Source organism: Tinamus guttatus, unplaced genomic scaffold (genome assembly GCF_059628265.1).
Source record: "Tinamus guttatus ecotype Peru unplaced genomic scaffold, ASM5962826v1 Tinamus_guttatus_pri_ptg000866l, whole genome shotgun sequence".
NCBI lineage: Eukaryota > Metazoa > Chordata > Aves > Tinamiformes > Tinamidae > Tinamus > Tinamus guttatus.
The window spans coordinates 214,117-337,596 of record NW_028289400.1 but is presented as its reverse complement, the minus strand read 5'-3'; the positions used below and the strand labels follow the sequence as shown (position 1 = coordinate 337,596).

Sequence of the window (123,480 nt, the reverse complement as noted above, 5' to 3'; positions counted from 1 at the left end):
GCCGTTCCGAAAAGCTTGGGAAGAAATTGGGTTTTCGCCACCGTGGCATTGAGTTTTGGGGTGTTTGTGTGTCAGTTGACCAGCAAATCTCAGCCTCCAGCTGCGTGGAAATAAAAGCATCGTGTACTCCATGATTAAAGCCAGCGTGTTGCAGGTGTCTACACAAATTTCCCTTCTGTTTCCCCACATTAAGGGGGGAGAAACCCTAAAAATACAAAAGAAGCAAAAGAAAACCTGGATCAATTAGGGGAAAAAAATTGCAATATTAAATACCCTCTATGCAATCATCCAGCTTATGAATAAAGAAGAAACTCCAAATTTTTTGTTGTACATATTGTTATTGCATGCTTACCATATGTTAGATGGAAGCATTTCCTATCCGGTGTGGATAAAAGAACATTTTTCAAGTTGTAGTAAATTATTATAACGCCAATGATATTTCATGGCATGTTATTGTATCAAGCTGTGCTTGTTGTATTTTTTCTTTGTGGTTGTATTGCTTTTTTTTATATATATAAATGTACAAACATTTCCCATAGTGACGAATACCTGTTTTACACAGCATTAATTGTGAGCCAGAACTCCCCACTCTATCCGCCCTCCATCCACAGGGAGATCACACAGCCTTGAGGGGCTTTTCTATTAAAAAAAATAAAAAATAAATCATCTTTTAATGCTAGGCCCTAAAGATGAACTTAGAGACCCGGCTTAAGGCAACAGAGGGTGAAAATGTGGGCATGGGTTTAGAGCAGCTTCCCCTGACGATTAATGCTGTGTGAACGAGGTTGATTTAGCCGGTGTACAATATACGGGCGTATGGTCCCCTATGTATCCTATAGAGCACCCTGGAAGCGCCTGCGGGGCTGTCCATGCCCACGGGCCAGTTCACAGGTAGCTGTTGGTGACAGATAACGGGAGGCGAGCGGCACAGATGTGGTCTAAACAGCAATAAAGCAACGTCAAGGAATGGAGAGCATTAAATAATGGGCCGCGTTCCTTTGCTCCACATAGGTCACTCCAGTCTCTCCCGTCGGTCTCAATTCATGCCGAAATGCAGCGTCCCGCGGCCTCCACTCACCGAGTGAGGGGCTCTGCTCCCGGGTGCCCCAAGGCACCTCCCGCCGCGGCTCCGTGTGGAGCGGCCGCGTTCCCGGCGCTCCGGGAGCCGGGTGGCAGCGGTGCCGCCAACGTGATGCCGAAGGAGCCGGCCCTCCCGTCGCAGCCCGCGCCCCGCGGTCGTGTTTCACCCCCTCTGTTCGTTGCATGTGTCCTGTGGTAAATTCAGCTGTTACTTTTGCTGACCTTGATGTTATTATTAAAGAACTCAACAAATTCCTGCCAAGCTCCCAAAGATTCATTGGCTCGGGAAGGGGAACCCAGTGGGAGACTGGAGGTGAGCGCATTTTCCTCGTGGAAGTGTGGCTCCACCTGGGAGAGCCAATGCCTGGTGAGAGACCAGCACGCTTGTGCCCAGCGCTGGGATGACTGGGACCGGCTGCGCATCTAGGGAGCCCCTGTGTCGCTCCGGCCTGCGGAATAACCTCGCAGCTCCCCCAGGAGCCGCTAACGGGGCAGCTCCTCATGGGGCAACTCGTCATGAGGTAGCTCCTCATGAGGCAGCTCTGGGGTAGCTCCTAACGAGGCTGCTCCTCACAGGGCAGCTCCTCGTGGGGCAGCTCCTCGTGGGGTAGCTCCTCATGGGGCAACTCGTGATGAGGTAACGCCTCATGAAGCAGCTCTGGGGTAGCTCCTAACGGGGCACCTCCTCACAGGGCACCTCCTCACAGGGCAGGTCCTCGTGGGGCAGCTCCTCATAGGGTAGCTCCTAATGGGGCAACTCGTCATGAGGCAGCTCCAGGGCAGCTCCTCACGAGGCAGTTCCTAATGGGGCATGAGGTAGCTCCTCACGAGGCAGCTCTGGAGTAGCTCCTAACGGGGCAGCTCCTAATAGGGCACCTCCACATGAGGCAGCGCCTAATGAGGCCACTCCTCACGGAGCAGCTCCAGGGCAGGTCCTCATGGGGCAGCTCCTCGTGGGGCAGCTTCTCGTGGGGCAACTTGTCATGAGGCAGCTCCGGGGCAGCTCCTCACAGGGCAGCGCCTCACAGAGCAGCTCCTAATGCCCTAACGAGGCAGCTCCTCACAGGGCAACTCATCATGAGGCAGCTCCGGGGTGGCTTCTCATGGGGTAGCTCATCATGAGGAAGCTCCTCACGGAGCAACTCGTCATGCGGCAGCTCCTCACAGGGCAGCTCCTCATGAGGCAGCTCCTAATGAGGCAGCTCTTGACGTCCTGATGAGGCAGCTCGTCATGAGACAGCTCCTAAAGTGGCAGTTCGTCATGATGCAGTTCCTCACAGGCAGCTCCAGGGCAGCTCCCCACAGGGCAGCTTCTCCCTCCACCTGCTTGCACCTCCCCTTCTTGCTTTGTCCCTGCCCAACATCCCTAACCCAGCCAGATTTGGACATGCTTGGGCAGAGAGTAGCTGATACTTCAGATTATTTCAGTATCTCTTCATATTTAAAGGCTTTCAGAGGTTCTCCTTGTCCGCAGGAAAGACGGAATCCTTTTGCAGGGCGCAGCCTTGGAGGTGTTTCCTGGCGGCCAAGCGCGGATGCTCCTTGGAGGGTTGTGCCCGGGCAATGTGTCCCATGGCCGGGGGCGGTTTCCCCATGGAGGCTGCGGGTGGCCCGGAGCCGGCGGCAGCTCTGGAGCCGCCTCCCAGGGCGGTGTGGCCTTCCCTCCCCATTTCCAAGTGTTCCTGGCAGCACGTTGAGGCGGCCGCATCCCGGCCCCATCCCTGGGAATGGCCAGCCCCCTCCTCACGCTCCAATAGCTCCAGCAACAGCAGATGTGGGAAAAAAATATATATATATATATATATATATATATATATATAATAAGGATTGTCTCGAGGGTGTGTTTACCCAGCTCCAGTGCAGGGCTGTCATGGAAACAGGAGAGCCCTCCCAGTTCAAAAAAAAAAACCTATGGAAATGACTGCAGTAGCATCAGGGGGTTCTCGTTTGCTGAAACCCCGAAGTGACTCTGGCTCCTCCGCTCCTGTGTGCACAGGGATGCGGGCGGCCTCATCCCCACTGCAGAGCTCTGCAGCTCCGTGAGGATTCCTGCCAGGATACGGAGCACAGGATGAGGCCTTTGTCGGAGCCATCCCTTTCGGAATGATTTCTACTGAAGCGACTTGGCTGCAACAGGCGCCGGCTGGAGCCAAGCGCCGGACCACCCAGACCACTGGTCGCCTCCACCGTGGCACATTTTTACATTCCCACAACATAAAATTAAATAAATAAGAAACAGACTGGAATATGAGAAGCAAAACGGACAGCACGAATAGCTGGAAAACACCCAGGGGATCGGTTGCTTTGGGGGGTTAAAAGCAGATCTTGACCAGAACAGGAGTCAGGACTCGCATTGGCTGATGGGACCCTTTAATCCCTTGGCGTTACAAGAAAAATTAACGAGAATCTAATAATCTAGAGGGTAAAGAACGCCCTGGTGCAAAACCCATCTCCTCTGCAGCAGGCCGTGCGCCTCCAAGGTGCCTTGTGCCTGGTTTTGCTTTCAGCAACCAGCCAGGTCCTTGGCATGCAACGTGCTGCTCCCGTGCATCCCTTCTGCCCCCTCCTCTTCCCGGGTATTTCCTCTTCCCAAAATTCCCCACTTTTTTCCTCCTTTTCTGCTATCACTGGTACAGTCACTCGTGCCGCAGGGGGATTGGAGAGGCTCTGTGGCCCATGAGCTGTTCTCTCAAGCGGCGCTTTTCTTGCGCGAGTCTCCGCGGGGAGCTGGTCTCCTTGTAACGCTCCTGGCCTGCAGACAAAGCGGGTTTTTACGAGCAGAAGTTTGATTTTTCTGCCCTTCCCCTCGCAGGGGGTGAGAGCTGGCTGGTTCCTGGTGCCAGGCCCATGGTTTTTAGTCCCTCCTCGGCCCCTTTCCCCAGGCCCTGGACCTTGGCATCCCTCTCAGCCCCATCTGGTTGCTTGCTCTGAGCACAGCGCTAATTGCTGCCCCTGGGGGAGCCTGAACAAGGCTTTGGGCCTCCACTCCCCTCCTGCCCTGAGGTTTTGCCCTATTTTCCATTGGTTTATTGAGTGCCAGGAAGTTTTCTGGGTACTCTATAGGGTGAAAAGCTTCCCTAAATTTCCAATTGCTGGAAGGCAGGAAGGGAAAGGATCAGCCAGGAGCAGATACACTGGCGTTTCCAAAGCAGCGTGCCCTGGTTTGGGCTTAAAAATGTGGAGACGTTTATTGTTTAAAACCTAATGCAAGAGCCAAAGTGCAAAATGCAACCAGCAAATCCAGCTACTCCGTGACTGTTTGTCGCTTCTCCGTCGGGTTTTCCGTGCCGGACAGGAGCGGAGCGGCAGCCCCGGCGCTGGCGTCGCTGCTTCCCGGCGCTGCTCTCACTCCCTGGCCGCAGTGATTCGATCCACCTGCAAAGAGGAGAGGCGTGAGGAGGAGCGAGCCCGAGCGGCCGGAACGGGGCCCCGAGTCCTCCCGGCCGCTGCTTCTCCGGCTGTTTCTCCGGGTGCCGCTTTGGCATCGCGCTGTGACGGCGACGTCTGGTTCCACCGGCTGCCTCCGGCCCTGGGCACACGGCCCCCTCGCTGTGAAGGAATCCCGGGTTTCACTGCCCCTGGTCCATGGCAATCCCGCATGGACAAGTCACTTCATGTTCCAGCTATAGGACCATGGCAGATATTCCCCTTTGGAATGGGACTGTAGCCAGTGCTTTCCACGTAGCAAGAACATGCCGAAGACCGAAGCGTCCGCCGGCCGGCGAGCCCAGGCCCCAGCTCTGCACCCCCTGCTCTCCCTGCTGACGAGGAAAGCGGCTCTCGGCTGCCCCTTCCAGGGCGTTGAGCCCAGGTCCCACTTCAGTTCTCCCTTTTTTCCTATTCCACCAGCACCCATCCCTACCCCGGAGCAGCTCGTCTCAGAGCCGGGACCAGGGCACCTCCTGCTCTCCCTACGCCCTGGCTGCTGCAAAGCAGCTGCTCCCACCCAGCTGGGGCCTTCAGCTGCAGACAGCTCCCCGTAAATTCTTGCTTTATTGCTTTTCCATGTAGGCATTGGCTGGGATGGCGCATGGACACGTGGCAACCCGACCAGGAGGGGTAACGCCAGGAGACGCGGAGCACTGAGCAACGCCGGGAGCGCGAGCGGCTGCTGCAGGAGCAGGTTTGAGTCTCGCTTCCTCCCCCCTGCTCGGGTGGGAGTTTTCCCTGCGCCACCGAATTCCCAACTCCTCATTCCCAGCTTTGTGCAGCTCCGGGGAGCTCAGGGTGCCCCAGCGTCTCGCCAGGCTCCAGGACCTTCTGCGCAAGCGCGGCTGCTCCCGGCAGCTTGTTTGTTTAAGGCCGTTTCCATAGGAATTTGTAAGGACCATGGGAACATTTTTTATTTGACCTTAACAGTAAAGAATGAGCCTGGGGAGGGGGGAAGGAGCCCTGGGAGTGATTTGTGGCTCTGATTTGTCTCCTCGGCTGGGGTCACCTTTTTAGCGCCGTCTGGACCCGCCTTGGCAGGTCAGCTTGCTTTTCCCTTTGCCTTTTCCTTTTTCAAAGGCCTGTGATGGTTTCCAGCGAGCTGAGCACAAAAGCAGGTCAGGAAGAGCCTCCCGAAGGCGCCCAGGGCAGCTGCCGGGTCGGACTTGCCGTAGATCAGATTCCCGCTCCCACATTGAGCCTGTGCCGCGTCTGTCTGGGCCAGGACGGCTCTATCCAAGGATTTGCCCTGCGCTGCTCCAGGAAGGACAGCGACGGCCTCCTGGGGGGCAAACAGGGCTCATTGAGCCCCCGTCTCTCTCCTTCCAAGTGTCTCGGCCCCATTTCCAAGGGCCCCGGCCCCATGGGGAAGCAACCGGCGTTACGGGATGATCCCACGCGTCCGCTCAGTGCCGGAGCGGGGACGCGGAGCGGGAAAGCTGCGTGCAGCGGGCGCCAACCCGGCCCGCAATGGGTCACTTCTCCAGTACGGAGAAGCCATCGGCAAACCGGCACCAAGGTACCAGTACAGCAGCCACCTTAGAGGCAGGTTATGGCAAAGCTCCCTTCCTGCCTCGCTTTGGCTGTGACAAAAACACAGTTAGAAAGTGGTCATTGAAATACGGTCTAACTCGGACGCAAAAAACCTCCTGGTTGGTTAGGAAAGCGCTGAGCTGAAGCCCTTCGTCTCCCTGCTTTGGACATGCAGCCTCTAACATGGGGGTCACCTCTTCTTGACTGGATTTAACTAAAGACCAGCAATTCTGTGCGTTTAATGTAGGGCACTTGATTTTATTCAAAGGGTGAGATACAAAAAAAGTAAGCAAAAAGACAAAACCCCAACTTATAAAACACTACAGACAAAAGTAACATACAGCACGTAACAGGAAACGAGATACGGACTGGTCCCCGCAAACCAAGCCAGCCGGGTATGTACAAGCAGGGGCAGATGGGTCTAAAAGGGAAGAAATGGTTAATATTTATCACTTCACATGTCTGTCTGCACAGAGTGAAGGGAAGGCAAACAGTTTTCTTTTATTTGATCCAAATACTTTGTTTCTTCGTGTTGTTTCTCCGGCAGGGGAGGGTCTCGGTGCTTTGAGGCGAGTTCAGTACATTCAGGTAGGAGCTAAAATCAGCCACAGTTAAACACTGACAAAGCAGCTAAAGGTCAGGGTTAAAACCTCCCTGCGTCTTCCCTGCTGCTGCTGGGCACGTACCTGGGCGAGGAGCTGCCCCTGACCACAACGGAGGCAGAAAAACCTAATTTTGCATTAATATGTTGGATTTAGGCTTATACTGGGACACGTTTTCAAGTTTAACCAAGCCTAGTTTGTCCAGGCCAGTCCAAGGCTCCTCATTCAGTGAGATCCCTCCTGCTCCGCATGGGAATGGCCCACTGGAATCTTTCACTAATACGGCTCTTTAAGGACAGCAGGGATGAGACCTGAGGATCGTGAGGCAGCACGGGGCGAGATGACTGTCCCCACGGCCCCCAATTCTCCTGAGCTCAATAAAATCACTGCAGAGGGACTGCAAAATGCACAGGCTGTTGCCCACGCATGGGCTGGGGCTCTGGGTACCTTTATGGCCAGTATTTATTCAGCAATTCAGTATTTATTCAGTAAATTCAAGGCCTTTGTTGTGTGGAGCTAGAAGGAAAGAAGAAAAACTTCCTGACCAAATTATATGCCCGTGCATGATTTAAATTCCTGCTGTTGTGAAATAACCTCAGTAAGAGGCTTAGAATTGGACTGCTAGGCAGGAGCAACCTGAGCCGAGCTCAAAAGTACCTGTGTTTTAGTAATTAAAATCAACTAAAGATGGGTAGAGGCTTCTGTATCGCTTGAAGCTGCTATGGGTAGAGATGAGGTAAAGAGGTTCTCGACTCAAAATAACTCCTGCCGACTGCATGCAGGAAAAGGCAGCTGCCATTGCCAAGGAGAAAAGCCTCTACCTGTATTTACCTGTGGCTCAATTTTAGTGCAGGGCTACTACATCTTTAACCACCTCGGGTAGGAAGGAGGGATGTCGACTGGCTCAGTAAGCAAAACATTCATCCCGGAGAGCAGGAGGCTGACGGGCTGCTAACAAATAGCACGAGACGGTCGAGAAGTTGCCTGGGGGAAAAGAGCAGCTCTTGATCAGAACGCAGCACGGCCAGACAAAACGAGGTAAGGAACGCCGGGATGCCCATTCCTTCCCGCTTGACACGTGGCAGTTAACAACAGGGAGCTGCTCTACGGCTTCCCTCATGGGCTCCGCTTCTTGGATATCCAGCATTACAACAGCCCACGGTGCAGTTGGAAGCAGCACCTAAACCTCGGGTCGTGGCGAGCGGGGAGCTTGCAGGGCCACCACCTCTTTGCTGGCAAATGAAGACTCCGTCACGGGTTTTAATGCCTTAAATTACAGAGCGTAAGGATTTGTCTCGTGCAGCATCAAACCAAGTACTCAGCAAGATCTGCACAGGTACCTCCGCCGTGAGCGTGTCCGATTGACGCTTCCAACTCAGCATCCTCCTCTTTGGTCCTCTTTGTACACAACGGCCTTCTGGAAACGCTTCCGAGCCGGCGTCATCAGGCTTTCCCCGTGGCACCTCGCAGCTCAGCGGCGCTGGCTGCCCCCGCGTTGGCCAGGGGCCCTGCCCAGCCAGCAACGCTCCTCCCGAGGCTCCTCGCTGCTTTTCCTACAATCCACACGGGAGACGGAGCTCAAACCACTGCTCGTGGGATGGGATTCCCCTGCGTTGCCGCCTGCGGCGTCCGAGGCTGCACGTCCTCACGCCGGGCTGTGAATCCCTTCCTCGATTCGGCCCCTCCGCGTTACGCTTCCCTGTTCCCCTTCTCCAAGCAAGAAGGAAGCGGGAATGTCTTGGGAATTTTAGCACTGAGCAGGCACCGCTCTCCCTCCAAAGTCTCTTCTCGAGGCGTCGCGGCGGGGCTGAGGCACCTACGACTTGGCCTCTCAGAGCAAATGCAGGACAAACAAAACAGCAACATTTACCACTTTGTTCTTGCACAGACACTGGCAGCACAACCCATTCGTTAAGCAACAGTCTGCGTACAGCAACACATCAGTAAACACACACGGATCGGTTTAAGAAGCTATTTCCAGGCACGGTATTTTTTTTCTCCTTAACATAATAAAACTAAGCCAGGAACTGATCTGGAATCAAAGTTACGTAGGTTCCTTCAACGGACACAAACCAGAATTGCCCCAGGGGTGGGAGCGACACGGCTTGCAGCAACCGTCCTCGTCGTGGGAGCTGCCCTGGTTACTGTGACCGAGCAGGGTCCTGTCCCCTGCACCGTGGCTCAAATGGGTAAGGACAGTCTCCAAACACCATTTTTAAAGCAATTCTCCAGGGGCAGTAGCTGCCCACGGGTGTTCTCTCCCGTTTCCCAGCTACTGCTTTATGCCTCGCTCTCGCTGCCTGGGCAGAACTAACCCAAAACGCAACGGGCTGGTAGGAAACAGCAAGGCAGGGACGAGGCAGCATCGTCCTTGTCCGCGCGGAGACCAGGAAGCCTGGTCCAAGCCTAGGATTCGCTAGGACTTCCCTGGGATTCGCTCCGAACGCCGCCGCGCTCCAAGGGGAGGAAAAGCTTTATCCCCAGCACGGAGCGAGCGCGACCTCCTCGAAACAAAACCCGAGCACTCGTCGTGTTCCTCCTTTCCCCACCTTGGCAAACGGCCCCGGCGCATCGGGCGCCGCGGGAGCGACCTCCACCGTCGCGGTGGGCACAGCAGGGACAGGAGCTGCTTTTGCAGAACGCTTGTTGGCCCCCTGAATCTAGGAGATTGTCAGCTGCTGGGTTATTTGGCATAGATTAAAATCCTTTTGATGAAACTCGGCTTGTTTTCTCTTTTTTTGTTTAAGCACATTTACCAAGTGCCTCAGATTGAGGCAGGCTGACAAATAGCCGAATCTCTTTCATAAAAGAGGCAGATATTGACCCAAACTCTTGTTCCAAATTTGTTCGCTGCTAACGTATCTGCACAAGCAGGACCAATAACAGCTTTTGCTGCAGTTGCTTGTTCTGGTCTCCTGCTTCACCCCCGAGAGCATGGCAGGTCATTCACTCAACAACAGGTTCTGTTCAACAACAGGAACGAGCCACACTGGGTAAGAAACAGTGACATTATCATAAAGTAAAGCGGAGGGCCCCTTACCTAGAAGACTCAGAAAGCTTTAAAGAAAACCATTTAACACCTTTCATGGACGTCTAGTGTTCAGAAAACCCAAAGCTATTGACATAGCATGTGGAATCAATTTGACAATCACTAATGTAATGGAATTACGGTGATCTCGTACACAAACGATGATTTAGCAAAATAAGATTTACCTAGGGGACTTTAAAATCAAGTTATTTTGGTACCAAAAAAAGTCTTTCATTTAATTCCCCTTTGCCCCTATGATTCAGATGATCTTTCACTCTACAGTTACGGACTTGGCCAGATTTCTTGGATAATCAACCTGCAGAGAGGGAGGAGAAAGAAGATGCTTGTGAGTATTTATACACCTTGTTTGTCTGTGTGTAACTTTGTGCTGTGGGGAACGGCTGTGCGATTCCAGTGAAACTAGCACCCCACTTCCATGTTAACTTGGGATAATCGGGGCAGGAAAAGTCCATCCAACTCATTGACAACAGCCTGCTCTGGACCTGAGGAGGGAGCACGAGGCTCAGAAGATGAAAGGTCACTGCAGTCAACGGCAGGGCCGGCGCCTGTCAGAAGATCAAATCCCAGACTCTGCTTTTCACACATCCCTCCGGGGATTTTTAGCTTCCCTTTGGATTCCTACAAGCCCTTCAGGAAGGCCCCGCTCGTGGTGGTTCCGGAGAGCCAACACGCGTCCAACCCAAGCGCACGAGACTCGGCCAAGCACCAGATTTGCACCCAGGCTTCTGCGAGCGCTGCTTAACCTACGGCTTCGCTCGAGCGACCGCGCGGCCCCGGCCTTCCCGCCGCTCCCAGCGCACGGATCCGCGCCGGCAACGCGGTACTTACGTCGTAGCCTCTGAGGACGGCCAGGTGGAAGGCCAGGAGCTGGAGGGGGATAACGCTCAGGATGCCCTGCAGACAGTCCACCGAGTGGGGAACCTTGATCGTGCGCTTGTTGTTCTTAATCGTCTCGATGTCTTCCTTATCACAGATCACTACGGGCCGCCCCTGCAACACAGCCAAATGCCTAAAGAAAACCGGCTTTTTTTCCTGCTTCTAACGGGAACTTTACACGGAATTCAGGACAAAACAACTGATAGCATCACTGCAGCTTGTTTGAATGGGTTAGCAGACACCTATCGCAGAAACCTACACGCCAGCGGACCCTGCATCTATCCTAGTTCTTTTTAACTAGAAATCTGCAAGGGCAAAGCTTGCAGGCTTTGCAGCGTCACCTTTCCTAAGGCCTGATAGAACTAGAAAGCTCATGAATTTAAAGCAAAACTTTTTTTTTTCCCTCTATGTTAGTAAAATACAGAGATTTTAAACTGAAAGTCAGCTGGTATTTCAGGTTCTGGGAGAGATACCTACTAATGTTTTGGACCTAATCCACACTGACAAAAGGTCTTTGGCTCCAACATCTACTACTGCCCTATAAAATGTGTCACGAAGGTGTTCTCTTTTGAAGCTTAAAGATGACAATGAAGCCATTGATCAATCCCTCTTATACCCCTTTTTATAGTAATGTAAAACCTGCACTTAAAAAAAGGTATATATGGAAAGGCTATCTACTGAGGTCACGTTTTAGGCAGTGACATTGAATAGTTTGCTGCAAACCTGATCTAAGTTGGACTGGGGATAGATAGCAAAATCTCTAAAGCAAACGCTTTGGCTGCAGAGCAAAAGAGGTTTCGTATTCACAGCAACACTTGGACATTTCCAAAATGCTCTGCACGTTCACAGGCACTTACCTGTCGCGCGATCACCTGCTGGAGGGCGTTCTGGCACTTGGCATACGTGTGATCCCTCATGATGATCATGATCACGGGCATGAGCTTGTCCACCAGCGCGAGGGGCCCGTGCTTCAGCTCCCCTGCCAATATCCCTTCCGAGTGCATGTAGGTGATTTCTTTGATTTTCTGAATGGGGAAAAAGTAATTCCTAAAGCTTTGGGCAATTTTTCTTCGCCAGCAGCTTTTCTATTTAGTCTAAGTTCTAGTGAAAAGCAGTGGTTAACCTTGTAAAAATACATTCAGGGTCTCCTCGGGTCTGATATTTGAGAAGACAACCTGAAAACCTAGTTCAAAGCGCTGCTGGGACGACGTGCCACCGACACTCACACTTCTACTGATAAAGCCACCGTTTGCAGTCAGCCTGCACATATATCATCACAGCACTAAAATCAGCAGGAATATCCCCAAAGGTAAGAACTCCAAGGCACAGTTTTTAGGAAGGACGCGCTCAACTGTGGCTGGATTATACAAGGATTATACAAGGCCAACACACCGTTAGCAGCTTGTAAATAGTCTGGCAGCCACGTGGCCCTCCCTGGGCTGGAATCTGAGTCCAGAGCTAAGGGCGTTGGAAGGGGCATCAAATGAAGAAATCTCTTACCAAAGCTCCCTCAAGACACGTCGCATAGTGGTAGCCCCGGCCCATAATGAGAACGGACTTCTGATGGTAGAGCTCTGTTGCCAGCTTCTGGATCTCGTCGTCCATGCTCAGCACTTCCTTAATCAAGTCTAGCAAGAAGGAGAAGAGCTGAAGTTGTGTTTGCTCCTCAACCGCTGCCCCTCCAACCGCCCAGGCTCCTTGGACTCCACGTCCATGCGAAGCAGCGACTTGAAGCACCGGACTCAGTGCTTGGACATCCCATCTGAGCACTCCAAAGGCACCAGAGGGAAGGCAGAGGCTGCCAGTGACCCCCTCCCACTAATGTGACACCCTCAACCTCTGCTCCCCTTGGGTTTTCCTGGGGCGGTTCCAGTTCACCCCGGCGAGGACGCGATCCGTGCGTGCTTCCTACCTGGCAGGCCCTTCAGCCCCCGCATGATCTCCTTGCGCCTTTCCTGCATGGAGATCCTGTCATCGCACATCATGAGCGCGAACATCACCAAGGAGACGAACTGGCTGGTGTAGGCCTGGAGGGGGGACACGTGTGACCGGGCAGCCGTCACCTCCCGCGGCTGCTGCTGGACCTGGGAGCCTCCCTCAGACCCTCTCCCCGTCCACAGCACGAGGGGGGCACAAGGCATCGCTCCAGCAATTCCCAATATCCAAATTTGGGTTTATTATGGGGTGACAGCTGGAGCAAGGGAGAATCCAGAGGGTTTTGCAAGTGCCGTGTTCCCAAGGGATTATAAAAGGGAAAACAAGGCACCTGGGAAAAGCAGTTCAGAAACTGAGCTCCTAGACTAGCTGTCGGCTTTACTCTTAGCATGTTAGCAAATTATAGTTCTTGTCCCAATTAAGCAGGAAAGGACTGAAAGGTGACTGTTGTCCATGGCTTTGGGGGGAAAATTGTGTTCACCTGCACAAACAAGTGGAACTAATGCTCATGTTAAGAGAATCCCATCTGCAAAAGCATCTGAGCCAGAGCATTAAACAGCTATTGTAAAATTAAGGAGTTAAGAGGCCAGAAAAGACAAATGTTATGAAATGGTCCAAGGTGCCAGCCTGGGATGGAGGTTCCAAGGTGAAGAATCCTGTAGATTCTACCCCTGTCTAAACAATTATCGAACTTGATACATTGCAAAAGATTTAAATAGCTTTAAAGGAATCTAGAAAAGCTCCAGTTATACCAATTAGCAGAGTTAGACACGAAATATTTGTTTTGGATAGCACACAGCTCAAGGCTGCAGAAGTAAATAGCACAAACCAGAAATGTTAACATTGCCTGGACTGTTTATAATATGTTCTCAAAATGGAGTTCTGAACAACCGTAGGACAAAATCTCTTCAAATTCATGTTTTACACATGCATAGTTTTGGTATCTCCTCCTGTCACCAGAAGGAAAATGCAATTTTCAGTTATCTCCAAACTGTAACGTTGGCAGCATGAAAAGAACTGAGGCACAAACAACTCGTTCAAGAGCTTCTTGTAAGAGACTCATGAATTTTCCATGATCAAATTCCCCAATGAACTATTAAACTCAAATGTGGTTTTTGGCTGAATTTATTTAACAGATTGACATCATCTCGCCTCTAAATATAACTAAATCAAAGCAGACTTCACCATGCACAAGCACCTCATCGAAATGAAACGCAGCGATGCAAGTTATTTTATACTCTATCACGCACAGCCAGATGCATCTACCAGAGAATAACACTGCCAGGCAGACATAAATACAGGTTTTCTTTAAAAGACCATTCCCACATTTGCTGAAAGTATGGTTTTAATATCAGAACACGCTTTCTTTGGTAAAGCAAGGCCATCAAGGACAGTTATGTTTCTAAACCTTTTCTTACAATTGCCTTTCTGATCTTTAGACCTGAGTTTAAACCGAGCCTGCACCCAGGACAGGTGATGCTGGAGACAGAGCAGGGAATTCCTGCTGCTTAGGAAATTCCTCCCTGGGATGCCTCCAGCTTCAAGATGTAATATTGCTTCCTTATAGTATTTCCTTTGCAAAAGACAAAGCTCTTTATAAGAAGCAAGAAAATAAACACGCGTCCAGTAACATCATTTATTAACTACACAGTCATCAACAGAGACTGGTGCACAAGGGTACTGCAAACTCAGAGAACCCTGATGTAACAGCTAATCCCTTCGAGGGGAATAACAATATGCACGTATGGAAAACTGTCCCTCATTTCCTAGGAATGCATTAAAAATGACACATTGCTGCTGCAGTGAGGGAAGCAGCTCCAGTTAAGCCCGTTCTCTTTACACTGTATTTAGTGGTGCTGTTGCAGTCCCATCCTGATAAATCTTACATCTACGTTTCACAGAGGCAGGAGACGCTGCGGAGACGTAATTTGATCTATATTTCTTGCCCAGTTCCAATACAGACTCCACAGAATGATTTTAAAGACAAAGAGCCCAATTCTCCTGCTGCTGCTGAGCTAAGTGCTTTTACCAAGTGGGTGAGCAGCAGTCAAACAGAAAATGTAGCCTGTCGACGCAAATATTTTACTGATTTTAACTTTAAAATGCCCTATTTTTTCCCCTCCTCATTTAAGGAATAAAAGTGTTTGGACACTCCTGTAGAAAACAGGGTTTCTCCTACTTTTACATCTTTCCTTCCATTCACCAAAGTGCTTTTTTTCATTATTATTTTTGAAATCCTGTCGAGTGCTGGTAGCAGTTGAGTTCTGAATGTTTTTGTTTGTTAAAAATGCATCAAAGCTCTCTTTAAAAATTCAACACTGAGAGTCTATGGTTAAAACATAATCAAAAACAACCTCAGTAATAGTGACAGCTACAAATTAAGTATTTACCTTGGTACTGGCAACCCCAATCTCGGGTCCTGCATTGATATGGACTCCACAGTCGGTCTCCCGTGAGATGGAGCTGCCGACCGTGTTGGTTATTCCTACAGTTAAGGCTCCTCTCTCCTTGCAGTACCGAAGAGCCATCAAAGTATCCGCAGTCTCCCCTGGAGAAACAGATATTTAGAGGATAATAAAAGTTACTGGATAATAAAAGTGCAGTGCTTTTCTAAACACAATCTTAGCGCCTGGGAGTTGAATGGGGTGGTCGCTACCACAGCTGCTAAGTCAAAGCTCTGCCCAGTGTTTTTACACTAAAAAGATAAGACCCAGGTCTGCAAAATGCACAGCCTAATATGAGTAGTTGGTATCAGGAAAGCTTAGTAGGATGCTAAAGTTTAGATAAAAAGTCATAGTATATCTCAATCATCCTTTACTAAAATCCACCTAAAATAGCTACTGCTTTTAATATCACAGCTGAAGACGAGCTGTGAAGACCTACAATGCTAGATGCTGCTAAAAGGCAAAGAATATTGCAATAGTCCTTGAAGCTATTTTCAACAGGATACATCAATTTATTTTATTTTAGCTTAAGTGTATGTTTTATCTCGCATTCCACTCCAAGGTCGTATTTTTTCCACATTCTTCTGTTTCATAGTTTCATTTCTTTTATGGATCCAGTCCAGGATAGTTGAAACAGTGCAAATACTAAGCTCTAAAAGAACTAAACCTTCTCAAAAGCAACTTAGTATTTTGCATCATTTTACCTAAAAGAACTAAATCTATTCAAAAGCAACTAGTGAGTTGCCCTCTACCCATGTAAAGATCAATGGCTTTTTTTTTTTTAGTTTACTTACAGATTGATGGACTATTTTCCCACAAGAACAACTATTGCCCTACGTAAGACTCAGCTAAGAGAGCTTGCAAACAGATGTGAGGCGATCCAGAATATTTTCTGCCATCTCCAATACCTGGGTGCCGATTTCTTCACCCACATGTCCCCCAGGTAGCCCTACGGGGACACACAAGCCCTGCTCTTCCCTCCCAAGCAAAAACTCACGGAATATCCATAAAAAGTGGCTGGTAAAGTGAGACTATACCTGACTGGCTGATGAAGAAGCAAACATCATCTCTGAAGACAGGAGTGTTTCTGTCCAGGAAGTCACTGGCTAGTTCCACCATAACAGGCAATTCTGTCAGTTCTTCCAGGACCTGACGAGTCTGGTGAAGGGACGTGTCAGAAAGTTCCATATTACATCGTGTTTAAAAACTAAGTAGGGCACAAAAAAAGCCTTCTAGCTGCCACACACACTGGAAAATATTACTATCAAAATACCATGTGTAAGTTAGCACTGGATTCTACTTTAATTACTCTACTCATACTCGAGTCACACACAGCGAGGTTTAGGAAAAGTCACTCTGCTTTTAGCAGCACACTTTTTTTTAGCCACCTGTGAGGCCACCACCAGAATATTTGCATAAATACTCTCTTTTTCCAGATTCCAGTTCCTAATGATGTTAATGGTAGTTTGAAAATCTGGGGTATGCAGGTTGGAAGAAGGTCTTCATTTCCCAGGACATACTTGTTCAGGATGAACACCTTAGCCTGCTCAACACACACACAGTATTACGCCCACTATTCCATTCTAGACACAATTCCAGATACAATTCCCAACGAGATCCAGACTGAGCACCTACCGCGACTCCGGCATGGTAGCTTGTCCCACAGGCAATAAGGATTAAGCGGCGACACCTCTGAATCTCCTTAATGTGATCCTTCAACCCGCCGAGATTGACTGTAAGCAGATTCAGGGAGAAAATCAGGGTGAAAAACGAGCAGAAAGTCTCAAATTAAAGCACTGCTCTTAGCCCTAATGAAGATCTGGATCAGTCTGTTAGCAGAAGAGTCATCCCAAACACTCAGTTTAACACAGGAGCACGTCATTATGGAAGGACTGGCTGTCAGACCACACAGTGTTTCCATTTCCCATGTCATCATCTCCTTCCTCCTCTGTGAATAACCACTAGCTACCTGAGCTGTCCAAAATCAAGCATTAATTTTATTTACCAGTGTAGTCGTCAAAATTGACCCTTCCTCTCATTGTATTGACGACAGATTCCGGCTGCTCAAAGATTTCCTTCTGCATAAACGAACTGAAGTTACCTATAAAAAGAGATGACAAAAGAAACCAAATGAAAATACTTTAAATAACTTCATGGTACACTCTGTACCTAGGGAAAGGTTTGGATCATTAAGAGGCCAGTTGCCTATCAGAGATCACTTTTTGTTCCTGTACTTAAATAGCTGTTCGAAAGATTAACTGCACAGTTCATTTTCTAGCAAAGCATGAGCTAATCATGAGAATATTCAAGAGACCGAAGTGTCAGCTACAAGTGTGCCAACTTAGAATCACAGATCATTATGGTTGGAAAAGCCCTTCAAGATCCTCGGGTCCAACCATAAACCCTTCCATGCCATACCTGCTAAACCATGTCCCTCACTTGTAGTCATCTAGAAAGGCAGCCCTGCTAGGGCATCGATCTTCAAAGAATAGACACCTCCAAACAGAGGTCCAGAGAGAGACTGGAGGGCTTCCATCCTTGAGATTAATAGACTTGACTAAAACAGGCCCTAAGCAATGTGATCTACCTAGACATGTTTTAAACAGAAAGATAGGATCGGGTGACCCCAAGGTTCCTTCCCAAGCTAAACTGGGGGACACGGACATTACAGAGGTGACACCCAGAAGACTTTACCCTTCATGATCTGCTGCAGCTCCATCTGCAGGGTCTGCACGGCCCGGCCGGGGTGATCGCCCGCCGTGCGCTTGATCCGGTGGATGGAGAGACGCCCGTCCACCACGGCGGCTACGTCATCGTCTTCGAGGAAGATCACCCTGTTGGTGTGCTCAATGACAGCACTGCAAGGACACAAACATCTGCCATGAAACACCGTTCTTCACAGGAAGGCAAGGGCTGCAGCCCTATTGATACAAAATAATGCAAACGGCCACATACAAACAGTTTACTGTTGTTCCCCAAAGAAACCATTGCATCTGAGGTTCCTGTTCAAGGTCTCAAATTTACACAGCTCCAAATAAAAACACTTTTTACGGACACTTAAAGGTGCTGAAGAACGTTACCTGGCGTCGGAAGTGAAGTAGTACTCCACGGCCTTCTCCTCGACGGGGAAGAGGCAGGTGGTGCTGTCAACACGGGACAGGTTGCAACTTCCCTTCTTGTCTTTCCCTGGAAGAGCCGGGATTAGCGCTGGGCACACGAACAAGCCCAGGCTGTGCTGCTCCAACGCCAGGCCCAACCCAAGGTCCCCAGGGAGAGTATCAACATGAAGCACTACTTGAATCACTGAGACCCATCACGGTGAATTACCGCTGAAAACGGCAAGAGGGCAATGCAGCAGCTCCCCTATTATCCGCTCTTTCTCACTTTGTTTGCATTTTGCAATGTGTTTTTGAATTATGGGTCTAAGTTTAATGATGAGTGCAGAGTTCAATTTAGAGAAAACACCAATAAAAATAAATAAATAAAAATTATGCATGGCCGGTGCAGGGAGGGTGGAAATCAAGCTCCTTTATGAGCATCCACATTTACTAACATTTTCCTAATTGGATCTGTCCCATTTACAATTATGAAGTTCTCCTGTGTTTGAATAAACTTTCCTGGGGCTCTGAAAGCTGCTCAGCTGCTGTTCTCATGGCTGGATGAAACGCTGTCTTGGTGGCACCATGTGCAAGGCTGAGCCCTGACAGATGTGAGCAGAACCTGGCTGAGCTGACACCAGGCCATGAACACACGACCCAGCACTTGGTGCTGTGCCTGAGATATCAAACACAAACCTCTCTGCGTGATCCAAAGCTGCAGGCAGCCTTGAACAGCTGTAAGGGAAGTATTTAGGTGCACTGAAGGACACAGGGCTAAGGAATTGAGTCAACTTCAAAAAAAAAATTCAGCTGAGCCTTCAAAAGGAGGTCAGTGTTTCACCAGGGATCCTTTCAGGAGCACTCCAGTGCTTCCCCTACATTTAACTAACTCCTCCTATTTAACCAAAAAATGTTTCTCATGGGTGAAGCTCATCATTCACTGCTCTAAGTGAAAATTTAAAGAAAAAAAAATACTGCTTTCATGTTGGTACTTAACAAGAAAGTTCCACTTAGCTACAAATTTAGGCCTCTCCACTTTAGTTATCAAGTCAGTAAACGAAGAAGACAACCAGAAAGGACAGAGCAAGAAGAGTGTTAGCAGCCATTCTCCAACAGAAGCACCCGTATTTGATTAAAGCATGCAAATTTTGTTTCACAAAATACAGCATTTCCCTGCATTGACTTTATTATGTCGCATTGCTTTCCTGTACCACAGGACTCTGCAAGGGCACCTGCATCTGCACTGTGTGGCAGTGCTTGAACCATGAGCACCATCAGGCACGGGAGCATGATCAGACACCTATGGTGCCTCCTCACCCATGGGTGACCTGGGCTGCAGAGCTCCTGCTTCCTATTCACTACCATTTCAAAGCAACACAGAAGTAATCTTCAAGGCACGGAGATGTCACTGCGAGTTCACACTGGTGGGTAAAGGGGCTGCTTTGAGTGTATTTTGATACCATCTCCCTCTCCATTACGGCAATTCTGCAAAAGTAATGCCAGGAGGATTATAGTTGAGGATACCTTAATGTCAATGCTTCCTAGAGCCAACCTTTCAGAAAAGTTTTAGTGCCACTGGAAGTGAAAGGACTTTGGAATTACCCTGATCGTGTTAACTTCAAAGTTTGACTCTTAGCACTTCACAGTGACTTAGTGAAAATATATTCCAGGGAAAAAAAAGAAAAAAACGCCCACTCTCCTACCTTCAAATTCAGGTAAATCAGCTAAAGAAAGAGAGTGGGGTTCACTTTCTTAAGGCTCAGGTTTGTTTCTTGTTGGGCAAAAAGGGCAAAAACACAGAGATTTCATGCACCGAGCGGCACCGTCTGAGGTCACTGCCCGGTGTGGGTGGAAATACTTTTCTTCACAGCAGCCAAGCACTAGAGCCTTTTGTCTTGCAAGGAAGCTCTCTCTCCTTCTTCAGATGTGAATTTAGTCCATCGGTTTAAAAATGACAGCTTAGCCTCAAAATAAATTAAGTACTTGCTATGAGATGAATAATGCTTCACCCTGGTAACTGCCTCATGTATTTCAAGTTGATTAAATACAGATAGGCTGAAAAAGCAAAGTGAAGCCTGGTTAAACCTTACAGCTTCTACCAGGGCCTGTGATTGAGATCCACACAGCGCTCAGGATGTAGCTCTTTGACAACCCAGTTTTCTGAAGGGATTCCAGGGAATGTTTGCCTTAGAATTAGTACTAGGCTCTTAAGTCACCTTATTTCTAATTCCGGTGGGTTTCACTCTATTTGCCTTTATTTAAGGTAAGTCACTGGTTTCGTGTGTGCTCGACATTGTGTCAGAATATTTGGGAGGGAGAATTTGCCTGGGTGTTGCTGAAGATGTTTCTGATAAAGAAGAAACTCCGATTATCCCGTTTGTTTCACTATGCTACCTGGAAAGCAATAGCCACATATTAAAGAGACAATGCAAATTTCCCTCATTTATTATTCCTTTCCTAAGGAACTGGAGGATTTGTTTTAAATTTCCAGTATTCTACTTTCTCAGGTAGGCACCTTCCTCCATTTTTATGGATATTCCATCAAAAGAATGATCCATAGATTGCCCAGCTGAAAGTGCAATTAGAAAGAAAAACAACTTCAGATAAGCAGTAAAAACAAAACAAGGGTTACATACATACATTAGGGATTACTATTAACCATCCAGCACAAACCAAGAATAAACTGGGACTGCTCTTCCTGGCCACTGCAGCAAACTAGCAGCTACAGGCTGCCAACAAGGGATAGCACATGCTACCTTGGTTTTAAATATTCTGTTACAGGAGAAAAAAGGTTTGCCATGGTGAAAAGCCTATAGCCTGCAAAGCACTGACACATCTTTTTCTTGAAAACAATGTCCCTGAGTGCCAACATGCCACAAATACAAACCCTAAGTTTAGCTGCAGCACAAAGACACGTTTTCCTTGTACAGCACTGAAGTATTGATTAAACCTAGAGGCCAGTTCTGCTGGTCTAGAGAGATAGCAGAGAGCAAAAGCAGCAAGTTGTGTATCCTTCACGATGTCAGCAAATTGTAGTATATGGTGTAACGAAGGGTTAAAATATTTTAATTTCAAAACTGTCCTTTGTGCTGGAGTTTAATGTCCAGCTCGCTTGCAGCTGGGGTTCTGGGCAAACTCTGTGCTGTCGTGGCGGTCCGAGTGTGACTGGAAGCTGCTGGGCAGGAGGGTCCCCCACTCACCTGTCCTGTACAGGATGGGGATGTGGTCCGTGGAGAGCTTGTGCTCGCTGCGCACGCCGATGAGCAGGGGGCTGCCTCGCCTGCAAACACCAACCACAACCATCAGCGCCCAAATCCTCTGCATCCAGACCTGGAGGAACCGCTCTCCTCCAGCGCACGGCTGAGCCACGGCTGCCACTGCTGCTATCAGCTTCCAGCAAGCAGGAGAAAGAGCCCCGGAGCAGCGTGTGGGGTGCGGGAAAAACGCTGCTTGCAACAGCAACACTTACCTGGTACCAACTGCTTGACCCGGATAATGAACACTTTTGAACACGAGGGCAAAAGCACCTTCCTGGAAGAAGAGAAATACAAACTGCCACCAAAATCTGCAAGTAAAGCTGCTCCTTTGTCTATAGCTGCTCTAGCTTTTGGCAGACAAATTGCTAAGAACTGTCTCCTAAATAAGCTACTTCTGGAAAGGGAGGATATTTCTGGTGGCTCCTCTTCACATGCGTAGATCAGCAAATAATAAACACCACATGGAAGAGGGAAGCACATGCTTTACAAGTGAGTTCCCACAAGGGGTCAGCATCTCTTCCAAACGGGAGGTTTATCCAGAGTAAATAACGTCCAGATTCAGGAAAGATCTTAAGAAAATACTTAATTGCATTACTGGTTCCAGGGGAGCCTCAATAAAAGCTCAGATGAGGTTCTGAATTCGCTCTCCTAAATGGACGTTTCAAATGGTGACTTTGTTAAGCAAAAAAACCACCACAAACACACAGCAAGAGAAAATAATATCAAACATCCGTGTGTCCTCTCCTTACTCAATTAACTGGCTGTCTCAAGATACTATCGAAAGCAAAAACTTAGTAAATATTTATGAGAAAAAGATCTGCATGACTTAAGAAAGAACAGGTATCTAAAGCAGAGTGGAAATTACTGGCCTTCAGTCTATATACAAAATATTAACTGCCTGCAATTAAGGAAGAAACAAAACAAAACTTTTAAAAACAACCTGCCCACACATACACACCAAAGGATTTCTTGCAACCCTGGCACAGATGGGCATAGATTTGTGGGTCGGATTCAACGCTCCAGTAACAGCATCCAACTTGGAAACACTCAAATAAAACTTGTATATTTATGTTCAGCTCCACCAGGAAAAATACTCATCCCCCTGCTCCTCCCACCCTTTCCTAAGTACATTATTGGGAATGTAATGTTCCCAAATACATTACCAGTTGCTGGATAACCCTCTCCACAAGGGTGGTGAAGCTGATGTCATCACTTTCACGATTATCGTACATATATTTGACCAGCTTTGCGATACTTTCTGTGTCGGTCTCGGACTCAAAATCATATCCTTTGCTTTCCTAAAAGGAACCAACCAAAAAAATCACGCTATTAATTATTTTTCAGCATTATCCCCTTCAGTCCCTATCAAATACCTATTAATTGCTGCCCAAATGGTGTTGCACAAACTAGAGATAGCAATCCCTTTGCCCAAAATGTTATCACCTATATTTAGAACATGAAAAAATGTGAACAGAAAGGAAGATGGAGGGAAATGCCACGGAGATAAGTTCAGCAGTGCTGGAAAGGCGACAGGCAGCAGCCTCAGCACATTTGTCAGAGCAGGATGCAAGAGCAGTGATGATGCAGGATGATCAGTGTCTGGGCTGGAATTTTAATCATGTGGATGGAGAGGAAAGGGAGCACGTGTTATACGCAAAGACCTGGCATATTTAGATAGCAGCATGGATATAAAGGCTTATAAAGGAGCCCTGTTCATTTATGGTGGGCATCTTACAGAGCTGAATGACAAGCTGAACGGCGGCAATGCTTGCAACTCTAAAAGGAAAAACGGATGAAGGTTCCATCTCAAAGGACCTTCAACAAGAGCTGTTTCAAGTTCTCAGGTGTTTTGCCATCTGGTGGAAGGACTACACGGCCTGTTCAGTGCTACTTTCTCATCCCCAGCCACATTCCCTCTCGCACAAACACTCCAGTTTTACTTACCAGGAATTTCCGCAGGTCCTTGTAGTTGGTTATGATGCCATTGTGGATGACGATGAATTCTAGAGACAGGAGGAAATACATGCTCACATCCAAGGCACAGGCAAATGGTTTATATATCTTAAAATAGGCACACAGTAAATATTACATTCCCAGGGCCTCCCTATCCAGATGGCAGCACAAGAGCAGAACAGAGAGCAGAGTCCACAAGTTTAACTGTGTGCAGAGCTATACTTAGCAGGATAAAGAGTTCACTCTGTGGTGCCATTTCCCTGATCTGTCCAATTTGGTTGGTCTGTCATGGCAAAAGCTAGTAATTATATGGGTGGACTAATTAGATCCTGTAAAGTCTTCTGAGATTCTCAATTAATTGGCAATCTAGGAACCTGCACTTACTAGCAGTCATTAAACACTGTGCTCATGCTATCATCTTGCTGAAACATGTCCTACCAATCCACTGTGTTCTGCAGGAGCACAGAGCAGACCAACCCACTGCTGTAAAAAGGTGATACGGGAGAAGAGAGGAAAAAAAAGAAAGAAGAATGGTAAAACACTTAGCATGCAACTTAACCTGGGTTTTTATACCTCCTTGCACAGGGGCCATACGCTCAGGGAGGCTCTGGGACACTGATCCAAGAGCTCCTTAGAGCCTGTCCCACAGCTCAAGGCGATGGCCAAGGCCCCGCTGGCTTCTGCATAACTGGGATTGGTACCACAGCCCGAAACAAAAGTCACTGCTCCCGCCCAAACACATCCCTTTGGTCATGCCACGATTCTCACCGTTGTTTTTATCCGAGCGCTGCGGGTGGCTGTTGATGGGATTGGGCTCCCCGTGGGTAGCCCAACGGGTGTGTGCAATTCCAAGATGTACATCAAACTCGATGTCAAGATCCATATCCTGCTGCTCTGCAGGCAGAAGGATAACAAGCTGTGATTACCAAGGGCCTGTCCTTACCCCATAGCCAAGGCAGAGGCTTTGCAAGCTCTCAAAGAAAGCTCCACAGAGACCACAACACTGAAACAAAAATAATGTCAACTTTAATATTTTTTAGGAAAAAAAAGCATCCTTTTGCTCCAATACGGCCCCCACAACCTCTTCAAGACTATCCATAGCCTATAATTTTCTTGATCAGGATTTTTTTTTTTTCAAAATATTTTATATACCTTGTGCTGTTGAAATGCGTCCATCACCTCACCTGCCCTTTTCAGTTTCCAGCTCTCATCTACCCAGCCTTTCTTTTGGATAAATGATATTCTACTGTGACGTTAATATTACCACTGATCAAAAACAAGTTAAGTCATGCAATCAATTTCTTTCCATTTTCATTTATACAATTTCTCCAAGGAAACTTTAGTAACACCACAACTGATACCTGGAAAAAAAATGCAAACAATAAACCCCAACTACTCTGAAAAATTAAGAGAAAGCAGAGCAAGATTCACATAGAACAACATGATATTTGTTTCCTGCACGGACTTAATGCATTTAAAATTGAAAGTACACAGAAGGCCTCACTTTGTGCTTGTTTATCAGTTTGACAGTTAAACTGATGTTTAATTGGAGGAAAAGGGGCAAAGAAATCAAGAGCAATACGTACTGTGAACCTCTTCATCCAGGGCCTTCACCTTCCCTTTCTGCTTGATGAGCTGGATTTTACAAGCATTAGCTTCCCAGTCTTTGTCGTTTCCTCCATCAATTCCCACACCTAAACAGCACCATCAAATAGGAAGAAAGAGTGTAAAGTGCAGAGAATATGTTGCAGATTTTTTTTTACGGTGCCCTTTCTTTTACCATCTGAATCTCTAAATAAAGGTGAGAGGCTCCTTAGATTAAAAATGAAATTCCCCCTTGTGGCCTAATTGCTATTTTCAAATGCTTGGATAACGCGCATCAGAAACGTTTACAAAAATTGGTAAATCTAAAGTTTATTCAGATATCTGACCACAGAAACATCCAATTTGCACCTCAGTTTTCTTCGTATTTAAGCAAGCACTCATAAACGAAGCAGGAGCAGCCTGATTTACAAGCCAAAAATCACAAATGAGCCACTGCCAGAGGAGAAGGTACCTGCAGAATCATATCCCCGGTACTCCAGCCGCTGGAGCCCTTTGATGAGGGTCTCCAGGATCTCCCGCCTCGTCCGGGGAACATGGTAGTTCAGGTAGGCAAAGATTCCTGCGTGGAGAAGAACAACACACCCGTTAACAGCACGGCAGAAATCTGCTTTTGTTACCTGGTTTGTTATGTATTAAGCTGAAAAAAGCCACCAAACTCAAGCAGATGTTTGCGCTGAGAACCACCTGCATGAAACCACCGTCCGGAGCTTTTCCTACTCCACCTGAAGACCAATGTCCCTTAGATCCAAGACCCAAACCACAGAAGTGCCAGCAGTGGCTGCAGAGGAAGCAGCTTGGGAGCGTTGGGAACGAATTTTCCCAGGAGCTCATTTATTCAGAAAACCTCATTTAACTCATGCAAACTCACGTTCTCAATCTAATCAGGCTATTTTTGCTGCGGATTGAAAAGAAAGATAAATGGATACCTCTATTTTTAAGAATGCAAACATGCTACGACGATGGGTACACACAAATTCTTGGATGTGTAATATCAACTGTGGCTCTGTTTCGGAAAGATCCTGTTGGTGCCATTGGGAAGCAATGGCAGGAGGAGACATTTACTGCATGCTAGAAATATCTGCACAGGAAATCATTTTCCCCAGTCTAGCATTTTGAAGTAGAAAAATATCTGCAGGAATACGAGTACAACATGTCTCACACAAGCATCTCTATGTGTAAGCTCCCAAAAAAGACTGGTAATTTAGGCTTAATAATTTAGGAAGTTTTATTAAAAAAAAAAGTTTTTGAGAAAAAATGAGTTCAGTCTCTCCAAAACACCCAAACACACTATTTAAATGCACCCCAAATCTTTGATTTGTTCCTGATAATGCAGTCCCATAGTCTGCCTCACAGGCCCCACACTTAGTCCTGTAAAAGATTTTACTCCCAAGGAGCCTTCTGAAAACTGAATTTTCACCTTTACACAAGGGCTCTTCTAAAGAGTCTTGGCAAAAGAGCGCTCTTGAACTGTTTGTGCTTTGGAATTAGCCTAAATAATTCAAAACCTTCTAATGCCCTCATTTATTTCGTAAGGAGAAGCACCCAGGAGCATTTCAGATGGACGGACACGGTGTCCATCACCCCATTGCAGAGCACTGCAACATTTATGAGGTGTTTTTCAGCCCGAGCAAACGGCACCTACAAGAAGGTCTCTTGCACCCTCTGAACACCCTCACAGTCTGCAGGGCTTTCCCATTTCGCATGGGCTTCACCCACAGCCAATCCAAGCTTAATCCAAGCCCACCAGGGATTCCTCATCCCGACGTGTGGAAGAAATCACAAATTTTGTGGGTTTCGCCTGTGGCTACAGACAGAAAGGCTCAGAGGAGCAGGAGGAAATCGGAGGAGGGGAAAGGAAGAGCTTTAAGAGCTCAAGATTCCCAAGTTTGGGAATGCACCTTTCCTTTTGGACTTGGAAGAGTCTGCGTGGAGGAGAGCCTGACTCAACAGACATGATTATTAGTCAGAAACTTGCTTTCCTGTCAGAAAGCATTTTGTGAAAACAAGCTGCTCATTTTCTTCTCCATCCTGCTCCTGGTTTAGGGACTCAACCTTATTCTGAGCCCTCAAAAATGGGCTAAAACCACCCGCTTTCCTTCTGACCAGGGCAGCCTTGGAAGTGTCTGTTAAACCTGAACCCAAACCATCTTGAGAAGTTATTTTCTCTGCGAATTGTAATGAGTTCAGCAGCACCTGAACTGAGAAAACTATGGACACGACTCCGTGGCACAGGGCAGAGCTGCCAGCAGTGCAGAACCAGGCTGCAAACAAGCAAAACATCCATCTGCAAAGCAGCCACCCTGGCATTTGCTTCAGCCATTGACAATGCATTAAAGGCAATTATTCTAGGATTTTTCAAAGGAATAATCTAAGATTATCCATAGAAGAAAACCCCATAAACACTGGGAAATGGAGTTTTGAGACACTTAAGTTTTTAGGCAAACACTGGAGTGATAATGGAGACGCCAATACAAAAATACAACTCTACAACGCACCTGTGATCTAATTTTACAAATTAGAAGGCAAGGACAGGCAAGCTGAAAGCTCACCTTAGAAAAAACAAGAAAAAAGTGTAATATTTATAAATGAAGCCAAAAAGTAAATATGAGGCAACATATCTCAAAAAAATGAAGACTGGCAAGGCATGACTGACTTACGTGTAAGTTACAAATCAAATACTGAAAGGCTTATCAGTCATTTGTGACATTTGATCATGATGAATCATGAGGAAGTAACACAGCTTCATCCACGGGAAATTCAAACGCACTTCATTTTCCCCTTTCCAAGCATTCCATGGTTCTTCACACAGTCAGAAGAAGCTTTCACCCACGTCTAGAAGCAACATTTATTTTTACCAGCTCTACCCTAATTATTTGATTATTCAGAAATGCACCAATTTTGCAATCGCTTCCATTTTAAACGCAGTTCTGCTGCCCTTAACGGTAACTCAGATGAGCAAAATAGGAACCCAAGCATCAAGCGCTCGTGAAGCCTCACTTTAGCTAAGCTTATTCTTGGGGTTTTTGGTTGTTTCTCTCTCAGCAGCCAGCAATACAAGTTCTGCAGACCAAATTCTGCAGAATTCCAGGCTAGGTTATGAGACATTCCTTCCAGGCACCGCAGCCCTGTTGTTCCCTGTCAAATCCCTGTTCTCCCTGCGTTTATATCCAGCTGAAGCCACACAAATCCAAAGATGGAAAGAGAGGAACCGCACACGTCCTTGCGGCTGCTTGAAGGCTTCTGTGCCCAGCGCTCTGCCACCAAGTGCTCATTTTACTGTCACAGTGACACTTCATTTAAATCACACCACTCAATGGAAACGCATCTGTTTTGATGGAATTCCAATGCAAATCCAGCAAATTTCCAGCAGGCCCCATCTGAGACGCCACCAGATTGTACTGTTTGCCAGCCTGGATGCCAGGAGCAGAAAATTTTGCATGAACATGCCAGAAAAAGGAAGCATTGCGGAAAATCCCGGGATATGAATGGCATTCGTTACGCTACCATGATGAGTTCACTACGAATTACCATTATTCTTGGTGAAATATGTGCAATGGGAAGCCTAAACCCCCGCAGCAAACTCCATGCGATCCCAGAATTGTACCTGAATTTGTGAATTGCTAAATAGCAAAAGACAGTAGCAAGAATAACTACAGGAGTTTACATCTGATTATTTCTGTCGTCAATATTTGGTTGTCAAGTTTTCTGAGAACTTTATTTTCTTGTGACCTTTTTGTTCTCATGTATCCTTACTTCATGGTAATTTCATAGGTAAATTACATGAATCACCTCTTCCCGGTAAGAATAAATCACTACCCCCAACGTCCTGTGTTCAAGTCACTAAGGAATAGCTTTTCCTAACCCTTTTCCCATGTAAGCAGGAAAAAAGCCTTCAGGTTACTTCAGATTTGTAAGTGTTTATATCCCACTGCTAAAATAATTTTAACAGCCAACGTTGTCAGCACATCCGCTCGGCAGTTCTGAGGAATCCCTTATCCTGGTGGTGACTATTGGGCCTCAGTTCTTCAATAAATTAAATACAAGCTATTAAATATCACACACATAAAATATGTTGTGGATCGGGACATTCTGGAGCCAAGTTTCACACCCGGATGGAGCTCACTCCTCTCTACATCCACACGTGGCCTAAGATGAAGAACCACAGACCGGAGAATCTGCTGGCTCTACCCGGGATAGTTTAGGTTCAACTCACCCAAGTCCCCACTGGAAAAAAAGGCAAAGCAGAAAAACATCCGCTCGGTGAAGAACCACATTTTTCCCCTGGATTCCTTTTCCGCCAGGGCACACGGCTCTCTCCAGATAAAATGGCAAAACTTCTCCTCTCCAGGGTAAATAACCAGTGGATCAATATTGGGATTCATTTATGGCAAGAACCAAGAACCTCTATTTTATATTTTACAGAAACAAATGTTTGGCTTTTTTCTTTCCCCTCTTGGGGCAAAAAAATCCCCAGTGACGGACAGGCAACCCTAAACCTCGAAATGCAAATCTTCAATTAGCCCATTCCCCTCTGCAGTGATGACTAATAATACGAGACCTAAACCCTAACATCATTTTTTATTGTATAAAACAGTCCTAGCATGTGATGGGTTTATTATTTACAGAACAGTCCACCGGGCCTGGCTACCTTGAAAAACCTGTTTCCAAACTATTTGAAAGCTGAGATTAAACTGGTTTGGTCCATTCAGACCCAAGAGCATCCGACCTAAACTTCCTCCGGTCTGAAGCTGTCACGGGGACAACCTCCACGGCAGTTTTCACTTTTTTGCTTTTCATACTCATCCTCATTCCTGTCTTTCCAGCTCAGCCGAACTGGATAAACAGACCTGGAGGCTGCTAGAGAAACGCTGCCCGCTGCCTCCTTGGGCCGGCCAGGCTGCCACGGCTCTCGCTGCGCTGCCCACGACGGTCCCTGCTCCTAGGCACAGACTCCTGTCTCTTCAGTTAAGGGAGAAAATTAAGGTTCATACATGTAACTCAGCAGCCAGAGTACCTCTACGAGCGAGTTTGACATTTTTATGGTATTTGCGGGGCTACTTTTTTCAACAATTTGTTCACCTTGCTCTTCTGCTCAAGCTGCTGCATGGAGAAAAAAACAGCACAAGAACTGCCAGAGCAGCGAACGCTTCACACCACGAACCCAACGCACGGGCGGCCTCGGCAGCCCGTAGACCTTCATTGCTGCCAACTGTGCTTAACCTCAAGTCACAGGAGCTCATGCGCTAACGCCCTCAGGCTCCAAACAGAAACTTCACTGTCTTCACACACATAATTCCTGCATTCAGAAACTCTTCCATTTCCAATGCTCGTTTTCCTCCCTACCGTAACTCTTTAGAGAAACGATTCCATCCACGCTATCTTCTTCTCATTTGATGAGCTCAACAAGAGTGAATGATCCTTGATGCTTTTCTTACAGTTTATAAATATTTCGATATCCTAGAAGGGCTTTGCATGCCCTGAAAAGGGAAACAAATGCGTTTTCAGGTAAACAGATTTTGGATACAACTAAATAACTACCTCCAGAATTATCAATATTTATCACCGTCAGGAAGATACAAAACAGAATGTTAATATTACCCATTTCAAAAGCTGGAGCTCAAGAAAGGCAAGCACAACACACCAAAATATCCCTTGCAGCAATAATTCTTGCAGAGAGCTATTTATAAAAATAATTATACCTTCTATTCTTAGCTTTGTTCCAGTTCCTACTTTTAAAACAAATTAACATAGTGCTAAATGTAAGTCAAAATGTGTATTTCTGATTGCCTCTTCATGGTGCTCCACAGACTTGACAGTCTGAAGGTGACGCTCTCCACTCTGGTTCAACCTTGCAAAAACACTGGGAGAAAAGGCAGCTGCCAAATCAAATACATAAAGTATTTTGATGCGAAAAACCTCTTGTGTTAAACGGAAAAAAATACAGAAAAAAAAAAAAAGGAAGGAAACACGGAAGGAGAAATAAAAATACCCGATAACCACCACATAAATTTCAGTAGCAAAGCGGATGTGCAGCCACTGAGATATGATATGAAAGGGGCACAGAAGGGCATTTTTGATTCTCGTGCCCAAGCGGCAGGATGGGAGGCCCACGGGAGCGCGGGGGTGCGACCGGCACCGAGGGGACTCTGGGCACCTCACGGTGACTCTGGGCGCCCCGTGGCGACCTGGGGCACCCCCTGGCGACCTCGGGCACCCCGCGGCGCGGGGGAGCCCACGCAAAGCCCCGCGAGGGACCCCGCTTCACCCCACGCGGCGCAAACCCCGACTGCTGCAACAGCAGCCACGTCAGAGGCGATGCGCAGGAATGAGGCGCGATTTCCACCTGGGAGGGTGGGCTTTTCCCACATGGAAGGAGTATTTTCCCCCCTGGAAGGGTTTTTTTCCCCCGTGGAAGGGGGAGTGACTCTCCCGCGCCCCCCGCGCCCTTTCGGAGCGCTCTTCCCCGCAGCCCCGCGCAGGCGGGTGCCGGCAGGCGCCCCCCGGCCGCGCAGGGAGGGCGGCGATGCCGCCGCGGCCGCTCCGCGAAGCCCTTTGCGCGCCGCGGGAGCCGCGCTCGGGGCGCCGCCGCCCGTTGCCGCCCGTTATCCCCGTTCCCCCCGGCCGCCCCTACCGCACATGCTGCGCCCCGGGCGGCGGCCGCGCTGCCTCTGCGCGCCGGGGCCGCTCCGCCCCCCCCGCGGCCGGGCCGCGCCGCAGCGCGCACGCGCGCAGCGCGCGCCGCCATTGGCCGCGCGGCCGCCGCGGCCCCGCCCCCGGGACGTGGCAGCCGCAGCCGCCGCCGCGCCCCGGCCGTGAGGCGGCGCCGCGTTACCGGGGCCGCCCCGCGCGCACGGCCGCCCCGGAGCCGCGCAAAGCGGCGCTCCCGCGGCCGCGGTGCTTCACGGAGCTGCCTTCTCTCTCCTTGATGGAGATCGAGGAGGGCTGCCTCGGTTTCCCTCGTTAAATCCTCCATTTTTCCTCATTTGCGGTCACTTTGGAGCTGCTTTCACGGCTTAGCAAGCAGAATAGCTTGTGACAATGCAGGTTGATTTCCCAGCTAACATGGGAAATACTAACCTTTTTTAGCAGTACAGATCATACAATATAGACCGTCAAGCCCCACTGTAAGCCCCTCACCACCATCCTACATCCTTAATAAGAGCCTCATCCACATGTTCCCTGGACATTGCTAGGGACGGTGACCCCGCCACTTCCCTGAGCAGCCTGCTCCAATACTTCTCTTTCCACGTAGAAATTCTTCCTAATACCCAACCTGAACCTCCCTGGCATAACTTGAGACCATTTCCTCTTGTGCTAGTGATAGTTGTTTAAATTAAACGTGGCAAACCCAAACGATCACCACTAAGCCTCTATAATACCGCATAATGATACAAAACCACCACCTCAAATTGGGCCTAAATCATCCATCCTTACATAGGAGCCCTGGTGCAGATCTTCCAGTTTTCACATGCAACAAACTTAGCTCTGTGTCATTTTTCTGAAGTTTCTACATATTCCCCCTCTCCGATAAAAGCTAAAATTCATCCCCGAGATTATTTGTTACTTTATTCCAGGATTTGCTGCATGTGCAATAAGTGACTTGACGAACATTAGTAGTTCTTGCTGATGAAGACGTGCATATTATTAATGGAAAAATGTGAAAATAAGTTTCCGAATGTGTCACATACATTAACTTTTTAACCTAACAGTATAGATTATGATAAAAAAACTCCTTTCCTGGCCTCAATTTATGTCACTTGAAACAGATTTGGTTACAAATCCTGAATTTGAGATAGATTGCAAACTATCTCCTCCTAGAAAAAGAAAAAAGTATGTTCTGTGATCCTCAACAGAACACATTTTGAGTATTGAAATCTGGTAATCTGAGCCATTTCCCCCTGGGGCTGTGCTGAAAGTACCTGCTCCATAAATCCCGTCACCCAAACGCTGTCACGTCAAGTGCTTCTGTCCTGATGCTATCAGATGGCCGCCTTATAGACAAACAGGCTCATTTCTCCTGGAAGCAGGAATGAGTCACATCCTGACAAAAGAGCACGTCTCCACCTGTGAACAGTTTCAAGACAAGAATTTAGATTGCTGTAATCAACTGTTCCTATCAAAGAGAGCGCAAGAATAGCTTAGGAAACATAAATGGATGTTTTCTATATTTGAAACGGGTGCAAATAAAAATGGCCAAACAGCAGACAATCATCCTGCACTCATCTGTGGCACAGCAAAAAAGTGCTTTTGTACAACACAAGAAAAAAAGCACTTTTGTTACAACAGATTTTTTTTTTGCGATCATTAACTTAAATGTAATGCTTAACTGCAATTCTTGAAAATGTAACAGTCACAAAACTGTGCTGACCTGAATGTTACAGTACAGTTTGTCTACCACTTAGCTGAAGAGTCCTCCTAAAAAAAGAGGCCCCAGCACATCTTGTATCATGATGTTATGGTGGACATTGAACATGTAATTAAGTGTTAAGCTCTACTTTGAGCAGTCATTACTATTGTTTGCCTCCAAGTCCAGCAGTGTGCAAAGTTTGGGGGTTTTTGGAAGAGAAATGGGGGGAAAGGAGGGAATAAGGTGCCACATGGGAGGTGTTTTTATGGACTCACTGTACGAAATGGCTCTCTCCGGGACGGAGCTTGAGGAATTTGGTCAACCTCATGGAGGAAATACATTAGACATGCAATCTTCTCAGCCTTAAGATCTCAATCCTCAGTGAATGCAGCCTGAATTTGATCCTATTTGTACAAACCAAAACCCCATTAAAAATAACACTGGAAGTACAAACACAACAGCAGAAGCAGATCCTTACTGTACCTGAAAGAAATTAGTACATTGAAAGAATAAAGACCACATCATGAGAGAGACATTTTATTGAACACACAAAGTTATTTTGCTGCTGAATTATTGGTATGTATAGAGCCAAAACAGACAAATTAGGCTCAAAAAGCTCTGGTTTTGCAAAACCAGAATTACTAGCAGCCACTTGGTTTACTGATGAACAAGAAAGCAGCGACAGCACTTGCACACATTTCTGAATAGCATCAGCCTGCCTCAGGGGTATTTTCATCACCGATACACCTCTAAGATCAGGCACTGTGTATTTTGTAAGAGGGAGAAGAAAATATGGTAATTTCAAACTCAAAATCCTAGCTGGGTAATTTAAATGATATTAGGCTATTATTTTTACATGGAAGCTGAGGATCTGTTTTGCTAGCGTATTCGTTCTCAGATTCCCAACAAGTTGTATGAAGTTTGTGCTTACCACGTGCTGATCTGCATACCACAGAAAAGAGTCTCCACTGCCTGAACTGATCCACTTCAGGGACTCAGTGCAATTATACTGGCAAGGGGGAGCACACAGGAGGTTGTCAAATCCTTGCAACGGGGATTACTGCTGTAACTACAAGCCAAATAACAACCATAACCACAGCTCAACAGTCGCAGCGCAAAGAACCGGTATTCCCATTAGCCAAGCCATTTGCTAAAGCTAGGCACCAGGAAGAAACGAAGTCCTGCGGCACAAGAAATAGAGAGAAGCACTGGAAAAGCCTGACTTACGTATTTCAACTTCAGAACAATAAATATTTCCCTTCCCAGAGTCTGTAAAACCGGAGCGTGTTCTGCTCTGCCACGTCCTCGCTCGGCCAGGGCAGCCAAGGTACACACGGGCTGCGCTCCTTGGCGCTGCACAAGGAGCAAACAGGATACAGCATAGGCAAACACATTCATTTTCTTTGCTATACTACAAATGCAATTTGTGCCCTTAAGCACTGCACATTCATCTTTAGGAAATCCTCTTTTGCAAGTTTAAACAGACCACTAATGCCGGCTAAATAATTTTACTTCTAAATTAGCTAATTAGTTTCTCGAGTTACTATAGCTGATAAGGATCATCTAACATTTATTAAAAAAAGATACAACTTTTATAGTAACTCTTATTTTTGTTCCTGTTGTTATTGTTTGGGCAGTGTTAGGCAGCAAGTAGGGCAGGCAATTTTCACAAATACTGCCAATATTACATGCTCTTAAATGAACACTTGAAACTATTATTATTTTCCCATACAAAACTGGCAGCGATCAGAACCTTTAACCAAAGACATAAAATTAACAGTCCTGCATCTCCCATTTGTAGAACATGGGCAGATATTCCTGCAAGTGACATAAAGAGGTTTTGGGAGAAAAAATACTTTATTGCATAAAAAACAGTCGAGAGAAAAGCTACTTCCGTTCCCCTCCTTTTTTATTCTTTTTTTTTTTTTTTGTATTAAAGAACAATGGAAACATCCATCACCATTTTTAAATACCCGCCATTTGTTTTTTAAAACACATTGCAAAGAACTTAAAAACAGACCAAAAGGATTCTTTTCTGAGTACAAGAGATTTAATAAATTAGTGCACAAACAGCTTAAACTGAGGAGACATTTCACAGGAAAAAGTGCAGTTTTCTTTTTCTGAAAAGAAAGGCAAATTTGGTTGTTTCCCAGCACAGAGCTCATTTACATATGCAAGAGGTAAATACTTATTTGGCCACGGATGATGCTAGCTCAAGTAGAATTTGCTTCTTTCTCCACATCATCATCGTCGTCAACAACCTGAAATTGAAACCCAGAAGTGTAAACCAGGCAAGCAGTTTAATTCCAGGCTCCCCATAGGATTACATACAGAATTTGTGACATCAACCCCAACATTATCAGGTGCTTAATCCTTGTGGGACTCGAGAAGCAGTTATGTCACTTAGTAACAACAGGGAAAGGAAAAAGAAAGGAACTTAAAATCCCACATGCCATGAGGAACTGAGGCTGACACAAGAGGCTGGTCGAGCCAGCACAACAATCATTACAGTGTATCTTATTTTTATTAAGAGAACAAAAAGAAATGTGCATGGTAGGGGACAAAGGCTTGTGCTTTATTATCACACAGTCCCCAAAGCACAAAGCTGGCTTCCCCTGGCAAACACAGAACAGCTTCTTGTGAAGTAATCCCAGCTCGGAATACAGACAATAATGGTTTTGAGAATAGAAATCAACAGTGCTTTTGAAACTATGTAGTAGAACAAAAATGGGGAGGGAATACCAATTTTCCTGAGGGATACTGCTGGAGAATCTTTCAAATCAAGTTTAGAGCTAGAGCAGTTGCCTGGGGGAGTGGGTCACCAGATACAGGATGGGAATGAAGGGCAAGAGGGGGAAGTGGTCTTGCTTTCTTCAGTTTCACCTAAACATGGGTTTTAACAGCTAAACCAGTCTAGGAAAATGCACACTGTCCTCAGTTAATAATCCAGATACTCCAGCCTTCGACTTCGTTCTCTTCACACTCAATTTATAATCCCAGACCTGTACTGGGTATGAATTTCCCAGGAGGATTCTGAAGGAAACAGAGACATCTTCAAAGCACTCAAGGCTTCGTGGAAATCAGTTTTTATCCAGAAAATTAAAAAGACAGAACATATTGCTGAACTGTGCAGTAGCAGAGTATTCTCTTGAGTTGAGCATCACAGTACTCTGCATCATTTGCTTAAAAAGAGCATTTTCTGTCTTGGAAATATTGCCTCGACACAGGCTGTACTTTTGCTTGAACTGACAACCTGTGTGTGATGAGAAGGGACTGAGACCTTTTCCCTGTTTAAAAGACAACTGCTTTGTCCTGTCTCAGGTTGACCTACCTGTTCCACACCTTCCACCTCCGGGATGTAGAACTGCAGCATGTTCTGTATCCCGTTCTTCAGGGTTATGATGGAACTGGGGCAGCTGGTGCAGGAGCCCTGCAACTTCAGCTGCACTATCCCATCTTCAAAGCCTTTATAAATCACGTCCCCGCCGTCTTCTTGCACTGTTGGCCTAGCAGAAATACCCAGGGTCATGTAAGCATGGCTCTTCAGAGGTCTATTTAGTACCATACCTAAGAACTCGTCCCCTTTCACTACCACCAAGTGGTTCAGGTTTCCAACATTGTTGGAAACATATATATATTATATTTCAGTAGCCTTTCTCACATTCATGGCTACTGTCTTTCTATAGCATATTAAGCAAGAAGCTTGAGAGCACAGGCAGAAAAATGTCACTTTCTACAGGCCCATCCTCTATACTGTAACTTACTGTACAGTGAATGCAATAATATATAAGAGCATCTCAACTCTATGGCAGGGGTTGGATTCAGCCTTGAAAATGATCCCGATTTGCCTGTTTGTTGATAAAGAAACCAGATCACTTGAGACCAGAGCCCAGTGCGACTAACACTTCTGCAGCCTGGACTCCTTTTGCCACCAGCAAGTACCCAGCATTTTAACTGCATCCCCATAGCAACACTTCTCCAGACCATGCTAAAAGCATCAGGTTACTCCCAACAGAAGCTCTTTATACTCATTTCCAAAATAACTATTTTGTGAACTCTAACACTAACAGAATAATCTGCAAATCCAACACATTTATTAACAACTCACTGTAGCAAATTACCTCCATTCCAGAAAGGCAATAGATGTAACACATGACTAAAAACTCTTTTTTTTGTTGTTTTGAAGTAAGATTTTTAGCACACTACAATGCCTTTCAGATCTCCATTCCCGCCACCCTGCACCTTCCGACTTCTTTGCCCATATTTTTGATCAACAGTAAATGTTCTGTGTGCACCACCAGTGTATATAAAACTTATGTAAATTGTCCTGCTGTATAATTAAGTAAAATACAGTGCTGCTAGTGTACTCATCAACAGCTTCTTGATGCAGCAGAAAAAGAACGAAGAGTGGGGAAGAGAACCAGTAACTTTAACAGAAATTCTGGGGGTTTTAAGAAAGTCTTAGATTTCCCTCTGGCCTAACTCACCATAAGGATTTTAGGTCACCACGTACCCAAAACGAGTGGGGCTTCCTTGAATGCTACTTTCTATGATGACTTTGTATGAAATTTTACTTGGGTAAAATGTTTCAGAGCTTAGTATATACATCAATATTCCTGGAGAAAACATTTCAATGTATTTCTGCCTTCCTGCCTCTTTCCTTTGAGGCTCACTAACTAGTGCCGTGTGTCAGCTCTGAGATAAACACAAGGGTATTTTAAAATATACGTTCTTTTAAAAAATATAAAAAATACATATATAAAAGCTCAAATACACTGCATCTTCTGGAAAAATGAAAATGAATTCCATGATTTTGACCCAAGTACAAGTTTCTGGTTACTATAATTTGTGAGCTGGGGAAGGAGGTGCCATAAGACGTAAGACAACTTGGAAAAAACATCAGGTATTTTCACTGCATCCAGAATGTCACATTTCTCATTTCCAAATTCAAGCTGTTTTAAAATAAAGATGAAATGGCATAAGGCCAAAATCCAGTAAAGCACAGGCAGGCAGGAAAACCTGTTAGTGAATCTTCTGAGAACAGCCAATCTATATAACCTATTTTGCCTGAAACACTTGAAAGGACGGGTAGAATGAAGACAGAGATGAATAAATAGAGAAAAAGAAAGAGCTTACCACAAAAGACTATTTCTGTTGTTTGCATTATTTAGCAATAATTAGGTTAAATCCAATGGGCCTGTTTAAATGAACTTTTCTATCCGCTGTACTCTAAACCACTCGGTGATACGGACTCTGCTCAGCACATAGTTTGTTTAAATAGGAAAAGCAGATAAAAAAAACCCTTCAACTGGGGCAAACAGTATTCAAAGCTCTGGCCAGTTTTGCATTTTATACTGCCACGCTTGATACTGAACTGTGAAATTACAATCAGCTAGGAAAAAATGCCCTGTTCTCCAAATCACTCCAAAAATCTAGTCCGACTCCTTCATCTAGTAGTTTTCCTAGTTTACCTTATTCTTGTGTCCAGAAGTTCTTTAATCATTAATACGACTTCGTCATCATCTTCTGAGGGAGCTTTGGAGGAAAAAAGGGAAAAAACAGGTGGAGCAGCAAATCAAAACACAGGAGGAGTCTCATTATGGTTACTAACACTATATATCTGTAATAGCAGTTTGAAGTAGTATCAACATTGCTGAGATGACTGAAACCAAAAGGCCAAGTCTAATTCAGAGTAAACATCTTCCCCGGAATTGCACATATTTACATCACAGAGTTTCAACATAAACCAATTTTGCTTCAGTTCTCCCCAAAAAACAGACAAAGGCCTTAACAGACAATTGCAGACAACTTCCCCCTGCTAAATAAAGGAAAATCTACATGAATATTAGAAGAAACTCCAGGCATGATAAGAGCAAGGAGCAATTAAACAACCACAGTCTTCCTTACAACACTGTAAAAAGAAAACTTGTACAAGCAGGTAAGTTGCAAATGAAAAAATAAAGGGCAAATAACTCTCCTTGAGTTAAATTACTTTCAATTACAATTTGGAAGAGAAATACAGAGCCAGGTTTGATTAAGAACCTGCAAAATGGTAATTAGTAGTATCACAGGAGTATCATTAGTAGTATCATAAAGAAGTGTAATAACTCTAAAAGCGTTTGCAACTGAAGATCATAGCTCTGGATTCTTGAGGGGAAAAAAAAGAGCATTTGCTTTTAGTTATGCCCCCAAAGTCCTCTAGGCATGTCACATTTTTCACAATGTCCTTTTAGGGGAAGCAAAATAGATAGCCTTTAATGCTTCTGTGCTACTTTTTACTTTTCACTGTCACTGCAGGCTTTCTAGAAACCCTGTTTGCCATCTCCAGCTATTTACTTAATCTTATCTGCATATGTTAACACATGTAGATGACTTAACATTTCTTGTTCATATGAGACCATAAACCAATCATAAATACATGGGCATTAAGCCTGGACACTCCTTTTTGATTATACTCATGCTGTGTTAGATAAGAATCAGGCTTTATATTCACAGCCAGGCAGCTGTTTTTGACAGTTTCTTCCACTAGAACGTCTGCACTCTGCAAATTCTTTCCTGTGTTAACTGCTTTCAATTTAAATTCTCCTGCATTTGGTACAAATGCAGGATGTTCTGGGTATGGTAGGATGAAAAGCAGAGGGAGGAAGATCCTGGCCTCTTGCTGCAGAGCTCAATTTACCTGTATCTGTCCTAGGAGCCTCTTCAGTAACTACAGGTAAACCAGAGGCAAAGAAATCCATTATGGTTGCATAAATATCTGGTTTCAGCAAGTTCCAATCAAGGTCTTCACTCTCCTATGAAAATCAGAGGAAAAAGGAATAAAAATCACAGCATCTGCCTCTCAGTAATAATAAATTACATCAGCATCTGTCTTAGGCTAAAAATATAATGGTGATTGTGTTTGATGTATTATTGCATAGTTTTGTGAAGTGTGGCTTGGTCAAAAATGTTTGGTAAGACTCTATTTAAAATAATCAACAGGAAGGTTTCCTTGTTTGCAAGCCAAATGCTATACAAAAAACCCTAAAAACCCAACCCCTAACAACTGAGGTTGAAAAATAAAGTTTCCCAAGTAATGTTATTTGACACATTTTTGCCAAATTGCTCCCGAGACTCAGATCAGAGTTTGGTTCCAATTGATTCCGAGGCAAAGCATTATTCCCTGAATTGCCCTGTGCTCTCCACACAATAAAAACGTAACTGTGGGATTACTACGCAAAGCCTTCCCGCTGCTGCTATCAACTCCACACCTTAAACAAACACAACACTGTGGTCTTGATGCCAATCATTAAACAATTTCAGCTGGATGAGATCTTGGGAAGCCATCCATTCCAACTGTTCCAAGCCAAGGCAACTTCCAAGCCTGCTCCAGGCCTCATCGAGTCACTCGTTGACCATTTGCACGGGCAGAGAATCTACAACTTGTGTGGGCAACCTGTTATCTGCTCCACAACCATCTATTGGGCAGCTGGAAAGCAGTTCATATTTTAGCATATTTGACTCGCTGCTCTGCTTACCTTTGTGACTGTTATGAAGTCTGGCCCAAAGAAAACACTTTTAACTCCTTCGATTCGGAATAGCTGTCTAAAACAAAGCAAAGCACACACTTAGGCCAAGCACCTAAGATTTATTTAATCCATCCTAGAAAAAAAGTTCTAGAATATGTTTTTGGACTAAAATAAGCACATCTGAAAACAGAACCAGTAGGAGAGTCTGGCAGTTAATTCACCTGCAGTTTGGCACCTTCTCTGTTTCACTCTTTTCTTTGGAAAATTCATTTTCTATTTGAAGATAAGTGACCATTCCAATTACAAAAACTGTAATCTGCAGCTTAACAATACACGTTAGTCACGTAATTGTCTTCCCCTAAGCTGCACAACACACACAATGAAAGCGCTCTTGCCTCGGTACACATTCTAGCATACACATCACCTTTGATGAAAACGTCTCCTTGAAGATATCTGACAACATAAAGCCACTTGCTGACAGCTACTTGCATTCTGCAGCCTAACGTACTTGGGCATCATCAGATCCTACTGCTTCAGCAGCCTGACAACGTATTTTGATGTCCTGGAAAGCTTTCACGTTGCATTTGCTACCTTGAAGTCGCAGGGCTTTGCTTGTGAAGGTGCTGTGTGCTCTCGCTTTGGATCTTACTCCACGTTATGCACTTTGGTATTGAGACTCGCAACACCCAAGACCCAACACAGATCAAGCCTGAAAAAACAGGCCAAAACTTGTTTTTTTCAGCATCTGAAGCTTCACTCTCTTCAAAGGAAACATCCATTGGCTCTGAAGTTCAGGTTAACATCACCCTTTGCCAAGTAAAGCAAGTTACTAATATTAACTTGTAACATTTGTGACTATTTCATTCCTTACATTGCCTGTTTCCTAACTCTGAAGGGTTGTATCATCTCCAAGCAGCTACTCAAAGCAGGAGTTTAGGAACCTTGAGGAAAGGCTTTAGAAACTCAAGGCAAGAGGCCTCACCAATCAATGGAAGATATGCAGCACATCTTCAAGATTACTGCACTTTATTGCTACTTAATCCAGCTGCACGTAGCAGATTGCAAGGCATTCTGCTGCAGCGCTGACACGGGTAGCACAGAAACACAAAGATTATTTCAGTAACCACAATATTGCCAGCTTCAATTTTATGCACCAGTAAGGCACCAAGAAAACCCGAAATCCAGCCCCCCTGTTCCTGAACACCCAGTTATGTTCAGAACATCAGCTGTAGACACCCACCCCACACAGGTCTCCCAAGCAAATGATGACAAGTTGAATGATACCTTGCCAAGGGTGAGCAGAACGCTGCAGCTGGCGAGGAGAACTCCATAGTCCTGGACTCCAGCACTTCTTTCCCTGGAATAAACTTCAAACTATTCGGGTTTGGTGTGTCCTGAGTTTGAATAAACAGGCATCTTGCTGGAAATCAAGAAAGAAAAAAAGAAAAAAGAAGTTAATGTAATCAGGTAGAAGCAGCTTAAGTGAAGAAATTCAAAGATCCTTCTTACTGAATCAAGTCAAGACTATTATTGATCGTGGTGCTGTGAAAAACAAAGAGCAGTCTGTGTAATGATACCTCCAAAACAAGATTCAGTGGGTTCTGTGAAAGCATCTAAACTAACACAAACACTGACTGCCAAACACAGACTTTTTATCTCATGAGGAAAAGCAGATAAATGGAACCTTGTTTATTTACTGAAGTTACTGGCAGGGTGAGGATCTTTTTATTTAGAAAGAGTGTTAAAAGAAAAAAAAAAACAGTTCTTAAATGAAAATGAAAACTATACTTTTGAGAAGTACTTTTAATAGCATATTTTCCCGTGGACACACAGAGGGTGTCTGATATTTCCCTGAAGGTAAATAGCAGTTTGAGACATTCCCCTCTCCTATTTTTCCTCCCGGTCGCTACTCTCCCTGCATACCTAATCACAGCACAAAATTGCCAATGATGTTTGCTCTTCTCAGAGTACTATGGTACATTCAGCAAACAAGAAAATCCATCTTAAAAATAAAAATCCCTGGGAACTCATATTTATAAATAAACCATAGCCCAAAAATAAGCTTACATTAACTGTGGAGATGTATGATATAGAGGGATTTAAAGCAACAAAAAGAGCTGACATTTTCATTTCCTAAGCTGCCATTTTGATGGTGACTCTTTAGTAGCAGATGACAAATCAGGCTATTTATAAATTGCCAAATTGTTCCTGCAGGTGCCTGTCATGGTAACAACCCATTTAACTTGAACACACACGATGGCCAAGCACGTATGTGCTCCTTGTTTAAAGGAGAAAATACAAGAGACTTATAGAGAAATGCTTGTGTTTTCACATGAAAAAATACAGTCCTGATTCCTCAAGCAGCTCCTCAGCTTCATGCACAGGGATAGCAGGACACATCCTCCAACACAGGATGGAAAATCAGTGTAAGTTACAAATAGCCTCCAAAGTGCATGTGGATGGTGTCACCCGAGGATGCTCTGCCACATCTCTGCAAGTTAATGGGGAATGGGCTGTCCTCCCCCATGGAGCTAAGCAGAAAAACGTCCATGTAGCAACTGTATTTTAATGCAAAAGTTATTGTTTTCTGCAGCTGAAAAACCCATCTTCCTAAGAGTCTTTTCTTTTTCAATAATCAAGCTGGTATTCTTCCTAGAACTGTGAATAACTCAGGCCAAATCAATTACTCAGTAGCTGGTATGGTAACACGTATATTGTTCAATTCCCCAAGGAACACAGTACGTCCTTGGTTATAATTTTATCATCTACTCAAGTAAAAAGAAGATATCTAATAGAGGCAGGCTTTAAAAGAACATTTGCAAAAGCAGGTAAAACACTTGCATGACTAAAGCTTTCACAGTCTCCCTGTTTAACTACGTGACTAAATTTGAAATGAAAAACCATGATGCACAGACCAGATAGCACTGGACTCCCTTGAAATCAGAATTAAAAAGAAACCGCTGCCGGAGCGGATTCATTTAAATAAGATTTCCATTTCTGACTAATTCCATGCAACAGCACCTGCAGATTATTTTTTAAAGATCTTTTGCTAGAGCAGTTGCAAAAGCAGAATCATTTTCTGAAGCACAACTTCATAAACTGGGGGAGGGCAGCTTGCTGAGTATGAAAATGAAAAACTGCCTTATGAAATTGTACAAAGAGATACCAAAAAAGGCAAATCTCAGCCTTTGCTTTTCTAGGCTTTCATCAGGTTCTTACTGCAGATAATACGAATGGGGAACATGTCCTTTGACAGAACCTTTGCTCTTTTGCAGCGTTTTTGTCCTGAACAGACACAGTGTGTAAGTGAGAATCTGAACTCTGCCTCATACACGCGTTTCATTTGCTACAGGTGTCTTTAACCTGAAGTGAAAATGTCAGGTCAAGTCTGCCTGACATAATTATGAACAACTTAACCATGCAGAGATCACTGAAACCACTGCAGAGGCTGACGGGCTGGGGGGGCAGCGCTTGTCTTGCTAGTAAGATAGATTTGAAGCACAATATATGCACAAATAGACAAATAGGAATTGGAGCAAAATGGAAAAAAAGCAAGATTTACTTCAAGTGTGAATATCCTCAGCTCTAGATCAGACCAGATACGTACATGAGAACATACCCAGAAGGAGAAAAATTAAAAATAATAATTAAAAAAATCAACAAACCACATTACTGCTTTACTGCTCCAAAAATGTATTTGTACGATTACTCCCTGGATGGTCAAAAACTCAACAGAACAGCCAGTAAAAGGAGGTCTTTCATAAAGGGTGTATTCACACCAAGAGAGAATTTAAATAAAAAAAGTGCAGTAAAGCCCAAATTGACTGATTTGCACCAGCAAAGCTCCTTCCAAGTCTTGGCAGCTCTGCGACATAGGAAAAGCCTAGATTATAGAGTGTGGAAGTGAGCAAGCCAAGTCTTCTCTCCAAGCTCCACATGTGCTTGCACCTCATTAAAAAACATCCAGAATATTTCACCAAACTCAGATTTCAGAATAAAAGTATACTTTCATTATTACCACACAGTAAAGAATGCCACAATGCATTCATTGCTTATTTTTTTACACATTTTAAATCTGTATTTACCTGCATTCCTCAATACCACAGATGGGAGAAATGGCTTCTTTTGTACGAGTTGGTGGAGAGACTGTTTCGTTGTCAAATTATGGTCTTTCCTCAACACATGACAGAACCTAGAGAGAAATAATTTTGGTAATTATTCCCAAATTAGGAGTTTGCCCTTCTGCAGAACCCGAAAGAGAGAGAATTCCACAAGACCTTAGTGCACAACTCAGGAGGACCCTCACATACCTTCATCCCATGAGGAAGCAGCAAAGGTTTTATTACAGGTTATATTTCAATATATCCCCATAGAGTTTTCCCCATTGGAGTGCATATTTGCAGCAGAAATAAACCAGACGTGCAGCACTTGCCCTCCCTCTCACATTTCATAACAAATTCAAGTTAATTGTCCCACTTTTAAACACCTACAAGTTAGCCTGACTCCTTCACAGTTACTAAAGGGAGGTAAATCCCCTTATATACCCATAACAGAGGATAAACATGACAGAGGTTTTTCGTTGTCTTCCCCTTCAGTGGAGCAAGAACCTAAAGCTCTAGCTGGGACTGGATGCCCCATTTTTCAAGGATTACAGCTAGTTGGGAGGAATCCAACCCCAAGCACCTGAGGCTAAACAGAGACCAGAATATACTCCCCTACTCCAACAGTTCAGCTGGCCAAATATAAGGCTCTTCTATATGTGACTTGGAGGATATAAGACTGGCTAAACCGGTAACGCAGCGGCTGCCCTTACACAAACAATCCTCTTAAGAGAGGAGCTGACAAAACAGTGTTTGGATAAGAGACAAAACTATTAGCTGGACTTACTAAACCATACCTCACCGCCTCTCTTTCTTCCCTTTCACAAACAAATACATTGGGAAAATTCCACTTTGGGTATTTATTCTGGGGAAAAAGACTTTCAGCATGAAAACACGCAAAGTAAAATTAAAAGCTCTTGTCCTCGCTGGTCACACAAACCAGCAGGCAAAGGAGGGGAAATATCTGCTAGGAGAGAGCTCGCAGCAGGGAAAGCAGAAGGAAGAAGCAAGGCAGAGAGAGCTGAACCATGGGCCTAACGTTCAAAAGTTCGACTAGGCCCTTACACATCTGATTTCTGTAAGTCCACATACAACCAGCCCATAGAACGCTTATCTTTATGTGTAAATTCCTGATGTTTAACTCGTTAGAGACACGAAACTCCAAACAAACTCCAGAGGCAGCACTGCTGTACACAAACCAAGCGCTACCACCTCGGCGTTTTTGGGATGAGAAAACAGCATTCTGTGAGTCCAAGGAATGCTGCTGGGTGGCTCTTCCCATGCGCCTGGAGGAGCCTACGTACCTCAAAGCAAAGCAAAAGTCAGAAAACGGAGCCAAAGGACCCCTTCACGGGGAAGACAGCTCAGATAACAACAAATACCTCGTGTATTAATGTTTGTCTGGTTTTGTCTTCAGCGTATAGTGGAGGGAAGGGTTGGTGAACCAAGGGGAACAAACGTGCAGGGGCTATTACTAAACACAAAAGAGATCCTGACTCTTAAGAGCCACCACACGTGGGCCCCGGGGAGCCCTCCTCGTTGCATGGAAAAGGGGGTTCGTTTTTCTTCATTGCACATACGGAGGGGTCGAATCATCCTTCACTGCATGGTCCTTATTGCACATAGCGGGGCATTAACCTGTATTACGTGGTCCTAAGCACACGTGGAGGGGAATCAACCCACGCTGCATGGGCTGGAGAACGGACGGGGGGAATTTCCCCTCAATTCATGGTCCCGAGCACACGTGTGCAGGGGGGATTTCCCCTCTCTATACGGTCCTTACCATATGCTAGGGGAATTAACCCACACTACATGGTCCTAAAAATACATCGGGGGGGATTTCCCTTCAATACATGGTCCCGAGCACACGTATGGGAGCACCCCTCAATACACGGGCCCACACACACAGAGGGAGATTCCACCTCACTATATGGTTTTATTGCACGGTGGGGGCATTAACCCGACCTATACAGTCCTAAGGACACGTAGGGGGGATCTGCCCTCACTACATGACCCTAAGCACAAGTACCCCCGCTAGCACATGTGGGGCGACATGTCCCCTCCCTCCGCGCTCCTCACTGCCTGGGGGGGGATTAGGCCACCCCGTAGGTTCCTTTGAGCACCCAGGGGTGACCCCCCTTCCCCACAGGGCCCCAGGCACCCGCACGGGGCAAATCCTCCTCACAACCCGGCCCGACGCCCCACACGGAGGGGCCGTTAGGCCGGCGGTTGCCGCCTCGCCCGGCCCTAACCACGGCGGGGAGAAAACCCCGCAGCGGGCGAGGGGAGGGAAGGGGGCCGCGCACCGAGGGACCGCGCGGGGAGACGGGGGCGAAGGAAGGGGGCGGCGCGGCCCCGCAATCACCTACCGGCCGCGCAGCGCCGCCAGCGCGCCCAGGCCCCGCGCGGCCGCCATCTTGGCGCTCCCCGGGCCGCCGCCGGCGCCGCCGCGGCCCCTGGCGGCCAAGGGCGGGAACGGGCGCGCGCGGGAAACGGCGCGGGGGCGCGCGCGGGGGCGCGCGCGGGGGCGCGCGCGGGGGCGCGCGAAACGGCGCAGGGGCGCGCGCGCCCAGGGGCTGCAGCGGGCCGGGGGCTCGTGCAATGGCGCCGACGGTGGTTGCAAAGCGGGGACCTGCCGGGTGCAATATAGGGACACGCTGGCTGCGATACAGGGACACGTTGCATGCGCAGCGGGGAGATGCTGGGTGCAATACAGGGACATGCTGGGTGCGCTGGGTGCAATACAGGGACATGCTGGGTGCACAGCGGCGGGTACAAAGGGGATGGAAAGGAGGGAGGCGGCTGTGACCACAAAGTGGGTGCAGAGGTGCCTGCAAAAACAGGGGGGCAGACACTCTACCTGTAAAGAGGATGGAGGGAGGGATGGCGTCTAAAGAGGGTTGCTGCATTTGTGCATTTTGCTCCAGGGTAGCGTTTTTAAACAGCCTAGAGGGCAGGAAACCCTCCCCTGGATGGGAGAGTCTTTAATGGTTTAATGAATCTCTGTAAACTGAGTTTTGCAGTAGCAGGATGGTGGTGGGGCTCTCCATGGCTCCGGGGAGCCCTTGGGGACCTTCAGGGACAGCCAGGATGTCCCATAAAATCAAAACTCTGCCCCGGAGTTACCAAGAAAGTGGGAGCGGAGCCCTCCTCCCAGAAACCCACCAGTCCTAGGTCTGCAGAAAAAAATATTTATAGGTTAATGCATTTATTTTGGTTGCCGGCTCTTTGGGATGGAAACCCTGGGTTTTTCAGGTTCCGATCACTGCTTCACTCGGCACCCAAAACCCCACAGGTGTCTGCAGGCTTGGAGACCGCCGGGACTTGGGGAAAATGTTTTGCACCAGCAGAGGGGAAGGACCACAGAGCAGCAAAGGAGCATTTTAATCAGGTACGGTTTTAATAAAATGTACATAAGTTTACAAGGTGAACATTTCTTCATAGAGATTATCGCCAACGTAACCGCGTCCGGAGTGCGACACGACTCCATGCATCTGCGCGCAGGAGGGATTGCCAATACTGCTCAGAATTGCCCCAAAAACAAGGCAGCTCCAGGGACGCTCTGCTCCCAGGACGGGCGCCCGGGGGTCCCGCGGGGATGGTTGTCACAGCGAGCGGAGGACGCGGATGCCCCCGGCCTGTCGCCGAGGCCGCGAGAGCTTCGGCCGCGTTGGGGTTGTTCTCCTCATCCCCCGACAAGCAGACGCTTAGAAAAAACACCAAAAGGAGAAAAAAAAAAAAAAAACAAAAAAAAACCCTCCCTGCATACAATTATTTATCCCTTTTGGGAGGAGGAAGTGGGGTCTGGCAGGGAGAAGCGTTCTCAACGCCAGGCCGCGACGGAGCATCAGGAACACTGCGAAAGCCGTCGGGTTTCAGGACGCGGCCGCGACCTGCTGCAAGAGCACATGAGTCTATCGGTGTGCCAAAAGCCTTGATTTAACACCATAAAAAAAAAAAAGGAGGGGGAAAAAACCAATTCAACTCCCCAGCGCAACGGTCTTTGGCGGAAGCTGAGATAAAGTCACCAATTACCACTTTGGAGTGATTGAGAGTTTAGGGATTATACAGACCGCAGGCTTGATTAGGTGCAAGTGGAGACGCGCTCGGGCGCCGAGGGCATCTCCCGGGCGCTCCGGGCATGCCGGGGTGACGGACCGAGTGTGCGCCGGCTTCCAGGCTGTAAACTTCACCCAGACCACGCAGGGCCGGGCACTGAGCCGGGGGGACGAGCCACGGTTACGAGTGGTGAAAACACTGTGCCGGGTCGCGCAAAGCGCGGGTTGACGCGAAGCGGCTGGTCCCGTTCCGCGCGCTGCGGAGCACGGAGAGCTTCTCCTCTTGGCATGCAGGAGCTCCAAGTAAACACGTTGGAGGGCAGGATTTTAACTGCGTTTGAGGTCAGCGATGACGCCAGGACAGAGCCACGGCTTCTCCCGGCGCGGGATTGTCGCAGGAGCCGGGCAGGTCCCGGAGGGATCCGGGCCGAGGAGCTGCCAGGAGACTGCAGGACGGTACCAGACGTTTAGTGCAGCTTTATAACGATGGCAGCAGCGGTTTTGTTCACAAAACCGGCTTTAAAATGCTGAGTTCAAGCTATGCTGCTGCTTGCCCTTACTGATGAGGTGGCAAAGAAAACTATAAGCGTCCTTCTGAGTGCATTGAAACCAGTCAACTCGACGAACTATAGGAATGAAATTTCTGCTTATCACTCATCCCACTAAAGCTGCAGCACTGGCAGTGTAGGATTAGGAGGAACACAAGTTGGAAATGACAATGGGTCAGATTAACGGGCATTAAAACTCAATTTTCTGACCGAAAGCTGCATTACCTCAGAGGTCACGTGCAAAGATTCACACCAGCTTCCTTCCCTCCCACCCCTGTATATTTAAAACCATTTCACCACTGGACACACGCTGGCAGGATCACGAGCTTTCCGGAGCGCGCTTTGCTTGCTCTGGTGTGTAAAGTGCTTTAAGAACACGAGCTGCCGAAACACCAGCTGGAAATGCAGCTTTCCGTAGCTGTGTTTCCTTCTGCTAACTTGGACATTCCCAGTAGTGGACGTGAAACAAGTGGGGCGTTTGAGGGCGTTTCACAGAGTCATCCAAAAGTGACTTTTCAAGTAAAAATGAAAGAGAGGAAGGAGAGGCTGAATCCAGTTACCAGACGTAATGCCTTGAACATGCAACTTATTTACACGCGGTACCTGCTCATCCTGGCAAAGCATCTCCTAACTCCAAGCTTCATTCCTGCGCTTCCCTCAGCGCCCCAAGGGCACGGAGCAACCTGGGGACAAACTGGGTCTCCTGGCTGCACGTTGAATGAGTCGAGGCCCTCAAACTCGGTGTCCTTCGGAGCCCTCAAATTTCACAGTTTGGTATCACAGTTGTTCTCAGCATCTCCCATCGCTCCAATCCAGCAGCAGCATCTTTGGTCAGTTCCTTTCAGGTATTTGCTTTAAAAAAAACCCACTTCATGACAGCAAAAAATACAACAGGCAACAGCTTCAGCTTAGCTGCTTGGGAGAAACCCAGACCTATCTTTACAGTACTTTATTTTCCACGATTGGTGAGAGAAAAGAACAAGAAAAACCCTCTAAACAACCCATGTGCACCAATATTGACTCCAGCTCACAAAGCAGCAGGGCAGCTCCATACAACGTGACCTGCCCTGGGCTCAGCAGGTCATTCCTGGTCAGCAGCTGAACCGTGCAAGCCAGCTCGGCCTCCTTGCTCTCCAATACTGTCCCTTTGTCCCCTCGTGACTTTTTAGACCTTAGTACGAGTTCTCTCTTGCTTCCAGGCCATGTCGAGCATGTCCATCCGCAAGGCTTGGCTCAGCTCTTGTGGCTGGAGATATCTGGAAGAGGAACCAAGTTTGGGGACTGGAAGGGACGTTTGGAGCAGCGGGAAAGTCTTATTTGCACATCCCTTAATGCCTGTTATGTGGACACTGGGTCAGTCAGAGCTACAGGTGGAGGTGCTCTCAGTTCCTTCCATGAGACTAGACTGATTTTACTTGCAAAAGCCTTTGCTGGGTCAAAAGCAGCGAATCCAGACGTGCAATCCCTGACTGCGTGTGATCGTGGTCTCGCAGAGCTCCCTCCCTGAGCACTAACCCATCAGAAAGAGGGAAAAGCACAAGCTGCTCTATAGATATCTATATGCTGCTATCTATAGATAGCTGGCCCTGACTCCAAGAATTCCCCTGCGAAAGCCCCAAAAGCTCCAAGTCACTTAGCTGCAAATGCATCGCGTGTCCTTGGACTCTGCTGCAAGGCTCCAGCTTGCAGAATGACGATGCGATTCACCACGGAACCAGCCCCAACGGGGCTTTTGAGAGACTTGGCAAAAAGCTCCTGGAGTCACCGCAAATTTTTCCGTAGCTGTTCAAGCCCTTCGAAATGAAACAGGGATTGTCCCGGGAGACGCTCTGCAGCACTGACACCTGCTAGGAGACAGGGCTGCTGCACTGCAAAGGATGCTATAAAGAGTTGGGATGAAGGAAGGGGGCAGGTTTCACTCTCCTGTCTGTATCCCACGTTTCTGGAAAGGGAGAGGAACAAAAGTCAGCTCTACTTTGGCCCAACTAGCAGCATGTGACAACTCGTTGGGGTTGATCTTCAGGACTAGTTTCCTCCACACACCATCTTGGGATTCATCACAGCAGTGATAAAGAGCAGATGTCTAGGAATACGGCAGGCAGCGCCGCATTTCTGGAGTAAAGGAAATGCTATGATGGGAGTGCAAGTAGATTTTGTTCAGATTCACCTCAAGGGACAGGAAAACCAAGGGCAGGTTGTGTAAATATAGAGCTAGTGTAAGTCAGTGCAGCTGGATTGCAGCCGATGCTGAACTACACCAAGTGAGGTATGTAGGGTGAGGACCTCAGCAAGCGGTTTCCACAATATACTCTTCCATAGGGTGTACTTTAATACTGTAACAAGGCATAGCGCGCTCCTTCAGAACACCGTAAGCAAAACTGCAGGGTCCTACACTTTGGCATAAACCAGACAGGAACTACACATGTCCAAGTCTAAGTTCTTCCTCCTTTTCCAAAGAGAAACAGATTCACGAACGTGGGGGACGCGCGCGGGCAGGTCCTGGCTCCGCGGCTGGTGCTCGCTGTGGACGTGACCTCGGAGCACCCACGTAATTCCTGACAAAACTAATCCCAAACTACAGCTGCCAGGCTTGCCTTCACCGCCAGCAACGGGAACAGGCTACCCTGATCTCTTCCAGGTGTTCCCCCTTGGTAAGGTAGAAGTCGTGACAACCCTTCAACCTGTGAAACAGTTTCCAGAGCACCAGCCAGTCCTGCTTGACTCGCTCTGTAATCAATAAACATTGCAATTCATCTTATAATGCATTTCCCCAGCCACAGCCAGAAAGAACGGAATACTACTGGTTTGGAAAAGCACCTACAAATAACAGGGGCAGGGAACAGCGAGAGAGGAAGGAAGTAACTGAAAAGGATATGAAGATCCTGAGCGCCAGGCGTTAGGACTTGCTAACATAACTTAAAACGGTTCAACTAGGTATCACTGCAAATAGAAATCTGACCCAAAGGAAAATATATATATATAATATATTGCTATGTTGTTCAATTGAACTAAGAGGCTTGAGGTCCTACGAGAGATGGTCCTGGCAGAAGACACCTCTCAGCTCACAGCAGATTAAGGCCTTCCCGCTTTGGAAGGAAAGGGAGCTGAAGCAAAAGGATCCCCGCCAGGCAGCTCTGTAGTCCTGGAAGACAGAGGAGCGATGGACACCGACCCTGCTATAGCCTGTCTGTTGGTCTGAGAAACCACTTTGTAGGCGGCTATAGGCTTCGCTTCGAGGCCCTGCCCGTCGTCGGGGCTGTAGTGACGGGAATATTTGGACAAGGATTGCGGACGGAAAGGCTTGTTGAGCACCGAGGCCAGGACGGCTTCGTGCGGCAGCGCGGGGCCCCCCGGCGTCCTCTCGCCGGCCGCGCCGCCGGGCTCCTTCGGCGCCAACGGAGCGGGAAGAGCGTCCTGGGTCTCCGCGGAAGGGGCTGGAAGATGAACAGGTTGGATGAAGCCTACGGCGGGATACTGAGCTCGGGCTGGGGCAGCGGCCCCGCGCATCGCTGCATCCAGGCTTGGGAACACAGGAGGAACCACGGGCTGGGCATCGCCCACTTGGTTCATGAAAACGGGCGGTGGGAACGGTTCCTTAGAAACACTGTGAGAAGTCAACTCCTCCGTGCTTTTTTTTTTCGTGAAAGGTGCTCTCAGAAATACATCTGTCTCTTCTGGGTGTCTAAGAGCCATATTGCCCTTGGAGATGAAAGGAGCTTTGGTGAAGACATCCACCTCCTCGAGCACTTTTCTTGAGCTTCGGAAAGGCGCCGTGGCAAACACATCTGGTTCATTAAAAACCTCACCGGTTTGTGGCTGGAAGGCGGGGAAGAGTGTCTCCCCTATTCTACTCTGGGAAGACTGGGAGCGGGAATCTTCTTTGGAAGCCTCGTGTCTTCCCTTGGGTCCAGACTGCAGCTTGCCGGTGTCGTCCTCCTCTTCCGAATCCATGAGTAAAGGCCTGGAGCCGCTGCAATCCAATATATCTCCTTCGTGGTCCGTCCCCTCTCCTTCGCTGCTGTGGAAGGAGCTGTTGCTTGAAGGCCCATCTCTTGCCAAGAAGTCCGAGTCCGAGTTGTGCTGAGTTTTCACCTCCAGCGTCTCAGACTGCCCCTTGTACGATGGGAGTCCATCACTGCCAGAGGGTCCTCTACAGAGCTCCAGGGCTGCAACTGGAAACAGGGCTGGATCCCTCTGCAGACCTACAAAAGTGAAAGGAAGAGTGTTACTCAACAGGCTGCATACCCTTAGTCATCACCAAGCATGAAGAACACTTATTACACGCGGCATGACGTTCAGATTTAACCACCATCACGCATGGAAAATGGGGAGGAAAGGGAGAGCGAGCGAGAGAAAACAAAACTGCCAGGGAAGCTACTCACTGCACACAAATGAGAACAGCGCTCAGCACCGCCTCCCAGCTCAGGGCACCACAGGTACAAGTTCTTAGAGAAAGATGGAAGATGCAGGACACACAAATGGTCACACTCAGGCTCCTCTCAGCACCAATCTACGAGGGTTTTTTTAAGCCACCCACAACATGACCATCAGAGAGGTTTTTAACTCGTAAAAGTTGCCTGGAGTCAAGCTCCAATAGACAGAATTTCTGCATTTCATTTGGCATCGTTGCCTATCGACTCAGGACCTCCTATAAGCAGAATTATTGCTTGGCAGAGCCTCTGTTCTTGGCAGCCATCTCTCCAAGGTGGAATTGCACTGCACACGTGTGCATCAAAAACAGAGGCAATCATTCAAATCACATATACATTTTTGGGAAAGAACAAGTGTCAGTCTATAGTTTTTAAATGAAGTGGTCAACTAGTTTAAGCCACTGCAAGATAAAAGAGCTTTTAGACAACCTATACCATGATTTCAAGGGAAAAACCTAGTGTAACTATAACCAACTGGCTCGCTTCTGTATTAGTGTAACGGACCAGCGTGGGGAGAGGCTTGTTATTCTGCTGTTCTCCAGTTACAAGAGCCCATGAGTTTTATTTATTTATGTATTTATTTGTGTTTTCCTTATGACTCACACAGACAGAACAGAAGATGTCTTACCTTCAAAGACCTATTAGCAGGTTAGAAGGATGTCATTGGACTCATGTTAGCAAGAGGACAGGAAAGAGGCAGGTGAAACTAAGCAATGTGAATTACAAGAAGGGAGACAAGGTTTGTGCGTGGTCGGAATTTGAGTAACAGGACAAGGAACCCACTAACCAACCAACCTCACCACGGGAAAACAGCATCCAAGCGAGTTACAAGCTCAAAGGGAGATGCCCATCGCAGGCCTCAAGGCATCACTTCTTAATCAGCTCTGTTTATTTGTAAAAGTTACAACCCACTCTCAGCCGCTTCTCATAATTAAAGACACAGCACTCATTCGTTAGGCATCAAAATTGTTATTTATTGGGAAACTATTCACTTAGATACATTACACTGCTAAATAAAGACAGTGTAGATATGTGAACATTTTATAAGTTAGTCTACAAAAATACTATCTATCTTTCCTGAAGCCTATGTTGTCCGCAGTAGTTTAACCTTAGATACTAACCTCAGATTACAGGAGCAAGAAATTGGTCATTGTTTTCCTCCAGGAGGCTGGTTATATATTTACCAGGTATTATTGTTAGATTTTAAGAATACAGGCTGAAGCAGAGCAAGACCAGTTGCCACATCACACAAATGCCTTTGCATTATCCAGCCCTCATCGAAATATAACGTACAGGAAAACAAGAAATGGAAAAAGGCATTTAAGATGGTGAACATTATGCTGATGCAAACCAATGACCCACTTTCCACAAGAACAGCATTCAAAGCACAAACAAGTCATTTGATCAGAATTCCTTTTTAAAGGGTTACTTGCGTTAGTTGGTGGCTCTATTCAAGTCAACATTGACATTTGGGACAGAATAAGAGAAGGGTTGATTGCATATAAGCCCCGACTGGTTTAGGATAGTTGCAACATGCATCTCTGAACGTATAGGCCATGTATGACAGGAAGAATGGTTTATTTTTTAAAAAAGGATTTTTTTTTCCCAGTCTTTTCTTCCTTTCTCCATCTGTTCTAGGAGAGAGATTTCTCCCTTTTCCCTTTATTTCAACCAAGGGAAGCAAAAAGCAAAGAGAGGTTTCCAGGAGCAGCACTGCTTCAACTAGGGGGACAGCCAGGGTCTGTGTTGGGCTTAGCCCTGCACATCTCCTCTTGCAGGTAACAGTCTGGGGTTGAAAAATATAAATAAATAATCTGAGCTATGCTCAAGCACTGAAAAGTCTAGCAAAAGGGAAGGAATAGTTACAAAATAAAGCTTTAAAGGCTGGGTTAGGGTTAACCGAGGTGGCTTTGCCCAAGCTGGCCGTGGGATGAGGGACAGCCCGAGGGCTGACGGGCGCCGAGACCAGCAGCCAGGAGACCCACGCGCTCGAGGGACCGTTCCGCACTAAAACGATGGGCAGTTTTATTCCGTGTGGGAGCAGAGGAGGAAAAGAGTGACCCCGTGAATCGTCAGGGTGTAAAGGACGAGCGCGGGTTGGCTTGAAGCCCTGTGTGCTCCCCGCAACGACTCAGCCCCCGTTGACACCCGAGGGGCTGCACGCAGGTTCTTCACTCCTCGGAGCACAAAAAGGCCCCAAAGTCCCCGTGGGGGAAGAGCCACCTCTTCCCAACGTCCTCCTAACCAAGGTGGACAGAGCCAACAGGCACCTGCCTCTCTTGTCCCCTCTTCCTCCACACACCGAGATTTAAGAGAAAGGATCCCTTCACTGTGCTCAGGCTCCCTTCTGTAGCATAAAGCTTAACCATAGCATAAAGCTTAACCATAAAGAAGTCACTCAGTGCTAGGACTGTGTTAAGCCCTGCTTAAACCCCCAGAATTACTCACAGGGCTAATGGGAGGTGCAGACAACAGAACGGTTCCTTTGAGCTTTGAGACCACTGCTGAACATAAAGCAAACAAAACAGATCATCACCTTAAATATATATAGGCACCAAAAGAGAAAATGCTTTCCCCCCCCCCTTAAGTCAAAGCATTGACACATTGAGTTCCTGTCTGTTATCAGAAATGCTGTACAAAATTGCAAAGTGCTGAAATAATCAATGGGAAAGCAGAGAGTTTTTATTGTCCCTTTTAGAGGGGACTCCAAGGAGGCAGACTGGACACCAAGAAGATGATCCCATTTTGGGGCCAGAGTCCAGGACAAGATACTCAGAGCACACAGAGACACTCCAAGAGCCTAAGGTTGCTTTTCCACCAGATAGCGCTCCTGATTTCATGCAGCCAAAGCCAGGAAGGTGACAACATGCATTAACAGCTAAGCCTCATGAACAGTCAGTACCATCATTACTGTTTTCTGCAGACAGTTCAGGTAGCAGAACAAGGAGCTTTGCCCAAAATCGGTCTAGGAACAGCTCCTGGCTTCCTCGGTTCCCAAAGTGACTAAGCCACACAACCCCAAACACCAAGAAACGGAATCATCTATTTTTGGCACTTTTCTACAGTCACAGCATGTGAATAAGGACAAAGCAGGTGTTGGAAACTCCCTAAAACCACCTGTGGAAACTCTAGATGGACCTACTGAAAACAGAGTGCATATTTTGCCCTCATTTTCACCAAGCACCGCAGCATGTTGTGCATGCGGGACAGGGCCCTTGCAGCTCCAGGAAAACACAGGGAAAGGCGCTAGGGATGCAGTTCCCTCTCCTGGGAGAGAAGCACAAGCCTTGGGCATCATCATCATCCTCCAAGCAAGCCCAGACGCCAGGTGACCGACGCACCCGTCCTCCCAAGCAGCAGCAGCAGATTTGGTGCTGTTTTTTGGCACTCATCTGCGTAGGCTTCATCGTACCCAAAGTGCAGCTGCTTTTGCTTACAGAAGTCTAGGACATAGAGGGGAAAAAACAGTTCAAAAAAATTCTCTAAGCCCATTTGCTGCTGGAGTGAGGCAGTTTCAGGTGTGGGCACTGCACGTTTGGAGGCAGTCTCTGGAGCTAATCTCGACCACGAGTATTTATAACCGAGCTAGGCAGCAAGTCCCATTTCTCAGCACATCCCCTCACGTCACATTCATGCTTCCCACGCATCCAGCTCAGCTCCAACTCAACTCCGCCGATTCCTCCTGGAACCAGCATTGCTCAAAACACAGCGAGCTCCGAAACGAGGCCGTGCGCCCACGCGCCGCGGAGCCACCCCGGCGCCCTGCGCTCCCGCTGTCACCAAAAGCCCCCGGGTTTTGACCTTGCAACTAACCTTCCATCCGAAACCCATCCGAGCTCTCCTCACCATAACGCAGGGCGGCTTCTGTAGCCTCAGAAAGTCAAAATCCCTATGAGATTCCAAGCTCAAGGTTGCACCGGGGATGGCATCTCTTTTTATGGGAATGCAGCCGCTGTCAGGCACTTACAAGAGGTGCCCTCTTAAAACCATTTTCTTCTATGAAGAGATTCTCTCAAGCTGCTGCTTGCAAAAGGAGCTGTTGGATGATGCAGGTCTGCCACAAGGCCACCCCTGCATAGACTCTTCCCCCCATCTCATCCAGAATTTTCCAAGAAGCCCCAAATTCAGGTTGCACAGGGAAGTCCCAAATTAATCCTACAAGATCAAAGAACCCAGTGAAGACTCCATCAGCCAGGATTCAGCCAGTTGTACCTTGTGTTTTGGTGACAGATCTTCCAGAGATGCTTTCAAAAACAGGGCAAACTTGCTGATCTCTGAAACTTGAATATTACAGTTTTCCTAATCCAATAAAAACAAAGGGGAGGTGGGGAGAGATTTTCAAGAAAGGAGTAGTTGGAAAACCAAGTCCATAACAACCAGCAAGAAGCCACATTTAGCTCATCTTGCATCACAAGCACAACCTTGATGTGAAACGAAGCCCCCTCTTTGGTTGCATTTGAAGATAACCCAGCAGGAAGATCCATCCCAGCAGCTAATGCCCAAAAGCTCTCTGCAAGCTTGAGCCTGGTGGGGTAGAAAGGCTCCTCTGGCATCTGCACGCAAATAAACAGCACATATGGGCAGAGAGCAGAACTGCTGCTGTCATTTTGCTGACTGCATCTTTATGGGACTTAAGACCTGACCTACAAAAATCTTGCACATCTCCTTAAATTTTGGGCAACACCGAACTAACCCCTGCAGGGCAACTGCTTCTTTTTTCCTTTGAGAGCTTGAAATCAATCCCACACATCTGCCCATCTCCCATCTCCTGCATTTTCTACTTTAACAAAGAGGCAAGGCTTTTCCGATGAGCCAGGTCTAAACAACAGACACGTCTACAGATTTACTCTTCCATCGTATCGTATTTCCCACCCAGATCCAGGAATAGCTACTTGAAAAAGCAATAAAAGGAACATTCACATCCGCTTATTTAATAGCATTATTAACAACCCAGTGCATTTATATTTTTTTCCAGAACCCTTGAACAAGTGCTATTTAAAATCTTAAACATTCTTTAAAAGTACTTTAATTCACAGAAATCTTTGTTCTAATATACAGTAGATGGTTACTTTTTTAAATCCATTCTCTTTTCATATATTCTGACTATACAATAACTTTCTATCTATAGCTTCTTCATGTTATCCAGTCCAGCTTGCCTGTGCTTTAGGAATATAAAACAAAAAAAAAAATAATAAAGTTCTATCCACAATTTTACTAAGGTCATTTTCATAGTTCTCATGTAAAGCTTCTCTTGGAAAGTGCAGTATACACATGTAATGATACAACACACTTAAGCAATACTTTTATTATTAAGTGGAGGTTTTAAAAGAAGAGTAACGTAGAGCAGACATGGTTGATGGTAGTTCTATTTACAGAATTTGTTAAACTAAGTGGTGGGGTGAGGGGAAATAGCGGAGAGACTGGAGTTAGGAAAGGAGCAGCCACGAACTCTGAGTTCTTTCCTTCTTAGGTCAGGACAGACATTTCAGTCGTTCATACTTTCGCACGTGGGAAACTGCACTTTTACTAATACAGCTACGTACACATACACAAGGTTAGCGGTAAGCTATTAATTAATCCACTAGAGAGGATGAGTCCTTCTGTTCGGAAAGAGCTTTCAAATACATGATAGAAACTCCGGACTTCAGAGGCCAACGAAAACAGGTTTAGCATATCCAGCTAGGTGACAAACTAAGCATGGAAGGGAAAAAAGAACAGGTAAAACCCAGCACGTTGTAGCAGCACTGATTTCAAACGGTCTGAACCAAGTGCATGCTTGTTGCACAAAGACCAAAGAGTGGGATAAAGTCTACAGTCATCTTTGTCTACTAAAAAAAGGCTTCCATACTTAACTGGTTTGCACTATATGCAGTTACAAGAGAAAACAGGGAACCCAGAACAGATACCAGATGCTTGACTGAAACCAGGATTAGAGACAAACAACTGTAGGACAATTTGTTTCATACATGATTTACAGTAGGTTTGGGGGGATTTTTTTTTTCCAGTCAAACACAGAAAATAAGTCACAAAAAATACATCTGTTGCTGCCACAATGCCCTTTTCAGCCAGAAAATGAGGGGAAAAAAATCCAACGAAAAGCTAATCACACCCACACTCACATGTATTTGGTTCAAAATTTAGTTCTATTTCACTTAAGGTCATTTTTGCAGCTTTAAAATTCTCTTTTTTATGGGGGGAGGTGTTTTTATTTATTTTTTTTTCTTCAAGGAAGTGCAGTTCATTCACAAGCAGGATTGTTAAAGAGCAAACCAGGAGCTGGGGGCAGTCCAGAAAACACTCTTCATAGGCACCGTCAGCAGAGGTACCATGCGAGACAACTCCAGGGAAATCAGGGCTTTTCTCCTCCCCTGCAGCACCTACTAGCAATTTATTTAGTAATAGCAGCTCTCCTGACCTGCATTCCACAGGAGAGGGACGTCCCTGCCCCTTTTACCTGCCTCCTTCCTCCTGCCCGTGGGTCAAACGGGACCGAAACAAACCCCACATCCCCAAAACACAAATGCAGAGATTGAAACACAGTTGTTGGCACGCTAGGCTAAGGAGAAAGGAGTCTGGTGCACGCAGGGATCACACGTGAGCTACGATTACCTAAGTCATTTAGGGTTAGGCTTTCCACGGTGCTACGTGGACGTCTCGCAGGGTGGTGCTCCCCTTAGACACACGCTAGCAAAGAGGTGCAGGGGGAACCAGAACGGGTTTACCAGCTTGAGAGCACTACCTGAAGACACGAGACAGGCTCTTCCCAGCACAGGGGAAGACGGGGAGCAAGTGGGTGACTGTCTCCTCTTGGCAGATTTATTTTTCTTTTAATTAAGGAGAAAAAGAAACAAAAAAGAAACGCACAACTGAAGGTAACTCCTCTGGAAATGAAAACGGAGGATTAGGTACGTTACAGAAACTGCGTCTGCTACTGTGTCACTGCTACAGGTCTATGAGCTGATCCACCAGCAGTAAAGACCTGGCTATGTTGGGAAGACTGGACTCAGAGCTTCCACTGTTGTTTCTAGAATGCCCACCTGAAAGTGTGAGAGATAGGAATTCAGTAACGAACAGGACACGCACACACGACAGTTTCAGATGTTCAAGAGCAAGCAAAGAAAGAAAAAAGTCAAAGCAAAACAGAAAACGTGCTCAAGATCTTCTGTTAACTTGCATCATCATAGCAACAACATCCCCCTGCTTGGTCTTCCTCCCTCTCCCTCCCCTCCAAACTCAGCTCACGATAGTTGCATGAAATAGAAATCATCGTCACATCTGCGGCAACACAAAAATCTCTGCAAACCATCTCCTTTTCCTAGAATTTACACCCCAGTTTAGATTTCTGTCCTTCCTACAGGGTCTATACAACAACTGCCAAAAAGCCCACAACCCATAGAAAAGCCTGTTCAAAAATGCATAGCTTGGAAATTAGCTGCTGTTTTAAGAGCAACTTTGAGTTTCCCACCACTCCAGGGGGAGTTTGTCCAGCTTCTGGCTTTGCTGCTGGAGGAAGGGGCTGTTCTTTAGGGCAGTCTGGCCCAACTTTGGTAGAAAGATTCTCTGAGTTCCAGCAGGAGCAGGGACCCTCATTCATCTCTGATTTCTCTAGCAAGCATCAGTCTTTCAAAGCCAGACTTAGGCAGCGAGCAGCTGGCACAGCACACATCATGCCACAAAAGAAAATGGGATTTAGGGAAGTCCAAAAAAGTGCTACTAGGAAAATAAAAACCAAATCCAAAAAAGGCAGCCCTGGAGCATGCTTTAGGCCTATGCTATAGCATACCAAAAGCTGGAATCAAAATCTTTCAGCAGCTTGACTGCAGAGAGGAGACATTTGACTGTTCAGACTGCAAAGATTGCCTGCTTCCCTCCCTACAGCTTCAGCACCATCATTGTTTTAAGGAAATAGTGCTGCTTTTTAGTCAGCCATACACGAGGTTGACATGCTTTGAAAGGATTAACATGATCTAAGTGACTTCCCAGCCTCTGCCCTAGGGGCTCTGACTCCTCAGAGCTGTTCAGGTGAAATGGGTACCCATGTACGACCAAACTTCTCACCTGTCCCACAAGCACCTTTGAAAAATATTGGGGAGAAAAACTCGCTTTCAGTGGGAGTTTCAGGGCTAGAAATGCTGATCACCTCCCTGGCACCTTGTGCAAAGTTCACTTAAAAAGAGAGTCAAGGGCCCTCCTTTCTTCTGCTGACTTGAACAGCGAGCAAGGAACTCCGAGAATGAAGTTCTCCATTGTAATTTAGCCAGTTATGGGCATATACCGCTCGGCAAACTGCTAAAAATTCCTTCACAGGATGCAAAAATGTTTGCATGTCTATCACATCTTTTTGGATATGCTATTTTATCACAAATCATCTAAAAAAATAGAGCCTGTATAAATCGGAGGACAATTAATACTACATGCTACATTGACAATATCTTAGAGTTGGCAGTTTGTACTATTTTGTTTGTGCTCTAGTGCCACTGCCCCAGAACTAGTTTGTACTCATTATATATTTTTCCTTTCCCCTTTTCACCCCCAAGTCCTGGCTTACCTTGTGCATTTTTGGATATCAACACTGGAATTGGGTCAAACTCATCTTCTGTCACTTTTTCAGAGCCCTCAGGAGCATCAAAGCCTGATATCAGGTTAGTATCTTCTGCAGCATAAAGGAGAAAGAGAGGTAAAGAAGCAAAGATAGCAGAGAGAGCAGGTTAGAATTGCCAAAAGTGTTAGGATGTTTTATGCTTTAAAAGACAGGGTTTAGAAGCAGGAGTTTAATTTATAATGTGAAACAAAGCTGGTAGGTCTAAGAAAGGAAAGGGAAAAGAACAGATTAAATACAAAAGTGGAAGGGGGAAAGAAAAAGCAAACTGAAAAGTGAGCCTTCCTGAGAACCAAAGTACAAATGGGCCAGTCAAAGACTTAACAATTAGCCGAGTTCCAAGTTGTGGCAAAATCCTGAGGCTTAAAGTTCAGCCACATCCATACTAGACCAGACTGTATCCATATGGTATCATCAGATATTTATCTGCCTCATTAGGCAATCAGACTCCTTTGGGGACTTGTCACACCCTGTGTGTCACCGTTTCATACTTCAGACACCTAAATATCATCCAGAATTACTGTATCATCCTCAGTGACTATATGAAGTATTTCTGGAAGCCTAGCAAGGATACATTTAAGTCTATATTTTCCAAGGAATGAGATGCTCCTGTTCAGTCCAGATCATGACTAAGAGCTCTTTACCTAAATCCACCAAACAAGCTAATAGGTTTTAGGTGAGCTGACTCAAGAAATAGCCTGTGAAAATAATCTGATCCTCCAGAGGACAGTGTAAGAAAAAACAAGTTCTACAGAAGAACAGGCTGTAAAATGACAAGAACAAACAGGGATTTTGTCTAACAAAGTCTGTTCGTCACCACTCTGCCTCTGGAGTTATTTATGGCTCTTCTCAGCTTAGCTGGCAGCCTCTGCAAGCATCTTATTTTCCTATCAGTTCATTTATAGATACAATTGATGACACCTCTGGAGCTTGCTGTAGGGGAGGCTATTCAAGGAGCACTGCTCACTTGTGGACTAACTTTTCTAAGGAGAGGAAAAGGCTGATGAGAAACAAAACACATTTCTTTTTGGACAAAACTCCTTGGGAGACATATGTCTTATTAGACACACAGGAAAACAACTGTGGCTTGGTTAAAATATGTATTAATGTCCAAACACTGATGTCTCTTCACATCTGCCTGGTCCCGGTAATAACTTGCAGTGTTAGACAGACATCAGAGGAGAAAAACCCCAATAAATTCCAGATGGAGATATACAGGTAACGGCCACACGCAGAGCTCCAAGAGCAGGGCTGGAAAAGCCATGGGGGAGCCTTGCAAGGGTGTCACATCTTGCACCTCTCTCTCCTGCTAGTAAAAGCCTCACTTCTCCCTGGCAAGTCTGGCCCTACCTGAGCTCAAGTGCAGAGCAGCAAGGCAGCCAAGGAAAAGTCATGCAGAAATCTCTTGATTCATTTTCTTTTTCTCATCGAGTCACAAATCTTGCTTTGGCCAGCTGTCTACTTTGCTATGTTCCAGACATGGCACAAGAACTGTTCAACACACATTTTGAGTGTTTTACTCTAAGCAGGGGCATGGACATGCAGTATAGCAATGAGCAATTAGAAGAACTGCTTGTTTAAACCCCAAAGCACTACAAAAAAAAAAACCCCACAGTCTCCTTTTATAATGTCATCAAGTGTAAAAAAATGATTACAGACTGTTTTTACAGTGATTCCTCTGAGAGCAGATCATTTTCTGTTGCTATAGGGATACTTCCCTAATGAGCCAAGCACAACCCACTGTTAGTGGGCACCCAGTGGTTAATATTCCTATTTTGGGCTTATCTTTTCAAAGCAATAAATAGAAGAGAAGCCCTGGTCCTCCTCACACCTAGCTAGATATGTGTGATCCAGTAGCACTGCCAGCTTGGCTTACGTGAAGGTCACCCCCTAAAACTTCTGTGTTCCCAGGCACTGCTCAACTGCTTGAGCTTTCAACAAGGATTTGCCAGAACAGAGCACGAGGAGTTCACGTGCAAGCTGCAATCCAGCTACTCCTGTATTCGTTTTTATTCAAATTATTCTGGTTGTGCTGGATGAGAGGGCCCACGTTTCACTCTGCAGCTTGGAAAAGGTCACCCGAGCAACATCCCAGCTTCCCAGGGTCCTCTGTTCCTGCTTGTTAAAGGAAGAACAAACAGACCCCAGGCCAGGGCACAGTACTTTGATATTTTTCACCAGCTCAGATAATCACACACTGCAAAGCCTGATTCACAGCTCTTAGAAATTAATACACACGGTCTACTACTCTTCTGTAGCTCCTTTTTTTCCTACTATTGGAAACTACTCTACTTTTCAATTCGATGTTGTACTTGAACTTCACATTTGCTGCAATGCCATACTGCAGCCTGGTTCAAGGCCGCTTTCCTGATAACCTCTGCAAAAGGAAAATAGCCTCCAAATCTGCAGGAGCTCTGTTGTCTGCTGGAGGCATGAACACTGACAAGAAAAATCCCTTGGCTTCACAGACCCATGACATCAGTAGAGATGACTATCAGGATCCCTTCCAGACTTAATAAAGCAGCGTTAGAGCCAGTCTTAAATGTGCAAAAGGGAAAAATCAAAGTGCATTCACATGCAAACCCAGGGACAGGCTGCATGCTAAAAGCCCAGGCTTTTAGTCTCCTGTATCACTTGGTCTCACAGGAGATACTACCTGTCTTGACAGTCCTCGTCTGTGTTTCTCATGAAGCTGAATACCATTATTTATCTTTTCCCCCTGGCATTTCAATGCCCTTTCCAAGCTTCACCAGTCTGGGAATAAAACAACCATCTGGGAAAAAGCAAATACAGCTAGAACATGGGTCAGATGATCTGCTTGTGTAAAGTGGCATCGTATACCAGCTACAGATCCAGGCCCAGGATAGGTTAGAAGCTAGAGGCAGAGGGTCAAGTTTACCTTTGTGAGGCTGAGCTGTGAAAGCTACAGGAGCAAACTCATCCAAGAGGTCAGCAGCAGGGTTAGAAAGCAGAGAACAGTCAAGCAGAGAGTCTTCTCCAGTGAGAGAGTCTGAATCCAGGTTAACATCCAAAGGCCGCAAGGGAGCATTGAACAGGACACAAACACTGGTAAGATCAGATTTGCACATTCTCGTTCCCATCTGCTCAGCATAAACAGGCTCTTGCTGCAAACTCTCCCCCCTTTCCCTGTCCGAGGTGAGATACTGTTCCTAGTGCTTTGCAGTGAGGGTAGGGCAGTTCCCAACACTTTTTCTGAGACAGGGTAACTGCCCTCCAAAGCTAAGGACACAGCATTGAAATCCCACAGAAGTGATGGTCTAAATTCACCAGCAGAGCAGTGGGCGACACAGGCCTTGCCTCTTCTGAAAGCTCCGCTCACATCTACCAGAAACAGCAGCTGCTTCTTGAACCACAAGGGTTTTACCACGATAGGTAGCGTCCACGTTGCCTTCCACAGGACGGGACCCAACGGGAAGACAGAAGTGACAAGTGTGCCATTTGAGGCACGCCACCACCCCTCCCAAGTCACCTAGGCAGGTGGCATTCTCAGGAAGCAAGCTGTCACCTCCAGACTGGACTAGGTGATATGGCCTTTAACACAGAAGTTAAGAGTAATTGGAATTTTAGATATCTGAAAGCCATCTGTGTCTTGCAGGACATTGCACCACCCAGGCTTGCAGGGACTCTCTAGCAAAGCTCCTGTACTCCGGACAGATCTCTAGGAGGACATCAAGTCCCTCTGTAGCAAGAGTAACTGAATCTAGGACTTCTGAAGAAGGGAGGGACATGAACTGCCGGCCCAACACCCCGGAACAGCTCAGTGACTGCTCTGGCACCTACGGGTCTGTTATGAGGGGCTGAACGAGTCCAAGTGTGAGCACGGCTCTGCGAGGAGGAATTAACGCCGACATTTAAGGAACGAGGCAAGATCCACTTACAAAACGCACAAGTGAGTCCAGCTGAAGCTGGTGGGAGAGTACAGAGAACAGGGAGAGCAAAGAAGGTACCTTCAAGCAGACAGGGCTTTCCGATTCATTACAATAAGGTCACGTAGCTCGCAGAAGAACTGGGCAACCTTGCCCAGCCACCCGCCCCTCTCACCAACCTGTTCTGTTGGAAGCAACCGACTCGGTCTGGGACACCAGGCGCTGGGGCAACGGAGCCTCGAGGCCCGGGATGAGACTCTCAACCGCTACGTCGGGTTTTCCTTCACGAAAGCGCCAAGACATCAGAGCAGAGAAGAAGCCAGAGGTTAGTTTGCAAGACACAGCACAAGCAGGAGCTATCTAGGCAGCTGTCCAAAGCCTGGGGTGATCACACTTATTCCCACGCTGTGCCCCGCAGCAAAAGCAGCACTGTCACCCTGGCCTTGCTGAGGGCTAGTGGAGCACATGGACAGAGTGCTCAGGGAGTCTTTATCAGAAATGTTCTTTTTTTTTTTTTTATAAGCATTTTCTCCCTCAGTCAGCAATTAACTCTTATACCCAAGACCACAAGCACATGGAAGGTGCAACCACGTTATTGTCCCAAATCTGTGTACCTAGCTTTGATCTACCCTAACCTTCACCATTCTGATGATATTCCCTGCGTAATCCATAACTTTCTATCACATTGTGTTCCACCAAAATCAGCTGCTGTTTTCAGAGCCCAGGGGGGTAAACATGCAGAGTTATCAAGCAGAACAAGGCACAGGGAAGGGGGGGCCCTGAGGTGGTGGTTTTTACCATTCACAGCATCTGAGGTGCTACCGAAGGGGTCAGCGAGAGGCAGGATATCAGGGAGCAGAAGCGCAGTCTCAGGAGATTTGAGTCCCTCAATCAGTTTTTCTGGGTTAAGCAGGAGAAGGAGGAAGGAAGGCAGAGAAAAAGCAAAAAAGAAAAAACAACAAACCACATTAATCAGGTGCTCAACGCAGGGTCTCCCAGTCTAGTATGTCAGCCTCAGAAAAGCATCTGCACAATTGCGCGTGCAAATACTGCTACCACGTCCAGATCACCTTCCACGAGGGTTACTGGAGCGTATCTAGCTCTCTGCTGGGTGTCCATAGTCCTCTGGACACCCCAGAGCCTTCCTCACCCACGAAGCAGCCCGCAGGTCTCAGCCCTCCGCAGAGCACAACCCACTGAGAACCCTGGAGAAGCTCTGTGCTCCCACCTTCATACACGGGGAAGGTTTTTGTTAGTCTTCATGTAATGAGACGAAAAGGGACAGCCCATCAAAGCCCATAACACTAGAGTTACATACACAATTAGTATTAATTTGCTCAAGAACTGAAGGGCTAAAACCCTTAAGTGCTTAGGCAAAAGTAGAGAAATGTTAAGATGCTGCAGCATCAGATAGGAGAAGCTGCCCTTGGACTAAGGCAGCTGTCTAGTTTCTAGTTATTTCAAATACCAGATTTCAAATGAGACACATCATCCCTAGCAGTGACTCCTGTCCCTTCCATTATCCTTCATACGGAGACGTTTAGATTGCCTGTTCAAAGAGTTAATCTCAATTAATAATCTAGGGGATGAGTGACTTTGCAATCATATTAACCAGGTTTGCAATAATGAGCTTAGGATTTTTTTTTTCAGCTTTCGCAAGGGTTTCTTCACTTAAAGGGCATTTTCAGGGTTTGCTAGAAGCAATCACGTTCAGTAGAACCACCATGATGAAATTTGCTCCATGTGGACAAACCTGGCCCTTTCAGCTTGCTGAGAAGAATGTGTTTATAATGTAACATTAGCAGGAGCTATGGCCTGCCACAGCTGTGCCTTTAGAGCACTTCCACATCTCCACTCTTACTGCTTTGAGTTCAAAGTCTGGTATTTATCAACCTAAGAAAATGTGCTCATAACCATTCAAAAATGCAGGCTCTGGAATACGGCTGTTCAGAAGACTTATCACAGTGAGAAAACCACAGAAAAGCTTAAGTTGCATCGTTATGCGCATTATAACAGTATCCATCATCTCTATTGCCTGGTATAAATAAGAAAATGACCTGGTGGCTTTGGAACTGTTTATTAGAGCAAGACAAATCCTACTCCCTGTGGCAATGTCACAAACTGGCACACTAAGGGAACCATGAGGGGAAGGGAATCTAAAAAGGGAACTGGGAAGCAGCTGTTTTTATCAATAAAGGCCCGAAGAAGATCAACTAAAAGGGAAGCACAATGGGGACAGCAGCCTTGCCTGTACTTGAAGCCTTCCTAACAGGGAACCGACTGTAGCCTGTTGGGGTGAACACAACATGAGGTACCCAGGGACAGGACGTCAGGGAACATGCTCAACTGCTTCTCCTGAGGGGAAGGAGGTGCAAGGCGACGGGTCTCCATCCTGAGCACAGCTGATTCAAACAGCATTTTAAATCACTTCATCCACACAACAAGGCACAGAACACAAGTGTGGGAGAAATTATGGATTGGATCTCAGTTGTGCAGCTGCAGGCTGGGTTGGGGCCTACTTCCAGATGAAGGTTGCAGAACTATAAAGTGGCAGGTATGTGTGTGCATTGGGAACATGTTCACCTTTGGAGAATCAGGCCTGAGATACTCCTGTCAAAGCCAGGCTCTCCGAGGCACTGGAATCAGCCTGTACCTTCTAAAGCGCATAGCCAGTGCCCGAGACATTCCCTTTACGCTCTCCTACAACCTTCCTTTCCAAACAGTCCCCATTTTCATCACTGCAGACCTTGCATGTTACACTGGAATTGTCTCTTGGTCAGGCAGTAAGAAGTTGCATATTGAGCTCAGCCACACACACAAATCACACATCAATCCCTCCCATCACAGAGGCTCAACCTGTTTTGTGGGATGCTTTAAACAGTCAGTGGTTCTTTGCTGTATTTTGTTACTTGTCCTATGAGATTCCCTTTGTTTCCTACACCCTTGGCTCCATCACAGCTGTTACAGGCAGCCGTGGCACCTCTTAGTGTGCGTTTTAAAAGGAACTCGATCCCTTTTGAGCTGAGAAACTGAACAAATACAAAGCTGTCGGGGTGAATGTGTAAGCAGACACCAGACACAACAGTGGGTTTTGAGTCCCTTTAGTTTATCAGATTCTTATTTTGTGTTGCATCTTGCTATTAACCTGCAGAAATATGAGCTAAAGCAAAGCAAGCGAGTTACTTGAAGCAGTGGGAAACTCCTGCTCAGCTAAGAGCAAAGGAGCTTGAAAGTCCAAAGACCCAGAGCAATCTGTAGTTTTACACTAGAGAGCAGAAATACCTTTTGTAGAAGCGTTAGTTTCGTTTCCTTTAGCACAACTTACTTACTGAACACCTATGCCCTAAGGAAAATCCTTCTGAAAACACCTCAGACCTTCCTAACTCCAGGAATGCTGCGTGTGCATCCGCAGGGGCGACTAAACCCACCGCTCGGGTCTGTCCAGCACCACTCCAGCCACCAACGCAGCAACCCAAGGAGAAATCCGTCATGCACTAGATGCTTCCTGCACAGCTCAACTCTGTGCAAAGAACACCAGGCTCCCTCGTGAGCCCAAGAGCACATAGGAAGAAACACAAAGTGCTCTACCCACTCTTCCCAGAGCCCAAGCCCAGCTTCACACAACTGTTTTTAGGTGAAAACCCTACTTTCTTCCTAAGTTTCCAGAGCCATGCAGTAAGAAATTGCTGTTTTTTTTTTCTTATCAAAATAAAAACAACCCAGAAAAAAAAACAAGCAAGAGGATAACCTACATCTAACAGCACACAAAGTGACAGATATTGGTAGTTTCACAATTTGGAAAGCCAACTCCCTTCTTCCCTGAAGGAAAGGGAGAGCTTTCCCTCTGATTGGCACCAATATAAAAAGCTTGCAATGCCACCTAGCATCAAGAAAATTACTCTGGATTTACACCCAGTGAGGCTATTTCAGCCTTGTTGTTCAGATTCAGGTTTTTCTTCAACACATGCGCGTATCCGATGCCTGAGACACACGATTAGTCAGTTTGCACAGACTCTGCATCTGCAAAACCACCACAAACAGTGGGCATGCGGTGTTGGTGGGACCACTTGGGGAGACAACCCCTGAACGACGAAGAATCTGCAGAAAGCGTCTCAAAACCAGCTGCAGTTAGCAAAATCACAACGTGGGAGAGGTAAATATGTCTTTGCTTAAAGCGGGCTATTAGGAAGAAACAAGTAAAGAATTTCCAAGCAATTTGCAAGTTAAAAAATAAATAAGGAGCAAAAAATTCTATCACACTTTGGTAACACTGAACAAAAAGGGCAGCATCTCAAAGCCAAGATCTCCACCAGCCAGGCACTGCACACGGGAGGAATGTTACTCACTCGTGGAGTGTGGAGGAATAGCAAAAGAAAGGTAATTCAAGAGAGCACGCAGCAGAGTTCCTTTCTTCGAATGTGAACTGAGAAAGAAAGACAAGGTTGTAAAAATCCTGCCAGGCCAACTGGGCTCCGAGTGGGAGAGCAAGTTACCAAGGCATAGATCAGACCCCAGGAAGATTTCTTCCTATTGATTAATCAAGTATTAAAGCTTAAAGGGAGCCTAATTATTCACTCTCAGAAGGCTAGGGAGGTCACTGGAATTCAGTTTTCCCTGTGGAGTTTCTAGCACAAGATTATTATTATTTTTTTAAACCTAGCAAAAGGAGAATTAAGGAAATATTATAGCAAGTGACATTCTTAAAAAAATAGGTTTTAAACCCCACAGAGTAGGACAGGGTTTAATGGCAGCTCCTTAAGAGATCAAAGCCAAAAAGATTTAGTTTAACATAAATATTCTCAGAAATTTGTCAAGTAACGAAGCTTCCGATGAAAGGGAACCCCAGGCAGAGACTGCTGGAGATGCTATTTACCCTCAGCTAACTGGGTTCAGGGGATCGGGGCACACTGCTGCTCCAAATCCTGATGTCTAACTGTACTTTCAGTTAATAGCACTGCAATTAATTCATCACAATATTAAATGAATAATTCTCCCCCTGCATTTCCCCGGCTCGGGATGTGAACAAGTTGTTAACACACATCTGCAGGTGGATGTGCACGCCGGCAGTTACTTTCCGCTCAGTCTACACGTCATCCTGCTACCGATGCGAGGTCTTAATGAGATTCTTTCTAATAAAATAATTATGAACATCCTGAGAGCGGTGGGTAAAACTGTATTTTCAGGATACGCAGGCTGGGCAGGGAGGGGAGTTGTCTCTTAAAAGCATTTTGATCAAATACCTGTTGTTTTGGCAAACAATAAAAGGGCCCTACAGAATTAGTGATAACGGCACTGTTAGAGCAGCTGAACTTTTATGTTTTAAGAAGAATTTCAGTGACTTTAGCCTTAGCTCCTGTTTTCAGATGCTGGAAGCATGCTGGCAGTGCAACTTCAAAATACAAAGTAAGTTAGGTCCTTCCCTAGCCCTGAGAAGTATCAACTGAGACTTACCAACACGTGAACAGTCAGAATTCTATGAGCATCGAAGGAAACAAAAAGGCAAAAAAAATATCCTTAAAGTGCTACTTAGAAGTGCCTTAGAGAACTCCAACGTGACAATGACTCTTTAATAAGCAATGCTGCTTCCCTTTTCATCAAAAACGAGAATCCAGCCTGTGCCCAGATGGCATGTGGATGCTTCCATGGCCAAGTTTCCTTCCCCAGCCAAGTCTGCACGTTCATTTAGCTCAGCAGGGCAGGGAATGTCTCTTATCCCCCTTTCCATGATGGCAAAGACAAGCTACACCAAAGACAAATTCATCTCTCAACTGTAGTTAAGATGTTCAGGTCCTGCAGGGAATAAATGGTTGTGTAAATACATTTTTTAAAAAAGAGAGTCATTTGGAAAAGGAGAATACAGAGCTCTAAGAGCAGAGGGACTCAGGCTCTGGATCAAAATTGTGATTAAATACTTCTGGAAAGCAGGTTGGTGGGGCTAGGGCCAAAGCCCATTCATACCAATGGAAAAATAAGTCCAAAGTCAAAAGCACTGCACACACAGGGCACAAAGATCCTTGACGTGGGTCTACCCAGAGGGAAGCCTTAAGACAAAACACAGATCTGCCCTGAAGCTTCACATCTCACTTGAACTGAGCCTGCAGAATATCCCACGCAAAATTTAGCTTCTGTAATAGCGTGAGCTAAATTTGTACTGATGGATATTAAGCAGCCACGTGCAGCAGAAAAAAATTACCATTCTGATCAAATACTCCATTAGGATTAATCAGCAGTGAAGCCTGCAATAGGCTTATTAAGAATCTGGCTCATTTTCCTACACTGGCACAAAGAAAAAAATGTTTTCAGCATGAATACTGCTTTTCCCCTTATTTTAACAGATGTTTTGCCATATTTTCACTCTTGCCAGTTCCTTTTACCAGTTATGTTTCCATTAGCAATTGCAGCCATTGTGCATGGCTGGAACATACTAAGAACAAAGACTGTGCCAAAAAAAAAACCGTTCAATTTTCACTTGATTGCTATTCAGAGTTAATATTGCTGCCTTCTATTAGGAACCATGTCGCTTGATCTCCAAGACCACTCTGAAGGAAGAAAAAGGCCTCTATAATAGATTAAGCAAGTGAAAACATGATTTTCTGCAGGAGAGGACTTCTCCGACACCACGATCCACAGAAACAGGGCAGTCTGTTCGAAACTAGTGTCCAAAGTTTGTCTTTGCTGTACATGTACCTGACCACCCAGAGCTGAGAGGGTGATCCTGCTAAAGCTGGATGTAAGCAGTCCTAAAGAAAGCAGAATTCATTGCAGTCTGTGCTTCCGAGCACACAGTGGAAGCAGGGGAAGGCACAAGGTCTCTTTTGGCTGTTGCTGCAGAGAGCTAAGGTAGTTTGGAAGAGTAAAATGGGAGATGCCAATACCAGGAGGGCCAAGTCAAACCCAGCTCATCTCACTCTGGGGATGCAGTTAAAGAATGGACTTCAACCCTCGAGAAACATCCCTCGTGTCCGAGTCCTCTCTGCCACCTTTGGGACACGCTGGTACCAGGCTCAGGTAATGCAGGCTCCGAGGAATACAGAGCACTCTGCTCCGCACGACGCACGGATCGAAAATGTGACTCCAGGTGCAGGACTGCCACCTTTGTTGTTGACTTTATAGACACAGACAACCCCTCTCTCTTTCCAAAATCAATGATAAACCTGCAGCTTTAGCCCCTGGAAACACTCGTGAGCCTCTGGCGTGATCAGATTTAAGGAAAATAAAGTCAGATATCTGCCTCCACAGTAATCTGTAGGGAACCAACAAAAAGCAGATGCCCTTGCCCCCAACCTTGCCCACACAGCAGCAGATCCACTGAACTCAAAGGATCAGCCACATGCAGGCAATAAGACCAGCAAAGGAGGGTTTAGCCCCTGCCTGTAAAGAGAGGCCACCAGCCAGGGCCACGAGCAGCCTCGCACCCAACTGCCAGCAACTGCTACTCTGATTATCTGCACCCAAGGGCAGGCTTGGAAAGCAGTTCTCTGCAGTGATTTCTGTGCTAAGAAGAATCTCAAAGCTCCTGCAGCTAAGGCTGTGGCTGCTGCTTCGCAGAGGATAATCAAAATTCAACTGGCAGTAAGAAAAACAACTGGCTCAGTGAGTAACTGGTTGTGTTGAGCACTCTGGCAGGGAGCTGAATAGTCGTCCGGGCTGGCAGAATTCAAGCTAGAAAAGCAGATGCCTCCAACAGCACTTGGGGAGAGAAGCAGTGCAGAATGATCTACCTTTGTAAGGTCCCAATCAAATGATGGCTGGCAGGTCAGCTCCTTTCCAGGGCTCACGTACAGCAGAGGACTCTCAGTAAGTTCTGCTTCATAATAAAGTTTGCGCAGCCAGAATTTCCCAAACTGCAGCATTTATGAGTGAAAACACTCTGCAGCTGTAACACATTTCTTGTACTCTTTGAACCTCAACCAGAATAGAAGAGCACAACTTGGGGAGGAAAAAACAAAAACAAACCCAAAACATATCACATAGCACCACGCACCACTTCTTTTCCTGAAAAACTTACCTAACTTTCCAGGGATAGATGCTGACTTTATGAGCACACAGGTTTGCAGTTTGGTTCTTCTGCAAACAAACCACCAGCAACTCCACAGCTTGGGCTGTGGACAAGGGTGAGGCCCTTGTCCTCGGGGGCTAACTGACACGAAGGGACCTGTCACACCCACTGTCACCACAGGGCTTGGAGAAACACTAAGATAAAAACATGCCCTTATTCCCAATCCCCCTGATCTGCAAATAAGCTCCTAAGCACTTACATAATCTTGCGCTAAAAAGTGCTGGCTGCTGCAGTCAGAAATACGCACATGGAAGAGACATTTAAGTAGAACTGCAAAGTAAATCGAAATAGCTACCAACTGCACTAAGAAATTTTGCCAAATCAGAAAAGGTTACATGTTAACTTTTGTTTCACATGAAGCAGAGGGTTTGCAATAGTGTTCAGAAGCCAAAGAAACACTGACTCTTCTGGGAAAGCAAGAACAGCAATAATGGAAACTACCATTTCAAAACTGGAAGCCAATTGGAAAGTGGCTTAGGTGAGCCCAGAAAATTACCGAGTTATTATTTTTAGCTTTGAATACTGAACCTTTAAATACATCAGTGTTATTAGCATTAGAAACAAGCTGGTAACTCAAGGGGCTGCCATGAAAACAAGGAGCTCTTGTGCTCAGTGCTGTTTATGCCACTGTGCAGAGTCTGCCAGTGCCCAGCACTACTGACAAGGGCCCAGGATTTCAGGCGCGCCTAGAAACAAAACTGGAAGATTAAGAATACAAAGCAAATGACAACAATTCCCACCCCATAGACCTCAGTTCCAGTTACCTGGTGTGTCGGATAATGGGAGAGGAATGAAAGGATCAGGCACAGTCAGAAGAGGAGGGCTAGTGTCCAAACTCAGAATGTCTTTCGTTTTTTCAGCTGGATAACCAGGAAGAGATAGGGCAAAGTGAAACAAGAGAGAAGAGACAAAAGCAGAAAACATCAAGCAGGAAAACTCAGCACTGAGATACAGCTCAATATCAAAGACTGCAAACCACAGGCTGGGAAGAACAACACAGGCACACTCAGAAGGAGCTTGCTTTGCTAAGGAAAAAGACAGAAACCCTATTACCGTGTAGCTCTCCAATGCAGGCATTAATTGAGAGATCTCAAAACATTCCCTGGAAGGGAAGTTCTCACACTGTACAGCAGCACAAGAGGTGAAACGCACTGACAAAGGACAGACAGGAGGTCAGCCCCCATGCTCTGGAGGGGGCTGTCCAAGGTGAGATCTGTGGTTCCTACTTAAACCAAAAGAAAAGGGCTAGAAGTGCCTGTCCCAGTGCAACAGCTGAGAGAAAACAGCCCCGACCTCAGGGCAGGAGAGTCAAGGAGCAAATTCTCAAGACAACTAAAAGGGAAATAAACATGCTACAGTGTCCAGAAAGCCCAGGCTAGAGAGATGCTTCTCAGGAGCCACCTTGCAGCTCAGTCTGCTCAGCATCTCTCCCAACGGTTGACGGACACCGCAAGCAGCTCCCACGGAGCTGCACAACGTCACAAGGGAGCTCCCTGGAGAACTCTGCTTCATCCATTTCAACTCCTTAATTCTAAGGGCCAACAATACCAAGCTCACTTATAGGCTCCGCTAAATCTATTACAAATAGAAATATGTATAAATTAAATATATGGATATGCTTCTTCTTGCCCCACAAAAGTCTTCAGTCTCTTCTCAGGATGCCTCTCCACAAGGGCGGGCACGAAGAAGCATTTCCAAATGGCTGCAGCTTCCACTGGTAGGAAGGACTGCATGGATGGGGGAGGATTACTCACACTTAGGGCTGCTGCTGGCAGTTTTCCAGGTCTTCACTGAATTCAGTGAGAACCCTTGATGTGGAAGGACTACAAACAAGCAGCAACACTCAGATTTTTTTTGGCCTTAAAATAGGCCAAAGGGCTTGTGGGTCTTACGGTAGAACCTTGACATCCAGGTAGCAAAGGAGAGACCAGAGTGAGAGTCTCACACTCACACAGGCATCTGCAATAGAGCTCTCTAGACCAGCCAAGGACTCCTAGTCTCTAGCAACCAGGATGCAGAGCCAGTACAAAACTTCTTGCCTTCACCATCTGTTAGTCAAATCAAAGTTTGTAACAAATTTATCTTCCTTCAAAAAAGGCTATGACAAGAGTTGTTGTTTGCCTGCTGCCTTTGTCGAGGGCAGAGCCCTCTATGAAATACTCACACTCACCTGATCCTGCGGTGAAAGAAGGCCCACCAAAAGCATCTGCCTGAGGTGCAGCTGAAGCTGGCTGGAAACCTGGAATCAGGTTCTCTGTAGAGCTGCCCATCTTCTCTGGAGCTTTACCTGAAAGGTCAGGTGCAGAGTTAGGGGACAGGCTTCCATTCTGGACCTTGCTTTCTTACCTGTTCCCTTATTACCATACAAAACCTAAGTGCCTCCCTGCAAATCGACGTGTGTAGAAGTTGCAGATGAAGCAGAACTTTAACTGTAGCTTCTACAACAAACTCATCAGGGCCACCTCAAAAAGCAGCGAGTAGCACCACTCCCTTAGAGAACTTTTTTGTTTAATTGCAGTTGCTCAGCAATGATGGCAGGGACAGAGAAAAAGGGATATGGGGAGGATCTAGCTCTTGCAGGCACAGCAGGTCATGACAGCATGGCAGCACCCAGGCAGCATCTGATAGAAAGCATCATTATCCCACACCAGCAGCCTGAAAGCAGCCTGCTATTAAACACCCTCCATGAACCTACCATCACCCAGCTTTGCAAAGTCCTTGTTCAGCAGCTCCTCAGCTGTGAGCTTGGAGAAGTTGTCATCATCAAACGGATTCCACGTGGAGACGTCGGGCGGGTTATACACATTCTGCTGCGAGGTCCTTGGGGAACCCGAGGGTGTAGTGGAAGCAGACCTGGACATGATCATCCCAGCAAAACAACGGGCATTAATAACCAGTCTGAAATCTGTGGCCAGCACTATGATCTGGTCTGAGCTACTGCTTCATAATCACTTCCTTCTTAACATTTAGCCTGAGTTGTTGTACTTTGCACATCCATAAGGCTGACGCTAGTTTGCCTCATCTGCTTATTGCATCCGAGCACCCTGCTAGTGTCAGGAGAAGACAGACAGACAAAAGTAGTAACACCACACACCCCATTTGAAACAATTTCCTACAGGAGGCTTTCTGCCTGTAGATCCTATAACTGTGATGCAGCAAGTACTCTTGGGGAAGAAGTGGAGCGATGCAGCAACGACAAAGCAGGCACCAGGGGTATTGGCAGAACATTTGAAACAAGACAAGCATTTGTAATTCAGGTGGAAGTCCAGTTTGCTTAATACATTGGCAGAACAGAAGCACTCAGGAGAACTTCTGCCCTTGGGCAGCTCCAAACAACTTCCTGACAAGAACTAAGGTCTTGGGGAGACTTAGACCACAGTTTGCTGCCGACCTTTAACATGGAGCTAGGCTTAGGAAGCATCTGAAAAGCTTCATCTACCCCCTCCCTCCACAGCCTTTGACACCAAGCACTCAGCCACTTACTTGGATTTGTTGAGACTGGCTTCAGCAGCAGCTGCCTGCAGGAGCTGGGTGGACTTGCTGGCTGGAACCCCAAACACAGCGCTGTGCGTCACGTCGCTCAGGATCCGCCTGTGCCCCGCGCGCTGCGTCTTGGGCGACGACGGCGGCGTGAGGGAGCCCAGCTTCTGCCCCTGCACAGCCCCAGGAGGGGTGGTCTGAGGTTTTTGCTGTTGCCTTATTTGTGGCTGCATCTAGGAGAGAAAACAAAATGCTTCCTGGCATTCCTGGTTGGGGAAGAACAGTGCTTAAAGAATGCACTGTTCTGAGGGACAGTGCTGAACAGGCTGTGTTCTGGAGGACTGACTTCAAAGACACAGATCAAGGACAATCTAGAGGAAAAACTAAGAAGTCACTGATCTAAAGTATTTCAGCATTACTGTAATTACACAGAGGAAACTTTCTCCCCTTCTACGGTGGAGATCTGGAGGTAAGATCCCTGTTAGTGTATGCTTTTCAAGGGTAACTGGTCTCAGCACCTTGCTTAAGAGAAAGGATGAGAGCCAGTGCAGTGCTAAAAAAAAAAAAAAAAAAAAATGACGACAGATCAGGGCATGCAGGAATCCTGTTATATAGACACATGGATTGGGGAAAAGTCAAGAGCAGCACTTCTTCCTGTGGCTGCCCTGGATGTGAGGTTGAATCTCAAGGTGGGTACAGAGCTCCTGCAGCAGTCTTGTGCAGGAGCTTGGCCTTTACTTTCTCCGCATGTCAGAAAACAGACAGCTCTTGAGAGCTCCAACAGCTTCACGTTGTGCATGAACCCATTGCACAGCCCTACTGTGAGCAGATGGAGGAGCAGAATCCAGCTCAGAAGCCACAGGCTAGAGCTTAACCCTGCACTATGCAAACCAAGGGGTCACAGTCCTGAGCCCCGCGAGCCAGGGCCATCCCAAACGTGACTGCCACGAAGGTCACCTGAAAGTCTATTGCTCCTGCTGGTACAGGACATCTTAGTGCAGCCAGAGGCAAATGTATGGCCAGGAGGACAGAGCACCCAAGCACAGAGATCTGTTGAGCAGTAGCAGTCACAGCCCCATCTTCTGCACCCCAAGAGGGTGTGAAAACGCTGACAGAGACACTCAACCCACAACCACCTCATTTAAAAAAGCCCTTAGTAGGCTGAGGAGCAGAGATGACATTTCTACAGGGTGGTGGCAATTTTCTCATTTCCTTCTACAGCGATACATATACAGCTCAGCTAAGGAAGCAGAATAGAGCAAAACAGGTAACAGTTTCATAAGGAAAAAGGACCACGGGAGTAAGAGCCATCGTTAAAACCCAGAGGAGAAAAATAAGCATGTGCGGTTTAAGCGCATGGTAAGAGAGTCCAGCTACAGACCCCAGAGAAGCATCAAGATACTGATTTTATTCTGCCTCATCAACTCGGTTTTGCATTGAATTTATAGATATGCCCATAAATACCCCAAATATTGACTGTTGAACTACAGGGCAAGGCAAACAGGAGATCAGCTGCCTTGGCTTCCACCCTGCCTTTTGAGGCAGGCTCTCTGCAGTTGAGAAGCCAACTCGACTGCTTCCAATGCATCCACCTTGCAGCTCACTATGTAGGTCACTGCAGAACGGTACACTCGGTGCTAAGAAATGAAAGGGCCGTGCTGAAATACCCACAGAAGTGGAGGCAGAGTTTATTAACCTGAAGTCTGGCAATGCAAAAAGGTTTTCACAGGGCCTGGAGTGGTGTCTTCTGCTCAGAGAGCATGCTTGGAAGAGACCATGCCTCACTACTTGGTTTTTAAATGAGTAGGCTGCTGCTTCTCCCCTCCTGATCACTGCAGGAGTGGAAAAGTCTCTGCGTGCGTCAACTCTGATTAGCCTTTGGGAGATGGGGCTAATTTTTAGTGCAGCTGAGAAAGTTTTTGTGCATGCGAATCACAGCAAAGTTCTTTAGAGATGCACTTTAATAACATGTCTGGGGCAGTGCTCCTCTAAAGGCAGCAGGGTAATAACGTGGGCCTCATCCCAAATCCAAAAATTCCCCCAATTTCAATAAACCAACTTGCTCCAGCTCATTGGGCAAGTCCATAAAAAGACCAGGAACACCAAAGCTCCAAGCTCATCACCTGCCCCAACCACCCGCTCAGTGCTGAAGACTAATGAAAAGGCACAGGGTGAACGACAGGGCCCCGAGACACCAGCGTAAGGGAAAGGGCAAGACAAACTGTTCCAGGGCACCATGCAGGTCATCAGCTCAAGAAGTTCATTAATCCCTGACACCAATTTAAAAGAAGCATGTTTGAAAAATAATTTAGGTCTTCAGTGACTGACACCTCATGAACAGCCAAGTACAAACTGGCCCTTTGTCTTAGTCTGCGTTCGAATATGGTGTAGCTGAACTGGTCTGTTACCAGATACTGTCTGATTGCAGATGTGCAACCAGGTAGAGTGAAACGAGAAACTTCCTCCTCCTGGTGTCTGTAGACAGCACATTTGCTCTGCAACAGCCAGCTAGAGAGTTAGGGACAACACTTTGTGCTGCAGAAAACATAAAAGAGCAGGTGGGATCACATAGTAGAGGAGACAAAATCAACAACAACAAAAAAGCACCACAAAAAATAAACCCACCACACACAGTTTCTCACTTGCACTGCAGAGACACCTTGGCAATGGGGAAGCTGCCCCCAGCACTGCTCCCCTGCCGTTAACACTGCAGGCAGCTGGCTGCTTTCATGCTGCACACAGGCATATTTTCCTCTAAGCAAAAAGCATTTATTTTGGGGCACATGCTCAGAAGACTAGTAAAGTGGATGCTTTATTTATTTTTTAAAGACACAGTGCCTGCAAAAGTACTCAGGAGGAGGAAAAAGCAACCTGAACTCCAGAAACAACTGGGCAGGCTGCTTGGACCTGCCTTTGCACCAGAGTTCTGCATACCAGAGGAAAGTTTCCCAAATGAGGAAAGCTTTTCCACAATTTTCCAATTCGGGGTAGCTCGGTTGCCTTACTGCTCGTCTTGATGCTTCTGGCATGAATGATTTTTTATAAGAGTTGGTCACAAGTCCTTTAGGGGAATGTGGCAGGGGAGAAGGAGAGATGCTGCCTTTGGAAACCTACCTGTGTTCTCTCTACAGGCCCAGAGGCCCGCTGCACCCTGCCAGGTTGCAGGATGCCTGCGGGAGCAGGCAGGGGAGCACGTGCCCCCAGTTCCTCACCCTGCCGCCCTGCTCCTTCCTGCGAGGCTCTTACCACTTGCTCCTGGGTCGGCGCGGGCTGGGCTGCAGCCTGCGGGGCCTGCGGCTGCGCCGGGGGCTGCTGCTTCTGCTGCGCCGCCGCTGCCGTCTTCTGCTGCATTGCTGCCTGCTGGGCCATCATCTGCTGCTGCTGCTGCTGCTGGTAGTAGTTCTGCATCAGCTGCTGCTGCGCGGGCACTCCCTGCTGCATCACTGGGAACTGGGACAAGAGCAGATGCTGAGCCCCGGGCTGCAGAGTTGGGAGCGGGGGCACTGCAGCTCCCGGCCGGCCACGGCACTGGGTGCAGCCAGCGCCAGCAGCACCAGCGGCCCGAGGAGCTGGAGCCCCTCTGCAGAGGAGCAGCGAATCGGGCCTGCTGGGCTAGCCTTAAACCCTCCCTCTCTGCCCTAGCACCTGCCCATACCCACAGAATCCCGCGGCTCAAAATTCCTTTCTCCACTGTTGTAAACAAAAGTCTTCCTTCCCCCAGGATAGGAGGATTCACTAGTCCTCTGCCTCCACTGGGAAATTATGCATTAAAAGTGATGTGGGCTGCTAGAAACACCTCAGTTAAGCAGGCAAGTCTGTCGTTGAGACGTCTTGTCTAACACGTGGTGTTTTCACAGGCCTCCCTGGCACAGTCTATCACCATCAGACCTGAGTCTTGCCGTTAAGGAAAGGCAGCCGTGCTTCTTGCCTCACCAGGAGAGCAGAAGAGAACTTCTACCCCTCTGCTCATCACCTGGGCATTTATCTCAAGACCTCTAGATACTTTGAACTTTAAAATCCTAACCTGCACTGCTGCTTTTATGCCAGTACCTCACACAAGTATCTCAAGGCCTTTCACTACAACAGTTAAAGATACCAAAGTCATGTAGCAAAGAACTTAAGACCTGCAGATGCTACATCATTAGGATAACTCCTAAAAACTACATGTACTCCAACACAGAGGACTTGTCACAAATGCAAAGATGAGGCCTGGAAGGCCTCTGGGACACGGCGTGGGAGGAACATGCAACAACCACGGCCCCACACTCACCTGCTGAGCTTGCATCATCTGCTGCTGCTGGTAATACGCAGCCTGCTGCTGCTGCTGCTGCAGCAGCTGCTGTTTCAAGAAGAGCTGCTGCTGCTGCGGCGCGCCCTGCGGCTGGGTTGAAGGGACCGGCGCGGGCTGCTGCGGAGCCGGCGCTGCCTTGGCCTGCTCCGCTTTGGGCGCTGCTTTGGGCTGGGGGCCGCTCGCCGGGAGCGCGGGCTGGCTGCCGCCGAGCGCGCCGGCACCTGCAACGGGCAGAGAGGGCATGGGGGAGCCGAGGGGGGCACGGGGGAGCCGAGGGGGGCACCAGAGGGGCACGGGGGAGCCGAGGGGGGCACCAGAGGGGCACGGGGGAGCCGAGGGGGGCACCAGAGAGGGCACGGGGGAGCCGAGGGGGGCACCAGAGAGGGCACGGGGGAGCCGAGGGGGGCACCAGAGAGGGCACGGGGGAGCCGAGGGGGGCACCAGAGAGGGCACGGGGGAGCCGAGGGGGGCACCAGAGAGGGCACGGGGGAGCCGAGGGGGGCACCAGAGAGGGCACGGGGGAGCCGAGGGGGGACACGGGGGGTGCAGGGGAGCCCAGGGGGCCCTGCGCCCGCTGCACAGCGGAGCCACGCGCCATCCCCTCACCTTGCGGCTGAAGGGCCGCCGCCGCCGTGGGCCTCTTCCTAGGCGTCAGGGCCGGCTGAATGGGGAGAATTCCGGGGTTGGCTTGGGTCTGTCCTGCTTTGGGTCTCTGGCGGGGTGCTATGGAAGTTTCCGTCGTGGGAATGGGATCTGTCAGCCTGCAAAAGGAGTTGAGGAAGGAGAAACATCAAACGGAGCACAGAGCAGAGCACCTGCTGTAGGCTGCTCGCACCAGTTACCACCTCAATGGCACTTAAGTCGCATGGCAACAGAAGTGTATTAGGTGCCCAGGTATTCAAGCTGATCCTTCCCACAAAGCTGCAAGCAACGTAAAACTTAATAGATGCATTCAAAACAATCCCATCAACTGGATTTGATCCAATTTTGACTTTCTGTCATTTCAACTTCTTTGCCGGTTGAGGCATCGTCTCCTGTCAGACAGCTGGAACTTGTCAAAATCACTCAACTCATTCAAGCATTTGCTGCAACATACTGCTCAAATCCACTTACAGAGATACAGATGAGCAGATGAAAGGCGTAATAAGTTAGCTTAAGAGCAGCTGGCACCTTTCAGCAGAACTGTTTAATCTGGCATCTTTAGAAGTACTTCAACTTTTGTGTGCCTGACCCCAGAATCAGGCTGTTTGTACTTCCCTGATCCCTTCTTACCATTTTTTGTCCCACAGTAATGCAAAGTGACAGAGCCAAGAAACCGGGCACCATCCTGCCCTTTTGTCAATGTATTTGCTTACTAGGTATCAAGTTGTTCTACTACCGTGAGGGCAACTGTGTTCAATTATAAAAACAAACAAAGCAGGTTTCCGGGACTTACAGAGATGCCCTATTTCAGGGTCTGAAGACAATTGCTATTTTTGGATCATTCACTGCTGTACTACTCGCTCTGCAGTAAAGTGAGATGCAAGTTCTTTGCCCAAAAAGAATTTACAGGTCCTAGTTATAAGAAGCAGAGCTAGCAGCAGACAGAGCAAGGAGAACCGCAGCAGTCAGCGGCTTCTCCAGGGATTAGGCTCTTGAGAGGGAACCTGCTTGGGCTTCCCTCCCTTCCCCAAAAGGGGTTGTATTCGTGTCCTGCAGTAGGCCCAGCAATTAGAGTAATTACAAGGCAGGTTAACGGATGGCGAGGGCCAAACTCCAACAGCAGCAGTCCCTGGTGTGGTCCCTGAGCACACTCCTGCTCCCTGGGCCAGGTCCAAGCCCACGGCAGCCTGTCCTGCCGTTGCTCCGGGCACTGCCCGAGGAGGGATGACACAGGAGATCCAGCTACGCACTTGATCTTCAACTGCTGCTGTCAGAGCCTGCAGTACCCACAGCCTTCCTGTTGACTCATGCTCAGCATCACCCAAATCCCCCTCCGTGCACACACACCAACTTCCTCTATTACCTTCATTTTTCAAGTTTCAAATCAATGGACATTTACACGTTTGAAGCAAAAGCCTCAGGACTGCATTGCTTGTCTCCATGTCCAAGTGTACCCTCACAAGGGAGCAGATAAACTCAGGGATTGTTCATATTAAGAGGGAGACAGGCAGCACAGCAAAGGAGACCTGGGCACAATGAGGTGGTTACCTGGCCTTTGGCTGGCTCTTCTTTGCTGCAGCTTCACTTGCTTTGACTGGGTCGGGGAGCTTAGCAGGGATTGGAGAGTTCTGCAAAAAGCACATCACTGAATTTAATATTTTGAGGACAGAAAACAGAGCCCAAAGTTATTTGGGGAAGTGTCCATGTAAAAATGGAAGATTCTGGGATCCCCAAAGTAGTTATTCATCATCATCATCCCAAATTCAACACAAAGCTCTCAATTTTAAGGTCCTGAAGAAACAATAAGAAGTTCCTTTTCGGCCATTATGTAGAGGCAAGAGGAATAAAGTTTCATGTCACAAAGATATCCACAAAAAAATTGACAAATCTACTTTTCAACCAAAATCTATAAAGACACACTAAGCAGGGACAGATAGTTGTGTAAGGTCTGATGCAGTTCAAGTGGGGGGAAGCTATCCCAGCCAGACAGCAGGCACAAAACCTCTGTGCATGTTACACAGGCTGTGATGGATTTGTCTAGATTAATTTCTTGTTAATTAATTTCTTGTTAATTAATTTTTTGTGAGTTTCACAAGCATGGCCTAATTTTCCACATTCACAAGCACCTCTTGGAAGGCCTCATGCTGGTAACTGGGTGGAATAACTCATGGGCATACAAAAGTAAGCAACACATGAAACAAGAGCCTGATTTCCTTCCCTTTCTCCCTTGCCTCCACAGAAAAGCATTTGTAACTGCAAAAGAAAAATTTTTCAGTCCTGAATTACAGGACTGAGGAACTATACCCTTAATATTGAGGCCTCTTCACCCTAAGCCTTGCATCAATCCACTTTGCCACTTACCTGGACATTTTGGACGGGACACTCCTTCTTTGCCAACTTGAATGCGAAGTAGGAGACCTGGTAAATGTCAGGTCTCTTGTCAGGGTCTGGCTCAAGCATATACCCTTTAAAAAAATTAATATCAAAGTATCAGAACAGGCAGGTCCATGTACATGGCATAGCCAGAGCGTAGCAGGGTGCCCTGCATCTTTCTGAGCACCCAGTCTGTGGTGAGCAGGGCTGATCTGAGGCAGGAGGGTCATGCAGCACCGACTGGGAGCTCCTCTCCAACACATCAGTGCACAGCTTGGAGTCCCCAGAGCTTCAAGGGGAAAATGCAGCCTGGTTGGGGCCTGGCTTTGGGTTCCAACTCAGCATTTTCAAGCAAACCCTGAAGAAGAGTGCTCAACCCAACCCCTGGTGTGGCAGTGGGGCTGGAAGACAAGCCAGCCACACACATCCCTGCCTTTGCATAGGCAAGGAAAGCACCAGGCTTCTTTGCAAACACATTCAAGTCTGTGTTACTCAGGATTACGGCTAGAAAAATCAAACACAGGCTGAAAGCAAGAAAGCTGTCCCAGCTTCACTAAGAGTGATGCACTGTGCCCTTAATTACACATTCACTCTAGTCAGTGGGTTATTTATAAATCATTCCTGTTCTGTTGCACAATTCACAGAAGATAAATTCTTATCGATAGTCTAAGCCACTGTGGTTCTTTTCAGTTCCTTATCCAAATAGGTTACTGGAGAAATACGTTTCTGTATAAATAGGCTTATTGTGCAAGCTTCTGTAGGAGTTTTAAACCAAATGGTTGTCTATTTCTCTGCCTTTACACAGAGCTCATTACAGCCTAGCCAAATAGCAATCTCTTTGTCATAACTGCCTTTTCAAGAGTGATCACCCAAGCTATTGGGAGATCATTTAATGCAACTCTGTGTGCAAGCAAGTCTCTAAAAAGAGGAGAAATGTCAACTCTTTTGTGGTAAGAGCAGGGAATGTGAAAAGGAAAAATATATTTAAGTTCTGCAAAAGCAAGTTATGTCATGCAAGAGACACTCACGGATGAGGCAGTGCATGTCTTGCGAATGCCGAGAATTATCCGGAATGGTGAAATTGCCATCGCAGATTGCTACCTGACTCTCCCCAAATGGCAACGTGAAGTAACACAGCTTGTACAGCAAACAGCCAAGGGCCTGAAGAGAAAACACAGCAGATTATTTAATAAACAGGAGCAAAGCAGGGAATCGTACAACTCCAGTATCATTGCAGATAACTGGGAGAGCGGTTTGGCTCGTTCTCCCACCAGGATCCTGCATGTTCCCAAGCCAACAATTTAATCACTGTGGAATCATCTGAAAAATGAGCAGGATGACAGTGAAGATAAATACACCAAGAGCTCTCCCTTACTAAGCTGAAATGCTGTAATCTACTACTGAGAAACAATACACACACTCCCTACATTTCCACATACTGCTATAGTGTAACCCCTCAAGTAACTTAAAAAGCAAAGACTGAGATGTAATAAGGATAAGGAAAAAAGCAGATACAAGATAAGACGCCCAAACCCACAAAAATTTCACACTGGTACATGCTATTACAAGTAACTGCAATAGGACGTATTCTACACATACAGGCAGGAAGAAAAAACAAACAACAGCAAGGTCAAGTGGGACACATCTTTAATACCCTTATACTGTCAGGAGAAAAAAAAAAAAAAGACTTAAACTGTTGTCCGAGCCTAAAACTGTGCCACGTTGAAGAACTTTTTGACTCTTATAACTGTTTATTAGACAGAGATGTTCAGTTTAAACCTGGGAGAATTGAATAAAGATATGAGTGAGAGGATCTTAAAACAGACTCCTCTGCAGGCTGCTAGATTATATCACCACTCCATTTATTTCTGTGCCGCTTTTGAACAAGAAGAACCAACTATTCCAAAAGAAAAGACAAGTTTCGCACAAAGGGATAATTATGAAACACCCTCAGCATCGCCGAAGGGAGAGGGGAAACATTTCCTCATCCTAGGAAGCTCACAATCAGTTTGTATATTGTGCTATAGGATTTCACAATTTGGTTGCAATTCTTGCTTAAAATAGCTTCTCTGCAGTTAAGGAGAAGGGAGGTTACAGCACTCACACTCACTCAGCAGCTCCCAGCGGGTCACTAGGACGTAGCTCTTTCCATGCTAGGAAGCAGGGGGCAGTTTGAGCCTTCGGGGCTCTGCCTTTCTGCACTATCAAGGGAAGGAGGACAAATCCTGGGATCTGAGGCCCTGACCATCTATTCACACTGCTGTCACTGTCCCTCCTCAGGTCTCTGTCACCAGGGCGAGCAAGCTGACATGAGTGCAGGGCTCTGCAAGGCTCCTGCTGAACTCACCCAGGCCAGAGCTCCGCAGGAGCGGCCGCGTTCCCGACTCAGCTCAGGGAGGACAGAGGTCTCTTCCCAGCAGACACATTCCAGGAGTTTTCCCTCTTGCACACACACACAGCACTAGGGAGGATGCATTAAAACCCTCCTTATATAGCTACGTCCCATTACTGCCCAGCTCAGGGGTTCAGACACGATACAGACCCACTCTGAAGCAGAATCCAAACGTATCCCATCTGCCAAGTTGCTGTTGTACTACCAACACCACAGTTATTTCCCATCTCCTTCCCAGCTAAACCTACCAACCACAATTAGGTTAAACAGTAACAGATTACTCTACAGTTGCATTTTACACAATATCCCCAATGTTCTCTCTCAGCTCTTAAGATATGAAATCAAGTTTGAATGGTTTAATTTGGGAATTTTATACACCCCTAAATTAAAACCTTGTGGGAGGCAGCATACCAGGAAGCAATCACATTTCATCCACAAGCTCCCCTATTTAGTAGCAATTCAGCAGAAACGTCAAGCAGAGGAACTCTCTCTTTCCAGAAAGAGCCCAACCTTTTCCAGAAGGCAGGTTAGCCCCAGACAGACATTACCCTGTAATTATGGTAATGAAAGCAAGATGCAGTCTGGGTCCACTACGTGGAGTGAGTTTTGTACGTACCCATATGTCTGCTTTTGTAGTAATAAGTTTGCCACTATACAGGTTGACCATTTCTGGTGCTCTGTAGGATAATGTAGTGTACCTGCAGCCAAAAAAAGAAATCCATCAGTGAGTTGGAAAGGGACAGCAGATGCACTTTCACTGTATCATACTTAAAAACAAAACAAAATGTACACATCCCTCTTCATTTCAGGACAAATGCTAAAGGTAATAAACCACTGACAAGTTAAAAAAAATCATTTAAAGAATCTGCTTCATAAAATCTAACAAGAAAATCCTAACCACCAAAAGCTGACCTGGGAAACCAAGGCAATAGCCAAGATCCCTTTGTAAGGCCACCACTTTACTCACGAATCAGTATCATCATTTTAAGAATCAAACAGAAATGTTCAAGGATTCAGAACATCAAGGTTGGCAGTCCAATGTCCTCCACAACGTCCTCGCTGCTGGGACTTTGGCCAACAGACAAGACTGGAGCCGCATACGTGGCTCCTAATAATCAGGCTCCTATGCTGGGATCCTTGCTCACAGTCATTGCAAACAAGGGAAAAGGTTATTCTGCAATCCGAACTGCAGCTAGAAACTGCCTTGTTTTAATAAATCACTAGAAGTAGAAAAAGTAGAGACACAGGTTAAGAGACTCTTACAAAAAGGTTTTCCATCAGCAGTTCTATAATTTCTGCTGTGACACCTTCCTTATCATTAACCTTCATCACAAAAGAGCACTGCTAAAAGGCAAAGGTTTTGCAGGGCTGCTAGCATGTACCCAAATAGGGCATTTCAAGCAGACCAGACAGGGAGACTGGGAGAGCTCTAAAAGCTTAGGTCAAACAAATCTAGGAAATCTATGCAGTTACTATTAAACCTGAACAAAAACAAGGAGCTGGAGCCCACGGCATCGCTCCTCACGGCTCTATGGGACTGCCAGGCACATTTTCTTTATTCAAGGGCCATCTTGCTGTCACTAGTGGAGCTGATTGCACATGAGGCAAGAAAAGGAGATGGATTAGACATCCCAACGTCCTTCCAGGTTCTATAACAGTTGAGGCTCCCTTCCGAGTTGCTCAAAGCACTTCCTTAGTCACTGCAAGGATTTATGATGAGTGGCTTACAGCAGATGTTTTGTTATTTGCTGTGTCTGCAGTTCAAAGAAGCCAGGATAGATTGAGGACAGAGACAGACTGACCCCATATATAACAGAGAACATCACTGTCTCACTGAGGTGGGCAGCTTCTCTGAATTAGTACAGCCAGCCTACCAGGTCCAGAGCAATTACCCCGAGCTCAATGCATTATTTCACCTTTCCCTAGGCCTTTATTTACCTCCACCAGATAGAAACGTATCTGGTCCAACAGACACGGTAAAAACTTAGCAGCAGAAGGGAGGAGGAAGCTCCCTCCAAACAGGAGCTACATCCAACTTGAAAATAAAGAGCGCACTCACTTTTTGATCTCCTCTTCTACCGCGTTCACCCCTTCTGTTTGAGGGTTCTGGAATTTATTTGTAGCACTTCCAAAGTCACATAGGACGTAGTGGCCACGATCATGCAGCAGGATATTTTCAACCTATGAGGATCACAGAAAACAAAATCTGTTAGACAAAAAAAAAATAATAAAAAATACACACACGTAGATACATCTATATGTGTTTTCTTTAGAATACCGTGGGTATTTTTGCCTGAAGACATATTTCAGATGTGTCCGATATAAGTGTAACATGGCTGCAAAGAGAAAATATGCATCAAAACTGTCATATCTCTTAAAATAGAGATCATGTCATGGAAACGTGGCTGTAACACAATCTTCCCTTCTGCCATCTATTCTTTCTACTTCTCCTCCTTCTCCCTTTGCAGGCAGATCACCTTGCCACTGCTAAGGCTACGATGCGCTGCCGAGCAAGGACCCTCTCCATTAGCTCCAGAGCCTAAATCTGGGGTAACTGCTTCGAGCTGCCTGTAAGGGGCTCACAGCTATAGGAAGGGGTATACCCCCTCACTCTAGTGGGGCAGAGAGAAGTAAAATGGGTGACAACACACACTCCTGTGCTTCAGAAATTACAGCACACCCCCCCTTCCTTGCCTGCACTTCATGTGCAGCTTAGAAATTACTCAGAGCAAACCTAAGCTCACACTCCCATCCCAGTGATTTGTTATCAAAATGTGTCATGTAGCCCACATGACTATGGGCAGAGGTTCTTCCAGCCTGCTGAGATGACCCCTTTCTTTCAAATGTTATTTGGAGCTTGAATCACACAAGTGGATGCTGCAACTAAACACCCAGGGTAACTGAAAATCAGCAGTTACAGCCTTTCCCCAAAGCAAGCACACTTAACCACGCATTAATACAAATCCAGCTTGCATCCATGAAAGAAAACTGTCCACAGGTTACCAAATACTGACTCAATGCAAGGCTAGAAAAAAATGGGATCAATTTTTGGCTTTGGCAACGCAGCCCTGTATTGCAGGTCTTCATCTGCACAGCAGCATTAAAAACAGGCTCTCTCGAGAGAACCTGCACAGTTATCCAGAGTGTCAAATGTGCAGATACAACCATGAGATAAAACATGAGCATCTATAGCTCAAAAAAATCACCACCTAAATAACAGCTAACAAAATCTTTTGGAAGTAGACCCCCCTCATCAAGGGCCATTCTACAAAAAGGAAGGAAAATGAGAGAGTCACCATTTTATGCATCAGAAAACACAGCCAAAGAAAAGCAGCTGAGGGGGGAAACGCTGGCTCGAAAGCCAGGGTTAAACACCACCCCCTCCCCACTGCCATCCATCTGCTTTGAATAAAGCACTGCACACAGATGTTCCTCCTAGCAGATCAGCACTGACAGCACTATTCCCTATTCCCTACAAATGTTTCTGTAAATGTTTCCAGAAGATTCCTTCCACTTTATCCAGTGGAGAATCTGACCTGACTTTTCACTGAAACATCCCGCAAGTTTTATTAAAAAACAGTCCTGGGCTATGCGGCAAGCAGGCTTGTTCAATGATTTCCAGAAAAAAAATAAAAATAAAACAAAGTAGAGGACTGCTGGGCCAAAAGCACCTGTGTGTTCAAAACCAGCTGGAGGTGCCTTTTTCAGGCAAATGTCCAGAGGGCAGCGGCCTGGCTGAGCCAGAAGGTGAGTGCTCCTGCACATGCCCAGCACGGAAATGTGATTCAGATTCTGGACAAGTATGTATTAAGGAAAGCTATGAGCTCCCTGAAGTTTTGCTATTTAAACCATTTAGTTAGCTTCTGCCTTCTGTCTCTAAGACAATCCTTGTTTGTGCACCCCGTTTTAGAGGGTTGAGATGGGATTGAGACGTGTTTCACCCGCTCAAACCAACCGAGCAGCGGGTCACGAGCCCTTGGCACACCCTAATGCACAACAAACCACGAGGACTTTTTTCCCTGCCTTACCTGGCTGCTCTTGGCACATGCCCAATTTTACTCCTATGAAGCAATGGCCAGTGGCACAGAACAAACATCTGCTTAGGGCTCCAAAAACAGAGCCTGACCCACAAAGCAAATCTGAATTTCCACCATATATGGGAGCCTCCCTCTCAGCTGAATGCATTATTGAGGCATTTTATGAGCTGGGCAAGAGGAAAAAAAGGATGTCTTTTATTTGATTATAGGTGTGAGACTTTTTCAAAGCTCTCTCTGCTGGCCCAGCTCTCTTCTCCACAAAGTGCCATTTCCCAATGCACTTTCATGGCTAGAGTTAGAAGCCAGTTGTGAAACTGCCTAACAATTCCTGCCCCAAGGCCAACATCTCTGGATGTGAATCCACACAAAAGACTTGCGGCCTGTTCCCTGTGAGCTACCTTATAGCATCGATATTGCCTCAGGTGGTAAGTATTCACTGTGAATAACTTATCAGATGCATTCTGGCACATTGTCTGTGCAAAACAGTTATTCACAAACATTTGTGTTTCTTAAGAAGAGCTATACATAGTTAAACATATGGTAAAGCAGCAGTGAGAGGCTTGTTTCTTTATCTTCCAATAAGGAGGGGGATTTACGTCCACTTTTCCTCATTATTAACACCAGAAAGCCAGTATGAGCATTCGAAGCCTGGTCGTGAACGCGCCCGTGGAGCGCGCGCTCCCTCCGGCGTTAGCGCCGGCCGCAGCTCACCTTCAAATCCCTGTGGATTATGGGCGTCTTGCACTGGTGCAGTCGCGCCACGGCCTCGCAGGTGTCGCAGAAGATCTGCAGGACCTCGCTCTCGGTGAAGCCCGTCTGCAGGCGCTGGTTCATGAGGTTCACCACTTGGCCTCCTGAGGAGCAGCAGACACCGGAGTCGCGCAGGGCCAATTCTGCGCCCCGAGCGCACCCGACACCTGGTCCTACTTTGCTCTCCATGAAATTGTGGCTGCACAAGCCGAGCACAAGTTCATGAGCTCAAAACTGTCACCAAGCCCCTGCCCGAGGCTTTTAGCAGCCTCTCGTCTTGCCTAAATTCGAGGGGCTGATCTTCCAGCAGGCTTCACACCCAACCTTCTCTTTGAGCAATGCTCACAGAGCAGAAATTTAGCTTCCAAGGCCCTCATTCACCTGACTCTATTAACACCCGAGTTAATTTTTCACTAAGCCACATTTTCTTTCTTGCTTCAATTAAAACCTATTGGCAGGCTAAGGAAATGAAAGACCAAATCTGACCACAGGCCACAAAATAGCCTGCTACATGTAAGCAGAGGGGAGGACATTCAAAAAAAAAAAAATCCTCAAAATCAAAAGATACACAGAAAACACTCATTTTTGAACTTTTGGCAAAGCAAAACAGCATCAGTTAAAAATCAGAAGTGATAAAAAAACTTCACAACTTTTGCAACATGAAATTAAAGAACAGCTGTGCATAATAGTAAAGTTACAAACATTTTGTTCTCTTAAAACAAGTACAATCCTGCATATTAAAACCTATCAGCGTAGGCCAGGCCTATGAATACTTTTCCTAAGGAAAAAGTTGTGCAAGTTTCCTGTAAGAGCTTGGAAGGGACAAATCTACCAACACCCTGAGCCCACACTCACCTCTGCAGAAGTCCATTAATATCAGCACTTCCCACACGTCGCCGCTGCTCACTGAGTTTATACTGGAATCAATGTATCCAACAATATTCTTGTGGCCAGACAGATCTCGCTGCAAGACAAGTATGTTCTGTCAGTGTAAGAGCTGCGACTCCCAGCCTTCCAGGCAGACCTGTAACTCCAGAAGCCAGGTCTTTCCAAAAACGCTAATGACAACCCTGTTAAACAGGAGAACCCCCAGGGTTACAGCACTAGCAGAGGGCAAAAAGGCTCTCGGGTCTTTCCCAGGCCTCGTGCCCAGCGCAGAGCAGGGACTTACCATGATTTGGATTTCTCTTTTGCAGACTTGTAAGTCGTACTCGTTATTGACGTACATGCGTTTCAGGGCACATTTCACCCCGTTGTTAGTCCTTACAAGAAACACGATTGCAAAACCACCTGTGGAAGACACAAAACACTTAATTCAGTAACAAGGAAGCGCCTCGGTCCCTGCCATCCCCTGCCTTGGTAGGGCAGCGAGGAAGAGGAGATGTAGCCGCTGCGATGGTGGGAGCCCCCTTTGATCTCGTGCCTCGTTACATCTCTGCCTTGACAGTTACTTCAGGTAACTTAAAACCACCCCAAACCACCACTACTCAAAAAGGGCAAAGTTCAAACAACAGAAGCCAAGTTAACAGGTACCATCTCAGCAATAATGAGCAATTACAGTTGTTTGTCCTGCCATGTAGCCCTTCACTGCTCTATTAGTTTTCATTTTGCAGAGAAAAACAGAAGTTTAATCACAGCGTTGCCTTGGATAGGGATCAGAGCTACAAAACATCTATAAAATTACTAAAGGCTTAAACTTAAAAGGCTTCCCAACCTTTGAAGCATCTCTAAGCTTCATCACCAAGCAGATTGGTACAAGAAGCAGTAGAACCCCATGGAGATGGTGGTAGGTTTGGAGTTTTTCCCCCCCCCCCCCCCCCCTCTCTCTAAATAAGAAAGCAGGACAGACACACACACACAAAAAAAGGCAAAAAAAAAAAAAAAAAAAAAAAAAAAAAAAGCAAACCCCTCACTATTCTTTGTGTGGTTGCCCCTATCAGTCAGGCTAAGGCTCCCTAGACCTACTTGGCTGTTTCAGATGAAAGCCTTTCCTATCTGTTAGCAGGAAATAAAAGGATTTCTCATTTCGTTGGTAGCCCTGGACAGAAGCCGGCTGCAGAGTGGGGATGGAGGCTCCTGGGCTTCAAAGTTTGCCACTCGGCTCTCAGAGATCAGAGGGGATCACAACAAGAGTCACAAGTATCCAGGGAGCTAAAGACTAAAAAGGGAAGCACGGTAACATTTTCAATGCAGTTCATTCGCTCTCTGTTACTTGAATTTACCACAAATACTCTTTTTTTTCCTCCAAGCTTCAGGATACCTGAAGCCCAATAGTAAGTTATTTTTGTGCTGCTCTAGCATTCAAGACTCTCGGGATACAAAGGGTTGCAGTTACTACACACCATAGAAACCAGCTCCCAGCCCAAAGAGCTCTGAGGAGAGAGGTGGGAGCCCTTGGGTGATTCTCCCCACATCCTCTTTTCTATTACCAGAGCAAGGGCACTTCCATGAATAGGTTTGATATGTTTGCATATAGTTATTGCTAATGCTTATCTGACATCCGACTGGTTTCTTCCCATTGTGTGAGCAAAAAAGCCTCATATCGGGTAAAGTTTAACACTAAAATGGACTGTGTTTGACAATGCCCATCTTGCAATAGCTGCTGCTTCCAAGCTGCTCACAAATCCAACAACGCAGCCATACGGACCACTGAAGCTACTACTGAAGGGGATATTGCTGTAACCAAACCCCAACACTCCTTGTTTCCGTTATCCAACGGCTTTTAAGACACCCATAAAAGCCATATTCCAAAATTCCCCAGAAGAATTAGACATGCAAATAGCTTTGTGTGAGCACTGGAGCTGACGAATCTCCTAGCATATAAATTTCTTCAGTTTGCACATCATAATTTGTGATAACAACTAGACTTACAGGATTTTCCAGGGAAGTCGCACTGACTTTTAGGGATAGAACTAATGGGTAGCAACACAGAGATACTGCAAGAAAGATGCAGTAGACAAGGAAGAATGGGGAAAATAGTGTAAAGATTTCTATTACTGTTGTTAAAACGATAACCAGGCTGCAAAACGGATACTCAAGTGCAGAAAAACAGGATATGGCTCTGGGATACAACAAGTCCTACAGATGCTGCTAAGTTCTGCCAGCGAGCACTGCAAAACTCCTGCTATGGAGCGCTTCATTTCTTCCGAATGCTCAAAGTGAGACACAAAAATAAACCTCCCCCCATTCCCTTAAGCTGTTTCAAGTTGAGTATCTCAAATTTCAAGCCACTTTAAAGAACTCCCAAAGCCACAGTCATGGCCTCCCTGTTCTCCCCTGGCCACACTGGGTTTGGAGAACATCCGTAGCCATCACTCGGGTCTATCTTTAGGCCAGCGGACGTCTGCACTGCAGAGAGCACCAGGGCTCTCTAATCATCTCCCCCACGTGCCCTTGCAGCCTCTAATGGAGCCACGGGGTCATAAAGAACTCGTTCCTGGCACCATTCCCCCATCCTGACATGCTCAAAACATTGCTTTTTTAAGTCACTGGGGAGATCAGGTTTTTCCACTTATATCTTTCCATGGACCACAGAGGTACTCTAGAGGGAACATTAAATATATATATATATATATATATAAAACTTTATATATATGTATATACACACACACACACACTCTGGAGTGTCAGTCATTTTCAAAATTTTTGGAATCACAAGACTTGAGTTTTTTTCTCTTTTTTTCCTTTCTTTTTCAAAGAGCGAGTTGGGGGGAATCCACCCGCCGCCTCCCCTCCCGTTCCGCAGCTCGGTTCTCTCCCCGCAGGCCCAAAGGCCACCAGGATACTCTGTCTCTGTTTACAGTCCTACACTGAGCAGAAAGAAACATGAGCTGAGCACCAAAGGGAGACCAATTAAACTTTAAAAATGCAGATCCACGAAATTCAAGGTCCATTTCCTCCTTTTAAACATTTGCTTGAGCTAAAGTGGGGCTGTTACCTCTTCAGACCAACTCTGATGTCTTGCAGGCAGAGTTCTCTTTAAGGTTCCCTTATTCTCGCCCACTTACTTGTCCCGGTGCTGATTAAGAGTCACTCACAGAGCAGCCTTGCCAGAAAATGCACATCCTGCTACTGTTCTTACAAGCAGACGGGGCCACTGGACAAAAAACTGTGGCCTGTGCAACACAAACCTAACTAAACCATCTCAAAAGCTCTAAGGAAACAAAAACTTCAGATTGGAAGTCACGTAAGAAGTTGCAGACTGCACCAGGGAGCACAAACATCAACCGATTAGGATTTAACTATGTCCTAGAGCATCTTCCAAAGCGAGCAATGGGAGCTAAGCAAGTCAGGTAGAACTGCATCCAAGGAAGATGATGGAAACGTTTGTTGAGAAGCTGTAATAAGCACTGACAGAACTGTGGCTCACGCGACTTGTGGGAAAATTGCATCCTTGCATCCTTTTCTCCATGTTCTTGAACTCCTGCAAACCTGAGATGACACCACCACAGAGGGAGGCTGTTCAAAATAAGTTGTTTTGATGGAAAACACACCAATTTGGCTGCTTTATTACTAAACTCCCACTGATAGCAGACGAAAGCATGACAATTTTTCTCCTAGTAAAAGCAGCACACTTCTCTCTAGAGAAAAGAAGTATTGATTCAATTGTGCCACGTAGCAACCTTGTGTCAGAACCTAGAGCAAGTGACTCTGCCGCAGAAGCAAGATTTGAGGATCCACAACCATTCAAGAGAGAGTGCATAAGTTTTACTTCCTAAACCCAATCTGATCTGTTAAGACAGACCATAACATTCCTTCCAAATAACTGTCCATTGAGCACAGCTTTTGATTGTACCCAAGACATCATCTAGGAAATCGTAACAAAATTAAGAATTTAACTGCTCTTGGGTATTTATTCCACTTTTAAATTAGAAATTGCGTAAAAATGTCACACTAATCTGAGTTTAGCTGGATTTATTATTTTATTATGCCTTTTGCTGCTACTTGGCTTCAGCACACCCAGCTCTGCATGCAGAGACTGTGCAAGGCACACAGTTAAACAGCACGAGAATGGTCAAAGGGGAAAGGGGGATGCAGAAAGGATACAAAACCCAGCAATTTCTCACTGCATTATACGAGTGGTTTCAAGAAATTCAGGATCAAAGCCCATTTGCAAGATGCAGGAGTCAGCTTTCAAAAATGCTGAGCACATATACCTGCAAATCAGCTTCCCAAGGCAGCAGCAGGTGCCCAGACTTGCAGGGCAGATAAATCAGGCCACCAGTTTTTACGCATCGCACGCATTGATGGAGACAAGACTTGATCATACTTGCGTGACAATGCAAATCAGAGCTACCACAAGAACCCTTACCCTACAGGAGAGGGCTTTCAGGCTGCAGGTCACTCCAGGCCAAGGTCATATCACCATTTTTGGTTGTTTCCATAAAACAATTGCTGGGTACTTGAATGTCTGCAAGTGACAGGGATGCGATCTAAACCTTTTAGATCAGTTTCCTTTTGGATCTCTTCTCCAAAAGAGTCATCAGTTTGAAGCTCTGCTCTATCCATCACTTCAAAATTCCCTCTCACATTTATTACCTACTGCTTCACTACATACAGCAATGGTTTAGGAATCAACATCCTGCTCAGGAAAGCGGTGCTTACCCCAGATGGTTGAATTACCAACAGACAAAAAAATGTTAAGGTAAGAACAGCGCTGAATCGTCATTTTAAGGTTAGAAGTTAACATCTGAAAGCAAGCTAATAGCCAATATACTTGAATCATTTTGAAGCACTTGAAGCCTTTTTATTGGCAACTGTGGCCAATAATTCAAAGGAACACTAGAACAATCCCACAAGGACCTATATCTCTATAGCTTTAGCAGAAACTGTTGGTAAGCAGCAGACAGAAAATCCAGTTCATGCTTTCAGCAAGGTATGGCAGGGAAGAGGGGAAGGAAGGCCCAAGGGCTGCCCAAAGCTTCGCTCAGCAGCATGAGGCTGCCCAGAACAGAAATGCTCTTCAGCACAGCCCAGAGAAGGAACCAAGGGGCAGGACAGCAGCCACCAGGGTCCAGTGGACTTGGATCCTCCTTCCACCTGCTGTGCAAGGCGCCTGCTTGCAGGGGATGAGGAGCATCTTCTCCTGCAGGTTGCGGTGGGAAGGACGGGCACTGCCCGGCTCCGCTGATGCCATGGGAGGCCTGGGCACTGAACAGGCAGATTTGGGTTAGGCCAGACACCCAGCACTCACCCAAAGGCCCTTCACAACCTCACGTTGAAATTGAGGCACTTATTTGAGCTTCTTAGTGTCTGAACAGCTGCTTCCCACTGTTAGCCCCCTTCCTATACACTACACACCTACTACACTGCCAGCCTGGCAGCCCACAAAATCCTTCCACACATCCAGTTCCTCCCCGGTCACGCGAGGCCAATCCCCAAATTTGCTATATTTGGGCAAAGTTAGCAACTCTTATCTATTTGCTTCTAAGTGACTGTGAAGCACTGCCTGATGCCCATTCGTTTCTCTGCTTGGTGCAGTATTCCAGCTCCAATGGGATCCACAGTCATGCCAGGATTTGTGCAGCTCTAAGGTAGCCAAGGTCGGCTCAAGAGCCTCTGCTGCCTCAAGCGACAGCTGTGCCCTACGTGGAACCAAAAGGGAAGCTCACATGCAAGAGAAAGCTCAGAAGCCAAGCGGTCCGGATATTAGGAACTTCATCGTTGTCTCTCTTAGCAGGTGAAACATTTTTTCCAGTACAGATATAGAAAACAAAAGGGAAGCAACTAATCAGGGCCTTACCTGAAAAAATTAATAATAAACGAGAACAACCACGGAGAGTTCACAGGCATCAGAAAGGAGAGAAACAAAAATAAACCTGCAGGCGACGTTCTTCCCCTTATGTTCAGAACCGATGGTCTACAATTAAAAAGTTTGAAGGGAATAAATTCTTACCCCATAAATTTGACAGAAGCTAAGAGACAGCTCTCATCCTGATAAATAAGATAATATTTATACGCACACCCTTATGCAAGCTCGAGACACATTGACCTCCTTCTGCAGGTAGCACATGGACAGCATTACAGTCATCAACTTACAGCTGGTAACAGCCCCAGGAACCATGGGGATAATCAGTGTCTTTTGCACTTCCCCCTGCATTCCATAACCGCTTTTCAGATGAGCCGAAATAAATAAATAAATAGTAGATATTAAGGGAAGTTCCGATTATCTCCAGTCAATACAGATGCCAGAGCAATTTTCCATGAGGGCTAGTGTAAGTGCACTGGCTGCTTTCCAATGCGTGCAGTTATATTTTCAGCCCTTCTGTAATTTCAGCAGGATGCAGAACTCTTCTCCATCAGGCAAGCTCTGCTAAGCCAGGTGAGACCAGCCTCAACGCTGCACGCGATGCCCTCCTGCCTCCTCACCAGAGGCAAGTGAGGCAGGAAGAGGGGATCCCACCGCTGTCCCAGCCACTGTTTCTAGTTTATCTTCACCCACGTAGGTTCTGCTCCAGATCCTCAAAGACACCCTTCCAGATAACCACGTGAAGAGCAAGGGAGAAAACAAGGTCTTCCCGTAGCTGAGTTCTGCGGTCAGCAGACAACAGGTCCCCACAACAAGGCTCGTTTTGTTCACTCTGAGCCAAAAAGCAGCAAGTTCAACCCAGAAGAGCCCTCTCAAGCCTGACAGTGGCTGAAACATCAAGTCAGACTATGCAATTTGAGTTAATGATAGCCCAGAAAAGGCCTCGCTGAACTCTGCCTTATGCACGTGAACTGAAAAGCAGGGCAGACCTCAGAATCTGCAGGGCCAAACTTCGTTTCACCAGTCACTGCTTTTCCCCAAAAAACACCACCTTGCACGCATTATCCTGCTTCACCTTATCCACTGCTCCTCACTGCATACATGCATCTTCCTTCTGCCAGCATTTTCAAGCTTCGCATTAGATCACATCTCTTTTTTTTCCTAAAGTTATGCTTGATGATCCAAAACCAGCCAGGTTTGAGGAAAATTTGCTTCGCTTTTTGATAAGCCACTGTGCTGGAAAGAACACTGAATTGGGGGAAAAAAAAACTGTAACACACACACAGACAACCCCAAACCTCACTGCTTCATTTTAAATTTGCTCTATCATCCTTCTCCAAATAACTTAAATATACCTGAAATTATCACAGTTCCTGATAAATATTCTGAACGCCACAAAAAGCTTTATTCTTCAGCAGTGAAATTCTTCTCCAAGCTGGATAAACAGCCCATGTGGGTTTTGACCGAAATGTTCCCAACTTTCTGTATTTTAATAAGTTCTCTCTCACCCACCTCAAGGTTCCGTGTCTTAAGACGGCCCATGGTGCTTTAGCACCAAAGTAGAGGGCACAGACTGGTTTTCCTTCAGATGTCCCCAGCAACTGTCCCTGGAATATTTAGCCTGCAGGAAGAGCCAGAAAGGCATTTTAAGCTCCTGGTTGCGCTAGCAGGCACTTAAAATTAAGTGCTTTGCTGAACCAGGCACAAAGCCATTCCTCATTTGCACAATCCAAACACTTATCGATTCATGCCCATCAAGAATTATGTCATATTTTGCCTTATCTTACAAGCCAGAGGAACTTCCTTCGCATTTTCTTTCCCAAGTACAAGGGGCAGGCTCGCGCAAAGCACTTCTTTCCCTCCCTTCCTCCTCTCTCTAAAGTCAGAACGCTGCAATCCGGTTACAGGAAAACCCTACGAACTCCCTCGAGGTGGGCGCAGTTGCAGCCCCCATTCCCAAAACACGGCTAAGGCCTGAATCCCCGGCACTTCTTTTGTTCCACGGCTGTAGCCGTGGCCGGCTGACACACAGACACTGCACGTTACACTGGGCAGCATCGCTTGGCAACAGCAGAACCATCTTTCCTCTGCTGAAAGCCATCCTGCACCTCCAACACCTCCCTCCAGCTGGAATTACATGCAGTCCTGTAACACACACAGATTTTTCCCCATTGCCTGTACATAACAGTTGCTCTTGGTCCTTTATAATCAGGATATTAGCATCTTTTCCAGGGATGGAGATTGCTTCAGCAGACCCCAATCCTGGAATCACTTGCCCTTTGCTACGAAAGAAAATAGGCCAAGGAAAATACTTAGGGCAAAGTTGGGCAATACAATCAGCTGTAATTATCTTGAGCAAAAGCCAAGTTCAGCCAACGTTAGCACCAAGCTAACACTGTGTAAGCACATAGGGGAAGAGCACTGAGCAGTGCTATACGTGTGTCTCCTGCAGCTCTCGGGGTTGCTTCTATAAAGCGGGTACTGAGCATCACAACACGAGCCAGGCTCTCGGGCAGAGAGCAGCCCTGCACCTACTGCACCCACACCTAGGAAAGCAGCACAGGGCAGCAGTCCTTTACTGACCGTGTTCCACGTGGGATGACATTGGGTCTCCACTACCACAGATATACATTTGCTGGGCTATTTTTGTATGAGATTATTATTTTAATTATAGCTCTACTACTCAACTGCGATGGTGCATTAGGATTAGAGCGCTATTTTTGTTGGCATTAATCTGCACTCATGGATTCTTTCTGCCGTCTTTCAGACCACTTTTCAATTACCCAGCAGGAAGGTATTAATACAGCATACCTCTAAAAACTATAGTATTTCAAATGCCATTCCCACCCCCCCACACTCCTTTTAAATGCAGCTCCTCCACTTCTGCACTTTTTGTTTCCAGGGCAGAATATTTCATCAAATCAATTTTCTGTTCCAATCTTACTCCTTTTTACTGCCTAATCCTCCCACAATCTGGGACTGCGATTGCGAAGTGTTCTGCCCTTGACGCTTCATGAGAAATTGGGATCCAGTGTGTATTATTTCTGTTTTATTAAGCACCTGCGATGCCCTTAGAGAGATGCCAGCATTAACACCCATTTTCCAAAAGAAAACAATCCCCCCCACACACACACCTCCTCAGACTCATTTTTAAAGTGGTTCAAGGTTTAATTAAGAAGTCCCGGTAATGCAGCAGACTTTGCATTAGGGCTGTAACATCCGTGATCAGATCTATCACTAGGCGAGGAAAGCAAACACGACACCGGTGCAATCCGATTTACCAGGTTCAACCTGCAGCACCCTCTGCTTCCACTTCCTCGAGATGGAGATTGCCAGAAAGGCAGTCAATTTTGCAAACAAGTCTTCTGCTGCTTAACTTCTGGTCTTAAAGAGAATTACGTATGCTGCTGGTGTAGGAAAGCCTGGGATTAGCACAAAAGGAATAAAATTAAGAATGTGACCAGGGAGAGTATGATAACGTGAGTATTACAGCAGCAGCATGAAGCAAAGGCCTGCTCAGGCAGCTCACGTCACAGAGCTCTGATCTGCAGCCGAAGTTCTCCAGGCTTTTTCCAGAAAGCAAATTTGTCCTGCCAGAAAGCACCCTCAAATACAGCAGCTTGCAATAAGACTATGGAGCTCTCATTCATTTTTCCCTCTCAATCAATTCAAGTCTTTGATCAATTCCGAAATCGATTCCGAAAGTCGTGCAGGCATGAGAGGTCCTAGGATAAAATTAGGATGTTTAGATAACTATCATCTTAATGGAATGGGATTGAAGGTTTGCTCCGGAACGCCCCTTGTTACATTTTGGATCCAGCACAACATATTACCAAAAGGAAGATGCATTTGTAACAGCTTCCCAATACTGAAAACTATCACAAAGGGCCCTGAATAAAATCAAGAATCCAGTCTTAAAACCAAACAGGAGACCCATTGCACACGAGTTTTCTTCACTGCAGTGAAAGGTTAGTCACAGATACAGTCAAACAGTGTTTTTTCCACCTTTTGCTTTGTCAGAGGCAGCAGGCATTAGTCTGCTGCTACAAAGCCTACAGGCAAAAGGGCGCTTCAACTTTCCCCAAATGAGGACACAGATTCCCTGTGGTTAGCCAGAAACCTGCAGGATCACTAGCATTATTTCAAGTACGTTTCTCCTTTTTCATAGTTGTCTTTACCTAGGAACGTGAGCGCTTGGAGTCTTCAGACTTGTCTCCAGGGGTTTCCTACCTTTATGACTAACACAAAACACTTGTGCAAATAACAGGATTTTCTTCTTGCCTCCCACAAAGCACCACAGCAGTCCAAAGCAGAAAGGTCACGGATGACAAAATTAACAGAGGAAGGCTTCTTCCCATTTCACCCTCTCCTAGTGGCAATAAAGTGTTGATGAGCAAAAGGGGACAGTCCCACTGAAACAGTGAGGCCCAATGTCACTGTGTCGCTGCCTGACGTGGGATTTCACCCACCTGGGCCTCTCACTTAGACACAGGAGTCACTGCACCCACAGTTACTGGTTGGACATGTCCAACCGATCTGTTCTTTAACTCCTCTAACACAAGCTCCACATGTTCCGAGTGGTTTAGCCCTGGGGAGTTGTTATCCTCACTGTCACGAAGTCTCAGGCTCTCATTGTCTTGGTTTTAACTCCATGTTTCTTATCCTGGGACACTACAGACCTCATTAAGCAACTGGCACTGCCTTCTCCACCGGCTACACGTCTGGAAGTACAGTACCTGGATACATCTTTTCTGGATTACCTGGCACAAAGACTTAAAATAGCAGTGGTTGTTTTAGTGTTCTCCTTCCTCTGTGTTTTTATTGTACAGTTTTATTACTGCTTACACAGGAATGGAAAGTCATCAAGACATGAGGTTTGGGATTTAAGTAATGCCTGTGACTCATTATCCCAGCCGATTCCCTAATCCCTTGGTTATATTCGGTATTTATATATTATTTTATACCCATGTAAGTGAAGATACTTCACACATGCAGAAATCAGAACAGTGTATCCTAGAGGGACAGGCTTGTACAATGGCTCAGGAGTAAGTGGTCATAGCTAGTGCTCATGCACGTTTTAATACCAGAGCCTAGTTCTGAGCAGAAACAAAACAAAAGCCCTTATCCATTGCCAACACATTCTCCAGCTGAGAAAAGCAGATAATAATGCTAAACTAAACAGGTCCACTTTCAGCTGAGATCTTTCCACCTCAAAGGAAATACCAAGCTTTACTTAAAGGCTTTTGGGTTTCAAGTCATTTAACTTAGGTTAAATCACAGTAGTGCCAAATCTAAAGGACCGGTTCAGTCCAAAAGGCCTGCTCTAGCATCTCCTGGTTGCTTTTGGCTCATGAGCATAATATTTTCAGCAATCTATTGTGCTGAACTATACCTATTGGGAATACGACACACTGCAAGGCAGAGACAGAATAAATCAGTATAAAATTTGGTCGACTTATAAAACTTCCAATTGTGGGTTACTCTCCAGCTTTTAGAGTTGCTTCTATTGCCCCTAAAATGCATTTTAAAAGACTCAACACTGGTGCAGAGGTAGAACTGCTCAGCGAAACTTATCAGATCAGATCTTGGAACATCAACCACCAATTAAGTAGTCTTAACGTTTAGGACTTATCTTCTGAGCAAAGAAAAAAAGACACACCACTAACTCTAGTTCAAAGAGCTGCTTCTGCATAAGTAGGAATGGTCAAAATCACTTGAATTTCATCCAAGTTATGACCGTTTTAAGTGGACGAGGAGCCAAAGTTGCAAAACCGGGGGTGGAGTTGATAGATATATATAAAACAAGAATGAAACCTCAGGATTTCACGAGACAAAACAGGGAACAAAAACCAGAAACATCAGCCGAGACCTACATGTTCCCAGATAGGATTCTGGGCATCTGAAAAGTCATCCAAGCAAGTCTACTTGTAACAAGGTCAGGAATTTAATAGTGATCAGACACTCAAAAGCAGGCTGCAAAAGTGTACACACTTTCAAGGCAAATAAATTGCCTCCAAAACTGCAGCAAAGCTCAAGGCATGCAGCCAAACCCTGCTCGGAAGAAACCCCTCTCATTAGAAACTCAAGAAAGCAGCAGCTCACCCAGCTGCAGCTTTCACTGAGCTCTAGTCTTTAAAAACCACCAGGCAAACTTCAGTAGAGCACTTAATGTATTTAACGTAGAAAAGGATTTCTTCTCCCGAGGTAAAACAAAAGCTTATACTTGCTTAGGGCTGACGGGCCAGATTCTCAGCTCAAGTAGAGCCTTAGTTAGCCCTATGCAGATTTACCAGAGCTGAGAATCCTAATGTGATTATCCAATATTACTAACATAATTATAGGGCCCTTCGTTTCATGTCATTGCTGCAATATCTAGGCCATGACGAGACAGATTTGGATTTACAGGCTCCACCCTCCTCTGGGTACTCTGTGAATAGGGAAGACAACGTCATAGTTAATGTTAGCAGGGCAGTCAGTGGCCAGGAGTGCCTAAACCCTTTCACTGTGCAAAATAAGGTCATTAGTGTCACCCGACACAGAACTAGAATCACACCCTTTACAACTCCTAATTTTAGGAGAGCGAGACTAGCTGGTTTGAGTTTTTTGCATGTCTGTTGGGTTTTGGTGTAGGTTTGTTAGCTATGACCCTCACAACTGCAAATAGCCACTAAATATTGAAATTATCTCAGGCATTTTCATTGCATTGATCACACAGGAAAAGGTTAATTGCTTCTCCCTGACTTCCCTGGGTTTTGCTTTGATAGCTCCGATTTTAAGCTGCTGAGCACTTTTCTCTTCACATTTTTCACAGCCATATCTAATAAGAGAAAACGTATATTTGGTAGGCAGGTGCTCTGCTTTAGTCTTGTGCATCCACTTGATTCTTCCTCAACAGGCTGACTTCAGAGCTCCAAAGCTGAGGAAGCAGCATTGTATTGCTATGAAGCAACACACACTGGCTCCAGGCACATTACTCTGCAAAGCAGATTCGGTCTCTCCGTTGTGATAGACTGAAGATTCAAGGTCTAAAATTAAGAAATATATATATAGATCATGAATAACTCACATCTGAAAATAAAATACCCACTTGTTTAGTTATTGGGTAGCCCTCTAAAAGGCACATTTCAGCTGCTATTATTCCAAGCAGCTGCTAATAGCATGCAAGATTTCGTTCATCTCCAAGTGAAATTAGCTACGGCACAAACATGCTGTGGAGCAGGACTGTTTTGAGTGATCATGACTGCAACTGCAAAACCAGCAAGAAGCTGCAGCAACTGCAGGCAGCTGAAAAGCTTCGCTGGAAATACAAGGAAGCAAAGAATCCCATCTCCAGGGAAAGAGTGGGAAACTGCACTAGCTGAGCGAGAACAGGTCTCTGCTGGAGGTTGGGAAGAAGGCGAAAAGGGAAGGCAAGACTAAACTGCCCAGAGCAGGGGTGTTTTTAAATGGACTTTCTTGTAAGGGCCAGTTAGAGAGGGCTGACTAGAGCCCTTAAGTGCTATGGTAACAGGGAACTCCATTCTCAAAGCAATTATGCAAGGATCCAAAGGGAGCTCATGGCAACACACAAGTTAAATATTTAGGAATTTCAATTACTATGGCAGCACCCAGACATCCCTATTGAGCTAATTAGCATGGAAAACATGAAAAACCTTAAGGTATACATTCTAGGAAAAATTCAAGTTTACAGCAAACACAGTACTACAGGAGATCCACAACAAACTTATTTTGTGGCGGTTTTGCTTTAAACAAATTGGGAATTTTCTTCTGCTTAAACCTAAAAATCCAGATTTCAACCTTCTCCAGTCTCCAGCAAAATTACAGATACACTTGAGCACCACAAGCACCATCTCACTAAGTAACTCACAGAACACAAGCTAAGGACTACACCATATTCTTCCAGAAGAGGTTATGCTAATCAAAGCCTGAAGTCAGCAATGAACTTTTCAACTCCTCGCTACCTGCCAAGCATGGAAAGGTTTCTACTATCAGCTCTCTGATGGTTTCTACTAGGCAGCTCTCTGGAAATTCAAATCACTGGTTAAGTCAGGAGCATGCAATATTCGTTGTACAGCACAGAAAAAAAAAAAAAAAAAAAAAAACACAGCCCTGCATGGAGTAGCACTTTTGAGCTTTTCAGAGATACACAGGCGCAAAAGAAGAGACGTGAGAGGCATCATAGCTGTTCAGTTTTCAGATATTCAGAAAGGGATACAGGAAAGGGTTACAGAAGCCTGGAACAGCCGTTGACAGACTGACTCTCATGATCATTCCTCACAAGCCCAGATTCAAGACTTAATTCACCAGCTTGCATGAATTTATATAAATACTTGAGAACCCCAATTTACATATGTATGCCCAATTTACAGATGTACGCATCACTAGCCTGTTTGGTGGCAGAAACAGCTTCAAAAGTACAATGCAAGTGCTTCTTGCTCATTAAGATTAAAACAAATCAAAAAGGTAAAAAAAGCACCATCTGTCCCTTATGTTCTCCAAACAGCATCATTTGTATTAAAAAAATTCAACACGTGCTTAATCCAGTCACATGTTCTGCTGACTAGCTGTATTAGCAAGATTGAGTTGTATTTTCCTGCTGCCCCATGAGGAGATACTGTGTGTTAACGGTCACATCATGATCTGACAAGATCACTGCTGTTTGTATTTTGGGAGAGTCTTTTCCTCCTGGAAAAGGAGGGTCCATCTCCCAGGAGCCTGGGCAGTCTTTGTTGTGCACCTGCAATATGTGACACAGGGGCCAGTCCATGATAGAAGTTCTTCAGCACTATGGTGACATAAATATTAATGACACTGTGTTTAGAACACCAGACAAGGAGTTAGGTCTGTATTTAGTACAAAGGTTTTGTCACTGCTGCTTTCCTACATCCCTACAACGCACTATATCCTGTAGCCCTTACGAAATTGCTACATCGTTATAGGCTTCAGTTTCTCACTTGTAAAATGATTTGATTAGCCTTTCCTGCACCATCTGTGTGTCAATTTGGTGGAGAGCAAGAGGGGAACAGCCATGTGCAGAACAACAAAGTGTTTGACACTAGCATGGGGGCGCCTTGACATTCCCTGATGACCTGAAAGTGTACAACCGTCTAGACTGCAAGCGCTAAGTGGAGATAGAGATAGAAGGGTGAACTCATTTATTAATTATATCTGTAAGTACTTGTCCTAACTCAAAAGCAACAGGTAAAGGCCAAAAGAAAGGCTCCAAATTTCAATAAAACGTGTTTCTTTCATAGATCCTTCTCATAACTTAGAAGAATATTTTATTTTAAATTTGCAGTCAGCCATTTAAATATCCTGCTCTATTAGATACTTTTTGCTAAAGGTCACAGAGTTGTTTAACCACAACCCAAGAGTCAACAACAACCACAAATATCTTCATGTGACCAAACTGCAGTCATAAGACAGGGATTTCCTATCGATCCACCTCACTTCTCTGAAGCAGCAGCTAAACATTACAGAGAAGGTCTTTATTTCCAAAGCATTTTACAAGCCAGAAGCAATTAATCCTTCAGAGGCTCCTAAAAGGTAACTGAAGTATCAGTGACTTTGGTCAAAGAGGCCTCACAGAGAAGGCATCTACAGCAACAGGTTTGTATTTTTGTGCTCCATGGCCATCAGTGTTGGTTATCTGAGGTCATTTCAAGTCTTTTAAAACCCTTAATGTCTTGAGTTTTATACCACTGCCACTACTTATTCCCACAGCCCTGATGAGCTACATGCAATGCTGGATTAGGATATCATCACAAAGCTTTTCTTAAAGAGAAGTATGCTGCATCGAACCAAAGGTTCATCTTGCTCACTGCAAGAACAGAAGCAGATATGGAGCAAAAGCCTGCAAGAACCAGGCCTTGCCACGCTCTTCATGAAGCATCTACACTTCTTTAAGACAAGCTTTGAGTTTATTTTATTGCTGTCATGAGTGTCACAGCAAAAGTACAGGTCAACTTTGTCAGTATGATTTAGTTTACAGAAACACAGAAGACAAATTATATCTTGGGGCTCGAGTAATTTTCACAAGACAATGTATTCTACTATCACACCCTCCCGAACAGCACACCAAATATCCATTTATTTGTTTATAAGCATACACTGGCACACTTTGCAGTTTTGTCCTTATTATTGTCCTATGAATACTAAATGCAAAGTAAAAACAGAACATTTGTAACACTGAATGAATCAAGTTTAGGCTCAGTTGTGCTCCTTAATGCAGTAACAACTTCCAGCTCAACTCTTGCATGAACGTACATGTACACATGCAGAGTCTCTGTTCAGGAAACCTGCTTGCTGATGGCTTCTTTTTTTTTTAAGATTTATTTTTAATCTATGAGATCACCCATTACAGGTACATAATTTGTTTCTGAGAAACCATGAAACAAACCAGACGCAAGAGCATCTTGTTCAAAAAATGGTCTTTAATCCAATCCCGTGACATGTAGCCCAGGGTCCTGATGTCAGCATGGGTTCTGACACAGAGCAAGCCTAAGTTTAAGCAGAGATCACGCGGGTGCCTAGAACACTTCCACTTAAGACAGAGGCAGTATTTGGGAGAAAAAACACACGCTGGAATTAAAGCATTCAATCTGGAAGGCCAGGGATCAATTCCTGCCTTGGCCATGCATTCTGTGCATTGCTTCACCTCCTTATCTCAGGATACTATTTCCCAGCAGTCCTGCAAGGAACGGAAGCACATTTTGATGGCTCAGATACTCTGGCAATAGGGCAACAAGAGTTCCTCTGGCCAGAGCAGCTGCTACAGCTCTCCTCCGATTTCACACCACCGCATCATACGGTAGACAGCTATCAATAACCTTCAGTTCTTTCAGAGGCAATTTCCATGGCTTCAACAAAAGAAGGGAGAGAAGACTTCCGCAACAAGAAAAAGCCTCAGAGGGTGAGTTTCCTTGCAACTGTTTCACTTAAGTCTCTGCAAATCTTCCCCTTGTGCTTTTAATTCACTGACAACAGTGTTCCTAACACTTAAAGTAGTACAGCAGACTATCCAATTTAAGGGGATAGGTTTCAAACATGTTACTGCCACAGGGACATCTCTGAAGGAAGGCATCCTTTCCTGGAGTACTTGTTTATTCAGTTACCTCCTGTTATCAAAAGAGCGCTGTAAACTGAGCTCACTTTTGGCATGTTTCTCCTCAGAGACTTCCTGCCTTCTTGCACATGTGAAAAACAAGTAAACATTTACTTGCAAACCCAAAACGGGTTGTGACTTTCCAGAGTGCACCAACAACACCTGCAGCTGGCAAGCTGCTTTCCCAACAGGCACAGCCTCAGTTTGTCCAACTTACCACTTGCACAGGGGGGAAGAAAGAAAAAAAGGTCACCTACCACAGAAACAGTTTCCAGTGTCCAGGCAAGTGTGCATACCTGATCAGCTCTGACCCCTTATTAGCCATGATTTATGCAGGTGGGTGAGCTTGAAAAGTAGCGAGTGCTAAACCCAGAGTGGATTCCAGCTTGTCCTCAGCACATTTATAATTTACCACCTGCTCTCTTGAACTACTGACAGCTCCTACACACAGGGGAGAAAGGCCACGACACAATAAAAACATCATGGGAGTATCCATTCTTCTTGGATCCGAAGTGTTATTGTTAGGGTCGCAAGCAGAGGTTAGGGACCTCTCTGTATATAGCTACCAAAACTGTTCCACAAGTCTTTAATTGGATGATTTTAGCCTATTTTCCCTGCAAGCCAAATCCAAGCCTTCTTACACTTCAAGTAATTGACAACTTCATAAAGCTCTTGCAGGACTCCCCGAACTAGACATTGTTTTCTTTTTTCAAGGAAGGCTCTTCCCTGAGATGACGACTGCAGGAAACCTGCCCTCCCGTGACTGTGCTGGGCTAAGAGAGTCAGTAAATACGCTTTTAGCTACTATAACTGTTACATAAGAATCCAGCCACCCCCACGTACAGTACAGACCCATTCTTTGACGTGTTGCATAAAACCTACCAGGGAGCATAGATAATGCAAGTCTCCAGGGCTGTACAAGTTCTTACACAGTTAAGTCTATTAACACCTTCCTTCCCGATCATATCCAGTGCCACAGTACAAACACAGCTCCGACAATCTCTGCTGATAAAAGCATGTGGGATACCTTGATGTTTACCAAACAACTCAGTTGTGATTATTTACCAGATTGTCTTTACACTGAAAAAAAAAACAAATTACTATAACACAGAAGATCCAATCCCTTACCTACCAGTGCAGAGCACAGTATCTACCAAGGTACACACAGAGTGTAATGAAGTCTGTTAGTGGAAACTAATGGAGAAGCAGCTCACAAGACTCCCCAGGTCTGAGCCCCAGAGAAAGCAAGCACAGGCAGGCAGGAGTCCCAGGCCACGCACACTGGCAGCCACCTTCCCCACCAGACATGGTTTGGGCATTCCCATCCTTCCAAAGTTCTTCATACACATGTTCTACAGGCCCGCTAAAAAGCAAAACAACTAACAACCTTTCAGTGAAATACCTGACAATCATTAAACCTATTTCTTCTCGTTTATACAGCTGTTTTTGCAGTTTGGGGGGAGGGGTTCTTTTGTTTGTTTGTTTTATGGGAGGGGGGTGGAACCCACAAGCAGCAACTCAGAAACTAATGTTAATTAAAAAAGCAACTTCTCATAGACATGGAGAAATGCAACCTTTCGATCAATACTAGAAGGCTATCAAGAGAAAAAAAAATAGCCTAGCTAGTACATGCATCCGTCAATGCTTATGTACTTTGGCTCAATGCTTATGTACTTTGTTGTAACCTTGCAGGTATGCAGAATAATACAGAACAGAGCCCCATGAAACCACCCACTCAAACCCCATCTAGTTCGTTTTAGCTCAGTGCAGCACACATTACTTGTGGTACTTCTGACATACTCGCCTATCCACAAACTCCGCAGCAAATTTCTGGCAACATCCTTTAAACGTTTCCGCTGCCCTGCTCCTCACCCATCACAGACACATCCTTCTCCTAGCTCCAAGGGTTTGTTTTGTTTTGTTTTTGAAGCAAGCAGAAACAAAAAGCAGCATCCCACCACTTAGTTTCTTCTCATAAACAAAACAGTAAAATAGTAGCCTGACTCACCCACCTCAGATGCCTCCTGGGCGTTCACCTCACTGCTCCCAGTGAAGCACCAGTCCCGGTAAAGTCCCTAACAGTCATTTCCTCACTATGTGGGGATAACCTCAGATGTCACCAATTTTACCCTGGTCTTGCAGAACTGCAAGGGCAACAGTGCTGGCTTTCCACAGTAGTTAATCCTCAGGCAAACTTTGTCAGAAATTTTTCAATAGACTAATCACACTATTGCTTGAATTTGAAGATGACCACAGAGACGTAGAGAATCACCTATTGCGTTATACTGCCAGTAGAAAGCACTCGTTTACCTGTATTACAATGCCACAAACAACCACTCAAATTCTTTCTATATTATTCCCATCTACTTCCTTGCAGACAGAAGGATCTTGACTCATTCTTCCCCACCCAGGAAAGCAAGTATCCAGACACAATAGGGGAAGGAGGGAAGGATAAGAGGGGGAGTACCAAACTGCTTTGGATATTTTGGTGGATCTGCCCAAGGACCTGACAACACGGGCAGCTATCTGCCAATCTGCCACCTGGCACACTTCACTGCCTGCATTTAAGGACTTGGTGTCTGAGCCAGAGCCAGTGTCTTCAGCAGGGTTGCTCAGCAGAATTGAGGGCGACTGCTCGCAGGTTTGACAGACAGAGCTAAACCCCAACGCTTCAGCTCCAAAAGTTCTGGCTGAGCCAGTTCCTCAGGCTTGCAGTCAGTCTCCCCCATACCATCCATCATCACTTCCAAGTCCTCCTTTTAAGCCATTTTTCACATCTCATTTATTTTCTATGCTTCACATGCTGCACCAACACGGGCCCATCCCTTCCCTCCTAAGGGAAGGGGGGGAGATAGGCTTCTTTCCTAGACAGGATATTCCATCTCCTCTGACAAGGTGCTTCCCAGGGGAATTTTCCTTTTAGCAGAAACAGCCAAGACTTCACAAGTCGGCTCTCCAATACTGCTGAGCCAGGAAAATTAACAGTAAAAACAAAATAGAAAGTTTTCTAGACAGGATTCAGACCTCAGTAGGGCAGGGTCTGGGTTGCCAGACAGCTCCCCAGATCTCTAGCTGAGTCGGTGAAAAATGCTCCTTACCAGCACTTCTGCATCACTGACAGCTACACCCAAAGGCAGAAGTGCACGAAGACGCTGCACTCATGACCAGGGCTGTCTCCCCAGCGAGGCCTTTCTAGTGTGGAAAAATGAAACTTCCTTCTCCCCCCAAAGAAGGTTCCCACCAAAAGGCAAAAACCTGCAAATCTACAAGCCACCTTGCTCAGGTCTCCTTGGAGGTCCCAGTCACTATTCAGAGGGATTTCTGACTGCCTGTACTGGCAGTCTAACCCTGAGGAAAATATCTGCTCAGCACATTTTACCCAGAGAACTTCCTTTGCCTGATGGCATGGCCAGAAAAGGAGAACATCATGCCTACTTTACAGGCCTGTACAGCAAATTAACAGTTGTGGCTAGCACTAGGCCCACCCCGGGAGTCCCAGGGAACTGCTCTCAAGTAGCAGCTCCTCTGGGACAGCAAGGCATGGATGGGAGACACTTCTCCCAGGATAACCCTGCAGCCGGGCAGCCTGCGCTAGAACCCAGCGTCTTTGGTGAGCACCAAGTCGCTCATGGGCTCATCCTGCTGCTGTCAGCATTGGGGCAGGATCTGCCAACAGAGTATTCATCAGCAAAAATGTCTCTGCTTTCCCATGTCACCAGGATGAGGCCAGAGTGCATAAAGACAGACTGTGACGGCTACTCAGGTTTAACTAGTCTCCTTCCTAAACAACTGGGGCTAAATGGCCTTAGAAGTATCAGCCAAGACAAACTGATATTGCAAATTCCAATTTAGGAGAGAAGAGAAAAAACAAACAATTCTTGATACATCTATGAGCCAAAGGACTGTTTCTCTCAACCTGGCATGCAGCAGAACCTATGCACCAGAAAACAATATTTGAGGGAGGAAAGGCTACAAATCTTTATTCTTTCACACCAAGATGATTTTCACAAACCCATACACACATACATAGGCCCCTTCAGGTCTCACATTTTAGGATTCTATCTGTAAAAAGCAACACAGGTCCTCCCACTCAGCTCTTGTACACTGGCTACCCTATCCTCTGCAACTACAAGATCAAAACAAAAGACTTTTCACCAAAATTACAAAGGATGATGTGCAGGATCTGGCCTTGGAGAAGGTCTAAAGAACCTATTATCTCTCTGAAGGTTAAGGCTAAGGTTACCAGCCACAGAAACTCATAGGATTCTCCACGGCCCACACAAATGAAATGCAAAATAGTAGTTAAAGCAGCATTATTGGCTACAATTAAAAAAATAATAATAATAAAGATACCACTAACTTTCTGCACTACAAGGCCTGCATACCTAGGGAGCTGCATAACTCCTGATGTTCATTTTTAATTCCTACAACGTTTGTTTCAACAATACCACCAAAAAAGGGGGAAGAAACAACTGAGTTTACCATTTTCCTGCAGGAAACCTCACACCAACAGCAGTGTCCCCTCTCAGGTAAAAGCTAGCTCATTAGCCTATATATAACAACACACAAGGAATATACTCCAGTGCTGCCTTCTCCCCTCCCTAAGCTAAGAAAGGGGGATTCTCCCTGGAGGGGGGGGGGGGGGGGGAAGTTAAGAGGCTGTCATTTTTTTTGTTTGTTTACATTAACCTCCCCAGAAATATAAAAAAATACATAACAATACTATCTCAATACCATCTTCATTAAATACATATACATACACACATATGCAAGCTGTGAGGCGGGAAAAAAAAGCCAAGAACTTCCAAAGCACCTGCAATCTGCAAAGGTTTTTAAGACACAGCAAGGCGAAGGTGGCAGCCCCGCACCGTGCTGACCCAGCGGGGCCCAGGGGCATGAGAGCCGCAGAAACACGAGCCCCTCAAGGGCAACGAGAGAGAAGAGGGGCAGAGAGGCCGCGAAACAGCAGCAGGAGGAGGAGGTCCGGGCAGGCACCTCACCTTCGGCCAGCACCTCGTCCACCGTCACCTGGCAGCGGCCGATGTTGAACACGCGCCCGATGTAGCCGCTGCCGGGGCCGCCGCTGCCGCCTCCGCCGCCGCTGGCGCCCGAGCCGGGGCCCGAGCCGCCCTGCTCCCGCCGCGAGTCGAAGAACTTCTTCATGGCTCCGGGCCGCGGGCGGGCAGGGAGGAGGCGATGCCGCCGCCGGGGCCCTGCGGGCGGGAAGGGCCGCGGTCTCCGGTGTGTGTGCGAGGAGGGGGCCGCACCTGCAGCAGCGGGAGCCGTTAGCGCCGCGGCGCCGCCGCCGCCCCGGCCAGGCCGCCCGGTAGCTGAGCGCAGGCGGGGGGCGCCTCCATGCAGCGCGGGCCGGCCCGGCCGCAGCGGCTCACGGCGGGGGCCGCCTGCCCGCAGCCCGCATCGCTGCCCGGCGGAGCTGCCGGCGGCCACCGAGCCCGTCAGGGACCGACCCCGCCGCCGCCACCCCCCGCCGGCCCCATCCGACCAGGAAATGGGCTGTCACAGGAAGTCCCGGCGGCAGCGCCGCCCCCGCCTCGCCGCCGACACCGGGCTCGGCTCGGCCGAACCCCGCGGGCGCCCCGTTCCCGCCGCCGCCTCCCGCAGCGCCGCCGCCGCCTCAGCACCGCGGAGGGACGAGGGGGGTTCTGCTGAGAGGAGTGGGGGGGCGTAATGGCGGCCGCCCGCCCCGCCGCGCGGCACCCTGGGAGCTGTAGTTCCGCCAGGCGCTGAGCCGCTTCCGCCACCGATGCGCTGAGGACTACAATTCCCGGCAGGCAGCGCGGCGCCGCGCGCGTCGCGCCGTTATGCGGGGCCGTGAGGTGATGGGGGGGGATCGTGAGGAGATACGGGGGGTGCCTCCCGTCGCCCCCGCACCCCCCGGCCCGGAGCGCGCTGGAGGCTGCCCCGCAAGGCCGGGGGCACCGGCGGGTCGTTGGTGTCCATGTTCCCCTGCTCCCAGCTCCGCGAGGGAGCGCGGAGTCGCAGGAATCCTGTCAGGAAGGGTCGTTAAGCCCGTTGAAACACTTCAGTTTCCTCGAGGGTGCGCTTAACGCCTCGGCCTTTCCCTGCCACAATAATAAAAACTCTCTGTGGTGACATCTTGTCGGGAAGCTCATGGCTTGTCTTCAGGCGGGCCTGCTTGTAGCTGATTGAGAATCTTAACATTAAAAACAAAATGGAAATAACTCCCCACCCCTAAAATGTACCTGCTTCGGGAGCAGACAGGGACTCACCCTACCCCCCTCAAAACCTTCAAACTTGGTGAGTGTTTTAAATCTATCATTTGATTTTGTGAAACCTGACGCAACACTACGTCAAAGAGGATTTGCCAAAATTAGATGTTTTACAGTTTCCTGTTTCAGAGTCATTTTGGGGACTTTATAGAGGCTCCTTAGATGCCGATTTGTGGGTACCTTTTCAGGACATCACGGATAGAATAAGGCTTTTGATGCACCCAAAACATTCACTGGCTTTAGCAGATGGACTCTGGAACTGAGTCCTGGATTTACTGATAAATTCGGCCTTTTTCCTCTTTTTTCCCCACTCCAGAACCCATCTAGTTTGCAAGCTTCCAGCAAGATGTTCATAGGGAGCCATGTGGTTAATCCAAAGAATCCCAGGTCTATGAGTCACACTTCAAAGAATGGTGAGTTGAGCTTGAACCTTATAATTTTTTTTTCTTTAAATGCATTTTGGGTTATTTTCAGACTTTTTCCAGTTCTCGGGACACAGGAGAGCTTTAGGTTTTCTTAAAAGCCAACAGTGTCTGCAGCAGCCATCTCTACTTTCCACACATATGAACTGGGAAGGCCAGAGCTGGCATTTTATATGGCAAAGGGGAACATTAAACTAGCAAGAATGGGTTTTCCTAGCTCGCCACCTGGAACACAAAAACCTGCAGGCCCTGTGGAAGAGAGGAATGCCTCAGTGAACGCCATGCACTCATGCTGTCATTCCTCAGCCCTGATTTGGGCAGAAGGTGGGGCAAAAAGGGAAACCAGAAAGCATGTGGATTTTCCTAATGACTATTATTTCCTGTATTATGGTAATAACTACAGCCATCGTGCTGACAAGCCCCAGTCCCAAGTGTATAGGCCAGGCAGGCCCTGGCTGTTGTGGGCTGGCAAAAATGATTACTCTCAATTTTGTTTTAAAAAAGAGTACTGTAATGAAAACAACTGAGTAGCTAAAACACCCTGGAGGATATGCTGGGAAGCAACATGCAAGCAAAAGAAATTACAAGCTTTGCACTGTTCTTTTTCCAGCATCGCTACCTTGCTTGAATGGGTTGGCTTTGGGGCACAGACTTCCAACAGTGCCAAGAAGACAGGATCAGCATGTTGTAAATTTATCTAATTGCTTTTGCCAATATTTGGAGACTTTTAAGTTACATATTACATGAAAGTGGCTTCCAGGATAAGCAAATAAAATTGCTGGTGATAATGTCTAGCATATATTTTGTACATAAATCTAAAACTGCCTTGCTAATGCAAGTGTTGCTGTATGGTTGTTTTTCTGCTGAGGCACTGTGCCTTTCTAATACAGTTAACTCTACACCTCCTCCATCATCCTTATTCTCAGTGGTTCTTGTAAGTAAGGTCTTACTAGCGGGCTCCATATCCTTCAAAGGCCTCGTTGACCACCATCATTCACACCTAATTTGCAGAGTGCCTCACAGTTGTTCCAATCTACATGATTTCCATGTCTCATTTACAAGATCCTTTCAGTTCACATGATTGGAGCTGCAGTCATTGCAAGAAATCAGCTAACAGAGGCATGAAAGAAGTCCTCTATTTAATAGGCATTTAAACTTCATTAACCCTTGTTCAGTGTTGGTTTGTGGCTATTGGAATCTCCAGTGGGGAATACAGAAGGTTCACTTGCCCTTTGGATGAAATATCCTTCATCCTGGGGAAAGTGTGGGATCTATCCAGCTTGTGTCTTTTTTTTTTTTAATTGGTCTAACCTATGAAACATCGCCAGTCATTAAAACTGAGGTAAAATAACCAGTGCCAAAGAAAGTCCTACAGTCAGTGATTTCTGGGGACTCTGCAGAACTGAACAATTTCCAAGAAAGTCAGGCATCTCTGTACAGCACAGGGAAATGACTCATTTCCAGCTAAGAAAGATAAAACTTACTGCCGTGCAGAGAGTTGCAAATGCACTGCTTAGCATCCTAATTAGGCACTGAGAACTAATTTTTTTTTAATGCACCTGGAAGTGCCAAGGTACCTGTGGGTCAGTGCCAGACCCATGTATGGAGCTCTGATGTTCTTGCCACAAGCACTTATAAACTCTCCTGGTGACTGTTTTGGGCAGCAGACATATGGCAGAAGCAAATCCTCAGTTGCAGATGTTGTTGCCATTCTTTCTTCCAGAAAACATGAGGTGAGGCTGCTGTGCTGCAATCCCAGTGACCTTCATAGGGATCAGAGAGAACTGAGCTTGAAAGCTTTGAAAAACCTGAAATAAAAAACTAATCAGTGATTACAAGAGGAGACATGGTCAAGTCCTTCTGTGATCTAAGCGTTGTGCATCTCCGATGTGCTCTTTGGAGTTGTACTGCTACACAAAGAAACTCAGTCCAACTGATACTGTCAACACTAAACAGCACAGTTTAGTTCCTAAAATCCTGTGAGACTGGTTTTGAAATATTTGAGGCCTGATGATGTAGTCAGCAGAGCTGTTTGCCTGCGTGTTATCCATGTGAATCCTGGTTCCCCTGTATTACTAACAAGAATGCATTCAGATCCCTGGAGAAGAAGCAGGGAAACATTAATATGGCTGCATCCTTCTTGATCAAACTTTCCAGACAGATCAGCATTTTCTAAATAAAAATGTAAGTTTGGAAACGTTTCACGTGAATAACCTAAAAGCTAGGGAACACTGACCTCTTCTGGGTATTTCTGCAAGTGGCAGCAAGGTAGAAAAGAGCCCACTTAGGTTTGTCTCTTCCGTTATATCTATTAGGAGGCAAGTGGTGTCCATCCCCCCAAAGTTATAAACCTCACTAAAATCTTGCTGTGCTATTCTGTCCTACAGGGGTTGCATCAGACAGAAGAGGTAACATATAACAACTTACACCATGTAACTTTCATAGTTTCCCTTTTTTTTTCTCCTCCCTAACAGAGTACTACAGCACCGTGTACTTCTGCAGTACCTCCAAGCGAGAATTTCACTGGCTGTAGACAAGCTCACAAAAGCAGACATTTGGCAACCTCACTTTTGCATGAAAAGAGGCAGGCAGAAAAGAAGTCACAAGTTCCTTTACAAGGTAACAGACATTTTTTTTTTCTGTCCTCAGGGCTTAACAACTAAGTGTTCTCATCCTGTTGCTTTTGTCTTTATAAAAATGTTCCCTTAATCATTTATTGTGTTATACATATTTGCATCCACACACATCTATAAAATTCTCTACTGAGATTCCCACCAATTAAAAAAAAATCATTAGCATCACCATTCTATTTCTCTCTATATGTATCTATATAGCTCTACGTTCTGGAAGGATTTCTTTTAAGTGCATAGTAACAACCCACAAAGAACTACTGGTATGACCAGCAGAAACTATCCTCTTTCTTTGTCATCCCTGAGGAAAGGCAAGCTCTCAGTCAGCCCCAAGGAAGGGCAAGCTCTCAAACATACTATCATCTGGCTAGTAATTTGCCTATGATTGGATTTCTGCAGATGAGCAAAGCAGTACAGAAGACAGACGCCCATCCTCACATCTCTATTTTACCTATTTAAACATTCTCAGATGCTCCTGTTTGTTCTTACAAGCCATACTCAATAATTCCAGCGACAGCTACATCTCCTGCAGCTAGGAGCCAACATCTTCCACTACTGCTAATGTCACTAATGGCCAGTCTATAAATATACATACATGGAAGTAACTGAACAGACTGAAGTCTACAGGCTTATGCTCCTTGAGTGCAATACTGTGCATAGCCTGGATTGATATTGCTCACATCAATAGAATTGATCTCCAAATCAAAAAACAGCAACATTTCTCCAGGAAAATGACTTTGCACTACAAATATATCCTATTGATTACAGCCAGTATCACTATACCCAGCCAGGTTTGCAGAGAGGCTCTCACAAAGAAGGGCTCGATCAGCCATGTTTTAAGTGTCGAGGTCCTGAATGCACCCCCTTATGAGTGGCTTAATTGTCCCAACTGGTCTCACCTGGGCCCCCACCCTGCACCCTCCAATTGTGCCTCAGGAGCTCTATTTAAGCTCAGGCCCAGGCAGCTCACTTTCACTTTGAGGTGTGTTGTAGGCAATTGTTTTTGATACTGTTTTTTTGCTTTCCCCGGATCAGCTCTGGACCTGTGTTTTAAGTCTTTTCTTGTTGTTGTTTTTAGATGTTGCTACCTGGACTTTCTCAGTGGGTGATGGACCTGTTCTTTTGCTTCATTTTCTTAGGTGATAATAGTTAAGGAGGCTTATTATTGCTTTAAGCTCTGAGAGTCACAAGGCTGAGGCCCTCCTAGATACGGATATCCCCTAGTGTTGGGGTGTCTTAGCTTGTTTTCCTTTGTGGAGTGACTCTGCTCTCATTTCCCGGTATAAGCTACCCTATTCCATGCATTCCCTCACCTGGTGAGTTTCTAATTTCTTCCTGTGCAAAGAATAAATGTGTGTCTTAAAAGTTCTCCTTAACTGGACAGTCATAGTTCTGATTTCCCCCCCCTGGAGCTGGGATATATATCCAAATTATAAAACTAAGTATGATAAGGCTGTAGAGAAGCAAATATTAATTAAGGAGGAAAAAAATGAAAGCTACTTATTTCAGAGTTGTGTGTATACTAATTAAAGTAAGCACTCATTAAACCTATTAAGTGAAATTTAGTCTTGATAATGCATTTAAGGGTGCTGGAAGCAATAGCACAGCAGTTCATAGCTTGTGGCTTTGGGGAAAGAGTGATTAGTTTGTTCAACAAATAATATATGGCTTCAAAGCTGGCATTAGAAATTTCCTTGAGTGAATGTCTCTGCATGAAACTGGCAAAAGCCCTGAGGCCTGGGGCTTCAATGCTCTCAATCTTGATATGGGAGACTTTTTTCATGGTGAAATAATTATTTGTACAAACTACAATGTGGGTGCAATTATAGTGGTCTAGCACATCTCTTGTTCTTATTGTAAATGGATTATATTGAGGCAAGCAGTTTAATACTGCTTGGATTGTATCCATGCTAGTGATGAGACCAGGCAATGTGAACTTATGCAAAGACTCCTGAGGATCTACCTTGATCTGTGCTGTAAGCTCTACTGTGGATGTCAAAGTAGACCTCTCTTCCACAGTTTGGTTTGAATGGAAGGCAGTACAACTGGAGCAATCAGATCAGGAACCAGTAGGTTGTGGTCCAAGCCATCATGTGACTGCAGGAGGCCCTTGGGATGCATATTGCCTTGTGAGTGCCTGTTACCACCTTCACAGATCCCTTTAGAGCTGTCTGGGGGTTCCCTTCCGGTGCTGGATGGTGCTCGATAACACAGGCAGCTGACAAAGCTTTCAGACAACCAACAGCTCAGGACTGTTTGCTTTCCCTGCAGTTTATAGTCTTTAATAAAACACTAGACTGGGCTGGTGGCCAAGTGCAGTTTTAAGCTACTCTTTACGATGGCAGAGTGTGGAGGCTTGCTGAGACTGGTGACACAGCATGTGCTGTGGGTCAGCACTGCAGCACCTGAGACCCTCTTACAGCTGTCACTGCTCTGAACTGGGATGGACCTGGGATCCCCAATCATGGGCCACGTGCGCCTGTCTACAGAGCCTGCGCTCAACCCTGTCTTAAAAACTTGCAATTGAAGCCCATGTAAAATTGTGAGTTTGACTCCTGGCTTGTTCATCCAGCCACCAATGGATGTTGCTCCTTATAGTTTACTTTCTAAGGCATTAAGTGTTTAAGTGGTGTCTCATAGAATCTGTTTTAAAGGCACTTAAGGTTAGAGGGATTTCATCGAAGTTGTTCTCCCTCCCTCCCTCCCCATCATCTCTTGGCTTCATGTGACAAGAATATTTATGTAATCAGACTAGGTCTCTCCAGGGAGCACTTTGCATTGCAATACTGGTATGCTTTGCTTGGGGTTTTTTAAACCCCTATGTCCACTTGGAGGAGGTGGAGTATTGCATGTTCCCTTGGTAGTGCTGACTTTGTAAAAGCAATGTTTCTAGTGGCTACAATAACAGATGAAGAATTAGAACATACTCATTTCATCTCTTGCGTGAATCACAGTATTTGAGTTTTCCCACCTGCCAATGAACTAAAACTAACTTCCTGAATTCTGGGTGTTCACGACTGTTCCTCTTCTGACAGCTCAGTGACACAATTTAACAACAGACAACAAGTACACGCCTCTGTACTGGGGCCGGACTCTGAGCTGCTATAAAACAGTCTAGTTCTGGTAGATCTTTAGCTCCAGTCTAGAATCTGTGTGATCAATTTTAAGTAACATTTTATTTGTTCAAGTCAGGTGTACAGGGCCCATGTTTGCTTGTGTTCATGCTGTGTAAAAACAGGTTGCTTTCTGGTCACTCTCAGCCCAGCAGTCTCCCCCATGAGTAGGGCCTGGGTGTTGTCAGGCCTCTGCAGAGCTGTTCTGGGTTTGTGGGAGCTATAATAAGCCAGCTGTACGGACATGCTCACTAGAGCACAGGCTGTATTCATCCAAACTGCTAATTTTAGATCTCTTCCAGCAAAAGTGTGTATGTGCAAGGGGCTGGTGTGCAGCTGTTACGTGAGCTGGGAACAAGAACATGAGAGGGGTGGTTTACCTGCTTTAACAACTGACATCAGGAAACCAAAGCCCTGAGGATAAACAAAGTGAAGACAAGGTGCATTATTTTATTGCAAGATTAAGTTGCCTCTGTCAATCTTGTGATTCTGTCTGTGCTGACCTTGGCAGCTTCACCAGAGGGCAAAACTGAAGCCCTGTGTTTGAAGTGTGCTCACTTAAAAGTAGTGCCCTTTATTTAGGGGCAAAAATAACCGTTCTTAAAAATCACTTCCAGCAGTGATTAAGTCCTTAGAAGAGGAGGAGTCCATGCTGAAGCCCTGGAGAGGTGCTGCAGGAGCGAGTGAGAGCTGTGATACAGGTAAGAAACGCTCCCAGAGCACACGAGGGGGCAGTGGATTCTGCTTGGAGCTGTTGAGCTGCTCTTTGTGCTGCACACAGCTGTCCCGGTGCCTTCCCATGGGTAAGGGCTTTCTCCATGGCTGTATACAGTGAGACACGGCACTGTGC

The 123,480-nt window shown here is 46.3% G+C and overlaps 3 protein-coding genes across 3 annotated transcripts; all 3 read right to left on the bottom strand.

Annotated features, from left to right (window-relative positions):
* Positions 1-9,683: 9,683 nt before the first annotated feature.
* On the bottom strand, positions 9,684-31,560 carry GFPT1 (glutamine--fructose-6-phosphate transaminase 1). Its single transcript, XM_088537855.1, has 19 exons — positions 31,493-31,560; positions 25,313-25,420; positions 24,843-24,950; positions 24,025-24,150; positions 23,248-23,306; positions 22,467-22,601; positions 21,516-21,577; positions 21,247-21,326; positions 18,029-18,134; positions 17,643-17,806; positions 16,954-17,049; positions 16,584-16,681; positions 15,986-16,106; positions 14,895-15,052; positions 12,482-12,596; positions 12,070-12,197; positions 11,427-11,594; positions 10,522-10,683; positions 9,684-9,988 (listed from the first exon to the last, which is right to left on the bottom strand). The coding sequence occupies exons 1-19, from the start codon at positions 31,497-31,499 to the stop codon at positions 9,944-9,946; spliced, it is 2,046 nt and encodes a 681-aa protein (XP_088393981.1). The 5' UTR covers positions 31,500-31,560; the 3' UTR covers positions 9,684-9,943.
* Positions 31,561-35,236: 3,676 nt separating this feature from the next.
* On the bottom strand, positions 35,237-47,267 carry NFU1 (NFU1 iron-sulfur cluster scaffold). The gene is made up of 8 exons (XM_088537783.1): positions 47,186-47,267; positions 44,802-44,908; positions 42,001-42,136; positions 40,726-40,792; positions 39,888-40,002; positions 38,680-38,743; positions 36,540-36,714; positions 35,237-35,469 (listed from the first exon to the last, which is right to left on the bottom strand). The coding sequence occupies exons 1-8, from the start codon at positions 47,230-47,232 to the stop codon at positions 35,422-35,424; spliced, it is 759 nt and encodes a 252-aa protein (XP_088393909.1). The 5' UTR covers positions 47,233-47,267; the 3' UTR covers positions 35,237-35,421.
* A 5,004-nt stretch (positions 47,268-52,271) lies between these two features.
* AAK1 (AP2 associated kinase 1) lies at positions 52,272-115,377 on the bottom strand. Its single transcript, XM_088537813.1, has 21 exons — positions 115,215-115,377; positions 93,534-93,652; positions 93,218-93,326; positions 92,324-92,466; positions 89,635-89,756; positions 88,192-88,273; positions 86,212-86,344; positions 85,172-85,275; positions 84,359-84,438; positions 82,775-82,929; positions 82,148-82,389; positions 81,124-81,327; positions 77,881-78,110; positions 77,093-77,250; positions 76,568-76,684; positions 75,162-75,257; positions 67,137-67,238; positions 66,518-66,619; positions 65,351-65,461; positions 62,401-62,505; positions 52,272-53,624 (listed from the first exon to the last, which is right to left on the bottom strand). Exons 1-21 carry the CDS (start codon positions 115,375-115,377, stop codon positions 52,495-52,497), a joined length of 3,807 nt encoding a protein of 1,268 aa, XP_088393939.1. The 3' UTR covers positions 52,272-52,494.
* Between the last annotated feature and the right edge of the window lie 8,103 nt (positions 115,378-123,480).

Excerpts from the sequence above, each read along its gene's own strand:
- AAK1 (XM_088537813.1), bottom strand. The coding sequence starts at position 115,377 with ATGAAGAAGTTCTTCGACTCGCGGCGGGAGCAGGGCGGCTCGGGCCCC. Across the intron at positions 75,258-76,567 it reads TTCTTTCACCGCAGGATCAG|CTGAAAAAACGAAAGACATT; the intron begins GTGAGTGTGAGT and ends CTGGTTATCCAG. Across the intron at positions 62,506-65,350 it reads CACAGCTCAGCCTCACAAAG|AAGATACTAACCTGATATCA; the intron begins GTAAACTTGACC and ends TTTATGCTGCAG.
- NFU1 (XM_088537783.1), bottom strand. The coding sequence starts at position 47,232 with ATGGCGGCCGCGCGGGGCCTGGGCGCGCTGGCGGCGCTGCGCGGCCG. Across the intron at positions 44,909-47,185 it reads CTGGCGGCGCTGCGCGGCCG|GTTCTGTCATGTGTTGAGGA; the intron begins GTAGGTGATTGC and ends ATTTCTCTCTAG. Across the intron at positions 36,715-38,679 it reads CTTCTGGACACAAGAATAAG|GCCAACAGTGCAAGAAGACG; the intron begins GTAAACTAGGAA and ends TATTTCTGCTAG.
- GFPT1 (XM_088537855.1), bottom strand. Across the intron at positions 21,327-21,515 it reads GGTCAAGCAGTTGGTACCAG|GCGAGGCAGCCCCCTGCTCA; the intron begins GTAAGTGTTGCT and ends TGGTGTTTGCAG. Across the intron at positions 11,595-12,069 it reads CGTGTCTTGAGGGAGCTTTG|AAAATCAAAGAAATCACCTA; the intron begins GTAAGAGATTTC and ends TTCCCCATTCAG.